This window comes from Rhinatrema bivittatum, chromosome 8 (assembly GCF_901001135.1).
Source record: "Rhinatrema bivittatum chromosome 8, aRhiBiv1.1, whole genome shotgun sequence".
NCBI lineage: Eukaryota > Metazoa > Chordata > Amphibia > Gymnophiona > Rhinatrematidae > Rhinatrema > Rhinatrema bivittatum.
Genome location: NC_042622.1, coordinates 127,855,112 through 127,999,290, shown reverse-complemented (window position 1 = coordinate 127,999,290; position 144,179 = coordinate 127,855,112).

Genomic DNA, 144,179 nt, shown 5'->3' with positions numbered 1-144,179 from the left:
ATCCTCACAATACCAGGTCCTTTTTCAGAGATTTGCTGACTTGCAGATGATGGTAATCATGAAATAGTCCTGCTGATGCCCAAATCAGATGGCACAAGAATACTGTGCTCATCGGGATAACTCTCATAGCAAAAGTCAAGCTTCCTATCAAGGATCTCATGGACCTCAGCGTGACTTTGATTCATAATGGACACAAAGTTTTCCAATTTGACCAGTTTTTCCCAGGGTAGCCTGGACTCCATTCATTTGGAATCCAGCTCTATTCTGAGGAACGTGGGGACATGTGCCAGGCTTTTCAACTTATCGACTGCCAAAGGGATGCCAAAAGTGTGCACTAGCTCTTGGAATGTATCAAATAGCTTTGCACATTCCACTGTGCCCTCTCTTTTGGTGAAGAGACATTTTCCTAAGTTATGAACTATGGACCATAGTTTGGCATCTTCCCCTGTGGCCTAATGCAAGAAGAAGCTGAATGTTTTAAAGTAAGAGCAGGACAACAAGCATCCCATTGGCAGACACTTGTCATAATAGTAATCCCCTTCAAATCAGAAACCCAGCAACGAGAAGCTGCTTGGACTTTATGTCTGCCTTTCCATCAATCCGCTCAGTCTGCATGTCCTGAGCAGCTGCAGTGCATCGTTGAATGTCGAATACTGAACTGAGTAGAACTCCACAGAGCTAAAGTCATTCACTGAAGACCCTTCTGGGAAGGCCTGATTATGAATAAGACTGTACTTGCTGAATTTTTGTTTGGCACCATGGCCAAGGGGGATAAGACGAGGGGCTCGAATGGGGCTTTGAAAATGGGCCTACGATGTACCCTAGCTCTATCTCTCTTGCCAATTTCTCTTGGATTATGCTGTCCATTCAGGCTGCAGAAGGAGCCTTCATGACCTCCCTGGTATGCCAATGGCCACACACACAGAATGACAAATCCTTGAGGAATCTGCTCAATATAATGAGCTGACGATCTGTTAGGATAATTTGCCAGCCAGGGTAGCATCTGCTGCCATCAGACAGGGAAAGAGGCAACTGTAAGGCCATTTTCTTACTTTTGGTATTTTTGGGTGCATTTATTTGCTGGGTGAGGGGCAGTGCACCAGTTGCACACGTACTTATATCAGCAATTGCCTGCAGAACATGGCCCCTGTTAAATCTCTAGCACCCATTGTTAAGAACCTAAGGTCACTGTGACTGACCTCTGTGAGCACTGGTGTTGCTAAAGGAACGTGGTTTTGCTTTGGCATCAAAGGCCCTGGCTGTCATCTTGGTAAGTCAAAGGCTAACGTCATGGGTTCCCCACGCAATGGTGCTTTTTACCTGCCATCTTTTGGCAAAAGGCCTCGTAATAATTAAGCCATGCAAACCCACTATATTATTTGTAAGCCCCAGAATGGAATCCATATAGCTCAATAGGGGCTGTACTAAGGTGGGTCCACATAGGACAATTACAGAGGCCAGTCACAAGAAGAAGCACACTCAACTGACGATCTTGCTTTGCAGCAGATCACACGAGCTCATTTCCTGCTTCATCGCCCTCCTAGTCTGGCCCTTCTTCCTAGTCCCATCCAGCAATTTCAAAATATCTGTATAATGACAAAGTTTAATGCAATAGCTAAGTAACTTAGGCATAGCTTCCCAGAGTTCATACTTTGCCTTGTTGACACAATAGACCCCACTGTAGCTGCTTCACTCAGCTTAGCTGCCACAGAACAGGACCACAATGAATTGGAGATGGAAGATAAAGTGCACGATGAAATGCTGGAAGAGGAGGGGAAGAACACTAACGGCCTCTATGCTTGTGCTTGTCTCTCTGTCAGTGACCAGGCTGCTTTGGACCATCTGCCACAAGAGGTATGGACTCACCCTGTCCTGTTAATGTCATTGCAGCTGGCACTGAATCTGTTGGCTGTGACAGGGAACAGTGATTTGAGGATGGAGGCCTGTGTGGGGGTGCATCACAGGCTTGGTGCTTACCCCAGGCAAAGCGAGGAAGATTTCCAGCATACCTGCCTGAGGTGGAATTGTCGTACCATGTTGCCCATCAACCAATAGAATTCTGAGCCTGCAATGATGAGTATTGCGGTGACTATGTGAATGGTGAGAAGAATGCCTGAACTCTGAGGATCTTCTACAATTTCCACATGTGGCATAAGTTTTGCAGTGGTATCAAGGTGAGTAATACAAGCCCTTCAATGAGGGGAGCAAGTACATGGGCTGTGGTGCAAGGACCTGCCTCTGTATCGATGGCCATAATACTCAACAAGGGTAAATCTCCTATGGCCATTAACTGAATGATGTCTATGACGAGGGCTAGGGTCCCTCCAGGACCTTGTTGACTGGGACTCTTGCCTCCAGGACTTCTCTGAATGGGACCTTGAGGTGGCTCAAGCTGGGGGTCACCGAGGTGAACTGCTATTGTTCCGTGCTGAGGCAACACTACAGAGGCCCCTCAGGATCTCACTGAATGGGACCTACAAATGGCTCAGGGTGGCACACTGCTAGGAATTAGGGCAGGCTCTGCATCAAACCTATCCTGTGGTGCAGGAGCCCTGTCATTTTGTGCAGCTATATTCTCATGGAGTGGCAGGACCCACTGCTTGAATGCATGGGTATGTTGGCCAGCTCAAGAGCCTTTCTCCAGGTAATGCCCTTTCCCCATGCTTTTCCTCCCTGGCTCTTGGGCTTCATTTTCAATTGGTTTGGGTCAGTAATAAGCAGGGATGTGCAGAGCAAAATTTTATGTTCATATTTCTTATGTCCGAAAGGGGGTCCCACTTGCGGCCAATATGGACATAAAAAAAATCCAATGAGTTGGGTATATGTACATATGTGCAAAAAAAAAATTTAAACCCCCTCACCCTCCTTAATCCCCCCCCCCCCAGACTTACCACAACTCCCTGGTGATCGAGCGAGGAGTGAGGACGTCATTTCTGCAATCCTTGGCGAGAAGCATGTGACGTCGGCGGCACGTCGAGTGACGCCGGCGTCACGTGATTCCCGGCGAGTTTGCGCCGGACGGCTCGTTCAGCCCAAAAAGAACTTTTGGCCAGCTTGGGGGGGTCAGGAGGCCAGCTTGGGGGGGTCAGGAGGCCCCCCCAAGCTGGCCAAAAGTTCTTTTTGGGCCGAACGAGCCGTCTGGCGCGAACTCGCCGGGAATCACGTGACGCCGGCGTCACTCCACGTGACGCCGACGTCATATGCTTCTCGCCAAGGATTGCAGAAATGGCGTCCTCACTCCTCGCTCCATCACCAGGGAGTTGTGGTAAGTCGGGGGGGGGGGGATTAAGGAGGGTGAGGGGGTTTATATTTTTATTTTGGCTCAACAATCGCGATTTCCCACATATCCAACATATCTATGTTGGATATGTGGGAAATCCGATCGTTTATGTCGAATCAATTTTTTAAGTTAAAAAAAAATATGAGTAGCGTTTTACTAATGCGGTCAATCCGAATGCACACCCCTAGTAATAAGCATCGCCTGTTCCTTCTCCCCCGACCCCTGAATCCTGCCTTGTGTCGACCTGGGTTCGAATAATGATGGAATGGATGCCCTACCACTCCCTCCAGCTTCCGGATCCCTGCTGGTCAAAAACACCAATGGGCAGGTGAGCCACAGACTTGAGACCTGAGAGTTCTGCCCCAGCATGCATCATGGTATTGGGAACCATTAACATTTCCGCTGTGCTCTGTGTTGGGGCATACTAAGTTGCAGCTGAAGAGTTAGACCAATGAGGCATTTGTAGCGATTGACAAAAGCAGAGGCAGCTGCTCAACAATAAGACTCTGACCCCTGTACCACCATAATTGAATTTAGATTGAATAATAAGTGAGTCATTGCTATTGCTACAGTGTTACTCACAGCACTTCAGAATACAGCAGCTGTGGCACTGCTCTGATGATCACAGCCCTTTTGGGTTTATATATTTTTTTATTTTATTTTATTTTTTTAAATTTAATCTCTAGCCAGTGGTAAAAAAAAAATTAAGTGGCAAGCCTTCTGTTCCTCTCCCTTCTCTCTCTCTCTTTTTTTTTTTTAAAGGCAACTGACTGCATAAATAAGGAGCAGCAGTGGGATACAAATTCTGGTCTCCCTAATTCATAGCCCACTGCTCTAACCACTAGGCTACTCCTCCATCTACAGCTTTATCTTAAATTAGGAACTCATCGCCAGCAAAGGATCAAACTTTCAGCCCCTACATTACAAAGCAGGATCTTATCTTAAATAAGTACCACTCAGCTGGTAAGCAAGTCCCTTTTAATGATTTATTGTGCCTGGGGAGGAAGCCTGCTGACCGCAGTGAAAATCACATCTCAGGCTAAGGAAGAAGAGGCCGGACTGTGGAAGCCAGCAGAATTTAAATTTGCTGCCAGTTCCCCATGCCCCTACCACATCATTGCGCGTCCCCTCCCATCCAATCGGGAGATCTGGCGCCAGGTGGTGTTCAAGTCAAGTTATCGTGACCAATGTCAGGCCAATCAGGAGAGGCCATGCACCACACCACAAAGACATTGAGGGGCTCCCTCTGACTCCTTCTGACACATATCCACTATGAGGCTGGAGCACATTACCCAGAAGAGCAGGGTGCCGGTCATGTGCTCAGCACCCACAGCCCAGAGGAAATATTGGGGCCACGGGGTAGGGGGGTTTAATGGGAAGGGGGAGTGCGGCCAACCAGCCGGGTATCTCGGGTGCCTATTATTAGCGGCATCCACGCTGGGGGGCCACCTATTTACCATCAGTGAGAAGGCAGACCTGGAAGTTGCTTGTACTAGAGCAAGTTGTTGATTGGATTATAACTTCAAAGTACATAAAGTATGTCTGAACTAAAGAAAACATTGACCAAGGCATCAAATAGGTAGATTGGTGAAACTAGGTTTGAACCAGGAACATGTACTCCAGAAGTTTCCATACATCAGAGGCATCCATAACCTATGATCAGTTTGAATGGTCTTTGATAACATCACTTTCCTTTCTATTGTAATTTTATTTATCCCTTCTAATACAGCCTATTTCTTACTGTCATATTTCAAACCACTGTATGTTATCTGTTCCTTGTCAGCTTTTAACTTTCTGAACTGTAATAGGAAATGAGAAACAGAAGTGTTACTTTCAACATATGGAATTCTATATTTCTCTTTCAGTTGAAATTCAGCTGTTTTCCACTTAGCTCATCAGATAATGCGGGATGCTGGTATTTCCGTATCACTATAAGAGGAGACGGGAACCCCCTAGGAGTAATGATCTTGTTTAAAATAAGACTGAGACTTGTTTTCTGGTGAAGTAGTGGAAACTATGACATCATGTTAGTCATTTTCAGTACATAAAGTAGGATCAGAATAAGGAAACTAATCCCCATTGCTGTTGGTCTGAAACTATGATGACTCAGCGGCTTCTTTTTTAGTTGGTTGATGAATTAACATAATCTGGAAGTGGAAATTTGCAGGGTTGCGTGAGTGTGTGTCTGTGTGTTGTTGGGGGGGGGGAATGGAAGGAAGTTACGAGACTATAGAGAAGAAAAAGAAGTTGAGGAAAATTATTTCTTTTGATAAACAACTTTCTATCTTCAGGAATCAAATTGCATAAAATGTCTCAGATGAAATGCCCATGAGATCCTGTTTTGCTTGCAGAATGGAAATCTTAATATTTACAGGGACCTCCATGTCTAATACTTTTATTTTGTACATCTTTGGATCTTGTAGATTTGAGCTCCAGATTCTTACTATTCATTCATCCATGGTTGTTGAGGCTAAGACATAACTTTTAATTCTAGGCCTTAGTTTGAATTACAAGAACACATGGCGAGTGATCAGTCACTGTAAAGCTCTAGATACACTCAGTAAAAGACTGTATGACCTCTCAAAATAATACAATTGTTCTCATTGTGTTTTTACTAGAAAAATATGCTTAGTGACATAAAACAACTATGACAATCCCTAACTGTTAGGTAAAGAAAAGGTTACAGATCTGTTCTTTTGTTATGGTTGGTAAAATATGAAGATACTGGCATGAAGAGCTGGTACTATGCCTTAAAAGAAAAATATAGAAATAAAAACTAACATAAGTAAGCAGATCTAATTTCACACTTATATACAGCAAGTACAAAATCTGAGGGCACAGAAGTATCTTCGGAACTGGACGGTGTACGAGATGCTGCGAAGATCACTTGCTCTATCTACCTGGAACGCCTATATTCGCAGCTACAGCAAAGTGAAGGTGTTCCTCAGGGTTGAGTATCCAGGAACATGGTTCATTCACACCTGGCCGCCTGGGCATTCTTCGCAAAGTTGGAAACTTGATGAGCTGAGCAGTACTTCTCATAAGAACATAAGAACATGCCATACTGGGTCAGACCAAGGGTCCATCAAGCCCAGCATCCTTTTTTCAACAGTGGCCAATCCAGGCCATAAGAACGTGGCAAGTACCCAAAAACTAAGGGGTAGATTTTAAAACCGCTGCACGCATAAATCCTCCCGGATTTACACGCGCAGGGTACTCACGCACCGGCGCGCCTATTTTGCATAGGCCGCCGGCATGCGCAAAGCCCCGGGACGCGTGTAAGTCCTAGGGCTTCGTAAAAAAGGGGCAGGAGGGGGCGTGTCTGGGGCGTGTCCGGGGGCAGGGGGCGGTCTGGGGCGGGTCTGGGGGCGTGGCGACGGTTCGGGAGCGGGCCGGGAGGGTGGTCCCGAGTCCCCCGGCACTGCGGCCTGTGCCGGGGGATGCCGGGGCGGAGCGCGCAAGTTACGCCTGCTTCAAGCAGGCGTAACTTGCTCAACAAAGGTAGGGGGGGGATTTAGGTAGGGCTGGGGGGGTGGGGTAGATAGGGGAAGGGAGGGGAAGGTGGGGGGACGCAGAAGGAAAGTTCCCTCCGAGGCCGCTCCGATTTCGGAGCGGCCTCGGAGGGAACGGAGGCAGGCTGCATGGCTAGGCGCTCGCAGGCTGCCGATTTTGCGCAGCCTTGCGTGCGCCGACCCCGGATTTTATAAGATACGCCGGCTACGCGCGTATCTTATAAAATCTGGTGTACTTTTGTTCGCGCCAATGGTGCGAACAAAAGTATGCGCTCATATGTTTTGAAGATCTACCTCTATGTCTATTAGGGATGTGCAGAGCAAAATTTTATGTTCATATTTCTTATGTCCGAAAGTGGGTCCCACTTGCGGCCAATATGGACATAAAAAAAATCTAATGAGTTGGGTATATGTACATAAGTCGCCCATTAAAGTCAATGGGGGAAGGATTTCCAGCCTATTTTTGGCTGCAGAATTGTGGTTTTCTTATCAATTGGCCCAGGAGAGAGTTCCCTTTCCTTTGTGCAGGGAAGTACTCCCTGGAAAGGGTCCACCCCTAGAGTTGTGTGTACCCGGTGTTTACATTGGCGTCCAGTGAATATCGTTGGCGTCTAGTGAATTCCGTTGGCGTCTAGTGAATTCAGACGGTACTTACGCACTTCAGCAGATGACAAAGGAATTGGAGGATCTCTCAGAAATAAGAATACGTGTGGGAATACAAGGTCTGGATGAACAGGCAGGCACAGCAATGGAGTTAAAACAGCAGTAGGAACACAAGGCCTGGATGAACAGGCACTTCATTCGAGGACAGAGGTCAATCCCAGCTAGGGACACAAGGCCTGCATGAACAGGCACAGGAACTAGGTTAAAACACTGGTAGCTCGCCAGCATCTTTCTGATGCATGCTAGAATATTGGCAGCGGTATGGGCATGGTCCGTCAGGTGGGTGTGCAGTAAAGCCCACCTCCACCCTCATGCTTGTTCAGGGAAGGACTCCCTGGAACGGGTCCACCCCTAGAGTTGTGTGTACCCGGTGTTTACATTGGCGTCCAGTGAATATCGTTGGCGTCTAGTGAATTCCGTTGGCGTCTAGTGAATTCAGACTGTACTTACGCACTTCAGCTGATGACAAACGAATTGGAGCCTAGGATCTCTCACAAATAAGAATACGTGTGGGAACACAAGGCCTGGATGAACAGGTACATCATTCGAGGACAGAGGTCAATTCCAGCTAGGGACACAAGGCCTGCATGAACAGGCACAGCAACCAGGTTAAAACACTTGTGGGAACACAAGGCCTGGATGAACAGGCACAGCCACTGAGTTAAAACACCTGTGGGAACACAAGGCCTGGATGAACAGGCACCGCCACTGAGTTAAAACACCTGTGGGAACACAAGGCCCGGAAGAATGGGTACAGCAACTGAGTTAAAACACCTGTGGGAACACAAGGCCGGGATGAAGAGGCGCAGCAGTCGAGCACAGAGGTCGATCCCAGCTAGGGACACAAGGCCTGGATGAAGAGGCACATCATTCGAGGACAGAGTTCAATCACAGCTAGGGACACAAGCCGCAGAGGAAAAGACACTAACCAGGATCCTCCAAGCCCTCATTTTCTCCAAATTAGACTACTGCAACTCTACATTTCTTGGACTCCCTTCCTCATACACAAAACCACTCCAAATGGTTCAAAACGCAGCAGCCCGTCTACTAACAAACACTAGGAAAAGAGACCACATTTCCCCAGTCCTAAAAGACCTCCACTGGTTACCAATTCAGTTCAGAGTCATTTACAAATCCATCACCTTGATATACAAAATCTTTCACCAACACACCATAATCGACCTACAAATTCCTCTCCGTTTATACAAATGCACAAGACCGACCAGGGAAGCCTACAGAGGATGCCTCCTTGTTCCACCCTCCAAAACCACTTATCACAGCACCTTTAGAGATTGAGCCCTTTCCACAGCAGGTCCACCGTTATGGAACTCCATCCCCCCAGATCTCAGAAATGAACCTTGCCTCCTAACCTTTCGGAAAAGACTCAAGACATGGCTTTTCAGGCAAGCCTTCCCGAACTGCACCTAACACACACCATCAATAAATTCTCAGCTCAGAAGCTGTATATATTGGACGCCATATTTGTAATGTACTCTTGTATATTTTTATATTCTACACATGTATATAATTAACCTCCTCTATCCCTCTTTATTTCTTACACTCCCAGTTCATAGCCCCAGTTAATTGTAACTGCATCTCTTCACCACGTGTATTTATGTTATAGGTTGTTTTCTTTGCACCCCTGTTTTCTGTAAAGCGACATCATGTGAACGATTTCATGAATGCCGGTATAAAAAAACCTTAAATAAATAAAATAAATAAGTAAGTACCGCAAGGGAAAGTTGAAAACAACTTTGAAGAGGGAGTTCAAGAGGGCGTGAAATTGTAAAGAGGTAAATGGGTGGGGTCCGTGCAGTCCGCCCGCAGGATTCAACCCGGCGGGTTCGGTCGGACCGGGGTTTCGGCGGATCCCCCACCCCCACCCCTTTCGCGGGGGGTGGGGGAGGGGCGGGGAACGCCTCCCGGACGGCCCCGGCCCCCGCAGGGCGCATTTCCTCTGCGGCGGTGCGCCGCGACCGGCTACGGTTCGGCTGGGAAGGCCCAGGGGGGGCAGGTGGCCCGCTGCTCCGGCGGCGCGTGTTATAGCCCCCCCTGGCAGCAGCTTTGCCGTTTCCCCCGCCGTTTCCTCCTTCCCCTTTGCCAACTGTTAAGTAGTCTTAACCTCATTCACTACATCTATGCAGACGATGTTCAGATTCTTATTCCCATAACAGAATCTATTAACAAACTTGGCTATTCTTACAAGCCTTCCCTGATCCTTCAAACTTTCACTAGATAAGTAAAGCTACTCAGCTTTCAATATGGAACTTCGCCCCTCCAATATTCTCCTCATTTAGCTACCCTACTTATGCACTTCAGAAAATGACAAAGGAATTGGAAGATCTCTCAGAAATAATAATACGTGTGGGAACACAAGGTCTGGATGAACAGGCAGGCACAGCAATGGACTTAAAACACCAGTAGGAACACTAGGCCTGGATGAAGAGGCACATCATTCTAGGACAGAGGTCAATCCCACCTATGGACACAAGCCGCGGAGGAAAAGAAACTAACCAGGATTCCCTCCGTAACGGCGAGTGAAGAGGGAAGAGCCCAGCGCCGAATCCCCGCTCGTCCGGCGGGCGCGGGAAATGTGGCGTACGGAAGATCGCCTCTCTGGCGCCGCTCGGGGCCCCAAGTCCTTCTCATCAAGCCTCAGCCCGCGGACGGTGTTAGGCCGGTAGCGGCCCCGGCGCTCCGGGACCGGGTTTTCTCGTAGTCTGTTTGTTTGGGAATGCAGGCCAAAGTGGGTGGTAAACTCCATCTAAGGTTAAATACCATTTCCGGCGCGTGTTATTGCCCCCCCCCCCCCCCCCCGGCAGCAGCTTCGCCGTTTCCCCCGCCGTTTCCTCCTTCCCCTTTGCCAACTGTTAAGTAGTCAACCTCATTCACTACATCTATGCAGACGATGTTCAGATTCTTATTCCCATAACAGAATCTATTAACAAAGCCATCGCACTTTGGAACAACAGCTTACAAGCCATCACTAATCTCCTCAACAGTCAAAGCATGAGATCTTATTAAGAAACTGACATTATCCTCAACAAATTCTTACTCCTAGCAAAACCTATACCAAGTAAGTACACAGGGGTCTGTATTTTCATACCCCATTGCTTGCTGTTTGAATACCGCTCTTGCCGTACCGACCCGCAGGGTCCACCTAGGGACACAAGCTGTGGAGGAAAAGAAACTAACCAGGATTCCCTCAGTAACGGCGAGTGAAGAGGGAAGAGCCCAGCGCCGAATCCCCGCCTGTCCGGCGGGCGCGGGAAATGTGGCATACGGAAGACCGGCTCCCCAGCGCCGCTCGGGGGCCCAAGTCCTTCTGATGGAGGATCAGCCGGCGGACGGTGTTAGGCCGGTAGTGGCCCCCCAATAAAACCACCAAAGACTGCTTCTATAAACTGCAAGTTTAAAAAAGGATAAGACCACTCTTCCACGCCAAACACTTCAGAACCATCCTCCAAGCCCTCATTTTCTACTACTGCAACTCTACATTACTTGGACTCCCTTCCTCATACACGAAACCACTCCAAATGGTTGAAAACGCAGCAGCCCGTCTACTAACAAACACTAGGAAAGGAGGCCACATTTCCCCAGTCCTAAAAGACCTCCACTGGTTACCAATTCAGTTCAGAGTCATTTACAAATCCATCACCTTGATATAAAAAATCATTCACCAACACACCATTATCGACCTACAAATTCCTCTCCGTTTATTCAAATGCACAAGACCGACCAGGGAAGCCTACAGCGGATGCAATGCCGGTATAAATAAATAAAATAAATAAATAAAATCAATAAGTACGTAAGGGAAAGTTGAAAATAACTTTCAAGAGCGAGTTCAAAAGGGCGGAAAACCGTTAAGAGTTAAACGGGTGGGGTGCGTGCAGTCCGCCTGGAGGATTCAACCCGGCGGCGGGTTCGGTGGGACCGGGGGTGGTTTAGGCGCATCCCCCACCCCTTTCGTGGGGGGGCGGGGAACGCCTCCCGGACGGCCCCGGCCCCGTCCAGGAATAAAAAAATAAAGTAAATATATAAAATCAATAAGTACGTAAGGGAAAGTTGAAAACAACTTTCAAGAGCGAGTTCAAAAGGGCGGGAAACCGTTAAGAGTTAAACGGGTGAGGTGCGTGCAGTCCGCCTGGAGGATTGAACCCGGCGGGTTCGGTGGGACCGGGGGTGGTTTAGGCGCATCCCCCACCCCTTTCGCGGGGGGGCGGGGAACGCCTCCCGGACGGCCCCGGCCCCGTCCAGGAATAAAAAAATAAAGTAAATATATAAAATCAATAAGTACGTAAGGGAAAGTTGAAAACAACTTTCAAGAGCGAGTTCAAAAGGGCGGGAAACCGTTAAGAGTTAAACGGGTGAGGTGCGTGCAGTCCGCCTGGAGGATTGAACCCGGCGGGTTCGGTGGGACCGGGGGTGGTTTAGGCGCATCCCCCACCCCTTTCGCGGGGGGGGCGGGGAACGCCTCCCGGACGGCCCCGGCCCCGTCCAGGAATAAAAAAAATAAAGTAAATATATAAAATCAATAAGTACGTAAGGGAAAGTTGAAAACAACTTTCAAGAGCGAGTTCAAAAGGGCGGGAAACCGTTAAGAGTTAAACGGGTGAGGTGCGTGCAGTCCGCCTGGAGGATTCAACCCGGCGGCGGGTTCGGTGGGACCGGGGGGGGGTTTCGGCGCATCCCCCACCCCTTTCGCGGGGGGGGCGGGGAACGCCTCCTGGACGGCCGCAGGGCGCATTTCCTCCGCGGCGGAGCGCCGCAACCGGCTCCGTGTCGGCTGGGAAGGCCCAGGGGGGGCAGGTGGCCCGCCGCTCCGGCGGCGCGTGTTATAGCCCCCCCTGGCAGCAGCTTTGCCGTTTCCCCCGCCGTTTCCTCCTTCCCCTTTGCCAACTGTTAAGTAGTCTTAACCTCATTCACTACATCTATGCAGACGATTTTCAGATTCTTATTCCCATAACAGAATCTATTAAGAAAGCCATCGCACTTTGGAAAAACAGCTTACAAGCCGAAGCCACCACTAATCTCCTCAACAGTCTAAACCTGGTCCTCAATGCCTCTAAAACTAAACTCCTCTTCATTTCCTACAAGCAAGAAAACCTCCCATCTCAGATCCATCACAAACACCTTCTCACCCACAATCATGTGAGAGACCTGGGAGTAATTATAGACAACCGTCTTCACCTAAAGAATATGATCCAAACCACAACTGTAAGATATAATATTATATCTTAATGGGCCTCGACAAAGGAAACTCTTTCCTATTGATCTTGTTAGACCTTTCCGCAGCGTTCGACACGGTCAACCACGCCATCCTCCTAAACCAGCTTTCGTCCATAGGAATCAGCGGCACCGTCCGATCCTGGTTCAAACGTTTCTCAATAACAGAGGTTACAAAGTTAAACTCCAAAACAAGGAATCCTCAAGATTTGACTCTGTCATAGGAGTCCCTCAAGGTTCTTGATTATCTCCGACCCTATTTAATATCTATCTTCTTCCTCTCTGCCAACTTCTTACCGACCTCAATCTAAAGTACTTCCTTTACGCAGATGATATTGAAATCATCATCCATATCAAAGACACATACTCTAAAACTCTTGACTACTGGGAAACATGCCACCAGAAAATCAAACAAGTAGTAAACAACCTACACCTCATCTTAAACTCATCCAAGACAGAAATCCTACTCATCTCTCCTGAAAACAATATCTCCAACACTACTCTTCCCACCAACCTACCTACCACACAAGTTACAGACTTAGGAGTGATAATAGACAACCGGCTAAACTTCAAGGCACATATCAACAAAACAACCAAAGACTGCTTCTATAAACTCCAGGTTCGGAAGAGGATAAGACCTCTTTTCCATGCTCAAGACTTCAGAACGATCATCCAAGCAGTCATTTTTGCGAAATTAGACTACTGCAGTTCCCTATTGCTAGGTCTGCCCTCATCCTATTCCAAACCACTACAGATGGTTCAAAATTCAGCAGCCCGATTACTAGCAGGCGCAAGAAAGAGAGACCACATATCTCCCATTCTGAAAGAGTTACATTGGCTAACCGTCCACTTCCGTATCATCTATAAAGCCATATGTGTCATCTTCAAAACTATTCATCAACGCATCTTATGCACTTTAGCTGATGACAAAGGAATCGGAAAATCTCTCAGAAATAAGAATACGCGTGGGAACACAAGGTCTGGATGAACAGGCACATCATTTGAGGACAGATGTCAATCCCAGCTAGGGACACAAGCAGCGTAGGAAAAGAAACTAACCAGGATTCCCTCAGTAACGGCGAGTGAAGAGGGAAGAGCCCAGCGCCGATTCTCCACCACTCCGGGTTCGTGGATCTGAACCCGACTCCCTTTCGATCGGCCGAGGACGACGGAGGCCATCGCCCGTCCCTTCCGAACGGCGCTCGCCTATCTGTTAGGACCGGCTGACCCATGTTGAACTGCTGTTCACATGGAACCCTTCTCCACTTCGGCCTTGAAGAAGAAAGCTCAGTCTGTTTAAAATAAGAAAATTAACGGACCCACTCTGAAGGTCAATGCTCAGTCTGTTTAAAATAGCAATATCAACAGACCCACTCTGAAGGACAATGCTCAGTCTGTTTAAAATAACAAAATGGAACTGCCCAGCTAGGGACACAAGGCCTGGAGGTACAGGCAGGAACAGCAACGGAGTTAAAACACTTGTGGGAACACTAGGGCTGCACAGTAGATGCCGGTCAGACACAGCGATTCATGTCAAGAACATGTGCTGCAGTGCTTACTGCTTACATTATCTTGAGCATAGGAGGCAATTGGAACTGCTGCAAGGCTCCTTTCAATAGCTTTTATTCATCTTGCCATTCACAAGGAAAATCGGGAAAGCCAAGCACTGGCAGGTTTACTTTCAAAAACACTAGCATTTCCATCAAGACCGGTGAAAGCCTTGAGCGGTGAGGGCTCATGATATCCCCTGTCATTGAAAAAACACGTTCACTGGGCACACTTGTTGGTGGACATGACAGATATCCTTCAGCCACTTTGGCTAGGTGTGGCCAGACAGTGGACTTGTGTGCCCAATATGCCAGCGGATCTGTCTGCGTATTCTCTATCGGCTCTGAGAGATACCGTTTCACTGACAGCTCTGCTGCTGTCTCCTCCTGTGCTTGGGAGGGCTGAGAGTCACTCAATCCAGTTACTTTCTCTCTCGCCTGTTGCACTACTGATGTATCTTTATGGCCAACATGCCTTGGGCGTTCTGACGTTGAGGTGGAGGCACTAGTAATAGTATCTGTCACTGACACAGTCCTTCTCCTGCCAGGGATAGCAGCAGCACAACTCTGTGACGTGCCTGCTGTTTCCACCTGTGCTTCAAGCCTAATCTGTCTCCGCCTATGGTGCTCCTGTTCACGGACCTGTGCTAACAACAGCTCCTTCACAAATGACAGACAATTGGTCTGTAGGGCGATTTTACCTTTCACACGGGGATCACAGACAGAGGCGAGCATGTATGTGCTGTCCTCTGTTAAAGGCCTTAATCTGTCTTTCACCTGCTGCTGCAAAACGTCCACACACTGCAGCACCTCAGCAGTCATTCCCTCTTGCCGTTTAATGCCTTCCAAATGGTCATCCAGGAATTTCACTATAGGGATGATGTCAGCCAAGGTGGAACTTCTGGAACTCAGCTCCTCCGTGACGTCCTTGAAGGGCTGCAGGATTTTTACCAGCTGACTCATGACTAACCAATCGTGATGCCCTAGGGGATTCTGTACACCTATGTCTATTGTACCAGAAAGTTCATGAAGGGGTGTCTGCAGCTCCAATAACCTCTCCAGCATCATAAAGGTGGAATTCCACTGGGTGGGAACGTCTTGAATGAGACGCTTCTCGGGCATATCCAAAGCAGTCTGATTTTCTCGGAGAACCTGCCCCGCCCTGACACTTCTGTGGAAGTGTGCTGCTATGTTCCTGCACTTCTGTATTAACCTACGCAGGTATTCAGTCTCCTTGTCCTTGGACTCCAAGCCCAAACCTGACTTCACTACCAGATGCAGAGTGTGTGCAAAACATCGGATGTTCTTAAACCGCCCATCGCTTATTGCCTTAACCATGTTTGCACCGTTGTCTGTGACAAAAAAGCCTGCCCGCGTTTTACTGTCTCGCTGGTGTACTTTCCAGCTCGCCAGCATCTTTCTGATGCATGCTAGAATATTGGCAGCGGTATGGGCATGGTCCGTCAGGTGGGTGTTCAGTAAAGCCCACCTCCACCCTGATGCTTGTTCAGTAATAGAGCTGCTGGCTGCCCCTGCCTCTGCCATGTCCCACCAGTGTGCTGTCAGAGAGAGGTAAGAGTGTGCAGCATTCATGGCGGTCCAGATATCGCAGGTGAAATGCACTCTTCCGTCTGCCTTACCCAGCAGTGCTTGCACGCGACTGACACAGTGCTTGTACAGGCTGGGGATGACCTTTCTACTAAATGTGGTTCTGGAGGGGACTTTGTAATTTGGAAGTACGACCTTCAAGAAACGTTTGAAACCCACATTCTCAACTAACTGCAGGGGCTGGTCATCAAGGGCAATCATTTCCCCAATGCTCCTGGTTACTACTTTTGCGGCTGCCTGCCTCCTACCCCGGGATAGCGTTACCGCACTCCACCCCATTTCCTCCATGGTGCATTGTCGCTTCTCCCACATGTCAGTGGGTTTCTGGCCTGCCGCCTGACTGCTAGAAGGGTATGAGGGCGTGGGCTGACTCTGCTGCTTTCCTACCACTGCACCCTGGTTGGAAGGGGAAGGGGTCCCCTGACGGAAAATGCTACCATCCCCAGATGGCAGTAATCTTGTTGGGTGTTGCCTCTTAACATGATACTCCATGCCAAAATTTGACAGATGTCCCAGTTGCTTGCCTCTGCTAATATCCCTGGCACAGTAATTACACCGAGCATAACGCGGGTCTTCTGTCACTTTAAAATGTGCCCAGATCGCAGATTTCTTTTGTGATCCTCCTCTCTTTCCCGCCCTGGGGGTGGATGGTAGCACTGGAGTTGAGGTACTACTGGGTGTGGGTGGTGCACCCACTGCACCCGGCGAAGCAATGCCAGCGGGGGCAACAGTCACCCTCTGTCTCCCTTCTGACAGCTCTTCCTCCTCCTCGATATCAGTGGAATGTCTCCCCTGCCGCAGATTTCTGGAGGTGGAGGCTAAAACAGGACTAACTGACAATTCTACCGAAGATTGCTCAGGTATAACATCTTCCGTTTCTGATGAGAATCCCATCCAAGAAGATTCTTCTTCTGAATCAGAAGCTAACAGTGCCAGCGCTACCTTGTCACCGCAAAGTTTTGCAGGACACTTCTGTCCCCTGGCTGCTCTTGGGTGTGTAACTTTTGTCTGGCTAGACTCTGCCTCCTCTTCACTCTCCTCCAAAACTACAGTGCCAGAAACAGGTGCTGGCGATTGCAAAGTTTCATGGTCTGATTTCTTTTTTTTTGCCATGGAACTGCCATCCCCTACAAAGACGTTTGATTGCGACAGTTGCCTTTTTACCTGTACTGGTGGTGTTGCGCTGGTGTCTTTTGCGGTGCCTCCGCTGCCATTCCCACTAAGTCGCTTGCATCTCCCTTTCCCTGACATTATGGATTTAATGTCAATGAGTACTAGTGGTAACACTGCCCACTGTCCCACAATAATAATGTTCGGTCAGTTTAAAATAACTAAATTAACAGACCCACTCAAGAAGAATGCTCAGTCTGTTTAAAATAACAAAATGAACGGACCAAGTCAAGGACAATGCGGTTAAGTCTGTTTAAAAATAGCAGATTGAACAGACTCGCTGAAGGCCAATCTTCACTCTGTTTACAATGCCCACTGCCTCACTGCCTGCCTGGCAATGCATGGAATGTGTCTGTCTGTGTGTGTGCAGTGAGTGCACAGAGAACAAGCTTCCTTTTCAGTAGATATGAGGCAGGGTACTCCCAGCCCTGGAACTGCTGCCCACCCAGCACTGAACCACTCAAGGAGAATGCTTTTAAGTCTGTTTAAAAATAGCAAATGTAACAGACTCGCTGAAGGGCAATGTTCACTCTGTTTACAATGCCCACTGCCTCACTGCCTGCCTGGCAATGCACGGAATGTGTCTGTCTGTGTGTGTGCAGTGAGTGCACAGAGAACAAGCTTCCTTTTCAGTAGATATGAGGCAGGGTACTCCCAGCCCTGGAACTGCTGCCCACCCAGCACTGAACCACTCAAGGAGAATGCTTTTAAGTCTGTTTAAAAATAGCAAATGTAACAGACTCGCTGAAGGGCAATGTTCACTCTGTTTACAATGCCCACTGCCTCACTGCCTGCCTGGCAATGCACGGAATGTGTCTGTCTGTGTGTGTGCAGTGAGTGCACAGAGAACAAGCTTCCTTTTCAGTAGATATGAGGCAGGGTACTCCCAGCCCTGGAACTGCTGCCCACCCAGCACTGAACCACTCAAGGACAATGCTTTTAAGTCTGTTTAAAAATAGCAAATGTAACAGACTCGCTGAAGGGCAATGTTCACTCTGTTTACAATGCCCACTGCCTCACTGCCTGCCTGGCAATGCACGGAATGTGTCTGTCTGTGTGTGTGCAGTGAGTGCACAGAGAACAAGCTTCCTTTTCAGTAGATATGAGGCAGGGTACTCCCAGCCCTGGAACTGCTGCCCACCCAGCACTGAACCACTCAAGGAGAATGCTTTTAAGTCTGTTTAAAAATAGCAAATGTAACAGACTCGCTGAAGGGCAATGTTCACTCTGTTTACAATGCCCACTGCCTCACTGCCTGCCTGGCAATGCACGGAATGTGTCTGTCTGTGTGTGTGCAGTGAGTGCACAGAGAACAAGCTTCCTTTTCAGTAGATATGAGGCAGGGTACTCCCAGCCCTGGAACTGCTGCCCACCCAGCACTGAACCACTCAAGGAGAATGCTTTTAAGTCTGTTTAAAAATAGCAAATGTAACAGACTCGCTGAAGGGCAATGTTCACTCTGTTTACAATGCCCACTGCCTCACTGCCTGCCTGGCAATGCACGGAATGTGTCTGTGTGTGTGCAGTGAGTGCACAGAGAACAAGCTTCCTTTTCAGTAGATATGAGGCAGAGTACTGCCAGTGCCAGCCCTGGCACTGCCCACCCAGCACTGAACCACTCAAGGAGAATGCTTTTAAGTCTGTTTAAAAATAGCAAATGTAACAGACTCGCTGAAGGGTAATGTTCACTCTGTTTACAATGCCCACTGCCTCACTGCCTGCCTGGCAATGCACGGAATGTGTCTGTCTGTGTGCACTGCAGTGCACATAGAACTAAAGTAGATATGAGGCAGGGTACTCCCAGCACTGGAACTGCTGCCCACCCAGCACTGAACCACTGAAGGAGAATGTGTTCACTCTGTTTACAATGCCCACTGCCTCACTGCCTGCCTGGCAATGCACGGAATGTGTCTGTGTGTGTGCAGTGAGTGCACAGAGAACAAGCTTCCTTTTCAGTAGATATGAGGCAGAGTACTCCCAGCCCTGGAACTGCTGCCCAGCCAGCACTGAACCACTCAAGGAGAATGCTTTTAAGTCTGTTTAAAAATAGCAAATGTAACAGACTCGCTGAAGGGCAATGTTCACTCTGTTTACAATGCCCACTGCCTCACTGCCTGCCTGGCAATGCACGGAATGTGTCTGTCTGTGTGCACTGCAGTGCACATAGAACTAAAGTATATATGAGGCAGGGTATTCCCAGCCCTGGAACTGCTGCCCAGTGCCCACCCAGCACTGAACCACTCAAGGAGAATGCTTTTAAGTCTGTTTAAAAATAGCAAATGTAACAGACTCGCTGAAGGGCAATGTTCACTCTGTTTACAATGCCCACTGCCTCACTGTCTGCCTGGCAATGCACGGAATGTGTCTGTCTGTGTGCACTGCAGTGCACATAGAACTAAAGTATATATGAGGCAGGGTATTCCCAGCCTTGGAACTGCTGCCCAGTGCCCACCCAGCACTGAACCACTCAAGGAGAATGCTTTTAAGTCTGTTTAAAAATAGCAAATGTAACAGACTTGCTGAAGGGCAATGTTCACTCTGTTTACAATGCCCACTGCCTCACTGTCTGCCTGGCAATGCACGGAATGTGTCTGTCTGTGTGCACTGCAGTGCACATAGAACTAAAGTAGATATGAGGCAGAGTACTCCCAGCCCTGGAACTGCTGCCCAGCCAGCACTGAACCACTCAAGGAGAATGATTTTAAGTCTGTTTAAAAATAGCAAATATGAGGCAGAGTACTGCCAGCCCTGCCTGGCACTGCCCAGGATAAAATGTACAGACTCACTCAATAAGAATGTTCTTTTTTTTTTTTCCCTAACAAAGAATCTGTTCTGTGTTGTCTATCAAATCTGGTTCTGTTCTGTGTTGTCTATCAAATCGGGTTCTGCTATCTTCTCTGCCTCAGCCTGCCTAAGCCCACCCTGCACGATCCCGATCCCACCTCCCCACTGAATCGCTGAAAATGTCCGTCAGTCCTCGTGCTGCTGCTGCTTTTATAGTGCTGCTGGCTCGTCAGGAAATCCTCAGAGAAGCACGGAATGACAGCGCGATTCGCTGCATTCAGTGCTTCTCTGAAAAGGTGAACGCAGATTCGCTGCGTTCCGGTATCCATGCCGACCTGTCCCACCCTTTCCTGTGAGTCACTGAAACTCACAGGACAGGGTCAGACAGGTTGGCATGGTTACCGCAGGGGCGCCGCCATTTTCAGGTAATCCGGGGCTCCGAGCTCGAGTCGCAGGTAATGGCGGCGAGAAAGCGCGCGCATGGCGATTCGCCGTATCCGACATATCTATGTTCATTTATGTCGGAAATCTGCTCGTATACGCCCCATCTTTTTTTTAAGTAAAAAAAAAAATTTGAGTTGCGTTTTCCATATGCGGTCAATCCGAATGCACATCCCTAGTGAATTCCATCTCATGCAAACAGGTCAGAACAGTATACATTCATCCAATCATATCGTAGGTGGTGGCCGCCATTCTGCTGCATGGCTGTGGCAACTTGGCGGTTCAGTTTTGCATGATACCAAGTTAAGGGTGAGGTATCTAGGTGCAGCTCCTGGCCCTATGTCATGTAACTCGTCACAGCCTTGAAAGGTCATGCTATCTGGATGATCTGTCTCCTGGCTGCTTGGTCCAAGGATAGAACTAGTTTGTCACCTGTGACATAATGTCCGAGATAAGCAAGCTTCTCAATTCTACAGCTCTTTGTGAGGGGGCTGTGAATTCACTCATGTGTAGCAAGCCAAAGAATGAAAATGAGAAGGCTGCCCAGAATAATGTGGACTCAAACCCCATCTGTGGTAATTTTGAGGCAGGAGATGCCACAGCTATAGCTGTACGTGGCCTTTGGGTGTAGTAGCGAGGTAAGGACTCTCTTGCTCATTCTTGCATGATTTTCTTAACAGCAAATGACAGTACGCCTTCACCATCACCTTTCAGCTTTGTGAAGAATGCCAGTGCTGCAAGCTCTGAATGAACCTTATCCCTGTATATATCCATTGCTGCTAGGCATGGACTATATAGCTAATCAGCATGTTCTCCAGAGCATTCTGTCCCAACTATTCTGGCTTGTAAAGGAACGCCATCAACCTGTTGTAATTCTGGACATAGGTGTTCTAAGTGGATGGGGCAAGTGATGGTTGCAGCTTTTCACATGCTATCTGGTTGTGAAGGATCATAGCTGTGCAGTTACCTCCTGTCCGACACATCTGCAGTGGGAGCCAACCACCTGCAATGAGACAGAGTCAGCAATCTCATTGCTTTGCTCGCAGTACAATATTCAAACATAAGCAACAGAGCAGAAACTCCCTTAGCAACTCAGATACCAGGAGGCACTTGGATGTCTGTTTATTGATCAACTGCACAACAGCTGTGTTGTCTTATCATAAAATCACTTGTCTACATTGCAAGACCCCTACGCAATATGTGGGTCACAACTATGATGGGGAAGAGCTCGGGAAATGTGATGTTCCTAGTCAAACCTTTATTTACCCGCTCGTTTGGCCAATGAACCACACACCATGCCCTGCTAAAGTACACTCCATATCCAATTCCCCTTGAAACATCTGAGTGCAGATGCAGGTCTATGCCTTTGACAGGCTGAGGAAGACACATGGAAATGAAATCCTTAAGGAAGTATCCTCACAATACCAGGTCCTTTTTCAGAGATTTGCTGACTTGCAGATGATGTAATCATGAAATAGTCCTGCTGATGCCCAAATCAGATGGCACAAGAATACTGTGCTCATCGGGATAACTCTCATAGCAAAAGTCAAGCTTCCTATCAAGGATCTCATGGACCTCAGCGTGACTTTGATTCATAATGGACACAAAGTTTTCCAATTTGACCAGTTTTTCCCAGGGTAGCCTGGACTCCATTCATTTGGAATCCAGCTCTATTCTGAGGAACGTGGGGACATGTGCCAGGCTTTTCAACTTATCGACTGCCAAAGGGATGCCAAAAGTGTGCACTAGCTCTTGGAATGTATCAAATAGCTTTGCACATTCCGCTGTGCCCTCTCTTTTGGTGAAGAGACATTTTCCTAAGTTATGAACTATGGACCGTAGTTTGGCATCTTCCCCTGTGGCCTAATGCAAGAAGAAGCTGAATGTTTTAAAGTAAGAGCAGGACAACAAGCATCCCATTGGCAGACACTTGTCATAATAGTAATCCCCTTCAAATCAGAAACCCAGCAACGAGAAGCTGCTTGGACTTTATGTCTGCCTTTCCATCAATCCGCTCAGTCTGCATGTCCTGAGCAGCTGCAGTGCATCGTCGAATGTCGAATACTGAACTGAGTAGAACTCCACAGAGCTAAAGTCATTCACTGAAGACCCTTCTGGGAAGGCCTGATTATGAATAAGACTGTACTTGCTGAATTTTTGTTTGGCACCATGGCCAAGGGGGATAAGACGAGGGGCTCGAATGGGGCTTTGAAAATGGGCCTACGATGTACCCTAGCTCTATCTCTCTTGCCAATTTCTCTTGGATTATGCTGTCCATTCAGGCTGCAGAAGGAGCCTTCATGACCTCCCTGGTATGCCAATGGCCACACACACAGAATGACAAATCCTTGAGGAATCTGCTCAATATAATGAGCTGACGATCTGTTAGGATAATGTGCCAGCCAGGGTAGCATCTGCTGCCATCAGACAGGGGAAGAGGCAACTGTAAGGCCATTTTCTTACTTTTGGTATTTTTGGGTGCATTTATTTGCTGGGTGAGGGGCAGTGCACCAGTTGCACACGTACTTATATCAGCAATTGCCTGCAGAACATGGCCCCTGTTAAATCTCTAGCACCCATTGTTAAGAACCTAAGGTCACTGTGACTGACCTCTGTGAGCACTGGTGTTGCTAAAGGAACGTGGTTTTGCTTTGGCATCAAAGGCCCTGGCTGTCATCTTGGTAAGTCAAAGGCTAACGTCATGGGTTCCCCACGCAATGGTGCTTTTTACCTGCCATCTTTTGGCAAAAGGCCTCGTAATAATTAAGCCATGCAAACCCACTATATTATTTGTAAGCCCCAGAATGGAATCCATATAGCTCAATAGGGGCTGTACTAAGGTGGGTCCACATAGGACAATTACAGAGGCCAGTCACAAGAAGAAGCACACTCAACTGACGATCTTGCTTTGCAGCAGATCACACGAGCTCATTTCCTGCTTCATCGCCCTCCTAGTCTGGCCCTTCTTCCTAGTCCCATCCAGCAATTTCAAAATATCTGTATAATGACAAAGTTTAATGCAATAGCTAAGTAACTTAGGCATAGCTTCCCAGAGTTCATACTTTGCCTTGTTGACACAATAGACCCCACTGTAGCTGCTTCACTCAGCTTAGCTGCCACAGAACAGGACCACAATGAATTGGAGATGGAAGATAAAGTGCACGATGAAATGCTGGAAGAGGAGGGGAAGAACACTAACGGCCTCTATGCTTGTGCTTGTCTCTCTGTCAGTGACCAGGCTGCTTTGGACCATCTGCCACAAGAGGTATGGACTCACCCTGTCCTGTTAATGTCATTGCAGCTGGCACTGAATCTGTTGGCTGTGACAGGGAACAGTGATTTGAGGATGGAGGCCTGTGTGGGGGTGCATCACAGGCTTGGTGCTTACCCCAGGCAAAGCGAGGAAGATTTCCAGCATACCTGCCTGAGGTGGAATTGTCGTACCATGTTGCCCATCAACCAATAGAATTCTGAGCCTGCAATGATGAGTATTGCGGTGACTATGTGAATGGTGAGAAGAATGCCTGAACTCTGAGGATCTTCTACAATTTCCACATGTGGCATAAGTTTTGCAGTGGTATCAAGGTGAGTAATACAAGCCCTTCAATGAGGGGAGCAAGTACATGGGCTGTGGTGCAAGGACCTGCCTCTGTATCGATGGCCATAATACTCAACAAGGGTAAATCTCCTATGGCCATTAACTGAATGATGTCTATGACGAGGGCTAGGGTCCCTCCAGGACCTTGTTGACTGGGACTCTTGCCTCCAGGACTTCTCTGAATGGGACCTTGAGGTGGCTCAAGCTGGGGGTCACCGAGGTGAACTGCTATTGTTCCGTGCTGAGGCAACACTACAGAGGCCCCTCAGGATCTCACTGAATGGGACCTACAAATGGCTCAGGGTGGCACACTGCTAGGAATTAGGGCAGGCTCTGCATCGAACCTATCCTGTGGTGCAGGAGCCCTGTCATTTTGTGCAGCTATATTCTCATGGAGTGGCAGGACCCACTGCTTGAATGCATGGGTATGTTGGCCAGCTCAAGAGCCTTTCTCCAGGTAATGCCCTTTCCCCATGCTTTTCCTCCCTGGCTCTTGGGCTTCATTTTCAATTGGTTTGGGTCAGTAATAAGCAGGGATGTGCAGAGCAAAATTTTATGTTCATATTTCTTATGTCCGAAAGGGGGTCCCACTTGCGGCCAATATGGACATAAAAAAAATCCAATGAGTTGGGTATATGTACATATGTGCAAAAAAAAAATTTAAACCCCCTCACCCTCCTTAATCCCCCCCCCCCAGACTTACCACAACTCCCTGGTGATCGAGCGAGGAGTGAGGACGTCATTTCTGCAATCCTTGGCGAGAAGCATGTGACGTCGGCGGCACGTCGAGTGACGCCGGCGTCACGTGATTCCCGGCGAGTTCGCGCCGGACGGCTCGTTCGGCCCAAAAAGAACTTTTGGCCAGCTTGGGGGGGTCAGGAGGCCAGCTTGGGGGGGTCAGGAGGCCCCCCCAAGCTGGCCAAAAGTTCTTTTTGGGCCGAACGAGCCGTCTGGCGCGAACTCGCCGGGAATCACGTGACGCCGGCGTCACTCCACGTGACGCCGACGTCATATGCTTCTCGCCAAGGATTGCAGAAATGGCGTCCTCACTCCTCGCTCCATCACCAGGGAGTTGTGGTAAGTCGGGGGGGGGGGGGGGGGATTAAGGAGGGTGAGGGGGTTTATATTTTTATTTTGGCTCAACAATCGCGATTTCCCACATATCCAACATATCTATGTTGGATATGTGGGAAATCCGATCGTTTATGTCGAATCAATTTTTTAAGTTAAAAAAAAATATGAGTAGCGTTTTACTAATGCGGTCAATCCGAATGCACACCCCTAGTAATAAGCATCGCCTGTTCCTTCTCCCCCGACCCCTGAATCCTGCCTTGTGTCGACCTGGGTTCGAATAATGATGGAATGGATGCCCTACCACTCCCTCTCCAGCTTCCGGATCCCTGCTGGTCAAAAACACCAATGGGCAGGTGAGCCACAGACTTGAGACCTGAGAGTTCTGCCCCAGCATGCATCATGGTATTGGGAACCATTAACATTTCCGCTGTGCTCTGTGTTGGGGCATACTAAGTTGCAGCTGAAGAGTTAGACCAATGAGGCATTTGTAGCGATTGACAAAAGCAGAGGCAGCTGCTCAACAATAAGACTCTGACCCCTGTACCACCATAATTGAATTTAGATTGAATAATAAGTGAGTCATTGCTATTGCTACAGTGTTACTCACAGCACTGCAGAATACAGCAGCTGTGGCACTGCTCTGATGATCACAGCCCTTTTGGGTTTATATATTTTTTTATTTTATTTTATTTTTTTAAATTTAATCTCTAGCCAGTGGTAAAAAAAAAATTAAGTGGCAAGCCTTCTGTTCCTCTCCCTTCTCTCTCTCTCTTTTTTTTTTTTAAAGGCAACTGACTGCATAAATAAGGAGCAGCAGTGGGATACAAATTCTGGTCTCCCTAATTCATAGCCCACTGCTCTAACCACTAGGCTACTCCTCCATCTACAGCTTTATCTTAAATTAGGAACTCATCGCCAGCAAAGGATCAAACTTTCAGCCCCTACATTACAAAGCAGGATCTTATCTTAAATAAGTACCACTCAGCTGGTAAGCAAGTCCCTTTTAATGATTTATTGTGCCTGGAGAGGAAGCCTGCTGACCGCAGTGAAAATCACATCTCAGGCTAAGGAAGAAGAGGCCGGACTGTGGAAGCCAGCAGAATTTAAATTTGCTGCCAGTTCCCCATGCCCCTACCACATCATTGCGGGTCCCCTCCCATCCAATCGGGAGATCTGGCGCCAGGTGGTGTTCAAGTCAAGTTATCGTGACCAATGTCAGGCCAATCAGGAGAGGCCATGCACCACACCACAAAGACATTGAGGGGCTCCCTCTGACTCCTTCTGACACATATCCACTATGAGGCTGGAGCACATTACCCAGAAGAGCAGGGTGCCGGTCATGTGCTCAGCACCCACAGCCCAGAGGAAATATTGGGGCCACGGGGTAGGGGGGTTTAATGGGAAGGGGGAGTGCGGCCAACCAGCCGGGTATCTCGGGTGCCTATTATTAGCGGCATCCACGCTGGGGGGCCACCTATTTACCATCAGTGAGAAGGCAGACCTGGAAGTTGCTTGTACTAGAGCAAGTTGTTGATTGGATTATAACTTCAAAGTACATAAAGTATGTCTGAACTAAAGAAAACATTGACCAAGGCATCAAATAGGTAGATTGGTGAAACTAGGTTTGAACCAGGAACATGTACTCCAGAAGTTTCCATACATCAGAGGCATCCATAACCTATGATCAGTTTGAATGGTCTTTGATAACATCACTTTCCTTTCTATTGTAATTTTATTTATCCCTTCTAATACAGCCTATTTCTTACTGTCATATTTCAAACCACTGTATGTTATCTGTTCCTTGTCAGCTTTTAACTTTCTGAACTGTAATAGGAAATGAGAAACAGAAGTGTTACTTTCAACATATGGAATTCTATATTTCTCTTTCAGTTGAAATTCAGCTGTTTTCCACTTAGCTCATCAGATAATGCGGGATGCTGGTATTTCCGTATCACTATAAGAGGAGACGGGAACCCCCTAGGAGTAATGATCTTGTTTAAAATAAGACTGAGACTTGTTTTCTGGTGAAGTAGTGGAAACTATGACATCATGTTAGTCATTTTCAGTACATAAAGTAGGATCAGAATAAGGAAACTAATCCCCATTGCTGTTGGTCTGAAACTATGATGACTCAGCGGCTTCTTTTTTAGTTGGTTGATGAATTAACATAATCTGGAAGTGGAAATTTGCAGGGTTGCGTGAGTGTGTGTCTGTGTGTTGTTGGGGGGGGGGGGGAATGGAAGGAAGTTACGAGACTATAGAGAAGAAAAAGAAGTTGAGGAAAATTATTTCTTTTGATAAACAACTTTCTATCTTCAGGAATCAAATTGCATAAAATGTCTCAGATGAAATGCCCATGAGATCCTGTTTTGCTTGCAGAATGGAAATCTTAATATTTACAGGGACCTCCATGTCTAATACTTTTATTTTGTACATCTTTGGATCTTGTAGATTTGAGCTCCAGATTCTTACTATTCATTCATCCATGGTTGTTGAGGCTAAGACATAACTTTTAATTCTAGGCCTTAGTTTGAATTACAAGAACACATGGCGAGTGATCAGTCACTGTAAAGCTCTAGATACACTCAGTAAAAGACTGTATGACCTCTCAAAATAATACAATTGTTCTCATTGTGTTTTTACTAGAAAAATATGCTTAGTGACATAAAACAACTTTGACAATCCCTAACTGTTAGGTAAAGAAAAGGTTACAGATCTGTTCCTTTGTTATGGTTGGTAAAATATGAAGATACTGGCATGAAGAGCTGGTACTATGCCTTAAAAGAAAAATATAGAAATAAAAACTAACATAAGTAAGCAGATCTAATTTCACACTTATATACAGCAAGTACAAAATCTGAGGGCACAGAAGTATCTTCGGAACTGGACGGTGTACGAGATGCTGCGAAGATCACTTGCTCTATCTACCTGGAACGCCTATATTCGCAGCTACAGCAAAGTGAAGGTGTTCCTCAGGGTTGAGTATCCAGGAACATGGTTCATTCACACCTGGCCGCCTGGGCATTCTTCGCAAAGTTGGAAACTTGATGAGCTGAGCAGTACTTCTCATAAGAACATAAGAACATGCCATACTGGGTCAGACCAAGGGTCCATCAAGCCCAGCATCCTTTTTTCAACAGTGGCCAATCCAGGCCATAAGAACGTGGCAAGTACCCAAAAACTAAGGGGTAGATTTTAAAACCGCTGCACGCATAAATCCTCCCGGATTTACACGCGCAGGGTACTCACGCACCGGCGCGCCTATTTTGCATAGGCCGCCGGCACGCGCAAAGCCCCGGGACGCGTGTAAGTCCTAGGGCTTCGTAAAAAAGGGGCAGGAGGGGGCGTGTCTGGGGCGTGTCCGGGGGCAGGGGGCGGTCTGGGGCGGGTCTGGGGGCGTGGCGACGGTTCGGGAGCGGGCCGGGAGGGTGGTCCCGAGTCCCCCGGCACTGCGGCCTGTGCCGGGGGATGCCGGGGCGGAGCGCGCAAGTTACGCCTGCTTCAAGCAGGCGTAACTTGCTCAACAAAGGTAGGGGGGGGGATTTAGGTAGGGCTGGGGGGTGGGGTAGATAGGGGAAGGGAGGGGAAGGTGGGGGGACGCAGAAGGAAAGTTCCCTCCGAGGCCGCTCCGATTTCGGAGCGGCCTCGGAGGGAACGGAGGCAGGCTGCATGGCTCGGCGCTCGCAGGCTGCCGATTTTGCGCAGCCTTGCGTGCGCCGACCCCGGATTTTATAAGATACGCCGGCTACGCGCGTATCTTATAAAATCTGGTGTACTTTTGTTCGCGCCAATGGTGCGAACAAAAGTATGCGCTCATATGTTTTGAAGATCTACCTCTATGTCTATTCCATGTTACCATTGCTAGTAATAGCAGTGGTTATTATCTAAGTCAACTTAATTAATAGCAGGTAATGGACTTCTCGTCCAAGAACTTATCCAATCCTTTTTTAAACACAGCTATACTAACTGCACTAACCACATCCTCTGGCAACAAATTCCAGAGTTTAATTGTGCGTTGAGTGAAAAAGAACTTTCTCCAATTAATTTTAAATGTGCCACATGCTAACTTCATGGAGTGCCCCCTAGTCTTTCTATTATCCGAAAGAGTAAAAAAACGATTCACATCTACCCATTCTAGACCTCTCATGATTTTAAACACCTCTATCATATCCCCCCTCAGCCTTCTCTTCTCCAAGCTGAAAAGTCCTAACCTTTTTAGTCTTTCCTCATAGGGGGGTTGTTCCATTCCCTTTATCATTTTGGTAACCCTTCTCTGTACCTTCTTCATCGCAATTATATCTTTTTTGAGATGCGGCGACCAGAATTGTACACAATATTCAAGGTGCAGTCTCACCATGGAGCGATACAGAGGCATTATGACATTTTCCGTTTTATTCACCATTCCCTTTCTAATAATTCCCAACATTCTGTTTGTTTTTTTGACTGCCGCAGCACACTGAACTGACGATTTCAATGTGTTATCCACTATGACGCCTAGATCTCTTTCTTGGGTAGTAGCACCTAATATGGAACCTAACATTGTGTAACTATAGCATGGGTTATTTTTCCCTATATGCATCACCTTGCACTTGTCTACATTAAATTTCATCTGCCATTTAGATGCCCAATTTTCCAGCCTCACAAGGTCTTCCTGCAATTTATCACAATTTGTTTGTGATTTAACTACTCTGAACAATTTTGTATCATCTGCAAATTTGATTACCTCACTCATCGTATTTCTTTCCAGATCATTTATAAATATATTGAAAAGTAAGGGACCCAGTACAGATCCCTGAGGCACTCCACTGCCCACTCCCTTCCACTGAGAAAATTGTCCATTTAATCCTACTCTCTGTTTCCTGTCTTTTAGCCAGTTTGTAATCCACGAAAGGACATCGTCACCTATCCCATGACTTTTTACTTTTCCTAGAAGTTATGCTGAGCTGGGCAAGAGAGTCCGTACCTTGACACAACACCCAGAGACTGTTAACCCATGACCTGGTGATGTTGCTGTGGAGCGTCATGCCCTCAGTAGCATTGAGCAAGTTTGAGACTGCAGTCTTTGGAGTCACTTTTGCGCTTGCATACTTCGGTGCCCCGCATGTCAGCAAGTTCACTGCGCCATCGCGGAATGCATCTCAGATGCGTGGCTTGTTGCTGGAGGACGTCAGGGTCTCGAACGGCACACTACACCTGACATTGAGGCAGTCTAAGACCAATCAAGGGGCGGTCAAGTCATCACTCTGGCAGCAGTCAAGGGTCTGTTAATATGTCCGGTGGCAGTCGTGATGTCATACCTGGCTTTGCGCCCAAAAGTTAATGGCGTGTTCTTACTGCACCGGGACAAATCCCCATTAAGCAGATGCCAGTTTTCCACAGCTTTCAAGAAAGCGCTGCAAACAATCAGGCCACCTCTAGCGATGCGTCCATCAGCCTGATGCAGGCTGCCATACAGTAGATAGGCCATTGGAGGTCCAGGGCATTTGTGTCATCCATCAGGTAAGATGACTGTTCCCCTGCACTTGCAGTATCTCGGGTGCATCCTGAGACTTAAGTTTCCTTTCATTTGCAGCTGCCACTCGTTGTCATTCAGCATGAATTTTGGGCCACTCATTCATCAGCTATGCGCGTAGAAGGGCCACAAGAGGGGAAATTCAGGCTCGACCTGGGATTGACTGAATGAGGCTGGACCATCGAATGGCTGGGTCAGAGGGTCATATGTTGGCACCAGCTCTGGCCCATGCTTTAGTCTGAAAGAACCCGCTGCACACCGCCGGACTTTGTTATCATACATCTTGGTGGTAATGACCTGGGGAGTAGCACCGGCCTCGTACTGCTGAACACGATTAGGGATAATTTCAGCCACATCGTCTCAGCATGGCCGTCTTCAGGAATATGCTGGTCAGAGATCATACCCCGGTGGAAGCTGTTGGGCACTGGATGGTGGGGGAGATACCTTGCCAAATTCAACAGGCAGATAGCTAAGGCTTTACAGTGCCAAAGGCAGTCATCACCTGAGGCATGTGTAGGTGGATGATCATTGCACAGAACTGTATGCTCCAGATGGAGTGCATCTATCTGACATGGTCCCAGAAAACAATTTGGTAGGCGGTTTATTAAAGCCAGAAGGCAGATGAAACAAACGTAGACCAATCATCTTAGTTGCAGGGATATTTTTATTGAGGAAACAAAGGTTGCACAGCTTAAAACATAGGGGCGGATTTTAAAAGGGTTAAGTGTGTATATTATGTGCGTAACCGCAAAAACCCGCTCCTGCGCACGCCGAGCTTATTTTGCATAGGCCCGGCGACGCGCAAGCCCCGGGACGCGCGTATGTCCTGGGGCTTGAAAACAGGTGCGGGGAGTGGGCAGGGTGGGGTGGTCCGGGGGCGGGGCAGGACTGAGGCCTCCGGCACTGTGGTCCGGCTGGCGCATGCAATCTACGCCTGCCCAGAGGCAGGAGCAACTTATTTCACAAAGGTCAGGGGGGGTTAGATAGGGCTGGGGAGCGGGTTAGGTAGAGGAAGGGAGGGGAAGGTGGGGGGGGGGGCGTAGGGAACGGGGAAAGCCATCGGGGGCTCCCCTAGGGCTCGGCATGCGCAAGGTGCACAAGTGTGCACCCCCTTGCACGCGCCGACCCCGGATTTTATAACATGTGTGTGCCTGCGCGCGCATGTTATAAAATTGGGCATAGATTTGTGCACGCCGGGTGGCGCGCACAAATCTACGCCCGCACATAGCTATTAAAATCTGGCCCATAGATTACCCAAATAGCCTAACTCTTGCTGAGTTTCGCCCAAAATTAGGGCTGCATCAGGGGCTACAAGAATTAAATATCACAATCAGAAATCATATTTCAAATTAAATACACAATCGTATAGATTCCATACATTAGATAAAAAAATTAAAATGAAAGGTTTTTCAAAATAGTTGCAACAACTTATTTACACATTATTCAGACTTCAAACATGTTTATTGATATACCGATCTAAAAATTAGTATTAAAAAAGATTAATAAATAAAAATAAATAATTACAAACTAATAAAATAGGAACTAATTGAACATATATAATTTATATGTATTAATTGGCAGTGCTACATAAAAAAAAAAGGGAAACTGATAAAACATCTTCAAAAAACAATTGAAGAAATGAAAAGAAAAAAAACAATTGTATGCATGTATAAAAAGTAAATCTTAGTTGTCATTCAGTTATATGGGCTGGAGAGCAGAAGGGAGAAATTGTTTTTAGAAAATACAGTTAGTGGGTATTAGTATTTTCTGCTCATTTTTGATAGTACGGATTGAAATTCAACATCATATACACAAGCTGAAAAATAATTTTTTTCAAAATATTTTTGGCAGGAATGTGGTACCTCATATGTCAATTCAGCTTCTCAATATTTATCAGAGAATGCTCACAACGGATGTATCAAACTTGCACAGGTACTGTTCACCAGTACGTTTAGTAGCTGTTTGACCAAATCAACCTTGATTTTAATCATTGGTTGGATACCAATGATTAATTGGTATCCAACCAATGATTGGATACCATTGGTTGGATACCATTTTTGATAGTAAGCATTGTAAAAAAATAATTTATAGAAGTATTACCTTATGATTATTAGGGATGTGAATCGGGTGATCGATCGTCTTAACGATCGATTTTGGCTGGGGGGGAGGGAAATCTGATCGTCATGGTTTTTGTTTTTTTTAAATCGTAAAAAATCGTAAATCGGGGGAGGGCGGGAAAACCGGCACCCTAAAACCCACCCCGACCCTTTAAAATAAATCCCCCACCCTCCCGAAGCCCCCCAAAATGTTTTAAATTACCTGGGGTCCAGTGGGGGGGTCCCGGCTCGATCTCCCGCTCTCGGGCCACGGCTGCGTTAAAAGAAATGGTGCCAGTGGCCCTTTGCCCTTACCATATGACAGGGCAAAGGTAGCGCCGGCGCCATTTTGGTTCCTGTCACCCGACGTCACGAGTGCAGGAGATCGCTCCCGGACACCCGCTGGACCCCCAGGGACTTTTGGCCAGCTGGGGGGGGCCTCCTGACCCCCACAAGACTTGCCAAAATTCCAGCGGGGGTCCGAGAGCGACCTGCACGCGGGCCGTATTGCCAATATTCAAAATGGCGCCGGCGCTACTTTTGCCCTCACTATGTCGACATAGCCCCAAGGTGTCGGGGCTGCCTGATTAATGCTTCAGGCAGTGCTGCATTAGTCAGAAGAATAGTTAGTATAGGTTCTTTCAAAGACTATGAAGTCCATATTCAATGGCATTTAGCCGCTAACTCAGAAGTTAATCGGCTGATACATATTTGGGCACATAACTGGCTAGATTCTAGCCAGCTTATAAAATAACCAGCCAGAATTTAGCTGGCTAAGGGGGTTATTTTGTAAGGCTTATTGCGTGCAATAGCAAGCAGGGGAGGAGTTTGGGCGGAGTCGGGATGGCGAAGGGAGGAGTCAGGGCGGCGAGGAGGCAGACTCGGCGCTGTCTTCACTGGCGGTGATAAGGTAAGCCATGTTATTATCGCCAGTAGTGCACCCAATAGCACCACCTTTCATGGTGGTGCTATTGGGTGCGAAAGCCAGCAGCAATAACACCGCAGTGGTGCGATGGCTGCCGGCTTTTGCAGGCCCGCCCCCCACCCCCCCCCCCCCCCCCCCCGTCACCCGTTACCACTGGATTCACCATTCTGTGTGTGAATGGAGAATCCAGGCCTAAGTTAGGGGCTTTCCAGGGGTGTTAAGTTAGCCAGTTTAGGGCATCATTTTCTAACCCTATCGCACGCGAAAAGGGACTTTTTGCATGCGATAGCTAAATCGGGGTGGAGTCGGGGTGGTGTCAGCAACAGAAGAGGAGGAGTCGGGGCAGCACCGGGACAGACGCAGTGGAAACATCGCTGCCAGTAGTGCACCTAATAGCACCACTTTTTACGATGGCACTATTGGGTGCAAAAGCCAGCAGCGATAACACCGTGGTGGTGTGATCGCTGCTGGCTTTCGCAGGCCCACCCCACGCTTCGCCCCCCGCCTCCCGTTACCGCACAATTCAAAGAGCTCTGCGCCATAGGAAAATCCAGGCCTAAGTTAGCCAGCTAACTTAGATATTCAGAGTTAGCCGGAGGACTTAACGGGCTAAATCTAGTCGTGCCAAAGAGCTGTTCTACAGATAGGAAGCTACAGTTAGCCAGCTAACTTTAAGGTAGCCAACCTCAGCAGCAGTGATCATCAAACGGTATGGTTTAATATCACTAATAGAATAGGGAAAAGAACCACAAAGACCCGAGTTTTACAGTTCAAAAACACAGACTTTGAGGAAATGGGGAAGTACCTGGAGGAAGAACTTAAAGGATGGGAGAACGAGAGAGATGTGGATCAGCAGTGGACCAATCTAAAAGGAGCAATCACCAAGGCAACTGCTCTATATGTTAGAAACGTAAAGAAAAGCAAAAGAAAATTGAAACCTATCTGGTTCTCAAAGGAGGTGGCTGACAAAATTAAAGCTAAAAGAACAGCATTCAAGAAATATAAAGGATCCCAAAGGGAGGAGCACAAAGAAGAATATTTGTATCAACTGAGGGAGACGAAGAAAATAATCAAGTTGGCAAAAAATCAAGCAGAAGAGAGGATTGCCAAAGAGATAAAAAATGGTGACAAAACATTTTTCAGATACATCAGCGAAAAGAGAAAGGTCCAAAGAGTTATAGTGAAATTGAAAGGTGGTAATGATCAATGTGTGGAGAGAGACGAAGAAATGGCAGAAATATTAAACGAATACTTCAGCTCTGTGTTCACTAAAGAAGACCCTGGAGAAGGACCATCTCTACACAACAAGAAACTGGAGGGAAGTGGAATAGATGAAAATCCTTTTACAGTAGAAAATGTGTGGGAAGAGCTAAAGAACCTGAAAGTGGACAAAGCCATGGGGCCTGATGGGATTCATCCAAGGATATTGAGGGAGCTCAGAGATGTTCTGGCGGGTCCGCTGTGTGACCTGTTCAATAGATCCCTAGAAACGGGAGTGGTGCCGAGTGATTGGAGAAGAGCGGTGGTGGTCCCGCTTCACAAGAGTGGGAACAGGGAGGAGGCTGGCAACTACAGACCGGTTAGCCTCACTTCGGTGGTGGGAAAAGTAATGGAGTCACTGCTGAAAGAGAGAATAGTGAACTATCTACAGTCCGGAGAATTGATGGACCAGAGGCAACATGGATTCACCAGGGGAAGATCCTGTCAAACAAATCTGATTGACTTTTTTGACTGGGTAACCAAGGAATTGGATCAAGGAAGAGCGCTCGATATCATATACTTGGATTTCAGCAAAGCTTTTGATACGGTTCCGCACAGGAGACTGGTGAATAAAACGAGAAGCTTGGGAGTGAGTGCCGAGGTGGTGACCTGGATTGCAAATTGGTTGATGGACAGAAGACAATGTGTGATGGTAAATGGAACCTTCTCTGAAGAGAGAGCGGTTTTAAGTGGTGTACTGCAAGGATCGGTGTTGGGACCGGTCCTGTTCAATATCTTTGTGAGCGACATTGCGGATGGGATAGAAGGTAAGGTTTGTCTTTTTGCGGATGACACTAAGATCTGCAACAGAGTGGACACGCCGGAAGGAGTGGAGAGAATGAGACGGGATCTAAGGAAACTGGAAGAGTGGTCGAAGATATGGCAGCTGAGATTCAATGCCAAGAAGTGCAAAGTCATGCATATGGGGAGTGGAAATCCGAATGAACTGTATTCGATGGGGGGGGAAAGGCTGATGGGCACGGAGCAGGAGAGGGACCTTGGGGTGATAGTGTCTAATGATATGAAGTCTGCGAAACAATGCGACAAGGCGATAGCAAAAGCCAGAAGAATGCTGGGCTGCATAGAGAGAGGAATATCGAGTAAGAAAAGGGAAGTGATTATTCCCTTGTACAGGTCCTTGGTGAGGCCTCACCTGGAGTACTGTGTTCAGTTCTGGAGACCGTATCTACAAAAAGACAAAGACAAGATGGAAGCGGTACAGAGAAGGGCGACCAGGAAGGTGGAGGATCTTCATCAGATGACGTACGAGGAGAGATTGAAGAATCTAAATATGTACATCCTGGAGGAAAGGAGGAGCAGAGGTGATATGATACAGACTTTCAGATACTTGAAAGGTTTTAATGATCCAAAGGCAACGACAAACCTTTACCTTAAGAAAAAAATCAGCAGAACCAGGGGTCACGATTTGAAGCTCCAGGGAGGAAGATTCAGAACCAATGTCAGGAAGTATTTCTTCACGGAGAGGGTGGTGGATGCCTGGAATGCCCTTCCGGAGGAAGTGGTGAAGACCAGAACTGTGAAGGACTTCAAAGGGGCGTGGGATAAACACTGTGGATCCATAAAGTCAAGAGGCCGCTAATGAAGAGTAGGTGACTCGCCAGAATGATGGCTACTGCCTGGAGACAATACCCTTATTCAATAAACATACACATGTTTACTGTGACTCCAACATCGCTCTAAGCTTCAACAGCAAGAGGAAATGTGGAAAAAAGGATTTGCACTCACAAAGACGGGAGTAGCTGGCTTGTTACGGCGGTTACTACCCCAAACCAAATAAGCCTGATACTTCACTTTCAATTCATATCCAGCATAGTTCTCTGCTTCAACGGCAGGGGAGAAGAAAAACTGTTACTTCACACATCCAGCAGAGCTCTCTGCTTCAACGGCAGGGGAGAAGAAAAAAGGGTTCACACTCACAAAGCGGGGAGTAGCTGGCTTGTTACGGCGGTTACTACCCCAAACCAAATGTGCCTGATACTTCACTCGCGATGCATATCCAGCATGGCTCTCTGCTTCAACGGCATGGGAGAAAGACTGATACATCACGAATTTCCAGCATAGCTCTCTGCTTCAACGGCAGGGGAAAAGAAAAACTGATACTTCACGCATATCCAGCATAGCTTCAACGGCAGGGGAGAAGAAAAAAGGATTCGCACTCACAAAGCGGGGAGTAGCTGGCTTGTTACGGCGGTTACTACCCCAAACCAAATGTGCCTGATACTTCACTTTCGATGCATATCCAGCATAGCTCTCTGCTTCAACGGCAGGGGAGAAGAAAAACTGATACTGCACGCATATCCAGCATAGCTCCCTGCTTCAACGGCAGGGGAGAAGAAAAACAACCAATAAGGGCTGTATAGCATAGTCTGGGTAAAAACAAATAAGCATGGGTGTAGCTTGCTTATTGCGGTGGCTACTACCCCTACTACCCCTAACTAATCAAGCTAGATATTTCACTTGGATGCAGCTCCATCACCGCTCTCTACATTAATGGTGGAGGTGGAAGGGAAATAGAACTAAGAGCTAAGAGAAACAGATAAGTATGAGAGAAAAAATGTGTGAAGCTTGCTGGGCAGACTGGATGGGCCATTTGGTCTTCTTCTGCCGTCATTTCTATGTTTCTATGTTTCTATGTAATAGTGTGGTTTTTCAATTGAATACACTTCTTCTGTTAACTTGATAAATGTATCTGGCTAACTTTGCTAGACTGACTGTGTCTGAATATGGACCTCTACATGTCTAGCTTGCAAGTGCTGAGGTTTTTGTTATACTCTTAGTAGAGCTCAGGGACATAGCTAGATCTAATACATACAACTTTTACAAATGTTGCAGTCCTTTCCTATCCCTCCAGTGTAGACCGGAATGGAAGCATAAAACTAAGGCAACGCATGCCACTTCCTGTCACCCTGGAAAACAGCCAGCTTACCATGTCCTTTACTTTCATCAGTTTAGTATGAATCTACCAGCTGCTTCAGTCCCAGCTTCACAAGCAGTCCTCCTGCAGCACATGCAGCTTCCTGTCACCCTGGAAAACAGCCAGCTTACCATGTCCTTTACTTTCATCAGTTTAGAATGAATCTACCAGCTGCTTCAGTCCCAGCTTCACAAGGAGTCCTCCTGCTCCTTCTCATTTCTTAGTAAAGGTTATAAATCAAAGTATACTGAATTTTGCAAAGCGCACAGAATCATATTGTGACCTAAGAAGGATGGTAAATATATTCCACAAGAAGAAAGAAATGAGCTGCCAAAATTGCATGCTTTTTTTTTATTTATATACAGGCAAATGAGTCCTGACATGATGCTTACAGAGAGAAGTACTGTTCCCAAAATAGAAAATGCTGCCAAGCAGAAGATTATCTCACTAGAGCCAAAAGCTGAGGGAATTAGTGCCCATGGAGGTCCCCAGTCAGGGTCTGTTTTCCTGCTATAAAATGAGAGTGCCATTCCATATTTGTCCACAAAATCATATTTAAAAGCACAGGAAAGCGAAATATGTCATCAAAGCAATGCCTGTGGCCTCCTACATGTGTGGATCTATTACAGTGATATTCACAAAGTTCCATGGGACCCTCCTGGGCATTCTGGCTTTTGAGATAATCTGAGTGAATATGCATTTGCATATATCAGCCTGGCTCTTGGAGGCCAATATGAACTTAGATTGTAAGCCCCCTGGGGATAGGGAAATACCTACAGCACCTGAATGTAATCCACTTTGAAGTGCTGAAAAAGTACAAAAAGCGGAATATAAATATAGAAAAATAAATAACATAATACATGCAAATATATGCCATGCATATTCATTGAGGGTGCCCTGAAAACCAAAATGCTTAGGAAAGTCCTGAAGATTGGTTTGAAAGCCACTGATATTCCATTTCCTGTTTAATTCAGAATTACTAATAAGTAGGGATGTGAATCGTATTTCTGACGATTGAAAATATTGTACGATATTTTCAAAGTCATCAGAAATCGGGGGCTCCCTGAAACCGGAAGGACAACCCCACAAAATTGTTCGTGGGGTTCTCTTATCGTTTTGGGGGAGGGCGGGAAAAACGGCACACAAAAACAATCCCTAAACCCACCCCGACCCTTTAAAACATCTCCCTTATTTCCCCCCCCCCAAAAAATGTTTTAAATTACCTGGTGGTCCAGTGGTGGTCCCGGGAGCGATCTCCCGCTCTCGGGCCGTCGGTTGCCACTAATAAAAATAGCGCTGATGGTCCTTTGCCCTTACCATGTGACAGGGTATCTGTGCCATTGGCCGGCCCCTGTCACATGGTAGGAGTAATGGACAGCCGGCACCATCTTTAAAAATAGGAGGGGAATTTAGGTAGGGCTGGGGGGTGGGTTAGATAGGGGAAGGGAGGGAAAGGTGGGGGGGGGGGGTACAAAAAAAAGTTCCCTCCAAGGCCGCTCTGATTTCGGAGCGGCCTTGGAGGGAACAGGGAAAACCATCGGGCTTCCCCTAGGGCTCGGCGCAAAGGCAAGCATAACTCAACAAAATAAGGTAGGAGGGGAATTTAGGTAGGGCTGGGGGGTGGGTTAGATAGGGGAAGGGAGGAAAAGGTGGGGGGGGACAAAAAAAAAGTTCCCTCCAAGGCCGCTCCAATTTTGGAGCGGCCTTGTAGGGAACGGGGAAAGCCATCGGGCCATCCCTAGGGCTCGGCGCATGCAAGGTGTACATGTGTGCCCCCCCTTGTGCGCGCCGACCCTGGATTTTATAACATGCGTGCGGCAGCGCACGCATGTTATAAAATCGGGTGTAGATTTGTGCGCGGCAGGTAGTGTGCACAAATGTACCCCCCACGCGTAATTTTAAAAATCTGCCCTTTAATTTGTCCTTCTATCCTGGTGTTTTGGATACATCTTTTCAAATTTTAACTGGAGATAAAATGGAATATTGCAGTTGTCTTCAGTTGCGGAGAATGGAGGTGCCTATTTTTTCACAATATGCTGATTTTTCACATACGTTTGAATCATTGTGATGCTAAACCATCAGAAAGAGGGGATGATACTCACTTGTCTAGAACAGAGATGGATTTTCCATTTGGACTCTGTAGCACCAATAGGTTCATATTAAAATATTGAATGGAATTTATTCTTGTAATTTTTTCATCATGAATGTAAATGCTTTCTTTAAAAAAATATTTTTTTGGACATTTTTTGAAATTTTTTGGCAGATAGAGCTGTCTGTCATAGATTAGTCTTTTGACATTGGGAAGCAAACTGTTTTTTTAATGAGTATTCTGATTGGTTGACAGCTATACTTTTTTAAAATTGGTTCATAGTTTTTTCAAATTTTCTGGTAGCTTTACTATTGGCTAAAACATCTTTATAGGAGCAACAGTGCTATGGGACTGTGTTCATTTGTTTAAATGGCTATAGATGTGTCCACAAATTAATCTTCAGTGAAGGTTCAATGGATCAGTATGTGTTTTCTACTTTTACATGCTTAAATTCTTGTTATTCTTCTTGATTTCTTTTGCATTTACTAATCAGCCTCACGCTGAAATGCTGGGCATATTGACTTTCTTTGAAATGGTTGTTTGCATGGCTTGGCTTCTAGCTTGAATTGCTTCTTGAGCATGGTTTCTATTTAGTTGATACGTTTTTTGAGTGCTAAAATATTTGCAGTGATGAGCACATATTACACCTTAAATTTCATGTTAAAAATAAGGTGTTTTTTTAAAAAATAAAAGTCTATGACTGAAATTGGCTGAGTATTCATGAACTGTTTTGAAAACTTTCAGCCTCTGAGGTCTTTTCCCCCTTTCTCAAAGTTGACCAAATTGAAGATAGTCTTTTCAGAATCTGTATCATATGTAATCAATTACTCAAAAAATATTTTTTTAGCAAAGACTGGCTAAAAAACATTAGTCCATGCATCAATCATTTCTTTACAGTACTGTTTTGTTTACCAAATCTTTTTTTGCATCTGCTAGTAATCATTTCACAATCTTAAAGCAGTAATGGCAGAATACTTGAAAATTTTTGCAAATTCTGTTAGCACCTTCAGCAATTCTGTAAACTTTCATGCACATAAGGAAAAAATTGGTTTCTAATTTCCTTTCTGCAAGATCTTATTTTAAATACTATTGTTCTGCTTGATATTTCTTTGTTCATTTTTAAAACCCTGGGTCATGGCATGCTACTGCATATAAACATAGACTGCAGGATGTCATTGATTTATATAACTAAGAGACTTGTCTTGGAGGTTCTTTTTATTCCATTATTACATGCATATGTGTTTTATAATTTTTATTTCACAAATATTGAAAAAAAATGAAAGCCTTCTCTTTACTGTAGAATAGAGATGAGCTTTTGTTTATAACAACAAAGACAATGTCAACGACATTGCCTATTTCATTTCATATGATTTCTATACCAAAACAATAAAAACATTTACAAAATGTGTTTTTTACATTTTTCTTAGGGAGAATAACTTTCACACATGCTCACATGTGCCCATGTATACAGGCTCATGTGCTGATGTGCATGTATTTTATATCATGCATGCAAATGCATGTGTGTGACTAAAATACATGCAGTTTTGCATTCAATGTTGTGCATGTTCTTTTGCATACATCTGCACGTGGTTCTCAGTTTTACAAGCAAATTTGCATATACCATCCATGTGCACACTTCCATGTCATGCAACTTACGGTTTCCCAGGGGCAGACCATCCCTGGCAATACAGTTAGGCTGCCATGCCACCACCAGCCGGGTAGCCCAACTTTACCACCAGGTTCGTCATCCATCTTGTGTCCTTTGTGGCAGAGCTTGAGAAGGACTTCTTTCCTATCAAAGGAGTAAGTGGAACCTTTGCTTCAATAACCAGGTCTATCACCTGCTCCAAATGTGCTTCAATCATGGAGCATTATACCCATGTGGGGTAAATAGAATGTGGGTATTGAAAGTGAGAGCAGGTCTGGTTGTGCATGGGGTGTCAGTAGGGGGAGCTAGGATGGTAGGTGTGGTAGTGGGGCCAGATCTGGATATGCTTGGGGGTCACTGGGGCAGGCCCAAAGTGGCTTAGAAATAAGGCAAGAGTCAATAGCTATGTATGGATACAGTAACATTTATACATTCATTAATATCATGAATAATGTAAATGTGTAACCAATGTAGTATATTGTAACAGAAATAATAGGCTTAAACCAATAGTCACAAGTATAGTAAAGGTATAATTATGAGATACAACTTCCTCTGGAGCATTTAAAAAATGTAATAGAGATACAAATAGCAGAGGAATCCTATGGCCTCTTTTTAGAAGGCAGAGATATGGCCAAGTCCTTTAAATAATCTCTTTCCGAGCGAATTCCCGAGAGAATTCCATCGCCTAGTTAATACTGCAGTCACTCAACTCTTCATTATTTCCCTCTTAAGTTAATGAAACCCGTACGTAAGCTACTGGTATCTTTTCTTAAGTTATTGACTCCTATGCATTTTTTCATCTGTACATAGTTTTCCCTCCATTCCTATTTAATTTGTTTTTTACTTCATCCTCCTTCTACCTTGTCCCCTTCCCCATCTCATCCCCTCATATTGTTAACTGTTATTGTTACTTATTATTATTATTAATATTGTTACTGTTATACTGTATTTTCCACCTGAGTTCATTGTAAACCGGCATGATGTGCTTCACGAATGTCGGTAAATAAAAGTTAATAAATAAATAAATAAATAAATAAATAAGTCACAAGGTTTTTGTTACTTCCAAAGCTGTCAGTTCTATGGAAAGAGATATTCACACTGGCTGGACTGCACATTTTGCTTCCTCATGAACAGGGGTACCATGGAACTGCAGGAAGGTTCCATGTTGTGGACAACTATTGGGCCAAGTGGCAGCATACCACTTCTGTGTATATTAAGGGAGTACAAGGTGCTATCCTACTCACATCAGACCTCAGTAGAATACATTGCTACATACTTGTGGAGGTCACAGTGCACACTCAACTTTGTATTCCTATTTTTCTTTATAGATTGAAGACCTGAAGAAGAAGGCCTGGGAGCTGCGCTGGAAGATGAAGAGGTGGTTGGACTGGCTGCGAGCTAGGCGGGGTGGGGCCAGAGGTAAGTTCATGATCTGGCTATTAGGGATATTTTCACAAGGTCTTTCTATGTCCTGTTTCTATCACCAGCCACACTGTTTCCCTGCTGCTATGTACAGCCCTGTCTTTGTCTTCAGCTTTAACAAACCCTCGTTCACACATTCTTATATCTTGGCATATATCTGGGTCACGGGCTGTACCTTCATGATTTATTACCTGAAAGGTAACTTTAGGCCTAGCTGCAAATTCTTCAGGGTGTCTCACATGCTCCATAAGTGAAGCTCACTGAATGGATATGCCCCCATCATACAAACGTATGTACTGCCTCATGCCTTACTATATACACCAAAACCCTACACTTAAAATCCTGACAGTCTAACTCTGGGCCTATATCACAAGCCAAGCACCATCAAGTTACATACTACTGAAATCAAGCATCTGTCTGTCAAGAAATCACTGTATCGCTTAGCCACCATTTATATGATTTGGGGGTGGACTGAAATGGCCCACCCCCGAAACTGAAAATGAAATGACCACGAAAAAAACCCCCAATGCACACCTTTATTAATTACACACATTTGCTGTTCTCTTCACAAATGATAACTTCTTGTCATCATCAGAAGAGGAAGAGGAGGAGAAGGAGGAGCAACAGCAGCAGCAGCAGCAAGAGGAGGAGCAGGAGGAAGATGATGGTGGCAAAGTCCCAGTCCGTCCCGCACAGGCAGCTGATGCTACCACTGGTGGGGAGAGCCGGAAGCTCTTCCCTACAGTATCCACCATCCAACCAGGGGACCCAGACCACAAGAATACCTCATCCCTAACCCGCTTTTGCCCATGGACATAGGGATGCCTGAACTAAGACAGGCCAGCCCTTGCTGGCCGAGGGAGGCCTGTAACCCCATCAACCTTGTCCACTATCATTCCCTGCCTTACTTGGGGCTCCTGAGCTAGGCTCATCTTCTGGAGCACCAGCTCCAGATGATGAGCCTGTGTCTCAGCGGACATTTGGGGAAGGTATGGAAATGATGGTGCATGAGATGAGAGGGATCCGAACAGACTTCAGGAGTCTGGACAATATGCAAAGCCAACATGATGAGACATTATAGTGTCTCAGCATGGAAGTACAACTCATTATTATTATTATTATTTTTAATGTTTTTTTAATTAATTTTTCCATTACAACAACAAAGTAATAACACTTTGTATAAGAAATTCAAGTGTGCACAACAGTAGAAATTGTACAATTACAAAGTAACAATCCAGTTTAAAAGGGAAAAAATAATTTCTCCTACACTTTCCAACATCATAGAGGAAATTTAGGGGGGAAAGATGGAAAAAAAAGGAGATATACATCACTATTTCTTTATCCTAAGAAACAAAAATACAGGTAGCCTGAGAGGTAACCCACAGTCATATTACTAATTAGATCCACTTCTACTACAAATTAATAACAGGCTCATGTCTTCTAGCAGTCAAGAACTCCCTTAATTGTACTACATCAAAGAAAATATGTGTTACCCAATAATTTCACTATGCACTTGCATGGATATTTTAATAAGAAGCTTGCACCCAAAGAAATTAGGGATGTGAATCGTTTTTTGACGATTTAAAATATCATCCGATATTTTTTAAATCGTCAAAAATCGTTAAAGAGTGCGATACAATAGAAATTCCCCCGATTTATCGTCAAAAATCGTTCATCGGGTTTGTGTCCACTAACGGGAGTTATTTGGGGGGAGGGTGGGAAAACCAGCACACCAAAACAACCCCTAAACCCACCCCGACCCTTTAAAACTAATCCCTTACCTTCCCCCACCCTCCCAAAACCCCCAAAACATTTTAAATTCACCTGGTGGTCCAGCGGAAGCCCCGGGACTGATCGCCCACTCTCGGGGCCACTAATAAAAATGGAGCTGATGGCCCGATAAAAAAAAACCCACCCCAACCCTTTAAAACTGACCCCACAGTTTTTTTATTTGTTAATAAATGGAGCTGGTAAAACTGTAGCTCAGAATTATACAGAAATGTTTATTTCCAGACTTAACTGTTACCCCACCAAAGGAAATTGATGAGGTTAAAGAAAACACTTTAGCAGGAAGTGTTAGGGTGATCTACAGGTGAATGTTGATGTCATGACCTTCATATGAAGTGCAGGGTACCTGCACAGCTTTCTATGTGTTTGAAACTGTTTGGCATTATATTGAAGAAGATGCACTTCATTGCACATTGTTGCATGATTGTCTGAACACTGATTGTGGTGGTGCTACATCCAAGGTCTTATGAAAAGAATTCTCAACTCTAGTAGGTTTTCTGGCCTGGTTCCCCTCTGTTCCTAACATGCCCTGTTTATCCCATGGAGGCAATGTTTTCTGTACTGAATATGAAAATATGATTACAAAATAAATGTCTTATTACAGCTGATGGCAAAGACCAAATAGGAGGGGAAGGGGAGGTATTTCTTTTGACTAAAGCATTGGAACATATCAGACTAGCTTCTAAAAGGACATGTCTGACAGTCTATTATGCAGCTGGGTGCAGAGTTGAAAGGGTATTTTGGGATGAAGGTTGTTTATTAGCTTGATTACCCAAGCGAACTGTCACAAATTATGTTTAACTAAATGATGTATGTCATAGGATGTATTTGGGACCATCTTCTTCCCACTGATGCCTGCATATGAATGTCAGATTAAAACTGAACCAGATGAGGTGAGAAAATGCAGAACATTCCTTGGAGAAATTACAACCATGCGGTGTCCCATAAAAACCTCTTATCCCCAGATGGATTGCGTAAACTTTCTCAAATAAGGAAAGGGACAGGAAGGATTCGAGAAAATTTGACTTCTGCTTCTGCAAGAAGGGAAAGAAATATAGAGTGAAAAGACTGGAATAAAGTTCCAGAGCTGCTAGATTTTGAGGCTGGAAGTTAGCAAGAACTGCCAAGTTATTATCGGCGTGCTCTTAAGAAGATAAAAGCTTGATTTACAGTGCGTGATAAATAGAACAATTTGCTAATCAGTATTATATTAATATGTACCAATATCCCACCCAGATTATTGCCATATTGTGAACATTTAGATTAGGGCTGGAAACTTAAACCAAACCTTTACATTAAAAGTCGGGTCAGAATTGACCCGACTGACAGGCCGATACAGTAAAGTGGGGCCGTGGTTACCCCGCTCCTAACCCGCTTTCTACTCACTTTTCGGCCGCGTTAGCCCTTCCTGCGATACACTATCCCCTTTAACCCATCCTTACTGCCTCTTTAAATCCCCGGGTAACCCCTTCCGCACGCTGCTTGTATATTAAATGTAAACGATCAAATTAGCTATTCCCTCCCATACAGTAATGCGCGCCCCGACTATCGCTATTTTACCCTGCCGTTTTGCCGCGCGTTTAACCTGCTAACTTACCGCCTACCCTTACCCCTGCGTTAGAGGCAGGGGTAAGGGTAGGTGGCAAACTTTCCCCCAAAAGGAAACCTCTAAAAACCTAAAATCCCCTCCTCCCAAAGCGACTTTTTGTTGTTTTCTTACTTTTTGTTGCTTTCAGCTCCTTCCCTTCTCTGCTGTCCTCCGGAGGGGCAGCCGGTGGTGAAAGTGGCTTGCAGCGTTCCCTCGTGACCATGTGCAGCATCTTTTGGGAGGAACCAGAGTCCTAGCGCCTCTGGTGCCCTGGAGGAAAAATCCTCCCCCCCCTCCCCTGGAGAACCCAGCTGGGGTTGAGAGGCGTGAGTACTGAGTGAATCCCCTTCCCCAGGGCAGTGCCCCTGACAGGGGCTGCAAGGTAGCGAAGCGTACTTTCATTGGCCTGAGCGCCCATCAATTTGGGCGCTCCAGCCAATGAAAGCACATAGACGGGCGCGCGTGACGCACACCGTGACGTCACGCACATCCGTCTATGTGCTTTCATTGGCTGGAGCGCCCAAATTGACAGGCGCTCAGCCAATGAAAGCACGCCTGTCTATGTGCTTTCATTGGCTGGAGCGCCCAAATTGACGGGCGCTCAGGCCAATGAAAGCACGCCGACTGTGCTTTCATTGGCTGGAGCACCCGTCAATTTGGGCGCCCCAGCCAATGAAAGCACATAGACGGGCGTGACGCACGCCGTGACGTCACGCGCCCGTGGGGAATTGTTGAGCTAGAAAACAAACATCTCCCTCCTCCCAGGGAACTAAGTCACAACACATGGGGCATCCCTGTTCTTTGCATCCTCATGCTATCCATAGATAGAAAAATGAATAACTTTTTTTCAGTGGAATAAACATGACTTGTCAGTATACTTGTATGTCATCAGCTGATAAGTTTTGCTTTCAGAGGCAAATCATTCTTTATGGTCTCTATCAACCTTACGTATTGGCTATATTAACATAAAGTAATACAATGTCTATATTATCATTTATGATTCATTGATCATGTGTATGCAACATCTGATCATGCCCTTCTAGGGTTTTACCATAATACACAGGAGGAGAATTAATGATAATTTATATAACCAATAGCTGAATGCCATTTGAAATTGCCTTTCCATGTTAGGTCTTCTTGGCATCCTGCTCTACTAACAAATGCCTAATTTATTGCCCACTAGGCTTGCTATCTCATAATTTTGTACCATTAATAGAAACTTTAACTAATTTGAATGTAGATTTATGTTCTACGTTTATTCTTGATGACTTCAACTTCCACGTTGATGAACAGCCACTACTGTTGCCTGTGAAGCCTTCTTTTATGCCATTATGGCACTTGGCTGGGAACAAATTGTTCATTATCCAACTCAGAAATATAGTCATACATTTGATTTAATATTCTATAACCCGCTTATCTTTTTCAATTTGAGTCTCCTAAGGTTTATGGTGAACTTGTTCCTTGGTCCTATCAATGCTTACTAACATTGAAAATATTGATTTTTCAATCTAAAAATTTGATTTTCTACTCCACATGTGATTACTAGACATGGGCACATTGATGTAGATCAGTTCCGATATTTTGTGCTTCTTCTTCTTGAGAATCCTGATAAAAAGGTACTGGAGGAGGAGTTAGACACTTGGAACTCCTCTCTTCAAGTTCCCATTGATCAAGTGGCTCCTTTGAAATCTGTTCATCTATACCAAGTAGGGATGTGAATCATTTTTGAACGATTAAAATTATCGTCAGATAATTTTAAAATCGTCCAAAATCGTTAGAGTGCACGATACAATACAAATGCCCCCGATTTATCGTCAGGGGCATTTGTATTGTATCGTTAAATAGGGCGCGGGAAAACCGGCACACCAAAAAAACCCTAAAACCCACCCCGAACCTTTAAAACAAATCCCCCACCCTCCCGAACCCCCCCAAAATGTTTTAAATTACCGTGGTCATCTGCCACAGTACCCAAGAATCCACCCAAACACCACTTAACCATAGCAGTTTTCCATTCGTTTCTGTCTCCATATTTATAATTTGTGGTTTTTCTGTACTTGGTGAAGGTCAGTTCTGGGTGTGTGACCGAGGTGAGGTATTTTACTAGCATGTAGGCATTTGTATCAATCTTATTTGTTGTGTTTTCTCAATAGGATATGCATTAGTGATAAATTACTGTCTTTTCATAAGGAAGGTTATTGTGTCTGGTAGTATAGGGAGTTTGTTTTGCTTTTACTGAGATGTCATCAGAACCAGAATAACTTTTTTGTATGGCGAGTTGTATAGGGTAATGCCCTAGATCTGCTCTGCATTCATTGCTGGGGGTTGAGGGGATTCCTGGGGATGAAGAGTGCATGTTTACATTTAGCCCCGTGATGGTCACATGTTCAGTGTGTCATGCATGTGAGAACCATCTGTCAGGTATGTCCCAGCCAAATAAAGATTGAGAACCACTGTGTTAGAAGACTAAATAAAGCTTTTTTTTTTTTTTTTTTTGCAACAGTATCAAGTTTCCTATTGGTTATACTGTGCTTAGTTGTGTTTTTATTGTTTGCAACATTTTACAATTTTAGCAGCATTAAGCTCTCTGCTTTTAACATTTCATTCGTTTGCATTTATCTTGCATGTTTGAAATTTTTATGCTTGTTTTATTTAACTTGCTTTGAACTTTGTAGAATGCGAGCTTTATATTTTTCGAAAATAAATACTTAAAAAACAACAGAGTATTTGGTTCATTAAAGCAAAATAAAGGTTGACGAAGGATAAAAATAGTGCAAAAAGCTTTGCATAATTTTTAAATAAGGTATTTTTTGCAAAGGATTTAATTTCCAGAAATTTCAGGGAGAGAAAAATATTCATCAGATAATAAAGTGTATATGCAAAAACCTCTGCAACATGTACTGAAGGAATTTGGCAGGAAAGTCACTGGCTTTAAGAATCAGGTAAGAGTTCCACAGGGCTTTGGGAAGATGTTTTTCGCTTGCATGATTTTTCTGTGAAATTTCTCCCTTAGAGAAGTTAATGAAAAAAAAAAAAGCCTTGGACAAAAGACAGGCAATTTCAAATACCAGCAAGGAAATGAACCTGTAGGTGGCAGCTGTGCCTTATTTTGCACTGTTTCTGTTTGAAATTTAAATCTGACCCTGTGCATTATTTTTAGTAATTTCATGAGTTATACATCTTTTCTTTCTGTCCTTACTTACATGCTAAAATAAAACCAAACACCAGATTGGAGACCCTGGAACTGCTCCTCAGTATTTTCTGCATGTAATCATTTCCTCCTCGTCCTTGTGACTAGTATAATCTCCAACAGACAAGATGCAAAATTTCATACACCTTTGAAAAATGAACCTGTCCATAAGGTCCATAAATGTATTCATGCTGCCTGTAATTTTGCTGCATCTCTCCTCCCGCTTCCTCCGACATTGGGCTGGAATCATGAGCCTTTGGAGGACCACATATATCTACATCAGTGTTTCCCAACCCTCTCTTTGAGGCACACCTATTCAGTGAGGTTTCCAGGATTACTATCATGAATATACAAGAGATAGAACTCCATACACCAAGATGGTAACTTTCAAACCGGTATGTGGATGCACATTTACGCATTCAAGAATTAATTCCCCATTACTACAAAAAAAAAAAGTCAAAGTAAAAGAGATTTACAGCCCACAAGTCTACCCCCCCCCCCCCCACTCACATAGGGTACGAAGGAACTCAATAAACAAGATACAGTGGGCTCTGGTAGAATTAGACCTGTGATGCAGAGACATACACTGCATCAAGTGCAAAAAGTACAAAAAGCCTTCTCTGTATTAAATACTGAAGAAGTTCTTGAGAAAAAGATTGAAGTGTTAACTGAAAAGAAAGAATAAACCCAATGCATACAGAAATTCCAGATCAACAACCAAAGGAAAAAGCTCATTGTGCTGGATGAATCTGTCATCAGAGGCACTAATCCTTTCCTTTGCACAAATGCAAAGGGAAAGGGAGAAGTGGATAACAAAACTCAACTAAAGAGGTCACAAAAGGAGTCCAGGAACAACAGTAACCTGAACAAGGAAAGCTAGAAAGCTATGAGCACAAATGCTCATAGTTTTGGCAATAAAATCCCAGATCTGCAAGCCCTAATGGTGGAGGCGGACTTGGACGTTGTTGCTGTCATAGAGACGTGGTTCATGCAATCTCATGATTGGGATACGGCAATACCGGGCTATAACTTGTTAAGAAAGGACAGAGAGGATAGGAAAGGGGGAGGAGTGGCTCTTTATATCAGAAACAATATCCAAGCATCTGAGCTGCAAGGAAGATGGGGCAATGAAGAAGCACTATGGGCCAAACCTAAAAAAAGATGGGGCATCCATTTTTATTGGAGTGGTTTACAGGCCTCTAAACCAAAAGGAAAAGCTTGACAGAGATCTGGTTGAAGACATCCAAAAGATGGGAAAGAAGGGAGAAGTGGTGATTGTTGGAGACTTTAATTTGCTGGATATAGACTGGTGAATCCCTTCTGCAACTTTTGACGCTGTAAATCACAAAATACTAATCAACAGACTGAAAGAAATCGGACTCACTAACAAAGCAAGAAGCTGGTTTGAGTCATATTTAAACAACAGATATTTCCAAGTACAAATTAAAAATATACTTTCAGACAAAATCAAACTACTAACAGGTGTCCCACAGGGATCAGCCCTATCTGCAACACTCTTTAACATTTACCTACTACCAATCTGTCATCTGCTAGCAGGACTCAGAATCATACATTACATCTATGCAGATGACATACAACTACTGTTACCCATTGTAAACACCATTGAAGAGACAATGAAACTAGCCAATATGTATCTTGAAATAATCAAACAGCTCCTAAACTAGATGGAACCAGTAATAAATATCGACAAAACTGAATTCTTACACCTTGAACGAAAAAACATACACCCTATACAACCTACAATCACTATCAAAAATAATCAAGCCATGAAATAGCAATAAAAGTACAGAATCTAGGGGTAATAATTGACCCTGAGTTAAACATGAAACAACACATATCACAGAAATTAAAAGAAGGATATGGTAAAATAAAGACCTTGAGAAGACTGAAACCCCGGCTAACACTAAACAATTTTCGCACTGTTCTACAAGCAATGATATTCGCAAACACTGATTAATGTAACTCCCTGCTACTAGGGCTACCACAATCCACGCTAAGGCCGCTGCAAATACTTCAGAATTCCGCTGCTAGAATCTTAACTGGCAAAAGAAAAAGTGACCACAACTCAGGAACACTTGCCGAACTACATTGGCTCCCAATTGAACAAAGAATACAGTTTAAGGCTCTATGCATAATTTATAAACTAATCCACGATGAAAAAGCCAACTGGCTTAACACAGCACTACACGTTCACGTCCCACACAGAAACCTGAGATCTGCTAATAAAGCACTACTAACTGTCCCAACTGTTAAATCAGCATGACTCACTCAAGTAAGGGAAAGAGCACTGTCACTGGCTGGTCCTGCACTATGGAACACCATGCCACTCGAAATAAGGCTGCAGAGCAATTTGAAAATATTCAAAACTAACCTGAAAACCTGGCTTTTCAAACAAGCTTTTTATAATGAGAAGGAAAAAAACAGCTGATATGGACACACTGAGCAAATAGCTGTTGCTTTTTAACATACAAGTGAATTTAATGTTAATTTTGATCCACTTAACAATTTCATAACAAAGAGATATGCTTAACTTAAACAAATAGTTTATTGTACTAAAAATGTTACCGTACTATGATGGCACATGTTTAATTGTATTCTATACCACTCATAGTTTTCTTTATTGTGCCTGTTTGTAAACCCTTGTGATGATTATCTAACTTAATGATGGATTAGAAGAGTTTTTAAATTAAATTAAATTAAATTAAATTAAATTAACAATAGTAGAGAAATAGTGGATGCCCTGCAAGGAGCTTTGTTCAAACAAATGGTACTGGAACCCATGAGAGAGGGAGCTATACTAGATTTAGTGCTCACTAATGGAGATAATGTCTCTGATGTCCAGGTGGGCGCCCACCTCAGCACCAGTGATCATCAAACGGTATGGTTTAATATCATTAAAAGGATAGGAAAAGAAGCACACGGACCCAAGTTTTGCAGTTATAAAACACAGGAAATACCTGGAGGAAGAAGTAGTAGGCTGGGAGAACAAGAGAGATATGGAGCAACAGTGGACCAAACTAAAAGGAACAATTACCATGGCAACTAATCTATATGATAGAAAAGTAAAGAAAAGCAAAAGAAGAATGAAACTTATCTGGTTCTCAAAGGAGGTGGCTGACAAAATAAAGGCTAAAAGAATAGCGTTCAAGAGATATAAAGGATCCCAAAGGGAGGAATACAAAGAAGAATATCTGGTAGAACTGAGGGAGACAAAGAAAATAATCAAGACGGCAAAAAGTCAAGCGGAAGAAAGGATTGCCAAAGAGGTAATGAGAGGTGACAAAACATTTTTCAGATACATCAGTGAAAGGAGAAAAGTTCAAAGTGGTATAGTGAAATTGAAAGGTGAAAAGGATCAATATGTGGAGATAGACGAAAAAATGGCAGAAATATTAAACAAATACTTCAGTTCTGTGTTCACTAAAGAGGACCCTGGAGAAGGACAGTCGCTAGTTAACAAGAAATTGGAGGGGAATGGAGTAGATGAAACTCCATTTACAGTAGAGAATGTATGGGAAGAGCTGGGGAAACTAAAAGTGGACAAAGCCATGTGGCCTGATGAGGTTCATCCCAGGATACTGAGTGAGCTCAGAGATGTGCTGGTGGGTCCGCTGTGTGACCTGTTCAATAGATCCCTAGAAACAGGAGTGGTGCTGAGTGACTGGAGAAGAATGGTGGTGGTCCCGCTTCACAAGAGTGGGAACAGAGAAGAGGCTGGTAACTATAGACCAGTTAGCCTCACCTCGGTGGTGGGAAAAGTAATGGAGTCACTGTTGAAAGAAAGAATAGTGAACTTTCTACAGTCGGGAGAATTGCTGGACCAGAGGCAGCATGGATTCTCCAGTGGAAGATCCTATCAGACAAATCTGATTGACTTTTTTGACTGGGTAACCAAGGAATTGGATCGAGGAAGAGCGCTCGATGTCATCTACTTGGACTTCAGCAAAGCTTTTGATACGGTCCCGCACAGGAGACTGGTGAATAAAATGAGAAGCTTAGGAGTGAGTGCCAAGGAGGTGGCCTGGATTACAAACTGGTTGACGGACTGAAGACAATGTGTGATGGTGAATGGAACTTACTCTGAAGAGAGAGCTGTGTTGAGCGGAGTGCTGCAAGGATCGGTGTTGGGACCGGTCCTGTTCAATATCTTTGTGAGTGACATTGCGGATGGGATAGAAGGTAAGGTTTGTCTTTTTGTGGATGACACTAAGATCTGCAACAGAGTGGACACACCGGAAGGAGTGAATGAGATGGGATTTAAGGAAACTGGAAGAGTGGTAGAAGATATGGCAGCTGAGATTCAATGCCAAGGAGTGCAGAGTCATGCATATGGGGTGTGGAAATCCAAAAGAACTGTATTCGATGGGGGGAGAAGGGCTGATGTGCACGGAGCAGGAGAGAGATCTGGGAGTGATAGTGTCTAATGATCTGAAGTCAGCGAAACAATGTGACAAGGCGATAGCTAAAGCCAGAAGAATGCTGGGCTGCATAGAGAGAGGATATCGAGTAAGAAAAGCCATGTGATTATCCCCTTGTACAGGTCCTTGGTGAGGCCTCACCTGGAGTACTGTGTTCAGTTCTGGAGACCGTATCTCCGAAGGGACAGAGACAGGATGGAGGCGGTCCAGAGAAGGGCGACCAAAAAGTTCTTCATCAAATGACTTATGAGGGGAGATTGAAGAATCTAAATATGTACACCCTGGAGGAAAAGAGGAGCAGAGGTGATATGATACAGACTTTCAGATACTTGAAAGGTTTTAATGATTCAAAGACAATGACAAACCTTTTCTGTTGGAAAAAAATCAGCAGAACCAGGGGTCATGATTTAAAACTTCAGAAAGAAAGACTCAGAACCAATGTCAGGAAGTATTTCTTCACGGAGAGGGTGGTGGATGCCTGGAACGCCCTTCCAGAGGAAGTGGTGAAGACCAAAACTGTGAAGGATTTCAGGCATGGGATAAACACTGTGGATCCATAAAGTCTAGAGGATGTGAATGAAGTGAAGAGGCATGGGGGCGGCTTGCAGGAATGATGGCTACTACCTGGAGATTAATAACCTTATTCAATAAACATACACACGGTTAATGAAACTCCAACATTGCCCTATGCTTCAACGGCAAGAGGAAATGTGAAAAAAAAAAGGATTTGCAGCCACAAAAATGCAGGGGAGTAGCTTGCTTGATACTAGGGGTGTGCATTCGTTTTGAACGCATATGTAAAACGCAACTTTTTTTTTTTTTAAACTTAAAAAAGTGATGATGCGCAACGCATCGCGATTTTCAACTTATTCAACATAGCTATGTTGAATACGTTGAACCTAAATAAACACTTAAACCCCCCACCCTCCTGACCCCCCCCCCCCCAAGACTTACCAAAACTCTCTGGTGGTCCAGCGGGGAGTCAGGAAGCCATCCCTGTATTCCTTTGCGAGGAGCACGTGACATCGGCGTCACGTCGGAGTGACGCGGACGTCACGTGCTCCTCCGCGCCTCCGCTCCCGGAGCCCCGCTGGACCCAACTGGAACTTTTGGAGGCCCCCCCAAGCTGGCCAAAAGTCTTGGGGGGGATTAAGGAGGGTGAGGGGTTTAAATTTTATTTAGGGAACCGGTGAACGTATGGACAGACCCTCAACTTATGGAATTCTCCATATGTCCATATTGAACGAAATCGACCCTCAACTTCAACTTAACAACTTATCAACGCAAACTTTTTGTCTGCACATCCCTACTTGGTACGGCAGTTACTACCCCAATCCAAATAAGGCTGATACTTCACTTTCAATGATATCCAGCATAGTTCTCTGCTTCAACAGCAGGGGGAATGATGAAAAGATGATTTATATTCAGACAAGAACCAACAAGGACTGAATTGCACAGGCTGGATAAACATGCATGGGAGTAGCTTGCTATGACAGCGGTTACTATCCATAACCAATTAGCTAGATACTTCATTTAGATGCAGCTCCAGCTCTTCTACCCCTAACCAATTAGCTAGATACTTCACTTAGATGCAGCTCCAGCACTGCTAACTACATTGATGGCAGGGGTGGAAGGGAAATAGAACCAAAATGTTACTTACAAGGGACAAGAGTAACAGATAAGTATGAAAAAATAAATAAATAAAAATAAGTGTGAAAGCTTGCTGGGCAGACTGGATGGACCATTTGGTCTTCTTCTGCCATCATTTCTATGTTTCTATGTTTCTACATGTTTCTATGTGGCCATTCTATAACATACACGTGCTTACGTGTTCATGTTATAAAATAGTTTGGCTATGCACACCTATGTACCAAATTTTAAGTTGGTGCGTGCATGTGTACGCAAATCCCGCTTATACGACGTAAGTCAGGTGATTTTAAAAGCGGTGAGTACCGTCATCATTGCAGTTATACTAGTTCATTCCCAGTTCACCCAGTTAAGGGGTAAGTCCTCCAAACTCCCCTAGTTGTTATGCTAGGCTTGTGGACCCTTGGACCGACAGGAGGATGGCATACCTTAGGAGAAGATCCATAGGTTCTCCCGTCGCGTGGCGAGGCACAGCAGGAGACGTGACCAGCTGACCCTCGGCACTGGAGACGGAGGTGACTGTGGAGGCGGATGCAGAGACGAGAAGAGAGGAGCTGTGTCTTCGCCACTGGAAGTCTGTGGTCCCCCCAGGAGGACCCCTTAGGGACCCAGACCGCTGGGACTTAGGTGGACCTTTGAGAGGTCAAGGAACTCGGTGCAAGGGCTGACCTGAGCTTCACCCCTGGAGACCCGCGGTCCCCCCAGGAGGAGCCCATAGGGACCTGGGCTGCTGGGACTTAGGCGGGCCCTTGAAGACGGCGGTCAAGAAGGAGTCCGAGGTCAAGTGCCAGAAGGAAGTCGCTTACCAGTCCGAGGTCGCTTGCCAATCCGAAGTCAATACCAGGAATCACCACTAGCCGATCCAAAGTCAATACCAGGAATCACTGCTAGCCGATCTGAAGTCAGGAACCAGGAACACCAAGACAAGACAGGAACGGAGCCAAAGCACAGGAAGACTCACTGAAGCAAGCAGACCTGACAAACGAATGACGTTGCCAAGTCGAGGAATGAGCAGAGGAAGCTGGCTTATATACTTCCCCTGCTCTGGCTGATAGGGCACAGCTGCAGCTGGTTAAAGGGATCAGATCCCTTTAAATCAGCCAAGAAGGTGCGGCCTCGTGACTAAAGATGGTGGCGACCATCTTGGATTTCCCCCATGGAGGAAAACGCTGCTGGACGCCGCGAGGGGGGAGCAGGGACGGTTCCCCCTGTGCCAAGCAGCATGGGGACCCGTGCCGGAGTGAAGGGCCTCAGGTCGGGACCTTCCCCTGGGACTCCCACGGCAGTTCGCTGTCGTGGGCAAGGTAGGGGGAACGCGGTCATGGCCTACCACGACCGTGGAACACAACACTAGTTTAATAGCTTTCACTCCCCCCAGTTAGCACCAACCATTAAAACCCCACAGATCTGCATATTTTTCTTTATTGTATAACTTACACTTTCTACATAGCAGAAGTAAAATTACACGGCAGAAGACCTTGACACATGCCGGGACGCATAAATGTGCCCTTCTCTTGGCCAGACCCCGACATGTCCATGACCCACTCAGACTACATCCATATTCTGCCCTTTTTGAAACCTTTTGAGTTATGCACGCTGTGGGAGATAAGCGCATATCCCAGCGGCTTTTAAAATCTGCTCGGTGTGCGCGACCCCGACTGATTCGCACATCCCCGAATTAATGCAAGCACCGGGCTTTTTATAATTCACCTTCAAAGTGTCCAGTGCATGCTAATCATTTCATGCATATTCATTAAGGATTTCCTGAACACCTGACTGGTTAGCTGAGCCCCCAGGGGATGGTTGGAAAACACTGATCTATGTTTTAAGGGAAGTACTTCCATTTAATAATATTATAGGACTGGCAGGTATCAACATCCTACGTGGGGGTCTCCTCCCCTGACATCTTCTAAGGGGGACTGCCCCTGCTCCAGCTTCAGTAATGCTTGAGAAACATTGTTGCTTTCAGTAAAAGAAAACCTGAGCTGTCAGTAAAAAAAAACAAACAGGCCTCTCAGACTGTCAAATAAAGCATTTTTCCAGTGTTGTCAACCCAGATATTAAGGTAACAGCAGGGATTGTAGAAAGCCATTCCTAAGTGGGTATCAGGAGAACAGTTTTTAAAACAAACTGAATTAAAAAGGTTATTTGTCTGTCAACACGTCCATTCATTACTTTTACCAGTGATTTCTGCTGTCTGATGAAAAATGTGGCAAAGTTATAAGGCAGTGGGGTCAGTGACTGTATCCAGAATGCACACAACATACATTGCAGAAAGTTTATTGATATTTTCAGTTCCACTGCTTTGAGTGCCATTGAGTGAGAATGTCTAGAACAATGCCTTTGTCTCCGACTCAAGGACTAGAAGGTTTTCTCTTAAGAGATAATGGAGATGAGCACTTTTTTTAAATGTCTGAACTCTCTTTGAGGCAGAGGGTTTCAGATGTTCATGTTCCATAAAGAATCTAGAGGCAACAGACCACTGGAATTTAGACACACAAATTACAAGCCAGAATCATATTACTTCTAGCTCTGTTTCTCACTGAAATACCATGGAAACTATCTCCCCGGCTTATTCTTGTGACTTGTAAACCTCCCAGCCATTCTGAACATGTTCACTTCGGTCTGTACAACTTTGAAGCATCTCTCAGTAGAAAAAGTAGAGCTGAGTAACTTCCTTTATGCTTGGGAGGCACTAGGGAAAGACAAGAAAATGAATAGGCCGCAATAAGCAACAGTGAAAGAAGGCAGCAAAGATTTAAAATAAACAACAAATAAAGGTGAATTTTAAAAGCCCAACACACGCATCTATTAGGGGATGCACGAATATGTTTGGCTGGCGCTCACCGAGCGGATTTTAGAAACCACTGGTGCATGTGGGTACATGCCTCTGCACACAAAAATGAAAAGTTTCCAAAATGGGGTGGGTATGGGCCTGGTCTGGGCAGGGCATGGATGTTCTTGGATTTTAACATGAAATGTGTACGTATCCGTAAATACTTACGGGCACTGGCGAACACCAGGGTCCCCTGCTGCAAAACTTTACTTCTGCTATGGATGACGTGTAACTTATAAAACAAAAAAATCCAGGCAGATCAATGGTGATTTAAAGGTCAGGGCTAAAAGGGGGGGAAGGGAGACTATTAAACTAGGGGGGTTAGGAAGTTCTATCCCTTAACTGGGTGAACCGGGAATGAACTGGGAAAACTGGCAATGGCATTGGCATGTGTGCCTTTTAAAATCCCCGCACTTATGAGGTAGAAGTGGCATTTGCGTGCACAGGTGCGCATAGTCAGGCTATTTTGTAACATGCATGCATGTATGTGCATTTGTTATAAAATAGTTGTATACCTGGGCGCGGGCCAACAAATGCACACACATGTGTTCCCACACACTGCTTTGAAGTTATCATTTGAGCATTTTAAAACAATGGAACTGATGCATATAAAATCATTTTGAAAATTCAGGCTAAAGTCTACAGGGAAAAAGTATCCACAAACTTTAGCCTAAGAAGGATTTGTGAACATTTATTTTATTTATCATTTCTTAAACATATTTATCTTCTGCCCATATCAGACTTACTGTGCTGCGGTGAATGTCATAAAAAGTAAAACATTAACATACTGTCATCAAGTAAATACACTAACATAACAAAACCATTCACCATAAAACACATCAAACGAATGATGCACAAATAACAGAACTTAACCACTATAAGCAAACAGTATTCAATAACCTAATGTGCCATCATAAGCCTCTTGAAAAAGTAGAACTTTCAGATATTTACAAAAGATTAAATCTTCCATTACACGTAGGCTTTCAGGCAAAGCATTTCATAGTACAGGGCCTAAGGAAAAGAAAGCTCACCTTCTGATCTCTAAAAGGCAGGTAAATTTAACAGAGGGAATTACCAGGAGTGGAACACAAATTGTGGGAAAGAGTATAAAAAAGATTTGCAAGGTAAGATGGACCATCACATTTTAAAACCTCAAAAACTAAAATTTAAATTTTAAATTTTACTCTCTGATGTACTAGTTTCCAGTGCAACTCTTTTAGCAATGGTGAAATGTGCTCCCTTTGATGGCCCCAGAAATGAGGTGAGCAGCAGAATTCAGTTTTACTTAAATAGCCTTAAAAAGGTAAGCAGGAAGTCCTATGTATAGAGAGTTGCAATAGTTAATAGTGGTAAGCACATAAGCATGCACAAAATTACCCTCCCCATCATTTAGAATGTGCTAAAACCATAACTATACTAAAAGGTTTCAGCAAATGCTAAAAAGAAAAAAAACATAAAGTGAAACAAATGCCATCATTGTTTTCATATTATTTCAAAATGAAAGTACATCCCTATTTCTTATAAATATCTGTAATGCCCTACTCCTAGGCTTACCATACACAACAATTAGACAACTCCAGATACTGCAAAACACAGCGGCAAGAATTCTGACTGGAAAAAATAGAAGGGACCATATCACTGATACCCTAATTGAACTACACTGGCTACCCATTGAACAGAGAATACAATACTAATCACTATGTACCATACATAAATTAATCCATGTCGAAAAGACAGAATGGCTAAACACTGCACTGAAAGTACACGTCCCCAACAGGAACCTGAGATCCACAAACAAGGCATTACTAACTATTCCTTCCATTAAAACTGCAAGACTAACTCAAATAAGGAATAGAGCCCTATCATTAGCAGGGCCTACGTTATGGAACACCATGCCATCAGAAATCAGACTGCAAAAAGACATCAAACTATTCAAAAAGAGCCTAAAAACATGGCTATTTAAACAAGCATACCACAAAGAGAAGGGAGAATAGAATCCAAAGAATTGCAGAAAGCGATGAGTCTGTGCTTTGACACAACACACCTACTCATTATGAGTGTTTTTTACTTTTTTACTTTTAAGCAGTAACAGATAACATGTAGATTATTAATAATTTTGAACCGACCTGATAAACCTAAACACACAACCTCACCTAGCATCTTATAGCTATTATGAAACTTTGTACCGTACCTTACAGGCACCTGTCTAGATGTTAAAATAAAGCTACATTTTTAAGTGCCTTATTGTTAACCGTTGTGACGGCTTCTAGCTTAACGACGGTATAGAAAAGAGTTTAAATAAATAAATAAATAAATCTGTTTCTTGTGGGGTAGATTTTATAAAACTATGCCCGCGTGTACTTTTGTTGGCGCACCATGAAGAAAAAAAAGTATGCTGGATTTTATAAGATACGCGCGTAGCCGCACGTAACTTATAAAATCCAGGGTTGGCGCGCGCAAGGGGGTGCACATTTGTGCACCTTGCGCGCACCAAGCCCTGTGTGCGCTGCCCGTTCCATCTGAGGCCACTCCAAAATTGGAGCGGCCTCGGAGGGAACTTTCCTTTGGCCTCCCCCCACCTTCCCCCTACCTAACCCACCCCCCCAGCCCTATCTACACCCCCCTACCTTTATTGCGAAAGTTACGCCTGCCCCAGGCAGGCGTAACTCACGTGCACTGGCCAGCCGCCGCTGCGTGATTCCCCGGCCTGGCAGTGATTTCGGAGGCCTCGGCCACACCCCTGAAACGCCCCGAGCTGGAACCACACCCGCAGCCACGCCCCCGGATGACACGCTGCAACGCACGCCCCCGACATGCCCCTGACACGCCCCCAGGAAAGCCCCGGGACTTACGCGTGTCCCGGGGCTTGCGCGCACCGTCGAGCCTATGCAAAATAGGCTCGGCGTGCGCAGGGGGGTTTGAAAGGGTTAACCGCATAACTTATGGGGTAGATTTTTCAAATTTGCGCACACACATACTTTTGTTCGCGCATCAGGCGCAAACAAGAGTACATGGGATTTTAATAGATATGCGCATAGCCGCGCGTATCTGTTAAAATCCGGGATCGGCACGCGCAGCCTACCTCGGAGGGAACTTTCCTTCCACCCCCCCCCCCGCACCTTCCCCTACCTAACCCACCCCCCCAGCCCTACCTAAACCCCTCCTACCTTTGTTGCACAAGTTACGCCTGCCCGAGGCAGGTGTAACTTGCGTGCACTGGGCCAGCCGCCGGCGCGCGATTCCCAGGCCCAGGATCTGTTTCGGAGGCCTCAGCCATGCCCTCGAAACGCCCCTAGGCCGGAACCACACCCACGGCCCCGCCCCCAAATGATGCGCTGTCGTTACATGCCCCCAACACGCCCCCCCAGGAAAGCCCCGGGACTTACGCGCATCCCGGGACTTGCGCGCCCCGCCGAGCCTACTCAACATAGGCTCGGCGCATGCAGGGGGAACTTCAGGCAGGTTTTCGGGGGATACATGCGTATCTTACGCACGTACCCCTTTGAAAATCTGGCCCTATGCGCGTAACCCTTTTAAAATCTACCCCTAAGTGTCCTGATCCAAATTTTTGTATACATTTCAGCTTATTTGCTAGAGATGGGTATTGTTTGAAACAAATGGGTAAAATGAGATGAATAAGCCAATTTTATTTATTTATTTATTTATTCATTTTTAACTTTTATATACCGATGTTCCTGTATAGGATACATATTGCAGCGGTTTACATTGGAACTGAACTGTCGCCATGGGGCGCATACAAGGAACATGTAATACAAATAACTTATAATATAGTATAATGAAAACATAGGGCTACACATGATATCACTTCACGTAAAGGAACATGTAGTACAAATAAATTATAATCTTCTATGATCAAAAACATGGGGCTGTACATGATTACACTTCAAATAAACTTTTGGTGAACACAATAATTATGGGAGAACTGGAGTAAACTAATGGGTAAGTTTATGTTAGTTCAACTACGGGTTGAACCAACATAAACCAGCAGGCAAGATACACAGGAATGAGAGAGATAATACATTGAGAACGACTAGCTTACATTCACTTGAAATGAAATTTTCATTTCAAGTAAACCAAAAATGATGGGGAAAACATGAAAGTGTTCATGTTTTTTCATTTTCAATAAATAGTGTGCACTATTTTCCTAAAACAGAAAATATGAAAAAAAAACCCTTTAAAATAAAAAACAAACAGCTTACCCCCCAAAAAATGAATTAAAGAAACCAAAACTAAAAATTGAGTATATACCTCTTTTTTTTATTTGTTATAATGAGTGAGATTTTAGAGCATCCCTAGTTTTTAACTCTGTTAAATGCATGATCATACTTGGACTTCTTTACTCAAATCAATGAACAGGGCTTTGCATATTAGAGTTCACAGTAATGGGAATTGAAATACTTAGATCTGATTAATGATTACATATTATAATAGATAATTTGAATGCTGGTTTTGTTAATTTTATTATTTCTAACATGCAGTGATCTTTATTTTTTAAAGAGGTCCCTACCTATTTGTTAAGGATGTAGAGAGGGAAACCATTTTTGCTTCACTTTGGATGTTTTTATTTTTTATTTATTTATTTTTTAATTTTGATTCGGTTTGTTTAACACTTATTTTGGTTCAGTTCATTTGCTGACCCAAAATAACTTTAGATTTAAAGAATTAAACAAAACAAAAAGAAAAGTCCCTTTCAGCTGCTTCCTTCAGCCCGTCTTACTTCTTTCCATTGTTTGTACAATGGCCATAAAACTGCTTGGCGTCAACCGCTTCAGAGACTGATGCTATTTTTAAAGTGAAATCAGTGGAGCAGGAGTGACTGGGCATCGCTTCTGCCTCTTTCAACATTGGAAACACCTGGATGGGTAAGGGGATCATGTAGTGGGCATGGCTTTTAAAAAACAACTTGGCAAATAGTGTATGCTATTTGCTAATAGTGCACACAATTTGCCAAAACAAAAAAATCTGAAAAGTTTGGAATTTTTCAAAGGCACCAACCATTTGGTTCATTTGAAATGAATCAAACCAAACAAAAAATGGGCATTTTCAGTTTGATTAGTCATTTGTATCAAATGAATGCACATTTCTACTATTTTTGCCAGAGTTATTCTGAAATTGGGTGACCATGGGCACTTGAATTTCTTGTGCCTGAAATCTATTTACCAGTAGTTCTGAAACATTATTAACAATAATATTTATTTATTTATTAGTATGTATCAATCTTGGAGCACTAACAGATGTACAATGCAATTATAAATTAAACACAGCACTACAGTTATGCAAATGTGAACAAAAATAAAACAAATGTTTGTCAGTTATACAAAATTATATGACTACATACTGCTACTACTACTACTACTACTACTACTAATAATAATAATAAAATAAAATATAAAAACAAGTAAGACATTAGGTACAAATAATGTTAAAATAGCATTGGTTTTAGTCTTTACTGCCTCTTTGGAAGTTATTATACAAACTGTGGTGCCAGAAAAATGTTGCAAGGTTGTCTACCTAGGAACTGTCATCTGGAATTGGTGTGGAAGAAGCACACAGAGTATGCAGAAACTCAGAGGTCATGTCAAAAAAAGGGCATGACACCAAAAAATGAATAACCACAGTACAGCTATTTTTCCCATTGGAAGGAAATAAAGGTAAGGAAATAAAGGTAAGTCTAGCCATATGTCAAAGGTCTAGTAGTTTTATGGTTACTTTTGTTGAATCATTGCCTCTTTTCATTTAATCCAGCAAATCCTCATTCCACCAGCCCTCAGCTCATTGACAGTTATTCCTAGTGGTGAAACAAATTATCTCAGCTGTGAATTTATCTACCTTTTCTGGAAAGCACTACTCATGAAGAAGTTTGTATTTAGTGTGCCCTCTATAACTATGACTTCCAGATGGGCACAGTTTGCTATGAAAGCCCTTGATCTGACCTCAGATGTTTTGAAATATCATTGAGGAAGCTATAAAAATTCTAAGTTTGAATGATCCTCACAGTTAGTGTAAACGTTTCTTTTATCTATATCTGTATTTCTCTCCTCACTCCCATATCAATTTTTAAAATAGTTAATATTTGAGTTTGTGGCTTTATATGCCCTCAGATGCCAAAAAGATTTAGAATTAATGAGCTCATGAGTTGTGAAGGGCAACACAATGCCAACTTACATATGTAGTAAACCAAACATATTCTCAGTACTTGCCATCACATTCAATTCCACATGTAGTGCAGACAGAGATTTTATTTGTTAGCAGATATTCAGGACATATTTGGCAAGGAGAAGGTGTAATCATCAGGACTTGAAAAAAAATAAATGCAGGACTTGGGTAGATGAGCTCTCAAAGGCAAATGACCTAATGTTTAGAATAATAGAAGAAAAATAAGGAGACCTGAGTTCAAATCATGTTTGTGTCATTAACTGTAAAGTGCTCTGATGTACAGTACTAAATATGTATTTATTTTAAAATATTTATATCTTGCCCTTCCATAGTTCAGGGCAGGTTACAATAAAAACATACATAAATTCAATATCAAGATAAAAACATCAAATTTCACTTTAGACAAGCAACTAAACAAAAGTGCAAGATGGGAAGGTCCAAAAATGGAGAACATATTGGCTAGAAAAAAAAATTGAAATAATATTTAGCATGCTTCAATAACAGATAACAATTTTTTGTTCCCTTTTTCCTATTTTTAGAAAATGGGGAAGACAAAGCTCCGTTTATGGAACAGAATGTATGGGAAGAGCTAGGCAAACTGAAAGTGGACAAGGCCATGGAGACGGATGAGGTACATCCCAGGATACTAAGAGAGTTCAGAGATGTGCTGGCAGATCCGGCTGAAGGACATGTTCAATAGATCACTTGGAAATAGGAGTGGTGGTCCTGGTTCACAAGAGTGGTAGCAGAGGGGAGGCTGTAAACTACAGACTGAATAGCCTCACCTCAATGGTGGGAAAATTAATAGAGACCTACTGAAGGAAAGGATAGTGAATTATCTACAATCTGGTGAGTTGCTGGACCCGAGGCAGCATGGATTCGTCAGTGGAAGGTCCTGTCAGACAAATCTGATAGATTTTTTGATTGGGTGACAAGAGAATTGGATTGAGGAAGAGCACTCTATGCAATCTACTTGGATTTCAGCAAAGCTTTTGATATGGACCCACATAGGAGGCTTGTGAATGGAAGTGAATGCTAAGGTGGTGGTATGAATTACAAACTGCTTGACTGATAGGAGACAGCGTGTAATGGTAAATGGAACCTATATGCCGATGATGTGCAAATCATCATACCAATCCACTCCTCTATCACAGATGCCTTATCTCACTGGGACACCTGCCTTAAATCTATCAACTCTCTCCTCACCAATCTCCACCTTGCACTTAACACCACAAAATCCGAACTACTTTTCATTTCCCACCACACTACCCCTAAACCACCCTTTGCTCTAGACCCAGCCTTCAAGCTCATCTCCTCGCAACCAGTTGTAAGAGACCTTGGAGTACTCTTGGACCAACAACTAAATCTTAAGAGATATGTCAGCTCCATCCTCAAAGAAGGATTCTTTAAACTTAATGTACTAAAAAAACTCAAGCCCTTACTACACTCCCATGACTTCCGGACAGTAATCCAAACCACACTAACATCTAAACTGGATTATTGCAACTCTCTACTCTTGGGTCTCCCGTACGCCACAATAAGACCTCTCCAAATGCTCCAAAACACTATGGCAAGAGTCATATCAAATGCCCTTAAAACAGACCATATAACCCCCATTCTCAAAGACCTCCACTGGCTCCCCATCCCCTCTCGCATTCTTTACAAAACACTCACTATCATCCACAAAGCCATTTACTCCCACCACTCCAACTGGCTTGACCTTCCTTTCACCTCTGCACACCTTAATCGTCCCACTAGAACAATCAACAAAGGAACCCTTCACATGCCCTCTCTAAAAACAGCACACCTTTTCACCACAAGGGAACATGCCCTCACTATTGCAGGCCCCTCACGTTGGAATACCCTGCCCTCAGCACTCCGTCTCGAATCATGTTCTCTCAAATTTAGGAAGAAACTAAAAACATGGTTATTTAAGCAGGCATTTCCTGACTAGCAACCCCCCTGCTATAACCATCAATCATCTTCTTCTACCATCGTACACTGTGATCCTTATGTTCTATTAATGTATATAATGTATATAATAGCTAGCATTCATGATATTATCCAACATGATATGTTCCAATAGTTACCTATGTTAAGAACTCTACACCAGTTGTACTATCTTTCTATGCTGCTTTCCAGCGTTTCTCCTCACCCACCTGTTTTATTCCCTTGTTAATTGTATTTTCTATTCATTTTGTTATATTGTAAACCGATGTGATGTTCACACTAACACCGGTATAAAAAAGGTTTAAATTAATTAAATAAATAAATACTCTGAAGAGAGAACAGTGTGAAGTGGAGAGCCACAAAGATCAGTGTTGGAACCGGTTCTGTTCAATATCTTTGTGAGCGTCATTGCAGAAGGGATAGAAGCTAAAGTTTGTCTATTTGCAGATGATACTAAGATCTGCAACAGAGCAGACATGCCTGAAGGAGTAGAGAGAATGAAAAGTGATATAAGAAAGCTTGAAGAGTGGTCAAAGATTTGGCAGCTGGGATTCAATGCCAAGAATTGCAGAGTCATGCATCTGAGATGCAGTAATCCAAAAGAGCTGAATGTGATGGGGGTGAAAGACTAATGCGCATGGGCCGAGAGAGGGATCTTGGGATGACAGTGTCTGGGGATCTGAAGATGGCGAAGCAATGTGATAAGACAATACTAAAGCCAGAAGAATGCTAGGTTGTATAGAGAGAGGAACAACCAGTATGAATAAGGAGGTGATAATGCCCTTGTACAGGCCCTTGGTGATGCCTCACCTGGAGTACTGTGTTCATTCTGGTGCCCATATCTCAAACAGGATAGACAGGATGGAGGTGGTCCAGAGAAGGGTAATGAAAATGTTATGGGATCTGTATTGGAAGACCTATGAGGAGAGGCTGAAGGATCCAAATATGCATACCCTGGCAGAGAGGGGTTGTACAGGTTATATTCTACAGACTTTGAGAAACTTAAAAGGATTTAATGATGTACGGAATTCAAACCTTTTCCATTGTAAAGAAAACAATAGAACTAGGAGTCATGAAATAAAACTCCAGAGGGAAAAACTTAGAACCAACATCAGGAAATATTTATTCACAGATAGGGTGGTGGAGGACTGGAGTGCTCTTCCGGAGGAGGTAGTGAAGACAAAAACAGTCAAAGAATTTAAAGGGGAATGGGAAAAACTCTGTGGATCTCTAAACGCTAGAAGACAGAAATGAGATAAGCGTGCAGGGGGGTGACTTGCTAGTGCAGTGGTTACTACCCTTAGCAGAAGGCATGGAGAATACTACCCTTAACCAATATGCTTTGATGCTTTAAATTCAACTGCCAAAATAAAAAGTGTCAAAAAACATGGGAAAAAGAAAGTATAACCCTCCCACAATATCATAAGTGTACTAATAGCCAGTCATAATAGGTACTACCAGCAAAATGACAATGCCTTCATTGCCTTATACATAATCATTGGCTATGGTACAACATGATTTAAACAGCATTTTTTGTTTTTCTTCGCAAGTAAAACTTTAAACATCAAAGTCACTTTTTACAGGACTTATCTCATAAAGTCCAGTGAAAACACCCCGACACTGGCCGTGTTTCCAAAACTGCATCAGGGGGTCTGATGGAGACCTTTAAACGTTGTGTAACATCATGCTATTAATTTAAGGCTGACTCTGCCCCGACTCCGCCCCAAGCTAACTATCACCCTCGAAAAGGAACTTTTCACGTGCAAAACATCCCTTTTCGCGTACAATAGTGTTAGAGAATGACCCCCATAGTTTGTTGTTCGAATAATATAATATACTACAAATGAAGATTGACAATCAGTTCTAGAAAACAAGTGAATCTGACACTGTATACCAGGAAAACTAATCTCTTATCCAGTTATTGTAGATTGACAAAACATGCAGGAACCACATTGAAAATGTCCTCTTTCCACAATATTATTGTCAAACTGTAGTATGCACGGAGTGTCAGATCTATCTATCCAGGCCCGGCTATTTTTACCTCTTGATATACTACAGTAGGATATTGATCAAAAATTGGATGCAACTGCAGTATATAACAAAGTTTACAAATAATGTAGAAAATTGTAGAAGCCCGCTGAGAGTACCTTAGCACATGCCAATTTGTTTTCTTGTGATTGTGCTGAGCCAATTAAGAGTCAAATCTGCTCAGCATTATAAACCCTTTTATAGGCTTTTTTTCTGCCTCGGAAAGGATACCCTCTTGATAATAGTCCTGAACTGAGATCTTGAGCCTGTTGAATGAAATAATCTCTGGTGAAACGCACATTTCTCCCCTTTGCCTTGGACAGCAGTGCCTAGCTGTGACAATAGCGCTGGGTGTACAGGCTGAGGATGACCTTTCTAGTAAATGTGGTCCTGGAGGGGAATTTGTTGTTTGAGGATAACAGCTGCAGCAAACACTTGAAACCCACATTCTCCACCACTTGCAGGGCTGGTCTTCATGGGCAATCATTTTGACAAAGGCTCCTAAGAACATAAGAACATGCTATACTGGGTCAAACCAAGGGTCCAGCAAGCCCAGCATCCTGTTTCCAACAGTGGCCAATCCAGGCCATAGGAACCTGGCAAGTACCCAAAAACTAAGTCTATTCCATGTTACTGTTGCTAGTAATAGCAGTGGTTATTATCTAAGTCAACTTAATTAATAGCAGGTAATGGACTTCTCCTCCAAGAACTTATCCAATCCTTTTTTAAACACAGCTACACTAACTGCACTAACCACATCCTCTGGCAACAAATTCCAGAGTTTAATTGTGCGTTGAGTGAAAAGAACTTTCTCAGATTAGTTTAAAATGTGCCACATGCTAACTTCATGGAGTGCCCCCTAATCTTTCTATTATCCAAAAAAGTAAATAACCGATTCACATTTACCCATTCTAGACCTCTCATGATTTTAAACACCTCTATCATATCCCCCCTCAGCCGCCTCTTCTCCAAGCTGAAAAGTCCTAACCTCGTTATTCTTTCCTCATAGGGGAGCTGTTCCATTCCCTTTATCATTTTGGTCGCCCTTCTCTGTACCTTCTCTGAACCTTCTCCGTCACAATTATATCTTTTTTGAGATGCAGTGACCAGAATTATACACAGTATTCAAGGTGCTGTCTCACCATGGAGTGATACAGAGGCATTATGACATTTTCTGTTTTATTCACCATTCCCTTTCTAATAATTCCCAACATTCTGTTTGCTTTTTTGACTGCTGCAGTACACTGAACCAATGATTTCAATGTTTTATCCACTATGACGCCTAGATCTCTTTCTTGGGTGGTAGCTCCTAATATGGAACCTAACATTATGTAACTATAGCATTGGTTATTTTTCCCTATATGCATCACCTTGCCCTTATCCACATTAAATTTCATCTGCCACTTGGATGCCCAATTTTTCAGTCTCACAAGGTCTTCCTGCAATTTACCACAATCTGCTTGTGATTTAACTACTCTTAACAATTTTGTATCATCTGCAAATTTGATTACCTCACTCGTCATATTTCTTTCCAGATCATTTATAAATACATTGAAAAGTACGGGTCCCAATACAGATCCCTGAGGCACTCCACTGCCCACTCCCTTCCACTGAGAACATTGTCCATTTAATTCTACTCTCTGTTTCCTGTCTTTTAGCCAGTTTGTAATCCACAACAGGACATCACCACCTATCCCATGTCTTTTTACTTTTCCTAGAAGCCTCTCATGAGGAACTTTGTCAAATGCCTTCTGAAAATCCAAATATACTTCATCTACCGGTTCACCTTTATCTACATGTTTATTAACTCCTTCAAAAAAGTGAAGTGGATTTGTGAGGCAAGACATGCCTTGGGTAAAGCCATGCTGACTTTGTTCCATTAAACCATGTCTTTCTATATGTTCTGTGATTTTGATATTTAGAACACTTTCCACTATTTTCCTGGCACTGAAGTCAGGCTAACTGGTCTGTAGTTTCCCGGATCGCCCCCAGAGCCCTTTTTAAATATTGGGGTTACATTAGCCACCCTCTGTTGCGTCCGTCAGTCGCAGATGGCTGCGACCGCTCTGCCTTACCTCTTTTCTTCCCTTTTCCTCCTCCTTGGGCAAGATGGCTGCTTCCGGTGCCGAGTGCCGAAGTCCTCGGCGTCTCCAGCGTCTCCTCCATGCTCATTCCCGTGGCCTCCTAGGGCGTGCATGCGTACATCTCCTACGCTCAAATACACATCATTGCGGGAACCTCGGGGGCGTCCCCACCACATGACGTTAATACCTCTGGGTATTTAAAGCCTTCGCTACACTGCCACTTTTGAGTTTACAAAGACTCCGGTTTAGCTACTCTGACCGCTCTAAACTGCATGCTTAGACGCTGCTCTACACTTCTGTGCCTTGCTCCGTTTAGAAGCTCTAGGCAGTCGTTCCTCGGGGGTCTCTCGCTTCCATCCACCCTTCGGGGCCTCTACTGATTAGTAGGGATGTGAATCGTTTTAGGACGATTAAAATTATCGTCCGATAATTTTAATATCGTCTTAAACCGTTATGGAACACAATACAATACAGATTCTAACGATTTATCGTTATAAATCGTTAGAATCGTGAGCCGGCACACTAAAACCCCCTAAAACCCACCCCCGACCCTTTAAATTAAATCCCCCCCCCTCCCGAACCCCCCCCCCCCAATAACTTAAATAACCTGCGGGTCCAGCGGCGGTCCGGAACGGCAGCGGTCCGGAACGGGCTCCTGCTCCTGAATCTTGTCGTCTTCAGCCGGCGCCATTTTCCAAAATGGCGCCGAAAAATGGCGGCGGCCATAGACGAAAAAGATTGGACGGCAGGAGGTCCTTCCGGACCCCCGCTGGACTTTTGGCAAGTCTCGTGGGGGTCAGGAGGCCCCCCACAAGCTGGCCAAAAGTTCCTGGAGGTCCAGCGGGGGTCAGGGAGCGATTTCCCGCCGCGAATCGTTTTCGTACGGAAAATGGCGCCGGCAGGAGATCGACTGCAGGAGGTCGTTCAGCGAGGGTTCCGGCGCCTCGCTGAACGACCTCCTGCAGTCGATCTCCTGCCGGCGCCATTTTCCGTACGAAAACGATTTGCGGCGGGAAATCGCTCCCTGACCCCCGCTGGACCTCCAGGAACTTTTGGCCAGCTTGTGGGGGGCCTCCTGACCCCCACGAGACTTGCCAAAAGTCCAGCGGGGGGTCCGGAAGGACCTCCTGCCGTCCAATCTTTTTTGTCTATGGCCGCCGCCATTTTTCGGCGCCATTTTGGAAAATGGCGCCGGCTGAAGACGACAAGATTCAGGAGCAGGAGCCCGTTCCGGACCGCTGCCGTTCCGGACCGCCGCTGGACCCGCAGGTTATTTAAGTTATTTGGGGGGGGGTTCGGGAGGGTGGGGGATTTAATTTAAAGGGTCGGGGGTGGGTTTTAGGGGGTTTTAATGTGCCGGTTTTTCGATTTTTCGATTTTTCGATTTTTAACGATTTTTCACGATATTTTACCCCCCCAAACGGCAACAATACGATTCCCTCCCCCTCCCAGCCGAAATCGATCGTTAAGACGATCGAGGACACGATTCACATCCCTACTGATTAGACACTCACTCGAGGGTCTTCCAGTCTATGTATCCTGCACCATGGACCTTTGGTCCCACAATCTTCATTACTAAGAAGACGCCTACACTATGCTAATGTGAGTACCTCTACAATCCAGTGCTCCAACTCCACTCACCAGGCTTGGCGTTACCCACACTGCGGGCTCCCACCTATCTGAACATCTGGGTGAGACTTCAACATCAGAGACTGTTGAATGTATTGGCACCTTGCAGACTGCAGTGCCTTACCTTCCTGCTTCATACCTTCTATCTACAGCAGTACAATAAAGCCTTCCATCTACTATGTGTCTGCTATCTGAGTTTATCCTATCGCTGTGGTTCCCCATGGGGCCCCTCCCCATGGGAGGAGTCATCTCCACAATGACCAAGGGTCCACACAATGACACAAACACAACACTCTCCAGTCTTCAGGTACAATGGATGATTTTAATGATAGGTTACAAATTTTTACTAATAGGTCTGAAATTTCATTTTTGAGTTCTTTCAGAACCCTGGGGTGTATACCATCTGGTCCAGGTGATTTACTACTCTTCAGTTTGTCAATCAGGCTTACCACATCTTCTAGATTCACTGTGATTTGGTTCCGTCCATCTGAATCATTACCCATGAAAACTTTCTCCTGTACGGGTACCTCCCCAACATCCTCTTCAGTAAACACAGAAGCAAAGAAATCATTTAATCTTTCCATGATGGTCTTATCTTCTCTAAGTGCCCATTTAAACCCTTGATCATCTAAGGGTCCAACTGACTCCCTCACAGGCTTTCTGCTTTGGATATATTTTTAAAAGTTTTTACTGTGAGTTTTTGTCTCTACGGCCAACTTCTTTTCAAATTCTCTCTTAGCCTGTCTTATCAATGTCTTACATTTAACTTGCCAACACTTATGCATTATCCTATTTTCTTCTGATGGATCCTTCTTCCAGTTTTTGAATGAAGATCTTTTGACTAAAATAGCTTCTTTCACCTCCCCTTTTAACCATGCTGGTAGTCATTTTGCCTTCCTTCCACCTTTCTTAATGTGGTTTATGTCTTTTGATGCCACCTGCCTCTTTCCCTGGGATAGTGCTACCGAACATCACCCCATTTCCTCCATTGTGGGTTGTCACTTCTGACATATGACAAGAGGTTGCTGGCCAATCACATGACTAGTGCAAGGATCTGAGAGTGTTGGAGCAGCTTGGGGAACAATTTTCCTCTTTTCAAACAGTGTCTTTTGAATGGAAGAAGGGGTCTCCTAACTACTACAGGTACTACCATCCCCACCTTTCAGTTGTAGTGGATGCTACTTCTGCAAGTGAATCTAACATTTGTTAAATGTCCCACTTTCCTGCCTTGGATGATATCCTTGGCAGAATATTACACCGAGGCAAGCACAGGTCCTCCCTATCTTGGAAGTGCCTCCAGATCACAGATTTCTTTTGTGGTCTTTTGTCTACATCCTTTTGGTGTATACTGGCACTGGCTTAGAGGTAGAGTGGCTGGACCCTGAGAAACATTAGCAGGGGCATCACACATGCTTTCTAACTGGAGCAAGTGCACTGTTGCCTGCTCTACCTCACCATCATCACCAGTTTTCTCTCTCTCCTCCATCACTGAAGTGGAGGCTAAATGCCTGTAACTAAACCTCCAAAACTTCTGTCTTTAGCTAATAGCTCTCCAATTTCTTCTGCACAGAGTCCTTTAAAAGGAGATTCTTCTTCAGATTCTGAGGATGGTCCTGCCAGTAGTGCTTCTGCTTCCTCTTCTGCACTAATTAAGGAAGAATACACTGCTGGTGATTTTGGGACTTGCACTTCTGCCTCTACTGCCCTGCTGCTGCTGCTTGCCCTTCACACCCCCCTCCAAAACAACACGGAGAGAAACAGGTGCTAGTAGCTCATCCTCTCCATATTTCAATTTCGTATGACTAGAGCTACCTGCCTCTCTTGCCATTTCCCATTTGAAAAAAACCCTTTTTATTTTAGGTGGGGGACTCTCTGACATGATGTGATATTTTAATCTTTTTTACAATGTGTGTAGAGTTAGTGTACAACATCACTGACTATATCTTACTGCACTCTGCAGACCCAAACAGAGAAGAAAGTACTCTGTACTAGCAATGTGGCACAGCTGGTCCCCTTTAACTGATCCCCAATCTCTCCCATCCTCTCTTCACCCTTCCCAAAGGGAGAGGAAAAGCTATGCCAAAATGCTAATCCTAGCAGCCTGTAACAAGTCTTCCTTTTGTCAGTAGGTAAGCATGACAGTACAGAGGAACAGCAGCTAAAAGATTTTTAAATGTTTCTAGTGTTTAACAAAAGCTAAAGCATTGTAAGAGTTCAATCAGAAGCACATCCCATGCAATGTCAAAGAAGAAATGCACAGTCCTGAGTAGAGATGTGAATCAGAATCGGTTCGGATTCCAGTTCCGATTCACATCGTGTTTTTTTTTTCATCCGGCCCAATCGCAGTTTTGTTTATCGGCTGCGCCCGAGCCGATAAACAAAAAACCCACCCGACCCTTTAAAACTAATCCCTTAACTTCCCCCACCCTCCCGACCCCCCCAAAACATTTTACAGGTACCTGGTGGTCCAGTGGGGGTCCCGGGAGTGATCTCCCGCTCTCGGGCCGTCTGCTGCCACTAATAAAAATGGCGCCGATGGCCTTTGCCCTTACCATGTGACAGGGTATCCGTGCCATTGGCCGGCCCCTGTCACATGGAGGGAGCACTGGATGGCCGGCGCCATCTTTAAAAATGGCGCGGGCCATCCAGTGCTCCTACCATGTGACAGGGGCCGGCCAATGGCACGGATACCCTGTCACATGGTAAGGGCAAAGGGCCATCGGCGCCATTTTGATTAGTGGCGGCCGACGGCCCAGGAGCGGGAGATCGCTCCCAGGATCCCCACTGGACCACCAGGTACCTGTAAAATGTTTTTGGGGGGGTCGGGAGGGTGGGGGAAGCTAAGGGATTAGTTTTAAAGGGTCGGGGTGGGTTTTGGGGTTATTTTTGTGTGCCGTTTTTCCCGCCCTCCCCCAAAACGATAAGAGAACCCCCACAAACAATATCGTGGGGTTTTCCTATCGTTTTGGGAGAGCCCCCGATTTCTGATGATTTTGAAAATATTGATGATATTTTCAATTGTCCGAAGCCCGATTCACATCCCTAGTCCTGAGTCCTCTTTTCACACATGCTCAGAATCCACAATCAGTGTCACTGGATCCACAGAGCAGAAATAGGCTAAACTGGAAAAATGTTTCTTGTGAGCACAGAGAGGCAGTTGAGAGCATGAGCCCCTGTACCTCAACGCAACTGACACAGCCCCAGGACTGATTGTGGTCCACACCGCTGGCAGGCAAGCACATCCAGGCACTGGCTGGCTGAAACATGAAACTCTCTTAACTTGGCACAGGAACACTCTTGACTTGAAACAGGAACACTTAGACATCCAACATGATCTAGAAACTGAGAACATCAACCCATGCTGGTCTGTGGGGTAGCCCTCCAGCCATTCCAAAAGTCCTTTCGGACAGCCACTTGGGAGCAGTTTGTGAAGACAGAGGGAGGCAAAAGACTCAAAGATGACTCTGGAAATGTGGACAAGATGCTGGAAACTTGGACATAACACTGAAGACTTGGACATGGCTTGAAGAATGAAGCATGACTTGAAACAGGAACATGGCTTGAAAAAGGAACATGACTTGAAGACGGACACAAGACTTGAGACAGGAACATGGTTGGACGAAACGAGATGAGGACTCAGGACTTCGAACAGTCAAGTAGCTGGAACAATAACTCCAGAGATCAGGGACAGGACTCAGGAACTTGGAACTCAGGAACTCGGACTAGGTCACTAGGAAGTCAGAACTCAGACTAGGAACTCAGACTTAGGAACTCAGAATCAGGAACTCGGACTAGGAATTTGGATTAGAATCTCAGACTTAAGAAAGAAGAGACTCCCAAGACTTGAACTACTGGCGAAGACTTGGAGAGGAATTTGAAGACTTGGACTGAAGACTTAAACATAGGAACAAAACCTTGGACTAAAGACTTGGAAACAGGAATGAAAACTTGGATGCAGGAACCAGGACACCAGGAACAGAAGACTACATGAAAAGGAGACCTTGAAGGACCGGTAACCAGTGGACATCCTTGTGAAGGCCTGGAGCAAAGACTGAAGAGTCCTTTTATAGGGCTGGCTGGAGATGAAATCATCGAGAGGTGCTGTGGCATTTCCCACCACAGGCCTTTTAAATCTGGAGCTATGGTGCACACATGCACCTAAGGAGAATGCTAGCAAGATCAGGAATGGAAGTTGATGGCCCTCAAGCCATGAAGACTCAGGGAAGTGGTGGTGTTTCTCTTCTGTGTGGCTCCCTGGTGGCAGTGGTAGTCAGGCAGTATCAGGAGAGGTTGTGCTGGAAAACAGAGGCAGCATCAGCGGCATTGCAAAGTCGCAAAAGGAGAGAGCCAGTGAGTGAGCCACTCATGGGACTGTCCCGCGACCAGGTATCATAACAGTACTCCCTCCTCAAAGCTCCCTCCTCAAGCCTCCTTTCTTCAGCTTCTCAGGAGATGAAGGAATACTTATACCAACAGGGGGAGCTGAGAGTCCAAACAGAGGAACCAGAGATGCTTGATTACAATACTGAAGTGAGGAACCATACTGGTTAAGCAGAACTAAGACATGGTCACAGGCTTGGATGAAGAATAGAACCAAGGCTGAAGAACTTGAAGAAAATCTAGGTGCAGGCACCTCCTGCAGGTTGTAATAAAAAAAAACAAAACTCAGGAAGGGACAAGAGTTAAAGAATGGAAGGCCTATCATGAGGACATGTTCACCAAGCTCTGTTGTGAGTGCATATGGGTACTCGAGAGCAACAGCTCTTGTATTGTGACATTATCGACACAGCCCTGGGGCTGGCTGTGGTCCATGCCGCTCGAGGGCGAGCATATCTGGGCATGGGCTGGCTGAAACATGAAACTCTCTTAACTTGGCACAGGAACACTCTTGACTTGAAACAGGAACATTTGGACATCCAAATTTCTCCAGGAACTGAGAACCAGCAATCCATGCTGGTCTCTGGGGTAGTTCTCCCCCCATTCCGAAAGCCCTTTTGGACTAATGCTTGGAAGCAGTTTGTGCATGAAGACTGAAGGAGGCAGAGGACCCAAAGTTTACTCTGGAGATGTGGGCAAGACACTAGAGACTTGGTCATAACACTGAAGACTTGGATATGGCTTTAAGACTGAAGCATGATTTGAAACAGGAACATGGCTTGAAGACGGACACAAGGCTTGAGACAGGAACATAGTTCGATGGAACAAGTCGAGGGCTCTGGACTTGGAACAGGCAGTAAGCTGGAACAAGAACTCCGGAGACCTGGAACAGGACTCAGAAACTTGGAACTCAGGAACTCGGAACTCAAGAACTCAGACTAGGAATTCAGATTTAGGAACTCAGACTCAGGAGCTGAGACTAGGAACTCAGACTCAGGAACTCAGAGGAGACTCTGAAGACTTGAACCAGTGGCAAAGACTCAGACAGGACTGTAAAGACTTGGACTGAAGATTTGGATACATGAACAAAGACTTCAACACAGGAACCAGGAGACCAGGAACAGAAGACTACACAAAACAGGAGACCTTGAAGGACTGGTAACCAATGGGCATCCTTGTGAAAGCCTGGAGCAAAGACTGAAGAATCCTTTTATAGAGCTGGCTGGACATGACATCATCGGGAGGTGTTGCGCCATATCCCGCCTCAGGCCTTTTAAATCCAGGGCTATGGCACACAAGCATGCCTAAGGAGAATGTCACCAGGAACAGGAATGGACGTCTGTGGCCTTCAAGCCACAAAAACTGAAGGCAGCAGCGGTATCCCTCTGCTAAGTGGCTCACTGGTGGCAGCTGTGGTCCGGTGACTTCAGGTGAGGCTGAGCAGGAAAAAAGAGGTGGCATTGGTGGCATCACAAGGCTGTGAAAGGAGCCTGTCCTGTGAGTGGGATCCAACAACTCTATGTTGGCATTCTGGTCTCTTTGCCAACACATCCTGACGAGGCTGTGAGATCACACAAGTCACAGACAAGGGCTGTTTGCTTGACCTCACTTAGAATTCTTTGGCTCCATAGACTTTAATGAGTCATGAAAATCTATGAGAGCTAAATGAATGAAATGAATAATATATTGTATGTTTCTTTTGTGGAAGTCCTACATTTGTTTTGTTGGCCCCACAAATAAAACAAATGGGGTCCTTTCATTTTGGAGATGCCATTAATTTTAAACAAACGCACATCCCTCATTTTTTTTATCTCTATAAACTTGTCAGCACTACATACTTGTTAGATTATTGAGTAAAGTTAGGTATTATGTAAACCCAGAAATCTAAATAAATAAAGCATGGATTTTACCAGGTTTGACTGTAAAAAAAACTATTATAAAAGTCTTGCAAATTGCCTCCCTTTTGTCCTCACATCTTGGTCCTCTGTTTGGTAAGTAGTTCGGTTTCACTTGTTTTACATTTGTAGATCAATCATTTTCCAGAGACCTATTTATCCATCTTCCGTAACTGCACACAGCTGTAACTCTAGTTTCACTAACCAATACCACTTTCATCATGGATATACATTTCTTTATACCCAGGCCATGACAGGAAACACGGTGAAGCTTAACTAATGAAAAACTGTTCCTTTCCTTAATTATACAAACAACTTTTCATAAGCTTCTGATGGATGCATGACAAGAAGTGACAGCAAACTTAAAGATATAGAAAGAAGGTATAATTCTTTGTAACATTTTTTCAACATACAAAATGCATGCCTTGTACAATCTTATGGTTCTGTGCATAACTGGCGAAGATATTTGGCTTGCATGTCATTAAACACTTTTTATTAACATTTTTGGTTCATGAGAATGTCATGTTTCCTTTGGAATGCCAAAACCACGCATCAATTGTAAATTCTCTAATGAAGAGTGTAAATCTCTAACCTACACTCTGTCCAGACAGCGTGTCTTTACTGGTGAGGTCATGGAATTGTCTACATCTGCCCTAGCTCTGGATTGAATGCATTTTTATGGAGCAGAAATGGTAAGTACGTCCTACTGAACTGTACAGGACACGTTCCTGTTTATTCTCTCAGGACAGTCAGACCTTGTGCTGAACCTGCACTCATAGCACATCTGATCACTGGTTGAAGGAGAACCTTATTAAATAAATATAGCTGGTAGTGACTTAGAAATAAGTCAGCAGATAGGGAGGGGCCATAAGGCCCATTTAGGCTGCCCAGATTAATTCCTGCTACATTGCCATATACCTTTGTTGATCTCTGTCTTTCCCTTCACTTCTCTACAACTAAAGATGTTCTGTGCTTATCCCAGATCTGCTTGAATTCTGATATTGTTTTTGACTCCACCACTCTTTCTGCAAAGAAATATCTTTTAATATTACTGTTGAATCTGCCCCCTTTGATCTTCAAGATTATGACCTCTTGTTCTTGACTTTCTTTTCCTCAAAAAAGATGAGTGCTACTTGTGTATTACATACTGAATACCTTTGAGGATCTTGAATTACTTTATGTGCCAAGCTTAAGATATCACATTGGTTATCAGGAAGAAAAAGCCTTTTTATCCAGTCATCAATGCAACACAAAAACAAAGCTTATATTTTATTTTATTTTTTTATAATGGACAGGGCTTTTTTTCTAGCGCTTGGTAAAAATGGACTTGACCAACATTACTCAAATAATGATTTTATTTATGAAATTGTAACCAAACTTTATTGGCACCTGTTAGAATGCACGATATCCTACATTTACTTACCTTAATCTATGTGCCTATTTGTAAACCGTTGCGATGGTATATAACTTAGCGACAGTATAGAAAAGTTTTTAAATAAAAATAAATAAATAAATAAATAAAAATGACAGTGTCTTGCTCATTTGGTTACATGTAACTTTACACCAGTAGTTAACAACTCAGATCCTTCTGATCAAAACTGATTTTTTCAGCAGCCCAAAGATGCACTCTAATGATCCTGGAGGTCTGATTGGTATGAGTAAAGTTCTTCAGAGATAGAAGAGGGAAAACACCAATGAGGACCTAGAAAATTTGAAAGGACCAATCGGCTTAATACTCATAAACCTAGATTTATCAAAATGTGATAACTTTTGCATGCAATAGCAAAGGGGGTGTGGTTTATGCAAATATTCATTTTATTGCAAATTTGCACTAATTACCTATGCAAAGAGCTAAGTTAGTGCAAATTGTGATAACATTATCAGACTTTGTGATAGGAGCCAGACCTGTTGTATTTCCCACATATAACCACTGGGGGGGGGGGAGAGAGAGAGAGAGACTGGCCATGATGTCATTTCCCTAGATAGGTATTTGTATCCCTATGGTAGGCCCACCTAGTAACTCGAGGTGAGGTTTAGGTATCAGTGTAAGGGGTTAGGGGCCCCTTTGACATTCAATGTTAGACATATGAACAGAACAGTGGTCTCTTGTGAACATTTGATGACCCTCGGAGTGAGGAAACTCACTCCAAGATGAGATTTGGGCAATGTTCTCTCAACCTAGCTTGATGGACCCAGAGTCTCTCTCTCTCTCTTTCTCTCTCTCCGGAGGTCCCTGATGGCTAGTTGGATGCTCTGGGAGCTTCAATTCATCTAAATAGGCCTTGCGGGAGACATCACGCAAGGCGATAAAACCTTACGCCCGGTCGCAGCAGCTATTGCACAGTCTAACACAATTCAAAAAGGTGTTGTTAAAATCGGCGTTAAGTCTGTGCGATAGCTCTTCGCAGACAGGCAAACCCAGCCCACTCCCCGCCCCTAACTCTTCCTATTTCCCATATTTGCATCGCACCATACGATATGGTGCTATCGCATGCGCTAAACACGTTTTCGCGTGCAGTAAGGGCCTATCACATGCGTTAAGGGGGCTTTTCGCATGCGCTAAGCCCTTAACGCATGCGAAAAAGCCTTAGCGCATTTTGATAAATGACCCCCATAGATAGTATTGTATGCTAGCTAGATGAACTGATCAAACTACATAGGACACCAACAATTAAAACTCGTCTACGAGAGCACCGCCACAGACTACACACAAAGGAATTAGATGTACCTAATGTCAGCCATAGTTGTACCATCTTAGATGTAGTACTCCCCCCCAATAGAGGAGGAGACATTAACACACAGCTAAATTATAAGGAACAATGCTGGATTTTTAACCTATCTTCCTGCTCCCTGCAAGGTATGAATGACAATTAGAGTGGATGTCACTAGTTTGAACGGTTCATCTAGCTAACTTACAATACTGTCTATGAGTATTAAGCTGATTGGTCCTTTCATATTTTCTAACTCCTCATTGCTGTTTTCATTTTGCAATCAAACTGTATAAATAGGTATAAGTAAAATGGCAGATCCTAAGAGGGAAACAATCCAGTAGTTGCTCAATATAATTGGTATAATAAAGTTGGCCATCACAACCAAGACACGTATGTATTTGATGTTTTATAATGCCTCATTTTAGTGGAAATTGAAGCAGAAATCTTAGTTTTTAATTCTTTATTTCAGATAGTCTCATTATAATAATTTGTTGCTTGAGCCCCTGAGGAAGGAAAGCTTCAGAAATATAATTCATGTTGGGCAGCGCATTCTCTAAGTGTCTTTGGGTTTAAGTCATAAAATCTGTACTTTCAAAGATATTCTTCAAAATAAATAACAAAGTATAAAAATTGTTTAGTAGACCTATGATTATAAACACTGTATGGATATTAGATCACTCGAAGTGATTAAAAACATAAACCACAAATAAAGGTCTCCATAAATGCAATTATATGAGTTCCTTATATAAATGGCTAACTGTAATTCATGAGGATTTATTTGCCACATAGTGTTCAGTTATTTGATTGTTAGGACTAGCACCAGGCTGGACTTTGTGCCAAGAGCTAGCTCTGGTGCCAAGGTTCAGCTCTAGGCTGGGTCCAGTGCTGAGGCCTAGCCCCTGGCCAGGCTTGACACTAAGGCAGAGCTCTAGCTCCAGCCTGGAGCTGAGGCCTAGCCCCGATGTTGAGGCCTAGCTCTGGGCTGGGCATGGTGATGAGGTATAGCCCTGGTGCCAAAGCCTAATCTGCCCCATGCCTGATGCCAAGGCCTACTTCTGGATGTGCCTGACACTGAGGCCTACCCCAGGTGCCTGCCAAGACTTAGCCCTTTTATGGAGGCCTAGCCCCTGATCAGGCACAGCACTAAGGCATAGCCCTGGCACCGAGGCTTAGCCTAGGGTGGGGCTTGGCACTGAGGTTTAGCTCCAGGCCAGCGGAACACTGATGCTTAGCCCAAGGCTGAGTCCAGTGCCAAAGCCTAGCCCCAGTGCCAAGGCCTTATCATGGGCTGGCCCAAGCACTTAGACCTAGCTCTGGCTCTGAGACATAAGCCTGGCACTGAGGCCTTACCTCAGCATTAAAGCCTAGCTCTGGGTCTAGCCCAGGGGCCTGCTCATATCGGGCCAGGCAAAGTCCATTTCAAGTGCCAGGGCCAGGGATCTTCTAACCCTGCATCCTCTTACTCCCTTCTAGATCCAGCAGTAAAACTGGGATGGAGAGATGCCCAGTCATACCTTCCTAGGTCTTAGCATTTTAAAATGGGAACTAACTGGGAATGGTGTTAAATAATGTTACTTTGAAGCCTTCCTCCAGTGCAGATGGTTCCATTTTGTTGTACAGCCATAGAAATATATGCAATATAACAAAATGGTACTAGCCACCATGGAGGAAGGTGCTAAAGTAATTTCAATTTGGTACTGTTCTCAGACAGCTGTCATTATTATTAAACCACTGATGCAGGAATGACTGGGCATCACTTCTGTCCATTTTACTACTAGATTGGGGAAGAAGGTAAAAGGGGGCCTTGGTGGGACCCCCACAGTCTCAGCATTTGACAAGGACCCAGCCCCAGCTTGCTCTGGACAGACTGCTATGCTTGGCTCTGGTTCCAGGCCTCAGTGCCAGGCCAGTCAAAAGTAGGCCTCAACACCAGGCTGCTGGAGGCCCATTTTTTTATTTAAATATGTGCAACAAATACAAAATACCCGACCATTTTCAGGAATTTTTGTCAGAGACTATTTTTTGTTAGTTCCACTTGGAATGATTAAAAAAATAGCCTCATTCCTTGCATTTTTTGTATTCATTGAAAACAAATGCACATCCCTATGCTAGCACATCTCTAGCTCAGGGCTTCCCAAATTTGTCCTGGGAACCTACAGTCAGGTTTTCAGGATATCCACAATGACAATGCATGTGATAAAAATTAAGTGTGCACCATTTCATTTTTTTAAGTAAATGATAGAACATCCTGAGCTGGGGTTTTCAGGAGACCCATTCCCCCCCCCCCCCCCCCAATACTGAAGATGGCTGTTTGCCTAGAAAATATAATATTTCTTTAAAAATTACCCGGTCACACATCCATACACAACCCTCAGTACTTCTCCCGGAGCTGCCCCCCCCCCCATTCTTCCACTCTCTCAACATGCCCTGGACTCACCAAATGATCCCTAGTGAGAGTTCAGAGTGACTCCTTTGCTCCCCGACCCAACCAGAGCCATTTTCCAAAATGATGCCAGCTGGTCCTTTGCCCTATCATAGGATAGAGGCTACTGGTGCCATTAAGTAGCCGATGGGGCTACTGGTGTCATTGGGTAGCATCTATTACATGATAGGGCAAAGGGCTCACCAGCAACATTTTAGAAAACAGTGTGAACTAGTTTCCAAAACCATAAAAAGGAAAAAAGGAAAACTAAACTAAATAAAAAAGTGAAAACTTTCCCAAATGACAGAAAAAAATGAAATGAACATTTTTGCTGTACACACCCCTAATAAATATGCTTAGATTAGAAACCCAGCCTTTGCAAATTTCTCTCATGCATATTTATTGTGGACTTCCTGAAAACCCGACTGTCTGTGAAGTGCCAAGGGTAGTTTGGACCCAGGAAACAAGATAGGCGATGTAAAAAAAAGCCGTTACGTGCGCAACCCTTTGAAAATCTGCCCCTCTATGTGAAAGAAAAATAAGAGACTTCAATTTTTGCATTATATGAATCTGCACATATCCTAAAGAAAAGATATTTTATAGATATCTTCAAAATTGTTTTGCAAAATACAGGCACTGTCCTTTGAATAGAGCCGACGAGATTGTGAGCTTAGCAGAGCATTGGAGGTTAGTGTTCAACTTTCTCAACATCATTTAAATGTTATGTAGACTAAAAGATCATTATTAATTGATTTATGTGCATTGGTATTTCCACACAGAATTGCTCCCATCATGGACTGTTTTAAATGAGATTGTTTTTAAGCTTGATGCTACATTGATGGTCCTAAGTTTCAATGAGATTTTAAGGTAATACATTTTTAATATAAATTCAAAAAAGAAAATAGCTAAGTAACATGTTATAGAACTCCCATCACTTTAACAACAAAAAATATATTTATATATTATGACCCTTTTTTTTACATATATTGACACATGTAATATTTAGAACTTTCCAACTTGGAAACAGAGAAAATGTTGAAAAAAATAAACCCTGCGCGCCATGACATGGACACCATCCCAACCCGAGCTTTAAAGGAAATCGCTCATCCCTTAGCCCCAACAATAGCAGCAATCATCAACAAATCTCTTATTGAGGGTGAGCTTCCTACCAAACTAAAAATCACTACAATCACACCACTACTTAAGAAAAAAAACCTCAACCCAAAAGATTTAAACAACTACCGCCCAATATCAAACCTTCCCCTCTTTGCTAAATTGACAGAAAAGGCGGTTCTGAAACAACTAAACGAACACCTGGACGACCACAAAATTCTATTTCCCACACAACACGGTTTTAGAAAAAACCTCAGTACAGAAACCCTACTACTCAATCTTTCTGACACCTTATTAAGAGGCTTCGATAACAAACTAGATCACCTTCTGATCCTCCTCGATTTGTCAGCAGCCTTTGACACTGTGGACCACAAAAGGCTTATTTTTAGCCTGGAATCCATCGGGATCGCTGGAAAAACCCTCAACTGGTTTTCCTCTTTCCTTAAAAACAGATTTTTCAAAGTTTCCTTCAACAACTTTTCATCTGAGGCCATCCCTCTGGATACTGGAGTTCCTCAAGGGTCGGCTTTATCACCTATTCTCTTTAATATCTACCTTCTTCCTTTATGCCATCTTTTAACAAGCCTTAACATCATTTTCTACATGTATGCTGATGACATACAACTTCTCATTCCCATTACTTCGTCTTTAGAAGAAACAATGTCAAAAGCAGCCTCACACCTGAAAGCAATACAAAAACTGCTGAACAACCTAAAATTATGCTTAAATATGAGCAAAACAGAATGTATACTAATTACAAGAAAAAACTCTGGTATAACTTCCACTCCACCCTTCCAATTGACAACATTCAAATTCATCTCAAAGACAACGTTAAAGACCTGGGTTTCTGGCTAGATAATGAGCTAAATTTTAAAAAACACATAACAACAAAAACAAGAGAAGGCTTCTACAAAATTCAAATACTCAAACACCTAAAACCGCTGCTTCATCCCCAGGATTTCAGAACCGTTCTTCAAGCCCTCATCTTCTCCAGTTTGGACTACTGCAACTCCCTTCTGATAGGCCTTCCTAATTCAACCTTAAGACCACTGCAGTTACTCCAAAATGCAGCTGCCAGAGTCCTGTCTGGTAAAAGAAAATCCGACCATATATCCCCAGTACTCTACAACTTACAATGGCTACCAGTTAAAAAAAGAATAGAGTACAAAGTCCTCACAATCCTACACAAATCAATTCACAAAGCTGACTACTCTGCCCTGGACAATATTATACATCTACATAAATCTTCACGTACAACAAGATCTACATATAAAGTTCAGCTGGATGTCCCTTCGTTACCACAAGCCAAACTATCCTCCACTAGAAATAGAGCCATCTCTATCGTCGGCCCAAAATTATGGAACTCACTACCTCAACACCTCAATTCGCAAGAAAACTTTAAATCTTTTAAAAAAGATCTTAAAGATTGGCTACTTTCACAGTCTTACAATGGCTGCTCACCCATTGACAACTGAACTTAAATCTTTTTCATATCCACCTTCACGTTCCTTTTTATGCCAGCAATCCCCTCCTTCTGTCATTCGTCCTGTCTCGCAGAAACCTTTCTCTCATTAACGGTTTCAACCGTCAACTTCAAGTGTTGCATACACTCATATCTATTGTTCAATGTATTTATTGACTTTTATTAAGTTAATGTTCTGTTTTCAATCTCTGTCACACTGTTATGAATTTAAATGTAACTGGTTTGTTATAATGTAAACCGGAGTGAAGGCTATGTCAGCTGTACCTCGGTATATAAACAAATGCTAAATAAAAAATAGAAATACCCATGTAATAGATGTTCATTTGAATGTCACCAATTTTAAAAATTTGTCATTATTTGTCTACTTGTTTTTAAATTATGTTCTATTATTTATTGTATAATGTTTGTGATTTATTCTTAGCCCTTGAGGCAGCCGTCATCGGGCGGCGAAACTCGGCCTGAGTCGGGCAACATTTTTAAATATGTCTTCACTGCAATAAAGATTGAAAAAGACTTGGGCATGTAATCCTCTTTTGTTTTCCCAAGGGTAGTTTGGGAAACCGCTGCTCTGGTATAATTTAAGTGTTTGTTGATTCCAGCATTTACCCAATAGAACGCTGTTTCCTTGATTCTGTGGATGCTCATACTCATACAGCGAACTCTATGTTAATGTATAGGCATAATAACCGGAGCTAGAAAATCTTGCACTATACCCATCACCAGCAAGTGATGGTTACAGCACACATGAATGTTCAGAATATATAATGCCACGATTCTATTGAATGGCTTCCAAGTTTCTTGGGTGAATCCAAGCCCACATGATTGCAATTGATAGCCCCTTTCACATTAGCAAAATGAGCTACTGCATAGAAACCCCACGTTTATCCCACGTAAATAGCAGTAATTTTTTCAAAGCGAAATAAAGAGAATGTTTTTCTCTTTGAAATTTTGCAAGTTCAAGTCGATGTGTTAAAAGTCGGGAATTGAGCCTAGGTCCCACCATATGGCAGTGCTCAGCATTGCCAATTGAACACTGGTTCAGCTTCTTTATTTTCTTTTCAGTCTGTAACAAGATATGTCACCTTTATAAATGACAGCTGTATGAGCCCAGACACTGTGTGTCGAGCTGCCAGAATGGTTTTCTTTTTCCAATAAATCTGGAAGACATAAAATTCATTTTGTTCCTTTCATCAGTCTTATCCCATTACAATGGTTTATCTGACCAGACTTTAGGATCTTACAGCATCTCCCACTGAGCTATACGCTATAAGCTACAGACAAAACAATACATTACTGTGGGTTTTGTTTGTGCAAAATAGAGGTTTTTTCCATGCATTTCAAGTTCATGATGCAGTTGACTAATAGCTTTGCAATTATGAGGTAAATAAACACAATTATTTTTGCTTAAAAATGGATATCAAGAAGAGAAACAGAATGTTGCTCATAGCGGATAATGGTGGTAGAAATTGGATGTTACAAAACATAAATACACCCATTTGTTCAACATGTTTCTGCTCCTGGGTCCAACTCAATGCACTTCCAGTTTTGCACCAGCCTACTGTACTATGCTATAGAAAAATACAGTACAGTGTAATGCTGCTCAATAGAGATGTGAGAAACAGTCTGACTTGAACTCAAACCAGCGGGATTTCAATCTGATTTGATGTTGTCAAAAAACTACAGAATTTTGTTTTGATCAGTGGATCTGCTGTCGATTTTGTGCTGAACAACATCATTTGTTTAAATAAATAGGGTCTCAAATTATTTGGGACACGCAGGGCTGGCGGAAGCACTGGGTGAGCTAGGCCTGGGCCTAGGGTGCTGACCACTAGGGGGTACGAGCGGCGGAGGCAAGGAGGAGTGGGGATTCAAATCTCCACTCTTCTTTGCCACCGCCATTTGTGAACCATGTGTGGCCACGAGCGGCGGCAGCAAAGCTACTCAAGGGGGGGGGGGGGTGGGAGGCAGCGTGACCAGGGGAGGAGGGCAGCGCAAGACAGAAGGTACCTAGGGCACCTAATCCTCTTGCACCAGCTCTCTTCTGAGATTCAAGAGCAGGGGCGGATTCCCGCTGACAACCGGGGATTTGCCGCCCCGGCCGGCCCCGGAGATACCACGTGGTCTGCCAAGCACAGCTCTGTCACAGCTGCGCTCGACAGACCACGTGACTAGAGCGACTGGCCCATCGGGGGGTGCCCGATCCCCTGATGGGCCAGTCCGCCCCTGTTAAAGAGGGTCATACATATTACGTGGTGTTCATACAATTTACAATATATTGGAAAGACTAGACAGGCCCTGCATACATGCATGATTGAACAAGGGAGTATGATTTCATGTCATAAGAAAGATGCACCACTGATTGACACAACACCAGACAGCATTGTTTTGAGGATTTTTCCTTTTCTGTTTGGGATAAGCCTGCTGAACGTGCTAGAGGTGGAGATTATGACTTAATGTTGACACGCGGGGGTAGATATATAGATTACAAACTGTACAACCATTGGGTTTAAACAAGGAAGTAGAATGGCATCCTTGTTGATTTGTTGGTGTTGACATTGGCCATGAGATGATAACACCTTTAAGAGGGTAACATCAGTATTACTGTTTTACTATTGGTTGTTTTAATATAAACGGAGAGAACATTAGCATTCTTGGTTCAGCTGCAATCATGTAGTTAGGAGGTGAATATAAACATGTTGTTGTTAATACAGTATGGGCCCAATATTCAAAGATATCCATTTATCTAAGTTATCTAGATATTAATTATCTGGTTATCTTAGAATAGATAATCAGCAGCATGGCTGCCATGGCTATGCTGCTGAATATAACCATATATAAGTGCTAGTTAACTAGATAAGTTATATCCAGGTAATGTCAGACCTGCTATTGAGCTGGTCTAACTTATTTGGTTAACTTACCAAAAGTCCCTGGGGGGGGGGGGCAAAACCCAGGAGGGGGCAGACGGAGGATTATTTAAAAAAAAAAAAAACCCAAACAAAAACCCCAAACCCACCCCAACCCTCCAAATGTACTTCATTGCAACCCCCCCAAAAACTTGCCGAAACTCCCTGGTGGACCAGTGGGGATCCCGGGAGCAATCTCCCGCTCTCGGGCACCATTGCTGCTTCCATGTGACAGAGGCCGGCCAATGGCAATGGATGGCTGGCGCCATCTTCTGCTCCTACCATGTGACAGGGGCTGACCAATGGCACCAGTAGCCCCTGTGACATAGAAAGGGCAAAGGCTATCGGCGCCATTTTGAAAACAGGCAGCCGAGGGCATGAGTGCAGGAGATGGCTTCCGGACCCCCCGCTGGACCACCAGGGAGTTTTGGTAAGTCTTGGGGGTGTCAGGAGGGTGGGGAGTTGTAGTTAATTCAATTTTAGCCGGGAAACGAATAAGAATGAACACATTAATGTATCTGGGGTCCCCCTTGCTGAATGCAATGTATCTGCCCCCCGACGAATATGAATTCTGAATGCAATGTATGGCGTCCCTGTGCACATCCCTAATGAGCCATCATCATTTCATTCTGGCTAGACTTGATGGGAGAAGGTGTTTTTAAAAATCAATCAGTCTTTGCTGGGCTTTCTAGAATTTTCCTGAGTCAAAAGATGACTGAAAACACCTTGTCGATCTTGTTGCCACTCTGTATAGCTGACATGCCTATGATGTACCAATTTGGGGGTCTTTCTGCTACTATGCCTACCTGCCATGCCCCTAATGTTTCAACATAGGAACCTTGCTGCCTTTATGTCTAGCTTCCATGCCCAAGATGTACCACCTTGGGAGTTCTTGTGCCTTCATGTTATTTTCTTCTTGGATCCTAGCCCAGTTCTCCCATTCTACTTTCCTTGTTATACTGGAGCATTTTTTCCTCAAAATAAAAATGTAATAGAAAAAAATACAAGTTTCTCTTTTCATCCCACCTCTTCTCTAGTTCTACACCTTACTGTTTTGTAGGGGTACGCATTAATTTGCAACAAAATAGGAAATACCAGTGATATTTCCTATTTCATTGCATTTTAGGAATAAAAAAAATGTAGGAAAAACACCACATTTTGTATGGTTTTTTCTATCATTTTTGGGGGGAACAAAAAAAAGCAAGTTTAAAAAAAACCAGAAGCCACCCAAACCCTTCCCATTTATTACAATACTGAGTGCACCCTCCTCGCCCACCCTCCCTACCCCTCAGGAGTCACCAAAAATCTTTATGCTGTTTGTGATTCACCACACTCTATGCCTTCAAGATTATGACATCTTTTTCTGTTTGCAATTTACTGCATTCTAAGCTTTGGAGGTTATGATGCCTTTGTGCCATTTGTGATTGACTGGACTGTATGCTATGGGTGTTTTGATGCATTTGTGTTGTCTGTAATTCCCTGCACTGTATGTCTTTGGTGTTTTGATGCCTTTGTGCTGTTTGCAATTTCCCCCATAGCATGACTGGAGGGCTTTGATGCCTTTGAGCTGCATGTGGTTCCGTGCACTGTATGTCATGGTCATTTTGATGTCTTTGTCCTTTTTGTGATTCCCTGCACTATGCATCTTGGGTGTTTTGACACCTTTGTGCTGTTTATAATTCTCTGTATTGTTCACCTTGAGGTTTTGATGCCTTTGTGCTATTTGCAATTCCCTTCACTGTATACCTTGATCATTTTGACACCTTTGTGCTGTTTGTGATTCCCTGCACTATGTATCTTGGGTGTTTTGACGCCTTTGTGCTGTTTATAATTCTCCACATTGTTTACCTTGAGGATTTTGACACCTTTGTGCTGTTTGTGATTCCCTACATCTTCGGGGTTTTGATGACTTTGTGCTGTATGTGATTCCCTGCACTGTATGCCTTGGGAGTTTTGATATCTTTATTCTGTTAGAAATTCCCAACACTGTACTCCTTGGGTGTTTGATGACTTTCTGCTGTTTGTGATTGCTCACACTATGTCTTCGGGGACATGACTCATCAAAATGTATTAGCTCTAGATTTATCACAGTTATCAAAATAACACATAAAGCCATAACAGATTTAATTAGCCATTCACAATTTTTCTGTATCAGCCATGTATACCTAAGATATGCATGACTTAATCTTTGAAAGAATCATATACTACTGGAAGGATCAACAAGGTAGCCATATCTCTGACTGGGACAGACAAACCAATCTGACTGTCCTTGAGGTTTTTTTCAAATCTCCTTCCATTATGGTAATTGTCAACTCTTGGTCTTGCCCTGGCAGTTTGTTGCTTTACACACTTAGGGGTAGATTTTCAGACGTACGCATCAGTGTACATGTGTGCGCTCTACCCCACCTTCCCTTCCCTTCCCCTACCTACCCTGCCCTTTCCCCCTACCTTTTTTTTCTTTTGTTTTAAAACTTACTTCAGCCCTGGGGCTGAAGTAAGTTGCGTGTGCTGGCCGACTGCTGGCGCGTGATCCCTGGCACAGCGGCAAATGGCCACTGTGCCGCAGCCTCTGACACCATCCCGCCCCCTCCCCACCCCTTTTTGTAAGCCCCAGGAGTTACGAGCGTCGCTGGGCCTTTTGAAAATAGGACCGGCACGTGTAACCTTTTGAAAATCTGGCCCTTACTGCACTACTCCTCAGGTTTTTGATACCATTCTTTCTCCTGCCTCAGTCCTCAAGGTGCACAGGCTATTAAACAAGTAGTGACCAAAGAGCACTGGTGCCTCTAGTCCGCAGCATTTTATCCTACAGCAAAGATGAACTCCAAATCTGAACAGCTCCTTCACCTAATGATACTACATGGAAATGACAGTAGGCCTCATCCAGAATTTCCTCTTGCTTCTCCCTGTCTACAGCATTCTACCAATTTGGTTGGTGCCCTTTTCTCTTCATTTGATCCTTGGGGTATTATTGCCACTCTAGGCACTCTAAGTGCCTGCTTTGCACCTCTCATTATGCTTAGGGGTATTCATGCTACTCTTTCAGTTGCTTTGAATCTCTATCACTGCCTTTTTGGTTTGACGTTTTTGGTGCTTTTAGAAGGAGACAGCCAATGGGAATGCAGAACCATACCTCTAGCTAATGAACTGCCCCCGAATTGACACTTTTTAACTTATTGGTAACACTTTTTGTTAGTGTGCACTAGGGATGTGAATCGTTTTTTGATGATTTAAAAAAATCGTCAGATATTTTTTAAATCTTCAAAAATCGTTAGAGTCGCGATACAATAGAAATTCCCCCGATTTATCGTGAAAAATTGTAAATCGGGGGAGGGGGAGGGCGGGGAAACCGGCACACCAAAACAACCCCTAAACCCATCCCGACCCTTTAAAACAAATCCCCCACCCTCCCGAACCCCCCCAAAATGTTTTAAATTACCTGGTGGTCCAGTGGGGGGGTCCCGGCGTGATCTCCCACTCTCGGGCCATCGGCGCCATTTTGGCTGCCACTAATATAAATGGCACCGATGGCCCGATAAAAAAAAAACCCACCCGACCCTTTAAAATGACCCCCTTGACCCCCCCCCAAAACCTTTTAAAATTACCTGGTGGTCCAGCGGGGGCGCGATCTCCCACTTTCGGGCCATCGGCTGCGTTAATAAAAATGGTGCCAATGGCCCTTTGCCCTTACCCTGTGACAGGGCAAAGGTAGCGCCGGCGCCATTTTGAATATTGGCAATATGGCCTGAGTGCAGGAGTTCGCTCCCGGACCTCCACTGGACCCCCAGGGACTTTTGGTGAACTTGGGGGGGCCTCCTGACCCCCACAAGACTTGCCAAAAGTCCAGCGGGGGTCCACGAGCGACCTCCTGCACTCGGGCCATATTGCCAGTATTCAAAATGGCGCCATCGCTACCTTTGCCCTCACTATGTCATAGGGGCCGACGGTCGACCGGCGCCATTTTGAATACTGGCAATATGGCCCAAGTGCAGGAGGTCACTCCCGGACCTCCGCTGGACTTTTGGCAAGTCTTGTGGGGGTCAGGAGGTCCCACCAAGCTGGCCAAAAGTCCCTGGGGGTCCAGCGGGGGTCCGGGAGCGATCTCCTGCACTCAGGCCGTATTGCCAATATTCAAAATGGCGCCGGCGCTACCTTTGCCCTGTCACAGGGTAAGGGCAAAGGGCCATCGGCGCCATTTTTATTAACGCAGCTGATGGCCTGAGAGCCGTTGATCGCTCCCCGCGCTCCCGCTGGACCACCAGGTAATTTTAAAACCTTTTTTGGGGGTTCGGGAGGGTGTTTTGATTATCGGATCGGGCGCAGCCGATAATTAGAACTCAAATTGGGCTAGGCGATAAAAATTTTAAGATTTGGATCAGAACTGGAACCGATCAGATTCCGGTTCCGATTCACATCTCTAGTGTGCACTAACAACCAGTTAGTGCTCCCTATTAGGGCACACGAAATCTGAAATTAGAAAACTAGGTAGTGCGCACTAATGGGACTTAATGCACACTAACATGGAGTTAGTGTGCACTAACTCTGAAATGAGGAAAACACAAAATAACTACCTCCCGAACCATTATAAAAACAAAATTTGACAGTAAACGTCCCAAAATAAAACAAAAAAAAATCAGTGCACATCCCTAACTTGCCATTGATGTTACCAGTTTTCCCCATTGTGAGTCCTTGGGCTCTTCATGCCAATTTTGGAGCCACATTGATGTAGTCTTGATATGTTAGCATGCCTTCAACCTTTTAATGATGCCTCCCACCATTTTCATTGGAAATTATTAGAAAAGCCCAATTTGGGATCCCAAAATAGGCTGCATTTCTTCCCCATTGACTGTAATGGTACATAAGTGAACAATTAACATGAACACAACTATTTTTCATATGAACCAAACCAAACAAATGACTGTGACTTACAAAATGAATGCCAAACCAAAATAATATTTTTGACTCTGCACTTGCCTAGTACCCTGTGTTGTGTCCGTCGGTCTTGGACGGCTTCGACCTCTGTGCCTCACCTTTCTTCCTTCTCTCTCCTCAAGCCTTGGGAAGATGGCTGCTGCCACGTCATCATGCTGCTCTCTCCGGCGTCCCCGGAACAGCAATGGCGACGGTGTTCGCCATGATTTCCTGAGGGCCTCCTAGGGTGCGCGCACCGCCACCCACGTCTTTATCCACATCATGGCGGGAACCTCGGGGCGTCCCCTCCGAGTGACATCATCACATCCTGGTATTTAACCTGGCCTTCATTTGCTAACAAACCGAGTTAGCAAGGATTGGAATGCCTCCGGTCTACGCTGCGCTGCCGCTTCCAGCTGCCACAGGAAGCTTTCTATGCCCTTCGGGGTATTCTCTCTAACCTGGGTACCCCCTCCTCGGGGGCCCTTCTGCTCTATTTCAGGTACCTATCCTGGGAAACCGGGTACTCGCTCCTCGAGGGTCTGCTCTCCCTAATCTGGTGCCTGCCACTGATCAACTTCTGCCTGACTGGTCCTTCAACTACAACTTCAGCTTCAGTGAGTACTAACCTTCAGTCTGTCTTCAGCTTCAGCGCTCCGCTCTACATCCAGGACCTGTTCCCGCTACGCCACGCTGCCTACCATCTACTCGAATGAGAGACTCTCATCTGCTGAGGATCCCTGGACTGCTTCACTGGGTTATCTCCACTGCTGCCCGCTTCCCGGGCAGTACCATCAAGCTGTATAATAAAATCCAATTTCTCTGTGTCTGCATGTATAGAGTCTAACCTAGTACTGCGGTTCCTCATGGGGCTCCTCCGTGGCCATCGCCGCAGTACCCAAGAATCCACTCTAACACCTCAAAATCACAACACCCTGTTACCATGCTTTTTATGTAGTCAAACCTTATCTTCATGGCCATTATAAAGTACAACTCGGACACTGTTGATTTGTTGTTTTTAGACATTTGCAGCCCTTCTCAAGGTGCCTGCCTTAGTCTGTCATTTCTTGATATTCCCGGTAACATGACTTTAATAGCCAATGTGACCAATGAGAAAGATTTTAAATCTTCCTGGGTTTTGGGGGTGTAGTTGGAGAGAGAGAGTGTGTGACAGCAGAATTGATGCTTGTGGCTCTGGGTAGACATCCAGGTAGGTATGGAAACATGAGGAGGAGTCCAGCAAAGCTTGAGGAATGTTTTACAGTCTGGAAGCTAAGATTTAATCTTTGAAAAATGAAGAGTAAAGCACTTGGGCTGCAAAAATCCAAGGGAGCAGTATCGAATAGGGGGTGAAATTCTTCTACACATGAAACAAAGTGAGATCTTGGGTTGATCATATCTGATGATCTCAAGATTGCCAAACAGTTGTAAGGTCATGGCAAAAGCCAAAGGAATCTTGGGTTCATAAGGAGAGGGCTAGTCGGCAAAAAAAACCAAAAACGTGATATTGCCCCTGTATAAGTCTTTGATAAAATCTCATTTGGAACATTGTATACAATCCTGGAGACTGCAATTTCAAAAGGATTTAAACCAGATGGAGTCAGACAGTAGCTTCTGAAATGGTCACTGGTATTCATTATAAAGAAAGTGGAGACAGACTTAAAGATCTAAATATGTATATCCTAAAGGAAATGTGGGATTGGGAAAATATGATAGAGGCATTTAAATACCTCCAAGGTATCAAGACACAGGGGTTGGGCCTTTTCAACAGAAAGGAGGCTTGGGAATAAGGGAGTCATGAAATGAGGTTGAATGCAAGAGCAAGCTAAGGAAGTATTTCTTTAGAGAAAGGGTGGTGGATGCATAGAACAGCTTCTCACAGTATAGGTGAGGGAGATGAGAACAGTATCTGAATGCAAGTAATCATGGGATAAGTACTGGGGATCTGTAAGGAAGCACTAGAGATTGTACATCTGAGTAGATATTGTGGATGGGCAGACAAGAGCAAGACAGGTCATACAGTCTTTTTCTGCAACCATGTTTTTATACGTCTATGTCCTTTAGGCCTGTTGTTCCTTGCAGGGATTTCACGGTGAGTATCTCAGTTGGACTAGGCAGAGGAAATTAGTGGATGGCTAGGAAAGTGGTGAACTGTAACTCACTTGGAATTACAGTGCCAATTTTCTGTTGAACTCATGTTATTGCTATAGAGGATGAGAGCTGCTGACAGGCTTCTATGATCCATAACTGGGGCACTGTTTTGCTGCAGCATAGGCACAGAGGATCAAGATCCCATAGACTGGAAGGAAGACCATTTTTTAGAGGAGTCATCTGGAGACTGTAAGTAACCATTCTTACATACCTGTAGGGGAAGAAATCTGTACCTGGCCCTTGCATAAATCAGTGAGCCATGACACTTTACTCCAGTGACATAAGTTATCACATTAAAAGCATAGGTATTCATCTTTACCAGAAGTAAGTCTGTTAATTAAAATTAAACTCAAGTTTTTTATTGTTTCAAATTTTAATCCTTGAATCCCCATTCCCATCACTATAATTTGTGGCAAAAGAGGACACTCCTTTGCACATCACATGCTTCATTGCAGCCTGTTTATTCTCAGAGGGACTGAAGACACATGGAATAAGGGAGCATGTTAAAAAGAGACCCTACTGCAAAGGAGTAAAGGGTAAACAGAAGAAGAAAAAGAAAAACAAACATTCCAAAACAAATCTCCATCATCCCAAAAGGGTTTTGGCACCAACTGGGCATTTCCTAGTAATTTTCAGGAATTCAAAGGTCCTAGTTGACTCCTTTGCTTGGACTAAAAAGTGACAACCTCGCCCAAGTTAAATTCAGTAGGAGCTTCCTCTTCTTATTAATATTGTGTACCCAAGAACATTGCACAACATAAATCAGCAGGCAATTCTTCCAGAAGATCAGGATGCCATTTATATATACTTAACAGTACGTCTTATAATATGCCATAAAATGTTAAATTTAAAGTCACGGCAAATAAGACATTAGCTTCCTACTTATCCTAATGATTATTCAACAGGTTAATGAATAATAATTGTCTCTTACTTAAGCCTTACTTACTAGGGATGTGAATCGTTTTTCAACGATTAAAATTATCATCCGATAATGTTTATATCGTCTTAAATCGTTATAGAACACGATACAATAGAAATTCTAACGATTTATCGTTAAAAATCGTTAAATCGTGTTAGTGCGCACTAACTCCCCGTTAGTGCGCACTAACTCGATTTAGTGCGCACTAACTGAAAATGATACAAATAAACACTTTCCAGGTCACTGAAGGTCAGTTAGGAATGAATATGTGTTCCTATTGGCTGGCTGCCCTCTTATCTATTGATGTTACCAGGTTACCACTGAGGTGATGGTTGGGGGGATGGGAAATGGAACTGGAAACTAACGAACACCAACAGAAAATGAAACAAAGTGTTCACACTTCCCAGGTCAGTAAAGGTCACTTAGGAATGAATATGTATGTATGTATTCCTATTGGCTGGCTGTGCTCTTATCTATTGATGTTACCAAGGCTAATACTGAGGTAATGGTTGGGGGGATGTGAAATGGAAACAGTTGCAAGCTTGACAAAAAAAGTAATGTAATGATCAGCACTCACGTGACTAGAACTTGTTTGTTTATTATTTTTGTTAGCAGGCACCTGAAATGCTAGTGCATGTTGAATTTGCCAATCACTGTGCATTTTAGAAAGGTGGTCCTGGCTGGAACTGTACACAGTTCAAATATATGTAATTGATTGTTGGTAAGTGTATTTTTTAAGTAGCCACACTGGCACAAGTATGTTTACTTTTCCTCCTACTTAACTCACTAGCTCAGCTTTGTAAGAAGGGCTTCTCTGCTTGTGTGTTGTTTTTGTTTGGTGTGAGGAGAGCAGAAACATCAGATCTTTATTCAATCTACTACAGTCATCTCTTACAGTGCCCTATCCCTATTAATACCAGGAGTGTTGTGATCTTCCTGCACACAGTGCCCTAACCCTGATACCAGTCTGAGACAGCTCCCTCCCTGCATTACTAGTGAGAGGCTGGCTTCACAGACAGGGGGGAGCTGCCTGACCCTCACTCCTGACTTCCCCCATGTCCCAGCTAGTGAATGGTGTGTGGGTGAGGGGGGGGGAGGATGGTGAAGTCTGAGACAGCTCCCTCCCTGCATTACTAGTGAGAGGCTGGCTTCACAGACAGGGGGGAGCTGCCTGACCCTCACTCCTCCGGGGTATTGTGATCTTCCTGCACACAGTGCCCTATCCCTGATACCAGGGGTGTTGTGATCTTCCTGCATGCAGTGCCCTATCCCTATTAATACCAGCAGTGTTGTGATCGTCCTGCATGCAGTGCCCTATCCCTATTAATACCAGGAGTGTTGTGATCTTCCTGCATGCAGTGCCCTATCCCTGATACCGGGATGTGTGCAAGAAGATCACAACACCCCCGGTATCAGGAATAGGGCACTGCGTGCAGGAAGATCACAACACCCCCAGTATCAGGAATAGGGCACTGTGTGCAGGAAGATCACAACACCCCTGGTATTAGGGATAGGGCACTGTGTGCAGGAAGATCACAACACTCCTGGTATTAATAGGGATAGGGCACTGTGTGCAGGAAGATCACAATACCCCTGGTATCAGGGTTAGGGCACAAGTTCTAGTCACATTGACTGATCACATTACTTGTTTTGTCAAGCTACCAACTGTTTCCATTTCCCATCCCCCATATACTGTCAGTAGGAAACTTGGTAACATGAATAAATAAGAGGGCAGCCAATAGGAATACATATTCATTCCTAAACTGACCTTAACTGACCTGAAAAGTGTCAAATTGTATCATTTTCAGTTAGTGCGCACTAACTCCCAGTTAGTGCGCACTAACTCCCGTTAGTGCGCACTAACTCGAGTTAGTGCGCACTAATCGGAAAAAACGATTTTTAACGATTTTTTAACTAAAAAATCGTGCCTAAGACGATTTTCTTGCCCTGCCACACGATTTCTATCGTTAAGATGATATGGAAAACGATTCACATCCCTATTACTTACATATAGAAACATAGAAATGACGGCAGAAAAAGACCAATCAGCCCATCCAGTCTGCCCAGCAAACTCCCACACTTATTTTCCCATATGTATCTGTTTCACCAACACCAAGTTCAGGGCCCTTGTTGGTAACTGTTTGATTCAAGTTTCCTGCCATCCCCTGCCATTGATGCAGAGAGTAATGTTGGAGTTGCATCAAAGGTGAGCATAAGGCTTAATGGTTAAGGGTAGTAACCACCGCATCAAGCAAGTTACCCCGATGCTTAAAACTTGTCATCAGTAAACAAATTTTAGTTCTATATGGTTTAAGCTAACAATTCATATAAGCTTGCACTGTAGCTCACTTTATTTCCTGTACTGCCGTAAGCTGTTTCAGCAATCATTACAAGAATATATAATCTTACTGCACAGTCTCGGTATTGCCAGCCATAATGCATCACTACCTAGGAAAATACAATCAATATTTTCCATTCTTTTTCAACAGTACCAATAGATTAAGGTTAGGGCAGAGAATTCCTGGAAATTGTTCTCTATATTCATATCTATTTATGGTTAACCCTTTATGTGTATTTCATTTTCTGGCTCTTGAAATCATAAAAGCTGCACTGTTTTACCTTGACATGTTCATTAGCTCACAGATGAGAGGGCTGAGTGCTCTACTGGAATACAGAAGCCTATTCACCGAGGAGGAATCCATCATTATACAGACTACACCTTTGGATGGGTTACACTTCTTAGAGATTCACAGATGAATCTACTGAAAATGCATAATGTAAACAACATAATAGGGAGGGTCAAAAGATTTATTACACTGGTCTTAAGAACCAAAATGTTAATTCATTTTTCCATAGTATTCTATGTATTGTTAACATGCCAGGAACATCTGAATAAAGAATACTTAAAGGTGGATTTTCAAATGCTTATGTAAAAAAGATCATATACGTATATATGTGGCCCAATCATGCATAATGTGTATTTTAAAAAGGGGTCACATGCGCATGTATATGTGTGTGTGTGTGTGTGTGTGTGAACAAAAGCACACATGCAAAAATGGGGAATGTTCGGGTGGGGTTTGCACATATGCACATAATGAGGTATTTTAAAAGCGATGTATGTACAAACATCATCTAACTTATGTGTGTTCATTTACTACTACTCATTTACTACTACTACTTCTTCTTAATATTTCTATAGTGCTACATAACATATGCTGTACAAACATATAAAAAGACAGCCCCTGCTCAACTGAGCTCACAATCTAATATTAAGACAAACATACAGGACAAGAGAATTGGAGTATTTCAAAAAGCAAAGTGGTTAAAAAAAAAAAAAAAAGAAAAGAAAGTCAGTTAACAAGACTAAAAGCAGACAATCAGGCATAAGATTTAAAAGCAGTTTCAAAAATGTGGATCTTTAGATGGGATTTAAACATGGCAAGAGAGGGAGCATGATGAAACAATTCAGGAAGACTATTCCAAGCACACAGCGCAGCCAGGTGGAAAGCACAGAGTTGGGAATTGGTGGTAGAGGAGAAGCGCAGATATGAGTGACTTGTCTGATGAGAGGAGCACACTTGGAGAGGTATAAAGAGAGATAAGAGAGGAGAGGTAGTGAAGTGCTGCAGAGTGAAGGCATTTGTAGGTGAGAAAGAGGAGCTTGAAATGTATGCAATAGTGGATAGGGAGCCAATGCAGTGACTTCAGAGGGGTTTTAGCATAACAACTTTGGCAAAAGATAAGTCATGCAGCTGAATTTAGGACAGATTGAAGAAGAGAGAGATGGCTTGCCGAGAGACCTGTGAGTCTAAGATGGAGGAGATGAGAGAGTGGAAAAGGGTTCTAGTAGTGTATTCAGAAAGGAAAGGATGGATTTTGTGAATGTTATAAAGAAAGAAATGGCACATTTTAACAGAGTTTTGGATGTACGTAGAGAAGGAGAGAGAGACAGAGGAGTCAAAGAGGACTCCAAGGTTATGGGCTAATGGGACCGGGATAATGACCGTGTTATCTACAGAAACAGAGAAAGGAGGAAGAGGGGAGGTGGGCTTGGGGGAAAGATAAGGAGCTCTGTCTTGGCCATACTGAGTTTAAGGTGGTGGTGGGGACATCCCAGCAGCAATGTCAGACAAGAAGGCAGATTTCTGGGACTGAATTTCTGGTGAAATATTTGGTGTAAAAAGGTAGATCTGGGAGTCATCAGCATAAAAATGGTACTGAAAGCCATGAGAGGAAATCAGAGCATTAAGAAAATTAGTATATAGTGAGAAGAAAAGAGGGCCCAGGACAAAACCCTGAGCCACACCAGTTGATAGCGGAATAGCAGTAGAAGAGGAACTACCAGAAGAAACGCTAAAAGTGCATTGGGAGAGGTAAGAAGAGAATAAAGACAGGACAGAGTCCCAAAATCCAAGTGAGGCCAGAGTATCAAGGAATAGGTAGTAATCAACAATGTCAAAAGCAGTAGACAGGCTTTAGCTATGAAAAGGAAACATTGGCAAAGGCTGTTTCAATTGAATGTAGAGGGCGAAAAACAGACTGGAATGGATCAAGAATGCTAGAAATGTAAGAAAGGCAGGACAGTGGTGGTGAACATACTTTCAAGTAGTTTGGAGGCAAACGGGAGAAAGGAGATGGGCAATAGTTGGCAAGGCAGGTAGGATCCAGTGGAGTGGTATGATTATAGCACGTTTAAAGGCAGCAGGAACAGTAGCAGTGGAGAGTGATAGACTGAGGATGTGACAAATGAAAGGGATAACTGCAGTGGAGATGGAGCTGAGGAATTGGGTGGGGACAGGGTCAGAGAAACAAGTACTGAGTTTGGAGGAAGAGAGAAGAGTAGTTTTCTCCACTGTGACTTCAGGAAAGGTGGAGAGAGTGGCAGAGGCTAGGGGAAGGATAGAGGAAAGAAGGGGGTAGAGGCCGGTAAAGGTCACCTCAGTCTATCACTCTCCAACTGCTACTGTTCCTGCTGCCTTCAAACAACTGTAATCATACCACTCCACTGGATCCTACCTGTCTTGCCAACTATTGTCCCATCTCCCTTCTCCCTTTTGCCTCCAAACTACTTGAATATTTTCATTGAATTAGTCAGTCACAGTCTTGGCAGAGAGTGAAGGGCAGGAGGGAAGCAAGGGATGTTTGAGGAGGGAATTCAGTGAATTTAAACACACAACTGTAACCTTTCATTTTAATTTTTGACTTGATATTTGGTGGGTTGGCTTCTCCGGGTGAGTGGACACAGGTACAGATTAGAGTATGGGAGAAAGACAGACAGCCTTATCTACTGGGGCTAAACCGGGATGCACCTGGATCAAACAGGAGGGTTACTGGGACACATAGGGTCATATGGGGAGGGAGGAAGTGAGGGTGCCTGGGATAGGGTAAAAAATGGGGGTGGGAATGAGTATACCTGGGATAGACAGGGACATACTGGATGGTAAATGAGACATACTGGTTTATACTGAAGGTAACTGGAACAGATTGTGTTAACTGGGACATGAAGGGTTAGAGAGGATGCTGGGAGTGATTGTTATTGACCATACTGGGATCTACAAGGGGTGGGAGTCAGTGGTGGAGATAACCTTTTCAAATATGACTCTAATGGCCTTGTGGATACACATGTCACAAAGGCTGAGGAGGAAGAGACAACAGAGGAGGATAAGGTACCCCTTATAAAGAGTCTACAGGACAAGGGAAGAGTTTTTAGATTTCTCAGAGGAGCAAGTCCTGCACAAGTTCAGCTTCAACAAGGAAACCATACTGTACCTATGCCAACAGTTACACTAGGACCTGCAATCTACCACCCAAAAGGGCCATGCCATGCCAGTACACAGCAAGGTCACTACTGCCCTGGCATGTTTGGTCACTGGCACCTTATAGACACCTGTAGGTGTCATGGCTGAAATTAGCCACACTGCCACCTCCATCCGTATTGAGCAGTTCCTGGCATTGCTCCAGAAAATACATCACTATATATCCTTCCCTCAGATCAGATATCAACATCAAGGAATCATAATTGATTTCTATCAAATAGCATGTTTCCCCTCTGTCTTGGGGGCTATCAATTGCACATACATCCCTATAAGGGCACCAGAGGGAGACGAGGCCATCTATTGCAACTGCAAGGGCTTCCACTCCCTCAAAATGCAGGTGGTCTGCGATGCCAAGGGCATCAACCTGGACATCGCTATTTTCTTCACATTCACTAGACCTTTCTTTCTGTCTAACAGAACAGCTCCATGATTTCTAATATAGTGCCTTATGTCACATGGTAGGAGCATCCATTGCTCCTACCATGTGACAGGGGCTGGCCAATGGCACCGATAGCCCCTGTCAAATGGTAAGGGCAAAGCGCCATTGACGCCATTTTGATTAGTGGCAGCCGATGGCCCGAGAGGGGGAGATCGCTCCCGGGACCCCCGCTGCACCACCAGGGATTTTAGGCAAGTTTGGGGGGGTCGGGAGGGTGGGGGATTGTAGTTAATTAAATCTGAAGGGTTGGAGTGGGTTTGGGGGGATTTGCCCTTCCTCCTCCCCCCAAAAAAACAATAAGACCACACGAAATTTCGTTGGTTTTCCTATCGTTTCGGGGACCCACCCGAACCTCGACAAAATAGGAAATATCGTCTATATTTCCTATTTAATCGCGAACGAATGCACATCCCTAATAAATAGTAGCCTAAGGCTCTGCAAAGGGACAAAGGGGTACCAGTATTAGCAGGAGGTCTCCAAAGCACCATGAGAGGAGCAAAGAAGCAGCAAGAGGAAGAATGCCCCAAGATGCAAAACCAGGCACCAGAAATAGAGATATGAACACTTGATGGCATCATGAGAGGCAAAGTGGCACCAAAAGTAGCATCAGAACTCTATGGCACCATGAAGAGGAACAAACATGGCAGGCAAAATCCCAAGGTACTGATAAAGGTACCAAGAATCAGAGAGAGTGGTATCAAGATTTCAAAAGCATAGGAGAGGTGCACAGTAGCATCCCAGATTGGCAAGAAGACCTCAAGGTGTAAGAGCTGGAATATGCCAGAAAGGTACAGTAGCAGAAAGAAACCCAAGGTGTAAAATCTGTGCATCACAGGAAGGCCAAGTGGTACAAGGATACAAAGCTATAAGATGAGGGTCATGGCATTAAGACAGCATGGCATAGGAGATGCCAGTCATTCTGTTGAAGGATAAAGGCAATTGGAGGAAGGGATGCCTCTCCCTGTCGAAGTATGGCTGCATCTGGCTAATCCATCAGTCCAGTAACATATGCCTGTGCCATGGAGTAAGCCATGCACATCATAAATATCTATGTGCACACACAGTATAACAGAACTGCAAATGGGTTGTTAAAATCAGTTACAGTTCATGAAGTGGTGCAACAAGTGTGCAGAACAATGGATAAACATGGCAATTGGGAAAAGCAAGAGATGGCAAGAAGTTGAGTACCATAGAGGAAGAATGGTATTAAAAGCCTGAGGAGTGTTTTAATAAGGTGGCAAAGCAATATATGGCTAGGGCAAGAGACAAGTGGGCAAGTTCTGTAGGGGAAGGGGATTTGGCATGAATCTAAACATAGCTGAAGCAGTGGAGGAAGTACCCTAAAGTTCCAAGACTGGCTTGGAATGGCAGCAGCAGCAGTGGTGCTGGTATCTCTTAAGAACTGGAATGGTAAGTGCAGAGCAATGCAGTGAGAAGGGTAGCCATAATAACACCACAAAGGCATTTGCCAGTTCTTGCACATGCACAGAGCAGCGAAGTGAGTGGTCACTGTAATGTGGCAAGAATGACTTGGCGCGGTGGCAGCGGCAGTAGTGCTGGCAATGGTTAATACTTTTTAGAAACTAGAAAGATAGGTGCAGAGCAATGCAGTGAGAAGTGTAGCTGTAACACCCCCAAAGTTGTGGTGGTGTCAGTTTCCTTTGGAAAATACTATCTTCTGCTGGTAGAAAATGTAGCAAATTGCATTTGTAATTATTAAGGATCCTGAGCTTTTCTAACTGTTTTGAAATGGGCAAGAGATGTGAGCATGGTCATAAAAGTGCATTTAAACTTGATAGTTGGTATGCATCTCCAGAAGCAGATGTTATATTCTACATTGCATGAGACATTCCAGAGGGGCCTGCAGGTTAAGTTTTTCTTTTGGCAGCAGATACTAACATGAGTAACAGAGCGGGCAGCCCTGAAGAAGTAAAGAGAATGAAAAGCGATTGAAGAAAACTTGAAGAGTAGTTGACAATTTGGCAGGTAGAATTTGATCCCAAGAAATGCAGAGACATGCATCTGGGGTGCAATAATCCAAAAGAGCTGTATGAGATGGGGGTGGAGGGGAGAAAGAATTATATGCACTGACAAGGAGAAGGATCTTGGGGGTAATAGTGACTGGTGACCTGAAGGCAGCAAAGCAATGTGAGACAGTGATAGATAAAGCTAGAAGGTTGCTGAGCTACATAAAAAGATGGATAACCATATGAAAAAGGAGGTGAGAATGCCCTTATAAAGATCTTGCTGAAGCTTTACTGAGATGGGAATATTGTGCTGTGTTCACAGTTCTGAAGACTGTATCTCAAAAAGGATAGAGATGGTAGTGGTCCATAGAAAAGAGACCAAAATGGAGTGTGAGCAGTGTGTATTAGTGGAAGTGTGGCCCAACTGGTGGTGTTGGGGATACAGTAGGACTCAGCATTGGGTGGCTCTAACTCTTGAACTGGTATCTCAGGCCTAAGAGGCAGCAGCAGTGTGTTAGTGGACTGTGGCCCTACTGGCAATGTTGAGGACACAGCAGACAGATGTAGTCACTGGATGTTGCTGGATGCTGGATGTAGGCCTCATTGCTGGTACTTGAGGCATGGCAGGCAGACAAACAAAACAGCTACAAGACATTCAATTTACTTTTATTCATCCTGCCACTCGCAATGGAAATCTGGAGAACCAAGTAAAGGCAGATTGATTTTTAGGAACACTAGCTTTTCCATCAAATGTGTTGGCAGTTTTGAGCAAAGAGGGCTCACAATGTCCCCTGTCATTGAAAACACTCTTTTGCTGGGCACACTCATTGGTGGGCAAGAGAGATAACTCTAAGCCACTCTAGCTAGGTCTGGCCAGATGCTGAACTTGTGGGACAAATATACCAGCACATCTATGTCCATATCCTCAATGGTCTCAGCGAGATAGTATGTCACAGAGATTTAGGTTGCTATTTTCTTTGCTTGTGTCAGACATGTGTCTTTCTTTGCAGCTGCTTTCAATATCGCCTAGGACAGAAGTAAGGTTTGTTTCGGGGCAATCTTGCTTTGATGTTTTACAGTGGAGGAGGGAGTGCTAAGTGTCAATGATAGGGTGCTGCTCTGACTTGCCCAATAATGGTGTTTCCTCCTCTGTTGCATTCCCTCCTCTGACTCAGCCTATGGCACTTTAGTTCACAGTTAGCATGCCCTTTATATTTGTCAGATTGCCTGCCTGTAGGATGAGTCCCCTTTCACATGAGGATCACATGTATGTAGGATTTCTGATGAGAGGTCCTAGTCTCTCTGTCACCTGATTTTCCAAGGACTCCAGACAGCACAACACCTCACTCTCATTCCCTCTTCCTGTTGAAAGGCCTCCAACTGTTCTCAGGCTGTTTACTATAGGGATGACATCACCCAAGGTGGCACTTCTGGTATTCAACTCCTCTGTGGCATCCTTAAAGTAGGGATGTGCATTTGTTTCATTTGTTTCATTTGTTTAATTCGTTTCATACGTTTCCCATTACATGTCAATTAGATGTGCATTCATTTCATATGTTTCATACGTTTCATATTACATGCTTATAGAGGAAACGTATGAAACGAATGCACATCCCTACCTTAAAGGGTTTCAGAAATTTCAAAAGCTGTCTCATGACAACCCTAGGGGACCCTGCACACCTATCTCCATTTCCAAAGACAGATCACGCAGGGATGTCTGCTGCTCCACTAGCCTCTGCAACATCATGTAGGTGGAATTCCAGTGGGTGCTCACATCTTGAATGAGATGCTTGTAAGTCATCTCTAAATCCTCCTGCTTTTCACGTACACAGTGCCTTGCCTTCACACTTTGGTGTAAGTGGCCAGCTATTTTCCTACACTTGTCTATTAAATCATGCACATAGACATTCTTTGAGTTCCTGGATCCCACCCCTAGGGCCTCCCTCACTGCTAGGTGCAGAGTATGAGAAAAGCCTCATACTCCCTGATATCCCATGTCGGATACTGCCTTTATCATGTAGAGCCATTTTCAGTGACAAAGAACCCTGCATTTAGACTTTTGGCTCTCTAGTCCAGCTACCAGCCCTTCAAGCATTTTTCCAATGGCTCCTAAAATATTGGTTGAGATATGGGCCTCATCTGCCAGGTAAGTGAACAGCAAAGCCCACCAGTGCCCTGATGATCCGTCCCCTATGAAGCTGCTGCCTGCCCTTACCTCAGCAAGGTCCCACCAGTATGTCATCATAGAAAGGAAGGAGTAGGAAGAGGTTTTGGTTGATGTTACCCAGGTAGAGAGTCCATCAATCAAGGTTGAGAGAACATTGTACAATCTCATCATTGTGTGAATTTCCTCACACCAAAGGACATCAAATCTTCACAAGAGTGCATTGTTCTGTTCGTATGTCTCAGTCTGCATATAAAAGTGGCCCCTAACCCCTACACTACTACCTAAACTTCACCTCGAGTTACTAGGTGGGCCTCCTATAAAGATATAAATAGCTAACTATTATAAGGGTCTTGTAGATAGTCTCTCTCTCTCTCTCTCTCACTCTCTCATGAAAAATAAGGTTTATTAAACTGTGTGGTAATACCAATGGTATGTTGGTGCTGTAACTCCCTAAACATGCCCCTTTTTCCTGGCATTATTAAGAATTTTTTATTAATCTAGGGGGGTGTTCATAGCATGAGCAGTCCTTTGAACAATCATGATGGACCATCATAGATATCATATCACTTTCAGAATAGGAAGATGACATTAAATTACAAAGAACAATAATGGATTTTTCATCTTTCTAGCTCTTTTTCTCAGGGTATGAATGATTATATAGAGTGGATGTCTCTATTATAAATAGCCTTCAAATATGTTTAGTATCATTTTTTTTCCTTACAGAATAATCTTTTTAATGATTGGCTATTTTGCACACACCCCATTTCATTACATTGTTTTTTTTTTTTAAGTGGCAGATTTGAACACAGGATGCCATTTTTTGCTGATTGGAGCTTTTTGTAATAGCGTTACACTGTCATTGGTCACCTTGAACACACCCCCAATTCTACTGGTCTTTTTTCATCACATTGAAGAATATATAAGAATCAATTTAAAAATGGCAGATTCAAGCACAGGATGCCGGTTTCACCGGTTTCTATCATTGAAGAACGATAAAAGACTTTGTGGACTCTTCTGACTTAGACACATATGTTTTGTGCTTTTGAAAATTTTGTTTTCTTATTTTGCTATATTATATATTAATTTTGATTTATTTCATTTCAGACAAAATCTTTAAATTAAATGCCTTGTTAGCACCTGAAGAAAGAAAACTTTTCGAAACACGTGTCAGGTTTTACAAGTGACACAAAAAAGATAGGTGTCTATGTCCAACTATTCCTAAAGATTTTATATGCAAATATTGATAATTTAAAAAAAATATATTTTTGTTTTCATATGAGAGACCAATGGTTATAATATTGTTGGGTGTTTTTCACTTAAGTGCTTCAAATTTTACTAAATGTTATTATAACCTCAGCTAAGTGATTTTCTGTCTAGTTCAAATAATTGATTTTGAAGGTCTCTTCCAATGGCAGTTTTGTAAGTTCTGTATTTATGGCTTTATTTTGAGTTTAGATTACTTGCCATAATTTAATCAGTTCTTTTGTTCTGAGATATTGAGAGGCATACTTTCTGATTTAAGCCAGTTTACTCTATAACCAGAGAGTCATGAAAAGGAAGCAATCAGAGCATCAACTGGCAACACTAAATCAGAATTTTGAACATATAGTAGGACTTCATTTGCATAAGTGGAAAACTTGCATTCAGATGTTCTGATTGGTACACCTGTAATGTCTGGATCTTGATGCAAGGCATGCATTAAAGGTTCAAGAGATAAATTAAACAGATAGGGAGACACGGGATATACTTGTACTTGTCTGGTACCTCTACCTAGATGAAATGGGAAAGATAAAATGTTATTCACAAATAAAAGTGAGCAAAGATAGCACACACCTTAACAAGGAATCACCAAATCACCTTATAAAGAAATCCAAACCATCCGAGGACACTGAATAGGCAGTCTCATGCTACATGACTGAAGACCTTCATGGCATCAATAGAAAAGGCAGCCATGGGATCCACCATATTATGGGCCACTAATATTACATTATCATAGTGTTGTGCATTATCTGTAATAAACCCAAATTGCTCTGGGCCAATAAGGAGAGCAATAACACACTCTAATCTCATACTAATATTTTTAGCAAACTCAAAAGGGAGATTGGTATATAATTGGCAACTAATGTAGGGTCCCTGTTAGGTTTAGGGAGCACCACTGATTTGGCATCATAAAAATTTGTAGATGGATACCCCATACATTGTAATTCCTAAAAATAGAACAGTAATTTAAGTGCTAATTTTGTAGAGCAAACCTTATAAAACTCAACTGTAACCATCCAAAATGAGGCATTTTTCCAGAATGAAGGGAAGAAATTGTTGAAGTAATCTTTTCTAAAAGAATAGGGGAATCCAGGTGAGTCATCTCTGCTTCTGTAAGGGAAGGATGGGTTAGCTTATATAAAAATTCTATGAATAGACTAGAATCATTAAGCAAGCCAAAAGTATATAGAGTTGAATATTACTGTCAAATACTGTGCACGGCAGGCTGTGGGTCTCCCCACACCCGATCACTCTTACCAGGAATTCCAGGCAGCAGTGGGAGTACCAACATTGCAATGACCTCCCGACTTCAGGAGTGGCAGGCCACCGCACGCGATGGGCTGTGCCATGCCAGGAACACTGCTCAGTTGTGTGAGTGTCCCTAGGTGCGACCGTGTCTCGCCCCAATTTAAAGGGCCCATGGCAGGAAACTCCCCACGGCGCCCGCTGATGACTTACCCAGGCCTTACTATATAAGACCTGGCCAGACCTGCATCAGATGCCTCAGCAACAGGTTGAACTCCTTCAGTAGCTGGTTCCGTATTCCGGACTCCATGTTCCTGTCTCCTAGTCCTTGCCTTGCCTTCCCCTCTGGTCTGCTTCTTGGCCCTGACCTCGGATTACTCTTGACCTCAGCTTCATTTGGATTGACCCTTGGCTGACCGCAGACCTCTCCTGGACTTTGCTTGATCACCGCTTGCCTCGACTCCTGGTACATCTCTGGACTTCACTTGGTAGTTGCTTGCCTTGACCCCTGGAATGCCTTGACTCTGTTTCCCACCTGCTGAACTTCTGTACTAAATTAGTATTGGGGGGTTTTAATGATGCTACCATCCCCTTTTCTCTGAATAATATCTGGAATTTTTAAGATAGATCATTTTCCTGTATGTAGACTTAAAAGTTTATTGTAGTGATATTTTAAATTATAGAGCTCTGGTAATACGATTGGATTACGGTGCAAATATCCTGCTCTAGTATCATACGAGTAAATTTTAAAACCCATGCACAGTTCCCTGGTGCACACACATGGACGTTCCAATTTTATAACATGTGCATGTCACCGTGCGCATGTTATAAATTCCGATGCCTGCGTGCACATGAGTATCCAATTTTGTATCAGCGTATGTATGTGTGCACGGGTGCCCCACTCGTGTACACAGGAGGGGGGAATGTTTGTAAAAATCGTGCGGCGACGCAAGTAGGCCTACCCCAGTTCCCTCCCATTTGCTTTAATAAAGGAGCGGCCTGGGAGAGAACTTCCCTAACCCTAACCTTTCTCCCTCTTCCTCTCTCATCCCTGGCCTCCAAACCCCACCTACTCTTCTAATTTTTTTGTCGCTGTACTTACCTGCTCCATGGACCAGGAGTAAATTCCACGCACCAGGCGGCTGCCAGCATGTGCTTTCTCAGCCAGCCCCTGCCCCGCCCCCCAGCCCACCACTTTTTTGAAGTCTAGCACTTCTGCGCATACCGAGTGATACGTGTGTGGCTGGGCCATTTTGAAAATGCACTTGGTGCTCACATGGCCTGGCCACGCGCGTATCTCCTGGGATTTGTGCGCACCGGGCTTTTAAAATTGGGCCCATAATGTTCTGCTCAAATAAGTCAATTTCATGACGATGCTCTTTATTTTTACAAAGTACATAACCAATGATGTCACCCCTGTAAAATCACTTTGAAGGCCTCCTATAAGGTCTGTACCAAAACATCAGCAGTATCATTGTTTGCATAGTAAGAATCTTTTTCCAAATGCAAATAGGTAATAAACTTCTCATCTGAAAGAAGGCCAGTATTGCACCTCCAACAAGGGGTTGCAAAAGATGAGGATGACCATGTAAGGTAATAAATACCAATGCGTGATCAGAGATAAGGATAGGATGAATCTGAGATTTTATTTATTTATTTATTTATTTATTTATTTGAAATTTTTGTATACCGACATTCGTTAGGCAAACATCACATCGGTTTCCATGTAACATAATAACTGGCCAACATGGCTTTACAATGAAACTGATAATGGAACTGGGTGACCATTGGTAAAAGGGATTTAGAAATCTGAAAATAATCAATACAAGAGTAAGATTAGTGAGGAAAGGAGAAAAAAGAGAAATCTTTATCCATGGGATATAAAAAGTATTCAATCAATATTCATGTGAGATTAAACTGAAAGCATATGCTAATATTCTGGTCATAATTTAGAATGAAATTGTGAAACCTCAGTTTTTTAATTTACTGAAAGTGAACTGAATGCATCTCTACCTAGGTACTATCAAGCTAGGGTGAGAGAACATTGTAGAAATCTCATCTTTGTGTATCTTTCCTCATTCCAAATCACATCAAATCTTCACTGATGCATACTGTGCTGTTCTTACCTCTAACTGTGCATGTAAAACTGGCCCCAAAACCCTAGTCTACCACCAAAACCTCACCTGGAGTTACTAGATGACCCTCCTATAGTGGTATGAATAGGTGACTTATATGTGTGCCACCCCAGAGACTCTCTCTCTCTCTCTCCCTCCTCCCCTCTCCCTGCCTGAAATGGAATTTACGATAAATATTGCAAAACCAAGCTCCTCTCCCTTGATAAAATGTTAAAAATTTACATTCGTATCTCACAATAAATAACACATACATTATCATGGGTGTTAGGGCCATAACGCATTTTGATGAAAGACCCTGTAAATGTGTTATGTAGAGATGCATGCACTAATTTTGCTTGTACTACTTACAATAGAAATGTTATGTGCTTATTTTATTTTATACAATGTTTATTTTCTGCTCTAGCTTCTCTTCCCCACCCATGGGAGAATCTTTAAATGTCTGGGTATGCTACACATGCCCAACCCAAATCACATAACTGAGAGGTGGAGTTATTTATGTGGCCCTCCCATGGGTGGGGGTTTACAATGAGCACCCCTGACTGGGTTGGAAATTGGTTGAGTGGGAGATGACAAAGGGTAAATGGAATTAATTCGGGGGAGAAGGACATTACTAGTGGTGTGCATCAGTTCTTTTCAACATTTTCATGAATGATATTGCAGAAGGACTATCGTGAATGGTTTGTCTTTTTAAAGAAGATAACAAAATCTACAAAAGTGTGAACACCCAGGAAAGTGTGGAAAATATGAGGAGAGATCAAGCGAAGCTCAATGAATGGTCTAGAGTTTGGCAGCTAAGATTTAATGTTAAAAATTGCAGAGTCATACATTTGGGCTGCAAAGACCCAAGGGAGCATAGTGGATAATCTTCTATGCACAAACAAGAGCGGATCTGGGATGATTATATATGGAGATATCAAAGTAGCCAAACAGGTGGATAAAGCAATAGCAAAAGCCAAAAGATGCTTGGGTGCATAGGGTGCATAGACAAAAGGAAGGGATATTGCCCCTGTAGAAATCCCTGGCGAGACCTAATTTGGAATGCTATATATAGTTATGGAGACTGGACCTTCCAAAGGATATAAACTGGATGGAGTCAGTCCATTGGGTGGCTGCTAAAGTGGCATGATCTTTAATGAAAAGTGTATGAGGACTTGCTTAAAGATCTAAATATGTATACCTTAACGGAAAGGTGAGATAAGGGAGATATGATAGAAACATTTAAATAGCTTCAAGGTACAAAGACACAGGAGACACGCCTCTTTCAGCAGAAAGGAAGCTCTAAAAAGAGGGATCTTTGGATGAGGATGAAGGAGAGTAGACTCAAGGATAATCAAAGGAAACATTTCTTTATAGAAAGGGTGACAGATACATGGAACAACCTCCCAGTGGAAGTGTTGGAGACAGTATCTGAATTCATGAAAGCATGGGACAAGCACAGGGAATCTCTGAAAGAGTAGCAGGGATTATAGATCTAATTACTTAGTGGATAGGCTATCATGTGTTTATGTTTTTAATTTACATGAATTATAGGATTAGCATTCTTTTGCTTGGCATAAAATATTTTTATTATTTCTGTTTCAGGGCTCCTTAGATACCTGCTTTAATGTATCTGTTCAACTGTCCAACTATAAATATGAGAATTGAGTAGTCATACATACAGTTCCCAAATTAGATGCAAAAGCAAGGATTTGCAGAGCAAATTGCTTTGAGTATAGCTCAATGGTTGACAATACTCCTGTTCTTTTAATTTTACAGTTTCCAGAATAATCATCACCATTATCACAGTTGCTCGCACACAGACACACACACACACACACACACACATATCTCTTGTTCTATCTATCTATATCTATCTATCTATCTATCTATCTATCTATCTATCATACACAACACACACAGACATACACACATATATTCTGTATTGGATGCCAGTCAGATAATCTTTAATTTTAGTCCATATAGTTTCTGACTATGTGACAGATCCCTGTTATTGTCTTTGAAAAGACATAATGAGAACACATACTATTTATAATATCAGAGAGGGGAATCCTTGTTAGAACATGAATTGGGCCTTTCCTTTTTTATTTTTGGTGAACTTACAGACAGAATGATGTCATTGATTTCTATCCTTGTCTCTTTTTGAATTGCTAGAAGATAATCCAAATGAATAAGAAATTGTTCAAAATGGTGTGTCAGCAAATCATTTCTGCTCCTGTAGGATGTGACTCAGAGAATGAAAAATGGATTATTTCCTAACAACTGATGATTCACAGACATCTGTCTAATTCTATTTATGTGAGTGAATTCCCTCACCAATTGTGGTTCATTTTAGCTTCATTTTTCTTTATCCTTTCACCCCTGTTTTAAGATCCTCTATTTCTTCAAACTCTCAGTTTACACCCTTTTTAGCAATGCTTCTGCAAAGGCACAGGGAAGGAGAACCAGCGTTTCGGCTGGATTCCTTACAGAGATCAAAACCAAAACCAATCATTCATGGAACTAAAGCAAATAGGTTCTCTCTATTTCTGTCACAAATGACGATCATCATAATTTATGCTGTGGACTGCACACATCCAGTGTGTCTGATTTCTTTTGCCACTGGCATAAAATCATAGGTCTTTAGTCCTTTGTTTTTTGTGTGTTCATTTTGATGCAAATAAAATCACTGATATTGTTTTATATATAATATACAATTACTTATCTGCAGAGATGTTGTGCTATTCCGTTAACTGGCCATACAGGCTTAATAATGCAAAGCGTTGTTGGTGATGGTGAATATTCATAGATAATACTGTTTAATGAAAGATACAATAATCCTCCATATCAGTTATTTTATTTACATCAAAAAGCACACACTAAAAAGAATAAACTGAAGACCTATGACACACTGTACGGTCCACGGCATAAATTATGAAGGTCATCATTAAATATATTTGTGACACAAATAGTGAGCATTTATTTGTTTCAGTTTAATGAGTGGGTGTTTTTGGTTTTGGTTAATTTTTTTTTTCACTTATTCTTTACCCTTTGATAGATGGTATAATTCACCATTTCCTAAGGTAAATCCTAGCTGCAAAGGCTAGGACTTTAATAACTGTGAATGTCTCATAGTCAGTACTACTTTTGTTAGGAATTTAAAGAGCTGTGACCCTTCTGTACCATTCCCTACTAGGATTAAACATGATATGATTTCTTTCACAAAATTCTTCTTGACAGTGTTTTCTTTTTGTGACATATAGGAGGTAAAAAAAAGATGAATCCTTGGAATCTGAGAAGCCATGAATACCCTCCTAGCCGCGGCTACTTCACTGTTTCAATGTCACTTTCCAGTACTGGTTGGATGAAAGCACTGTAGTACTGCAATAACAATATGGACAACAACAACAAAATTTGCACTGGTTCATGTAGGTCTTACAACATTCTGTGTAGTGTGTAGCACCTTTGCCTGCAAATGGAGTGCCTCAGGGATCTGTACTTGGACCGGTGCTTTTCAATATATATATAAATGATCTGGAAAGGAATACGACGAGTGAGGTTATCAAATTTGCAGATGATACAAAATTATTCAGAGTAGTTAAATCACAAGCAGACTGTGATACATTACAGGAGGACCTTGCAAGACTTGAAGATTGTATAAATACAAAAATTAAAGAATCCCCAAATGCCAGGAAACAAAACGATAAGGACTATAAAAAGATATTCCTGAAGAAAATGTAGGGTGGGAGACTCACTGAGACCTCATAAATGATATGCCCAATATTTAGGCTTGATGAGAGCTTATAGTGGCGTAAGCTTCTCTATAATATAATCATAGGTCTCAATGAGCTAGATTTAGCGGGACGCTTATGGAAACGGCTGCCCCAATGCACTAATAATCTCCAGAGTGCTGAAAAAGTTGTACTTAACTTGCAACTTCGAAATCCGATGTCATATAGACAAAAGCTGGTGATGAAGATGGTGAGATGGTAAAGTCCGACTTCTTTCCGACACGACGTGTTTCGGAGGGGAAACCTCCTTCCTCAGGGGGTCGGATACCGCTATTCCCTGCTTCAGTCTCTTGCCGAAAACACTTGACTCTGCTACGGGTGACAAAGGAAAGCACAAGGGAAATAGTGCACATAAAGTTCCACCACAAAGAGTTGCGATAGCAGTATGCATGAGAAGAACACTCACTGTATGCGATGCACTGACTTAAATGCTGTTCTGAACGGCGTCTCTATTATGCGTAATAGAGACGCCGTTCAGAACAGCATTTAAGTCAGTGCATCGCATACAGTGAGTGTTCTTCTCATCCATACTGCTATCGCAACTCTTTGTGGTGGAACTTTATGTGCACTATTTCCCTTGTGCTTTCCTTTGTCACCCGTAGCAGAGTCAAGTGTTTTCGGCAAGAGACTGAAGCAGGGAATAGCGGTATCCGACCCCCTGAGGAAGGAGGTTTCCCCTCCGAAACACGTCGTGTCGGAAAGAAGTCGGACTTTACCATCTCACCATCTTCATCACCAGCTTTTGTCTATATGACATCGGATTTCGAAGTTGCAAGTTAAGTACAACTTTTTCAGCACTCTGGAGATTATTAGTGCATTGGGGCAGCCGTTTCCATAAGCGTCCCGCTAAATCTAGCTCATTGAGACCTATGATTATATTATAGAGAAGCTTACGCCACTATAAGCTCTCATCAAGCCTAAATATTGGGCATATCATTTATGAGGTCTCAGTGAGTCTCCCACCCTACATTTTCTTCAGGAATATCTTTTTATAGACTTGAAGATTGGGCATCCAAATGGCAGGTGAAATTTAATGTGGACAAGTGCAAGGTGTTGCATATAGGGAAAAATAACCGTTGCTGTAGTTACACGATGTTAGGTTCCATATTAGGAGCTACCACCCAGGAAAAAGATCTAGGCATCATAGTGGATAATACTTTAAAATTGTCAGCTCAGTGTGCTACAGCAGTCAAAAAAGCAAATAGAATGTTAGGAATTATTAGGAAGGGAATGGTTAATAGAATGGAAAATGTCATAATGCCTCTATATCGCTCCATGGTGAGACCACACCTTGAATACTGTGTACAATTCTGGTCGCCGCATCTCAAAAAAGATATAGTTGCGATGGAGAAGGTACAGAGAAGGGCAACCAAAATGATAAAGGGGATGGAACAGCTTCCCTATGAGGAAAGGCTGAAGAGATTAGGGCTGTTCAGCTTGGAGAAGAGACGGCTGAGGGGGGATATGATAGAGTTCTTTAAGATCATGAGAGGTCTTGAACGAGTAGATGTGACTCGGTTATTTACACTTTCGAATAATAGAAGGACTAGGGGGCATTCCATGAAGTTAGCAAGTAGCACATTTAAGACTAATCGGAGAAAATTCTTTTTCACTCAACGCACAATAAAGCTCTGGAATTTGTTGCCAGAGGATGTGGTTAGTGCAGTTAGTGTAGCTGGGTTCAAAAAAGGTTTGGATAAGTTCTTGGAGGAGAAGTCCATTAATGGCTATTAATCAATTTTACTTAGGGAATAGCCACTGCTATTAATTGCATCAGTAGCATGGGATCTTCTTAGTGTTTGGGTAGTTGCCAGGTTCTTGTGGCCTGGTTTTGGCCTCTGTTGGAAACAGGATGCTGGGCTTGATGGACCCTTGGTCTGACCCAGCATGGCAATTTCTTATGTTCTTATGTATGAGGAGAAGGTACAAGATCTTTAGATGATGTTTGTTCAACCAAGCTAAAGTTGAATGGTGCTACAGGATAAGTTCCTTCACAATCAGCAGTTTCGCTGCATGACTGCAGATTAAGGAATCCTGCAAATACCACATAAAATCAAGTATTACTCTTGTATGTGGTTTTCTTCCTCCTTTAATAATCATACATAACCTCATGAGAATGTGGCACTGTCCAAAATAATTCACATGGTTATAATGCCCCTTCTTCCAAAGAGATCATGCTCTGGTCTAAGCACAGTGAAGTTTAATGACTTGCTCATGATCAAAATGGGTTTGTAAATCCAGATTACTGTGCTGTAACCACTGCTCTGCACTGCCAGCCTTCCCAGCCCCATGGAAATTCCAGATCAGACAGCCACCAGAACCACGATTCATTGCCATTAGACTCTCCCCTAGAAACAAATGCTCCTTTAATAGAACAAAACATCCCATCTGATTCAGATTAAGCAGCACATGTTCTGGCAGTGTCCTAATTTCCAGCATATTGCATTTTGTTCTATTTAATTAGAGCTGGAAGGATCTAAATTAGCATATTGATGGAATTACAAAGGACCTCAGGTACTGTAGTCACTGGCACATTCTTTGCATTAAGGATAACAAGATGCGGTCTGAAAATAAGAAACTCTTCTGAGAGTTTCTATTTATTGCACACTTGAAAATCTATAGTTGGAAGGTATTTTCTTTGAATGTCTGTCTATTCCCAGATTTCTTGATGAGAGAGAAGAATGCAGAAGAGCCAGACTTTTGAAAGTAAGAATGCAAGAGAGCCACACATGGGCACAATGTAGCAGGAGTACTTTTTATGGTTTACTGAGGATTCTGAATTAGCAAATCTCAAAAAAGAGCTAAAGCAGAACATTTTTTTGGGTCTGTTAAATTCTTCCTAAGCATATGTCAAATAATTAAAAATAAAAATATATTTCTTTAACTATCATCTCATAAGACTCACAGAGAGACTGTCCTATTAAATCTTGCGCAAGGACATGAGACAGAAAAATGTCTTGATCCAGCAACTAATTGCCATAGATTATTTTTTAAGAATTAAAATAATATGTTTATGCACATGGGGCTGGAGGTGGGGAAGGGTGGAGGTGGGGAAGGGCTGGAGAAGTTACATATCAACATAGCATTAATAATAATTCAGAGGTGCATATTCAAACGCATTTAAGCCCGGATTTTCAAAGGCTAGCGCACTGAAAAACCGGGGTTTACGCACGTGGCCGGGCCTTGTGCGTGCCGCGCGCATTTTAAAATGGGCCCAGGCACCTGCATAAGCTCTGGTTTGCACACAAGTGTCAGGCCTCTCCAAAGGGGTGGGCCAGGGGGCGGGGCATGGGGCGGGCCAGGACAGCGCCATTCTCCGATGTCCCGGCAGCCAGTCGACATGCAGATTACGTCTGCTCCAGAGGAGCAGTAATTAATAAAACAAAAAAAAAAGTAAGTAGATAGAAGGGTTTAGGGGGTGGGGAGGAGAGGGAAAGAGGGAGGAAGTTTAGGTAGGGGGAGGGAACTAGGGGAGGCCCGATTGTGTCGCTGCATGTATTAATCGAAAATTCACCCCCCCTGCACGCGCCGCCCGCATATGCATGTGCAGATTTTAAAATCTGGCGTGCATGTGCATGGCCATCAGATTTTATAACATGCATGCGCCAGCGCATGCATCTTATAAAATTGGGGCGTCCATGAGCACGCACCAGGAACTGCGCTCACATGGACGGACGGCGCTCCTTTTATAATCGACCCCATAGCTGGCAAACTGAGAAGTTAGCCCGCTAAATGAGTATTTGGGTAGATATTTAAGCCATGGTTTATTAACAAAGCATGCAAGCTTACTTGGAGACGCTAATGTAAAAATAATTTTTAAAAACCCATTGGATTTACAGAAATGATAAATCTTTCCCTAAAAATTGTATTGTGCTATAAGTTTATATTGTGCTCACACTGATTTCAAAGGTTCAGAGTCTATGGAAAAGAAAATATAAAGAACCATTTCTTATCTGGATATTCTTCAGAAATTACAAAATATACAAAAAGTGGAGTAAATATCTCCTCCTCTGCTACGTACCCTGTCAATCTAAAATGGAGACCAGATGCACTTAAAAAAATGGTATTGGAATAACACAGAAGCATAGAAATTATGGCAGAAAAGGGCCAAATGGTCCCTCCAGTCTGCCCAGCAAGCTTATGGTAGTATCTGCTGCGCTGTACAGATTACCCCCATCCTTATCAGTTTCCCAGACCAGAACAGTCAAGGCCCTTGTTTATTGCTGTCTGAGAGCAATTCCCCATTCCCTCTTGCATTGAAGCAAAGAGCAATGTTGAAGTTGCATCAAAAGTATTAGACTTACTGGTTAAGGGTAGTAATGGTTGCATCAGCAAGTTACCCCCATGCTTATTTGTTTTCCCAGACCGTAAAAGTCAGGGACCTTATTGGTTGCTGTTTGAATCAAATTCCCCTTTTCCTTTTTTCCCCCTGCCATTGAAGCAGATAGCAATGATGGAGTTGCATCAACAGTATAAAGACTTATCGGTTAAGGGTAGTAACCATTGCACCAGCACATTACCCCCATGCACTATTTTCTTCAATTCCATCCTTTAGCCTTTAGGGATCCACAGTATTTATCCCATGCCCCTTTTATTTCTTTCACTGTTTTGTCTTCACCAACTCCTCTGGAAGGGCATTCTAGCGATCCACCACCCTCTCCATGAAAAAATATTTCCTGACCTTGGTTCTGAGTCATCTTCCTTGGAGTTTCATTTCATGACCCCCTAGCTCTATTGATTTCTTTCAGCGGAAAAAGTTTGTCAATTGTGCATCATTAAAATCTTTCAGGTATCTGAAGGTCTGTATCATCTCTCCCCTGCACATCCTCTCCTCCAGGGTATACATATTTAGGTCCATCAACCTCTCCTCAAAAAGTCATCTGATGGAGAACCCTCCACCATTTTGGTTGCCCTTCTCTGGAATGCCTCCATCCTGTCTCTATCCATTTTGAGATAAGATCTCTAGAACTGAACACAGTATTCCAAGTGAGGCCTCACTAAGGGGATTATCACCACCATTTTCTTACTGGTTATTCCTCTATGCAGCCCAGCATTTTTCTGGCTTTAGCTATTGTCACATTGCTTTGCCGTCTTCAGAACCCCCAACACTATCACTCCAAGGTCCCTTTCTTGATCCATGCGCAACAGCCCATCACATACAGCTCTTTTGGATTACCGCTTCCCAGATGCATGATTCTGCATTTCTTGGCATTGACCCAGCTGCCATATCTTTAACCACTGTTCAAGCTTTCTTAAATCATGTCTTTCTCTCCACTCCTTCTGGAGTGTCCACTCTGTTGCAGATCTTAGTATCATCCGAAAATAGACAAACTTTACTTTCTATCACTTCCACAATGTCAGTCACAAAGATATTGAACAGAACCGGTCCCAACACCGATCCTTGCGGCACTCCACTTAACATCTCTTCAGAGTAGGTTCCATTTATCATCACACGTTGTCTTCTTTCCGTCAACCAGTTTGAAATCCATGCCGCCACCTTGGCACTCACTCCCAAGTCTCTCATTTTATTCACAAGCCTCCTATGTGGGACCATATCAAAAGCTTTGCTGAAATCCAGCTTCTTTTCAGCATCTAGGGTATATATACTTTTTATTTCTCTTAAATGAACATATATAGGGATAATAAAATAGGAAAGTGAACAGTGTGAGAGGCAGTCATGGTCCCAGGTGACAGTCTGGGACAGAACCAGCTCCACTGTGAGACAGCCAGCAGGCAGAAGCAGCAATGCTTCATTCTGCCTGTTTTCTGCATTGCTCAGTCAGTATAGTGCAGTGCTACTCACACATGTCCTGCTTCAATGCAGAAGCAATGGGTAGAAGGTGCCTGTGGGGACTGATAGCACTGCACATGCAGTGTGCACCCAGTGGTTCACTCTTTTTTCTACTCATACAATTCCTGTTTCAAAATGGAAGCATGCTGGTAGAAGATGGAGAGGGCCTGTGGGAATCAGTAGCACTCTGCATGCTCTGAGTGCCTACAACCTGTGCTGTTGGCTATGGAGGAAGGAGGAAGATAAGGAGGGGGAGACGGAAAGTGGAGGAGAAGGAGAAAGAGATGAGGAGGGAGGAAGATGTGTAATGGAAATATGGATGGAGCAGAGGAAAAGACAGATGAGAATGGAGAAATATGAGACTGGAGAGACAAGAAAATAGAGAGGAGAGTGAAGGAAGAGAATGGAGGGGAGAACTGAGAGAGGAAGGCATTAGGAAGCAGGAAGCGAGAGAAATGGGGAGGAGAGTAATGGATATGGATTGTGGATTTAATTATTCTCCATTTCAATTCTGAGCTCAAGGGACTTTACAGATCAGATATAATAGATTTTTCCAAGCCCCTGAGGGATTATAATCTGTTTGCATCTGAGGCAAGGGGGGAGTGGATGCAGTCTCAAGAAGCATCTGTGGGAAATGTGAGATTTGAATCCTGGCTTCCCTGACTATTCTAACCAATAGTACAAAGGTGAAAGACAGAGCAGGAGATGGAGGCATGACTGGAGCTAGGGATTTGAAGGGAGAGATGGGGAGAAATAGAGATATAGAAGAGGAACCTGAGGGAGCAATAGAGAGATGAGAAGGGTGTGAGGAGGAAGGAGAGAGAGGGAAGATGAGAGGAAGGAGGGAGAGATATGAGATGGGAGAAAGGCAAGAGAAGACAGAGGGTGAAGAAGAGGAAGATGAGAGGAGTGATTGTGAAAGGGAGGAAGATGAGGAAGGTCAAAGGGAAGAAGTGGAAGAGAAAGATGAGAAGGGTGGGGAGATGAGCAGGAAGGGATAGAAGAGGAGGGAGGAAAAGAGCATAAAAGGGGAAGGAGAGTGATGGCAAGAAAGATGAGAAAAGACAGAGGGGCAGAGAAGAAAGTTAAGGGAACGAAGTGAGAGATGTGTGATTATGAGCAGGGGAAGAGCAGTATGTGAGATATGGGGAAGGGTGTGGAATGTGGGGGGATAGTTGAGTGTTTGGGGAGGAGGGATCGATGTGAAGAGGGGAGAAGTAAGGGGTTTGTGAGAGAGAGAAGGAGTGGAGGGGAGGGGGCAGATGAATGGAAGATTATAGGTAGGATAAAAATAAACAAAAGGGAAACAAAAGAATTGAGATCTAGGAGTGACATAACAAAAGAAGAAAGATAGCAACAGGGTAGGACAATAATGAAAAAGCTGAGAGAATAGAATTGGTAACATAAATCATAAGGGGAGAAGAAATGTGTAAAAAGAAAATATGAATAAATGAGGAAAGGCTAGAGAAATGAAAATAAATCTAGATAAAGAAACAGGAAAGAAACTGAAGAAGGATCACGAAGAAAACATAAAGAAAGACAATAGAAGGAGAACAGAAGATGAAAGAATGCAAATGTATGAAAATATTTTATTGAAATTTGTTCCATTACAGGGTAAGTTGGCAGACCAGCAGTTCAGGGGTTGGTAAGCAATGGATGGGATCAGGAGTGTTTTGTTTAATTCTTGGACTATAATGTGTTTTGGCTCGGTATATTTGATTCCTAAGTTGTATTTTTATTGTTATCATGTTATGTATAAACTGGGATTTCTTCTTTAGAAGGATGAAGCTCAAGGAGTCATACTGGTCCTGGAGAAAATTTGAATCTGTTTAAGATGTGATTCATCATTTTTTTGGATATTTTAAAAGGAATCACAATCTAAATATGGCTGGCCTGCAATACTGACAACCCATCCATTTTTGCAGAAATGGAGAAGTACAACAGGCGATTTCTGTTGAGTTTAGCACCCTTCAGCCATTTTGAAAACATAGTTTCAATGTAAAGCGATGAAAGCATGAGTTACACTCCACAGACCTCTCAACTGCAGCCCGACTCCAATGGAAAGCCTCGCCCACACCGGTCCCCCGAAGACGCGGACAACCGCCGAACGCCATTATGCCACAGCTGAGACGTGCTGCTGTGGGTTCTCTTAGGAGTGAGTGCGCGCACTAGCATTCTAATTAAAGGGCCCGCGGCAGGAATTCCTGATGGCACGGGAGATAGACGTCATCAAGCTGCCTTTATTTAAGAGCAGCTCGATTTGCTATCTGAGCTTCAGCTACAGGTCTATTCCCTGTCTGACTTGTTCTTCTGCTTGCCTGCTCTCAGCCACGACTTGAACCGTTCCTGGATTCTCACTTGCCCGCTGCCTGCCACGACTTGGACCGTTCCTGGATTCTCGCTTGCCTGCTGCCTGCCACGACTCGGACTGTGCCTGGACCCACTTTGCTTGTTGTCTGCCCTGACTCAGATTGTCCCTAGACCCACTTTGCTTGTTGCCTGCCCTGACTCGGATTGTCCCTGGACCCACTTTGCTTGTTGCCTGCCCTGACTCGGATTGTCCCTGGACCCACTTTGCTTGTTGCCTGCCCTGACTCGGATTGTCCCTGGACCCACTTTGCTTGTTGCCTGCCCTGACTCGGATTGTCCCTGGACCCACTTTGCTTGTTGCCTGCCCTGACTCGGATTGTCCCTGGACCCACTTTGCTTGTTGCCTGCCCTGACTCGGATTGTCCTCGGATACCTCTCTCTTCAGCTGGGATCAGCTCTGCCCTCGGACCAAGGCCTGTTCTCCAGAGAGACACTCTGCCAGCTGACGGCAAGAATCTTTGGGACCGCCTCAAAGAGTGTTCCATCTTGCTGAGGCCTAAGGGTCCACATAAGTAATAGCTTGGTGGGAGCAAGGGTCGTGAGAAACATACCCAGTGCACTAATGAGGGGCTCTGCATTTCATTACTGCTCCAGGTCGCATTCCTGCTCCACCAGTGACTAATAATGTTATATAAACAGGCATACTCGTATGGTCCAGGCTCTAAAGAAAAAGGAAATGTACTGTAAATATGTATTTGATTTGCTGTGCTGCTTATCTCAGCTGTGAAATCCTGTGATTCATCCCTTTGGTGATCTTTATTATTATGAATTGACTGTTGATATACCCAGAAGAAAAACAATAATTTTGTAACATATTCCAGTAAGAGAGACTTTGATTACTCAGATCCCAGAGTTGTGGTACAGTATGAGCCCACTGAAGGGATTGAAGATTGAAGGTTTTGCATGAGTGAATACATCTGTCACCTCTGGTCCAGTCCACAATCTTTCTGACCATTTTGTGAATTGTGAACCCACAGAAGATGGTGCCTGACTCATAAAAACCCAGCATCACAAATTTTTATTTTATGTGCCTCAAGAAGGGGGGTTACACATGTGTCGAGAATTTTGCAGTACTTTAATCAATCCAGTCATTACTGAGGCCTAAACTGATTATGGGATCAGTCTACCTCCAGTAGTTAAAAGCATGTATGCAGGAAGGAAAGGAAAAGAAAAGGGTAAAAATGAAAACTTGCAGCAGGGCCAATTGATCCTAGCTCTACCACTTCCCTGGTCCACTCCTCACACCCTGTGACCCGATCGCAGCTGACAGCAAGAGAATGGAGCTGGTGTTGTACATTTAGCTAGAAAACACTTGGCTGCCACCTAAAAAACTAGAGCTCACAATTACAGTACATGCATATCTGTGGTGCAGCAGCAAGAGTATGCCAGAGAGGTTGTAGAAGTTGTTCATCTGGTTCAGAAAGAAGGGCAATCTCCTGCTTCAATCTCCAAACAATTTCAGTTTTCCATGATTTTTCACATTTCATTTTTATCAATCTTGACAGTGCCCCTTTGCTATCCATAAGAAGACATTTATTTCCAAATAGATATAATAATCCATAATGAGTTCTCCAATGTTATGATAGCATTTAGAGTCTTACTGACCTGCAAACCAAGGTAGTATAGGCACAAAAGCCAACTGGTCTTGCCGTTCTTTCCTCCTCATGTTTTTCATTATTCTTTGTTATATGTGGAATGTATTGCATTAACACTTAGCTTAGGTGTTGCTAATGGATACAAGGGGATGGCAAATGCCACCCCCCAAAAATTGGCTTGCCACCCCCTTTACCACCCCAGTTTTATACATTGGATTGGGCAGGAATAAATCAAAACCTTGCCCAATCTGATACTGAGATGCAGCTGTCAAACACGTGAACCTCTAGCTTAAATTGGCCCTCTCCCCAGCCAGCAGCAAGAGTTGCATTTAAGAGAACATCAACTCCTGCAGCTGCAAGGCCAGTCTTGCAGTTTTTACTGTAAGACAGGTCCTGCAGCAGGAGATGATGTTGTTTAAATGTTACTCCTGCTGTTGTTTAAGGCCCATGCCATAATCATGGAATGGGGGGGGGGGGGGGGAGCATTGCCACCTAGGTCCCATGCAAAAAAGGACCTGCAATCCAACAACCATCAGCGGACTCCATCCAGCTGGCGGCTGAAGAGTGAGGTCCAGCAGGCACCGCAGAGTAGAGGTGTGAATCGTGTGCCCAATCGTCTTAACGATCGAAATCGATTGGCAGGAGAAGAAAATCGTGTTTGGCACGATTTTTTAGTTAAAAAATCGTTTTTTCCGATTAGTGCGCACTAACGGGAGTTAGTGCGCGCTAACAGGAAGTTAGCGCGCACTAACCATTCTTAGTGCGCGCTAACAGAAAATGATACAATTTGACACTTTTCAGGTCAGTTAAGGTCAGTTTAGGAATGAATATGTATTCCTATTGGCTGCCCTCTTATTTATTCATGTTACCAAGGTTCCCACTGACAATATATAGGGATGGGAAATGGAAACAGTTGGAAGCTTGACAAAAAAAGTAATGTGATCAGTCAATGTGACTAGAACTTGTGCCCTATTTCTGATACCGGGAGTGTTGTGATCTTCCTGCACACAGTGCCCTATCCCTAATACCAGAAGTGTTGTGATCTTCCTGCACACAGTGCCCTATCCCTGATACCAGGGGTATTGTGATCTTCCTGCACACAGTGCCCTATCCCTGATACCAGGGGTGTTGTGATCTTCCTGCACTCAGTGCCATATCCCTGATACTGGGAGTGTTGTGATCTTCCTGCACTTAGTGCCCTATCCCTGATACCACTGGTGTTGTGATCTTCCTGCACACAGTGCCATATCCCTGATTATGGGAGTGTTGTGATCTTCCTGCACTCAGTGCCATATCCCTGATACTGGGAGTGTTGTGATCTTCCTGCATGCAGTGCCCTAACCCTGATACCATTGGTGTTGTGATCTTCCTGCACACAGTGCCATTTCCCTGATACCAGGGGTGTTGCCATCTTCCTGCACTCAGTGCCATATCCCTGATACTGGGAGTGTTGTGATCTTCCTGCATGGAGTGCCCTAACCCTGATACCATTGGTGTTGTGATCTTCCTGCACAGAGTGCCCTATCCCTAATACCAGGAGTTTTGTGATCTTCCTGCACACAGTGCCCTAACCCTGATACCAGGAGTTTTGTGATCTTCCTGCACACAGTGCCCTAACCCTGATACCAGGGGTGTTGTGATCTTCCTGCACTCAGTGCCATATCCCTGATACTGGGAGTGTTGTGATCTTCCTGCACTCAGTGCCATATCCCTGATACTGGGAGTGTTGTGATCTTCCTGCACACAGTGCCCTATCCCTAATACCAGGAGTTTTGTGATCTTCCTGCACACAGTGCCCTATCCCTGATACCAGGGGTGTTGTGATCTTCCTGCACTCAGTGCCATATCCCAGATACTGGGAGTGTTGTGATCTTCCTGCACGCAGTGCCCTATCCCTGATACCAGGGGTGTTGTGATCTTCCTGCACACAGTGCCCTATCCCTGATATCGGGAGTGTTGTGATCTTCCTGCACACAGTGCCCTAACCCTGATACCAGGAGTGTTGTGATCTTCCTTCACACAGTGCCCTAACCCTGATACCTGGAGTGTTGTGATCTTCCTGCACTCAGTGCCATATCCCTGATACTGGGAGTGTTGTGATCTTCCTCCATGCAGTGCCCTAACCCTGATAGCAGGTGATCTTCCTGCATGCAGTGCCCTATCCCTAATACCCGGAGTGTTGTGATCTTCCTGCACACAGTGCCCTATCTCTGATACCAGGGGTGTTGTGATCTTCCTGCATGCAGTGCCCTATCCCTAATACCAGGAGTGTTGTGATCTTCCTGCATACAGTGCCCTAACTCTGATACCAGGGGTGTTGTGATCTTCCTGCACACAGTGCCCTATCCCTCATACCAGGGGTGTTGTGATCTTCCTGCACTCAGTGCCATTTCCCTTATACTGGGAGTGTTGTGATCTTCCTGCACACAGTGCCCTAACCCTGATACCAGGGGTGTTGTGATCTTCCTGCACACAGTGCCCTATCCCTGATACCGGGAGTGTTGTGATCTTCCTGCACACAGTGCCCTAACCCTGATACCAGGGGTGTTGTGATCTTCCTGCACTCAGTGCCATATCCCTGATACTGGGAGTGTTGTGATCTTCCTGCACACAGTGCCCTAACCCTGATACCAGGGGTGTTGTGATCTTCCTGCACACAGTGCCTTATCCCAGATACCAGGGGTGTTGTGATCTTCCTGCACTCAGTGCCATATCCCTGATACTGGGAGTGTTGTGATCTTCCTGCACGCAGTGCCCTAACCCTGATACCAGGGGTGTTGTGATCTTCCTGCACACAGTGCCCTATCCCTGATATCGGGAGTGTTGTGATCTTCCTGCACACAGTGCCCTAACCCTGATACCAGGAGTGTTGTGATCTTCCTTCACACAGTGCCCTAACCCTGATACCTGGAGTGTTGTGATCTTCCTGCACTCAGTGCCATATCCCTGATACTGTGAGTGTTGTGATCTTCCTCCATGCAGTGCCCTAACCCTGATAGCAGGTGATCTTCCTGCATGCAGTGCCCTATCCCTAATACCCGGAGTGTTGTGATCTTCCTGCACTCAGTGCCCTATCCCTGATACCAGGGGTGTTGTGATCTTCCTGCACTCAGTGCCATATCCCTGATACTGGGAGTGTTGTGATCTTCCTGCACACAGTGCCCTATCCCTGATACCAGGGGTGTTGTGATCTTCCTGCACTCAGTGCCATATCCCTGATACTGGAAGTGTTGTGATCTTCCTGCACGCAGTGCCCTAACCCTGATATCAGGGGTGTTGTGATCTTCCTGCACGCAGTGCCCTATCCCTGCTCAGTGCAGGAAGATGACAACACCCCCGGCATCAGGGTTAGGGCACTGCGTGCAGGAAGATCACAACACTCCCAGTATCAGGGTTAGGGATCTGTGTGCAGGAAGATCACAACACTCCCGGTATCAGGGATAGGCACAAGTTCTAGTCACATTGACTGATCACATTACTTTTTTTGTCAAGCTACCAACCGCTTCCATTTCCCATCCCCCCAACCATCACCTCAGTGGGAACCTTGGTAACATCAATAAATAAGAGGGCAGCCAGCCAATAGGAATACATATTCATTCCTAACTGACCTGAAAAGTGTCAATTTGTATCATTTTCTGTTAGTGCACACTATGGATGAAAATATATTATTGTTGACTGGGATGTATCACTTGGTATCAATGATTCAAGAAGTAATGATTAAGAGATAACCCTGAGCTCAACGTACTGGAATTAATGACAAGAATTGTGTTTCTCCCATAACTAAGGCATAAGGAAATCGTTAGCAGTGTTTCCAATATAGAAACAGTATAGAAACATGTCAGCAGGTAACGACAATAAGGACCAGTCAGCCTGCCTATCTCTATCTCCCATTCCACTTAATTGATTCTTGGAATGTCATTTCCCATCCTGATTGATCTCCTGCAATGGTTCCACACTGTGACTCCCGTGGTAGACTGTTCCTCAGATCCATAGTCAGATTACTAGAGTCTCCCCTTTTCCCCCATATCCCGTGACCCCTCATTCTCAAGCTTCCCTTTCTTTGAAAATGTTTTGCCTCATTTTTTTCCTTGGAGGTATTTGAAAGATCCTGTCATATCCCCCATGTTTAAGCCCTTACGTCTCTACCCATATGTTTTTTTTTTTGTTGAAGATTGCTGATCATTTTACTAGCAAAATGGCGCCGGCCGTACGGCAACACGAATCGACTGCTGGAGGTCGTTCCGGACCCCCGCTGGACTTTTGGCAAGTCTTGTGGGGGGTCAGGAGGCCCCCCCAAGCTGGCCAAAAGTCCCTGGGGGTCCAGCAGGGGTCCGGGAGCGATCTCCTACGCTCCTGACGTCGGGGGACAAAAAAACAAAATGGTGCCATTTTGTTTCTACAACACACAGAGGTCCGAGGTCCGAGAGTAAAAGATCACACCGGGACCCTTCCTCTGGACCCCAGGTAATTTAAGGCATTTGGGGGGGGGGGGTTCGGGAGGGTGGGGGATTTATTTTAAAGGGTCGGGGTGGGTCTTAGGGTTGTTTTAGTGTGCCGGTTTTCCCGCCCTCCCCCCCCACTGGACCCCAGGTAATTTAAGGCATTTTGGGGGGGTTCGGGAGGGTGGGGGATTTATTTTAAAGGGTTGGGGTGGGTTTTAGGGATGTTTTAGTGTGCCGGTTTTCGATTTACACGATTTACATGATTTACACGATATTTAAAAAACCCAAACTGCGACGATCCGATTCCCTCCCCCTCCCAGCCGAAATCGATCGTTAAGACGATTGATCACACGATTCACATCTCTATTCATCTCTTCTATGCCTTCCAGTGTGTCCACCCTGTATCAGTATCATCTGTAAAAAGACACATCTTTCCCGATAGCCCATCAGCAATATCACTTATGTAAATATTGAACAGAACCACATCCTGGACCAATTCCGGTTGCACTCCACTGGTAACCCCGCTTCTCTTGGAGTGAACTTTGTTAAAAACTATCTTTTGTTGACTTCCTCCCAACCAGTTTCTAACCCAGTCAGTTGATTTTGGATCCACACTTAAGCTGCTGTTTATAAATCATTTATGTGGAAAGACAGTGCTCTTTCTAAGAATCAGATCAGCATCTTCCTGGCTGACAGCTTTAATGACTGTGTTTACTTCCCCAGCTCATTATGTTACTGTCATTGACTTACGAAGCTCTTGATTTCTATTGCCACAACCATGAAAATATAATAAATGAGGAGCCTAAAAAATGCTTCACAAGTTGGTATGATATATTTAATAGTGTGGTTAACCTCCTCAAAATTTAATTACTAGCTACCAATAATTATATGTTTATGTGCTGTTGTATGCTACATTATTCTTAGCTTTTTAGCCAATTGGTGAATGATATTTCTGTATATATGACAGAATGAACATACCCTGCAAAATGTCATAATGCCTCTGTATCGCTCCATGGTGAGACCGCACCTTGAATACTGTGTACAATTCTGGTCGCCGCATCTCAAAAACGATATAATTGCGATGGAGAAGGTACAGAGAAGGGCTACCAAAATGATAAGGGGAATGGAACAGTTCCCCTATGAGGAAAGACTAAAGAGGTTAGGACTTTTTAGCTTGGAGAAAGACGGCTGAGGGGGGATATGATAGAGATGTTTAAAATTATGAGAGGTCTAGAACGGGTAGATGTGAATTGGTTATTTACTCTTTCGGATAATAGAAAGACTAGGGGGCACTCCATGAAGTTAGCATGGGGCACATTTAAAACTAATCGGAGAAAGTTCTTTTTTACTCAACACACAATTAAACTCTGGAATTTGTTGCCAGAGGATGTGGTTAGTGCAGTTAGTGTAGCTGTGTTTAAAAAAGGATTGGCTAAGTTCTTGGAGGAGAAGTCCATTACCTGCTATTAAGTTCACTTAGGGGCGGATTTTAAGAGCCCTGCTCGCCTAAATCCGCCCAAATCCGGGCGGATTTAGGCGAGCAGGGCCCTGTGCGCCGGTGAGCCTATTTTACATAGGCCTACCGGTGCGCGCAGAGCCCCAGGACTCGCGTAAGTCCCGGGGTTTTCTGAGGGGGCCATGTCGGGGGCGGGCCCGAATCGCGCTGCGTTTTTGGGGCGTGTCAGGAGCGTTCCGGAGGCGGGCCCGGGGGCATGGCTATGGCCCGGGGCGGTCCGGGGGCGTGGCCGCGCCCTCCGGACCCGCCCCCAGGTCGCGTCCCAGCACGCTAGCGGCCCGCTGGCACGCAGGGATTTACGTCTCCCTCCGGGAGGCATAAATCCCCCGACAAAGGTAAGGGGGGGGTTTAGACAGGGCCGGGCGGGTGGGTTAGGTAGGGGAAGGGAGGGGAAGGTGAGGGGAGGGCAAAAGAAAGTTCCCTCCGAGGCCGCTCCGATTTCGGAGCGGCCTCGGAGGGAACGGGGGTAGGCTGCGCGGCTTGGCGCGCGCCGGCTATACGGAATTGATAGCCTTGCGCGCGCCGATCCAGGATTTTAGCGGATACGCACAGCTACGCGCGTATCTACTAAAATCCCACGTACTTTTGCTGGCGCCTGATGCGCCAGCAAAAGTACGCCAAATCGCGCGGTTTGAAAATCTACCACTTAGAGAATAGCCACTGCCATTAGCAATGGTAACATGGAATAGACTTAGTTTTTGGGTACTTGCCAGGTTCTTATGGCCTGGATTGGCCACTGTTGGAAACAGGATGCTGGGCTTGATGGACCATTGGTCTGACTCAGTATGGCATTTTCTTATGTTCTTATTTGTCCAAGGGGCTAAAACACTGAGATATCTCTGGTACAGTGCAATTGCAAAGAAATGAATATTAACCCCAGGGAGTAAAAGTTTATTCATACTGGCAAATAAGTCAGTTACATAGCCTACATAAATCCCTGGGTTGGCATTCTGGGAACTGGGTGGTTCTGGAACTTCTCAACCTCTATTCTCATGTGCACTGAATCCCTGAGAAAGGAGAAAAGCAGGAAGCAGAGGGTATGCTTGCTTCTAACAACATGAAGAGAGCTTTGGTTCTGCTGTTGAAAATAGCACTGCTACTGATGCATCAGCCTTGCTACTGGGTAAACAACTCCTTCTACTTGAGAATTTGTAACTGCATGTAGAACTTACAGAATCATAGAGGTTGATGAAGAGAACCAATGTTATCTGATATCTGAATGTGCTTTTTTTCCTACCAGGAAAACCACCTCATTGTTCTGAAAATGTTACATTCCCTGCCTAAAGAGAAAACATTCTGCTTCTCCCAGAAAGAGAGAGAGAGCGAAAAGAGTTACATGATATTACATTTAAATTATGAAGAGTATGTAACTTCTGGGTTCCAGAACAATCAATGTCAATGGAGCAATTTCTCTCTAGTGACAACTGTGAATATTATAAAAATTGTTGCATCTTTGAATAACACCTTTTTACCAATGAACTTCTGAAAGTTTTGAGAGAAGACTGCTGAATTTTTAGCAGTTTGTTTAATTTGTCCTTTTCTTAAGAGAATTTACCACTACACTTCAAGCAGGCTTTGGTCCACCATTGTTAAAAAAAAAAAAGAAGCTACACTTGATCAGCTTGTAACCACAAATTATTGGCCAATTTCCTTTTCCTTACTTCCTTTTGTAGTGACAGTTGTGGGAGGAGGTGTTGTGAAACAACTAAGGGACTATATAGATGAGAACAGTCTACTAGGGTTTTGTTCTGATCATAACACTAGATTGCTTTTATAATCAACTTCTGAGATATTTTGTGTGGCTTTGAACAGGAGCAGGGGAGGGGATAATTTTTCCTGGTATTGCTTGACACCTCAGCAGCTTTTGTTGCACTGAATCATGAAATTCGAGATTGGTATCACCTTGGAGGTACTTAATTGGTTTAATCTTATCTTGCTAGTGTCAGCAACAGGTATAATTTGGTGATTCTGTATTTTCTTGGTATCTTCTTGTGTCCAGAGATCCAAAGAGATCAGTGTTATCAGCTCTTTTGCTTAACATCTATATGTTGCCCATTTGTAGAGTGATTTTTGAATTAGGGTTAGGTTATCAGTTATATACTGATGATGTGCAATCTTTTGTCCCCTGTCACAACTTCTTTTCAAGATGTTCTTGCTCTTCTTTCTAATTGTTTGTTTTCTATCAGATGCTAGATGACTATTAAAAAGTTGGCCATGAATGTAGGTAAGACTGAAGTAATATTTTGAGAAGACCTATGTCGTTCTCTGCTCCTTTAATGTTATAGTTAGATGAAAGGTCAATTCCAGTATCTTCTGCAGCCCAAATTTTGGGTGTAAATGTTGATTCAAATTTGTCAATGTGGCAGCATGTCAAGACTGTAGTTAAATCAGTCATTTGAAAGTTACAGATGCTGCATAGTTTGAAACCTTATCTGAGTAATGTATACTTCTATACAATGTTGCCTGCTTTGAGACTTTCTTCCTAGGACTATTGCACTTTGTTGTATTCAGGCCTATCAGACTGAACTATAAAAGCCTTACAACTAATCCAGAATGCTGCTACATGGCTATTAACTGGGACATCAATGACTGCTCATATGTCACCTGAATTGGCATCATTGCATTGGTTACCTGTGGCATGATGGATAAGACGTCAGATCCTGGTTTTAATTCATAAAGTGTTCAGTGATGATGCGCCCGCCTTTTTCAGTACATTGTTAAAGATCTGTAGACCAGCACACTCATTGAGATCTGAGGGTCAGAATAGGTTGGCAATTCCTTCCCTTCAAGCTGTCCAATTGTGTGAGACAAGTCCAAGAACTTAGATGTTTACCAGCACACAATAATAGAATCAACTCCCTGGCATGCTAAAAAATGGAAGTCTGTATGAAGGCCTGTTTTTACACAGGTATTTGGACAGTTCTCATCATAATAATGGGGACTGATTGTATTTTAAGGGACATGATACTGGCTTAATATATGTCTTAGCTGTCATGTGCTGTTGAAGGCCAGATGCTGTGTAAGTGAATATAGAGGGATAAATATTCAGCCGCTAAGTGGCTAGTTAAGTTAGCAGGATACCCAAATCCAGCTAACTTAACTGGGATTTTCAGTGGTGCTGCTATGCCGCTGAATATACCCAGGAAAGTTACAGTTAACCGGATAGGTGGTATCCAGCTATCTTTGGACCTGCCTATGGCACGCCTAGAGTTAGCCAGTGAACTTAACTGGCTAACTCAGCTCCTCCCCAAAATGCCTGTCTCCCACCCCAGGATTGCCTCCAACTTACCCGGCTAAATTCTAGCCGGATAATGATTTATCCGGCTAGAATTTAGCCGGGTAAGCATTTCAAAATGTGGCTAAGCCATTTAGACAGATAACTTTCCTGTTATCCATCTAAATGGCTTTTGAATATGAACCCTAAAATATCTAACATCAGCGTGCATAAATTCACTTTTTGAAAATTCACAGGTAAGTGGCCAGGTATATGCAGAGATTCACTTGTGTAACGTTACACCTTCTCTTTTGAGGGCATAAGTTGTGCATGTACACTACAGGCATAATTTTTAAAATCAAAAAGTATGTGCATAAACATCGACTCCTCCGCCGTATCCCCAGACACCTCTGCTCAGCTTGCATAAAAGTTCATGTATACTTTTATGTGAACAGTGACCTAGCTGATTTTAAAACAGCCATTTATGCACAAAAATGTTCTATGTGGAAAAATAGCATACATGCATGTAACTAGGAGACTGGGCAACTGAATGCCAGCTGAAATTTAATGTGGAAAATTGCAAAATGATGCACATTGAGCAAAATAGTCCCAACTGCAGCATGTACATAATGTTGGGTTTTGTATTGGGCAAGAGGACTTTGGAGTCTTTGTGGACAAAGTGTGAAGGGTAGTGTGTGTGAACCATTTATACTGTGGCGTAAATGACGCAGCCTCATAGTTGAACCTATGAGGCCTACATTGGCAGCTGGTGAATGCACCATGTAGCGGGACAGTCTAGAGTTTCACCTATACCAGCCATCTTCCCCACAAGTTATGGCAGCCAGCAGGACTTAGATAGGTCCCTAGGCCAGTGAAGAGAACAAGAGTCCAATGGCTCACCGGGGTCAGGGCAAGCAACAGATTAATGGGGTCAGAGACAGGCCAAAGTTGGGGCAGGCAGCTAGCAAGTATGGTCAAGTCCAGATGGCAGGCAATCTTGGTCATGACCAGGCAAAAAGGACAAGATTTGGAGAGTCAGGCTAGGGGTGGATGAATACACACTGAAGACAATGGATGAGATGGAAGGGCAAGGCAAGTTGGACAAGGAAAACAGAAGGAGACAAGGCTGGGTGAGGCAAGGATGGATGAGGCAAGGCTGGTCGAGACAAGGCTAGAGAAGATAAGGGAACACCAAGACAATCAAGAATCAGGAGCAGTAACAACACTCACTGCAAAGCCAGGAGGCCCATTGCTGAGTCACTGGTGAGCCGTCTGAGGAGCCTATAAGTAGTGAGGGCTGGCTGATGTCATCAAAGGGTGCTGTGGGTATTTTCCTGCTGAGGGCCCTTTAAGGAAAGGCACTGTCGGGCCGATACAGTAAAAATCGTGGGAGAGCGGGCAAGCGCACAGGCCACGCTCCTGTACAGGCGATTCAGTAAGTTAATTTATTTAAATTAGGGCCCGTGGTAAAAAGAGGCACTAGGGACACTGGCGCATCCTGAGCGCCTCTTTTTGGACAGGAGCGGCGGCTGTCAGTGAGTTTTACAGCCGACGCTCAATTTTGCCAGCGTCGGTTCTCCAACCCGCTGACAGCCACGGGTTCGGAAACCGGACGCCAGCAAAATTGAGCATCTGGATTTCAACCCGCGAGCTGTGGGCCAATTTCAAATTTTTTTTTTTTTTTTAACTTTGGGACCTCCAATTTAATATCGCCATGATATTAAGTTGGAGGGTGCACAGAAAAGCAGTTTTTACGTTATACCTGCTTTTCTGTGCACTTCCCCGGCTTCGGCAGAAATTAACGCCTACCTTTGGGTAGGCGCTAATTTCTTAAAGTAAAATGTGCGGCTTGGCTGCACATTTTACTTACTGTATCACGCGGGAATGACTAATAGGGCCATCAACATGCATTTGAATGTTGCGGGTGCTATTAGTCTCGGGGGGGGGGGGGGGGGTTGAACATGCATTTTTGACGCGCTATTACCCCTTATTGAATAAGGGCTAAAGCTGGTTAACCAGAGCGCACTGTACTGTATCGGCCTGTGTGTATGCACACATCTTAGGAGGAACCAGGTTAGCTGCAGCAAGGTGGCATAAGGAGCTGTGCTCTGTGGCATTCCTACCACTCTGAGGTAGGGGCCTTCCGGCAGTGTCCGGGGTAAGTGTGGTGGCTTGCGGGCCCAACCCGCAAGCCACAAATCTTAACACAATGTGTTGAAATCCTCAGCTCAGTGTGGGGCGGCAGTCAAAATAGAAATAGAATGTTAGGAATGATCTGAAAAGGAATGGAGAATAAAATGGAAAATATCATATTAACTCTGTATCGAGCCATGGTGCAACCACACCTTGAATACTTATGTGCAGTTCTGGCCATCCCATCTCTAGATAGATATAGCAGAACTAGAAAAGATGGCCAGCCTCCACACAGGAAGCAGCAACCCATCCCCATCAAACCCCTGCCCCAGCAAGGAGACAGAGGATATTCAGGAAATGAGAAGCCATATCAATCCTCCACTCACTTCAAGCTCCACAAGGCAGGCACCCCATTGGTCTGCACTTGAGGGGACACAAGATCCTGGTTGGCATCCTTGGACCAGCCCCATTTGCGCACTGGGAAAAGGCAATTTACATACAAGCGACCCTCAGACAGCTAACCCAGGGCCACAGTGTGCATTCAAAGTATTGATGATCAGTGTCCCACAATTCACACCAATTCTCACAGCATTCTAGCTGCATTCTTCATTGATGCACAAGCTGAGTGACCACAGCTAAGAATCATAGGTGAGCATTTTGTGGGCACATGTTTCTTGTAAGGAGAGAACATAAGGAAGGACAGAATCCCAGATGGAAGGACACAAGACACTTGGTCCCAGTCAAAGTTGACAAAAGACAAAAACTGAAAAATCCTGAATGAGCCATAGAAGAGTCCAGGCACATGGTCAAGGAGCCTCTCCTTCTCCTTTTGCTGCTGGGAGAGGTTCACCAAGACAAGAAAGGCAGACCTCTCTCCCACCATCCCTGCCATTGGTACATGTGATGCCAGAGCCCTTCAGCACCCCACACAACAATTGCATCAGCCTGCTCAAGTCTATAAACCTATTCAATTGCCCTTGCCCAGCTTGGGAGCAAAGGGATGACAGTGCTAGGACCCTGGAACTCAAAGAGGGAACAGTACTCAATCGGACTGCTCCATGTCCTGTTTGATGGGGAGGAACACAGTTCCTGCTTCACCTCCTAGCAAGCTGCCCTTTCCGCTCACTAGGAGAAAGCAGCATACTATGCGCCAGGTCATAAAAGACAAAGAAAGCTTAAATTTAGTGCGTTAAAAGCATTTCTGCATTCTTGATGACATTTGCATATATGTTTATTCTAAAATAGCAAATTAATGAGAAATGTAATACGCCCTGAACAACAAGAACCTGAAACATCAACGTACGTACCGTTGAACCCCTGTACATAACCCTTTCCATTATATTGTTGTTCATACCCTCCATTATATTGTTGTTCATACCCCTCTCCCAACTTATGTTTCCCCCATTTGAATCCCTCTTCCTATTTATCTAGTTTTTGCTTTACCACTGTGTTTATTTGTTCTTTGTTCCCTGTAAAGGCAATGCCTATATATACCCTGGTTTTTGAGTTATCTGTGAACCGACACGATGTGCAAATGGTTGTCGGTATATAAAACTGTTTAAATAAAAAAATAAATAAATAAGATTGGATTAGCGTGGAATATGTCATGACATTTAAAATAAATAAATAAACAAATAAAGCACATGCAGGCATCCAAACTGCATCCTAACATGTCCCAAGCATGTCCACATTGTTTGCACATACCTTACCGCACGAACACCTGAGTAAATGCATACCCGGCTTGTTTTGAAAATCACTTATAGATGCATATATTGAATGTATGCATGTATAATGCATAAGCTTAGGCTTTTTTTTTTTTTTACTATAAGAAAGACCTATTTTTCGATCTAAAAAATTGTATATTTCCAGATGTTTGTTGCCTAGGAAGATATAACTTCTTGCAATGCTGATTTTTATTCTTGCATTATCCATGTAAATACCTGATCAAATTTGTTGGTCTTAGATTATATATTTACTGATGCAACACAACTTTGGGGCAGATTTTAAAAGGTACGCGCATGGCGCGCATGTTATAAAATCAGGGGTCAGCGTGCGAAGGGGGTGCACACTAGTGCACCTTGCGCACGCCGAGCCTTCGGGGAGACCAGCTGGCTTTCCCTTTTCCCTCCAAGGCCACTCCAAAATCTTTCCTTTCACCCCTCCCACCTTCCCTTCCCTTCCCTTCCCCTACCTGTCCCGCCTCCCAGCCCAAAACCCTCCCCGTACCTTTATCTCACAACTTACGCCTGCCGCCGGACCGCCCATTTTTTCAACCGCTGGGACTTACATGCATCCAGGGGCTTCACTCGCGCCGCCAGGACTTTTGAAAATAGGCCTGGTGCGCGTAACTCCCCTACGCGCGTAAATCCTCCAAAAATCTGCCCCTTAGAATGTTTATTAATGAAGAGGAATCTCCAAATCAATTGATCGTGAATGTTTAGTCCAAGTGCTTGTAGTTTGAATGTACTCTGGTTCTTGGTGAAATATAGTACTTCTTATTGCTTCAGCATTATGTTTTTCTTTTCTTTGTTTTCACCTCGCTTACCTGCTTTAAGCTTTCAGATTTGTACATTGGGTCTTCTCCTATATGATGAGATATTAGGAAGTAGTAGATCAGATTTTTTCTTTTATTTTGCATTTTTTTCTTTGGAACTTGTTTCCTTATCTGTGTATTTCAGTTTGATTTTCAAACTGTACTGGAAAAGGTTTTGTAATTATATAAATTGAAAAAAAGACATTGCATAGGGACTATACTGTAAGTGATTAAGAGGCTTTGAAGGCCTATTCTTATCAGATAACATCGATGAATTATGAAGTGCCAAATGACAACCACATAGGGAGATTACAAAATGTTATTTAAAATTGATGGAGTTTGCTGTATTATAAAAATAACACACCGTTTCACTAAACTAATGAAGCCAATTGAAATAGCTACCTTGAAATGTCACAGAATTTCCCTGAAGCCACATTTCAATTAACTCATATAGATGCTTGGCCTCCAAGCAACTCAGCAAGAGCATAAATATATCACCATCACCTCATGCTCAAGAAATCATTTTATTTCTAACTTGAACTGCTACCTAGCAGGAATGTGTTCCAAACTCAGCAAAATTACCTTTCATAGGAAATCATATAAATTTTATCAACTGTACTGTGACTCAACTTGAGACCAGGCACATTTATATTACATTATCTGGTTTTATTGTTAGCTTATTTTAAATACCCTTGCAATTATACATACATTGTTTCATGACAAACAGAAAATAAATTTCCTGTCTGACACTCGCTTGAATTGATCTGCATGGATTTTCTAGCCTCAGCGTATCCAGCTTTCTCCTGTCTTTACTGTATTTATTTTTTGCTAGCTTTGTTTATAGGGAACAATTTTCAAACAGGCTGCGTAGCTGCAAATTAAATTACACCTGCACTTTTAACACAAATACTTTGTGTACGTTTTTAAAGGGAAACATCCCCCATTCTTTCTGTTTGACTATTGGCAGCCACAAAATGAGTATGTTAAAAGCATTTGTGTCATTTGTGTGGATGGCTGTGCAAGGGGAAAACAGCGTATGCGCATTTGAAAATCATCTGTAGGCACTATGCTATGCTCCCCTGATCTAAACACACCCACACGAATGCTTCATTTTAGTGTAGCTAAAAGTAGCCATACTATAGAAGTCAAGAATCTTCATTTGTGCTGAGAGCTCACATTTTTAAATGAAAAATCGGCAGTACTTATATCCAGTTCTTAACTAATCTGAGGTAGAGCAAATTCTCCAGAGTCCTTTTCTAAACTCGCAACCTACTTTTGTTTAGTTTCTGGATAAAGTAGTGTGGTTCATGTCTTAGAAACATTGAAATAAAGATCAACAAATAAGATATAGGTGATACATTTTTAATAGACTAACAATACATCTGTGACTCACTTTCAAGAGCTATGCTCCTATTGCTGTCCTGATGAAGCTAGCATAACTCACAAAACCTATTAACAAATGCATTAAGTTAATACAACAAAATGCTGTCACTTATATATTGCATGTTGTCTTTTTATTTCTACATTATGATTTCTCAAATTTTAAATAGTCAGTTTTGATTCCACTGTATTTGTTTTGATATTGGCACCAAGGCCCTGTCAAAAATAATGATTCAAAAGGCATGTGAACACGTAGAGTCACTCCCTCTACTCCCTCCTCCTGCTTCTGCCATCCGGAAAGGCACTGAATTTCAGGTATAGATTGTGTGCACATTTCTTGCAATGTGTGAATGTACATGTACTGTTACATCATGCATAGACTATTAACTCAAACAGACATCGGACAATTCCGAAAAAATGTTTTACATGTATTGTCATCTGTGGAAAATAGACAGAAAATTGTTTTTTCATCATTCTATTGGAAAACCTTTCTTTATTCTATTTTTTGTCTTCCACTAAAATGATTAAGACACAATTTTGAGTGTGATAATAAGAGGACATTCTAAAGAAATAAAATCAGTCATCAAATCTCCCATAAACACAGTGGGGTAGATTTTATAACATGCGCGGGCGACATACATGTGCACGCGCTACCCAGCGTGCGCACATGTACAGCTGATTTTATAACTTGCGTGCGCAAGCACGCGCAAGTTATAAAATCAGGGGTCAGCGTGCACAAGAGGGTACACAATTGTGCACCTTGTGCACACCGAGCCGCGCTGCCTTCCCCGGTTCCCTACCCCAACCCACCTTCCCTTCCCTTCCCCTACCTCCCCCGCCTTTTCCCTCCTACCTTTTCGTTTTTCTTTTTTTTTTTCAGAACTTACTTCAGCCCTGGGGCTGAAGTAAGTTGCGCATGATCCCTGGCCTAGCGGCTGTGCAGAGGCCTCTGGCCCTGCCCTGTCCCACCCCCAGACCACCCCTCCCCAGCCTGGACCGCCCCTTTTTGCAAGCCCCGGGACTTACACGTGTCCCTGGGCTTTACGCACGTCACCGGGCCTTTTTAAAATAGGCCCAGCGCGCGTAACCCTTTTAAAATCCAGCCCAGTGCAAATAAGATATTTGGATCATGACCCAGATTAACCAACACACACATATAGCAAATTTTATATCTATATACTTATTATATCTATATACTTATTAGATATAGATAGAGAGATATGGACAGATAGATTAATATATAGATGGATAGAGAGTATGGATAGATATATTGGGGTCCATTTTCAGCTTCTGTGTGGCTTGGCTAGTTAGCCAGATTAAAATATCCAGATAACTAGCAAGGTATATTCCATGGCATGCACCACAAAATATACCCAGCTGGGGGGCGGAACCAAGATGGCCGCACACATTGAGACCTAAGCAGGAGCTCGCTGCCGTTTTTGTTTCTTATTTCCTTAGAAAAATGCCTGCTAAAAGGAAAGGTAAAGTTCGGACTTACCCGTCCGAACTAACCCCATCCGCGACTATTCAGACGGAGATCACCGGCTTTTTGAGTCCAGCAGCGTCGCACCAGAGAACCGAGGAGCCCGATGCGCGTGAAGGCGAGGAGGAGCCATTTACGCCGGCGGGGGAGGTGTCTCTAAGCCAGGAACAGAGGGTGCCGCCTGTGCAGGGGCTAACGGAGGAGATGAGGAATGGAGGTACGGTAAGTATCTCGGCCAACTCGAACCCAGAAGCTCTTTCAGAAACCCCTCAAGGTGTAATACCGGGACTTTCACCTCAAGCCCGGGGGAAGATCGGAGAGAGAGAATGGAAGGTGCAACTGATTTCAGAGCAGTTCTGGGAGAAAGCATGCCCTCGGAAACCACCATGAGGAAGGAACTGATTGCCATTCCAGCGCGACCTGCACAGGTAACATTAGATTCCCTCTGGGATTTTATGGCCGGGATGGCCACAGCTATAAACTCTTTGGATGGGAAAATGGATGCCTCAAATTCTCAGAGCGCTCAAAAAACTGCTGCCTTACAATTTCAAGTGGATGGTTTGAAAGAAAAAGTAATTACTTTGGAAGAGGAAGGTAAACAGTTTCAACAACATAAAATTGCAGCAATAAAAGATAGCCAAATATTATCAAGGCAATTTTAAATCTAATTCTGAGTTGAGCATAGGATTTGGTGAGAGAGGTAATAGTGGTGGGGCCGCTTTGACTATAGTAATCATAATATGAAAATATTTGAATTAATGAATGGAAGAGGGCCAGTAAGTAAATCCACGGCTCTAGCACTAAACTTTGAAAAGGGAAAATTTGATAAAATGAGAAAAATAGTGGAAAAAAACAAAAAAACCTGAAAGATGCAGTTACAAAGGTTAAGATTGTGCAACAGGTTTGGACACAATTAAAAAATACCATCTTAGAAGCACAGTCCAGATGTATTCTACACATTAGGAAAGGTAGAAGGAAGGCCAAACGATTACTAGCATGGTTAAAAAGTGAGGAGAAAGAGGCTATTTTAGCCAAAAGATCTTTATTAAAAAACTGGAAGAAGGATCCATCAGAATAAAATAGGATAAAGCATAAGCATTGGCAATTTAAATGTAAGAAATTGATAAGACAGGCTAAGGGAGAATTTGAAAAGAAGTTGGCCAGGGAAGCAAAAAATCATATAATAAAAACTTTTAAAAATGTATCCGAAGCAGAAAACCTGCGAAGGAGTCAGTTGGACCGTTAGATGATCGAGGGGTTAAAGGGGTACTTAGGGAAGGGAAGGCCATTGCGGTACAACTAAAAACATTATTTGCTTTGATGTTTACTGAAGAGGAAGTTGAGAGATTCCTGCTCTGGAGACAGTTTTCAAAGGTGATGATTCAGATGAACTGAACCTAATCATAGTGAATCTGGAAGATATAGTAGGCAAGACTGACAAACTGAAGAGTAGTAAATCACCTGCAGTGGATGGTATACACTCCAGGGTTCTGAAAGAACTAAAAAATGAAATTTCAGAGCTATTACAATGAATTTGTAACCTATAATTGAAATTACCTGTTATACCTGAAGACTGGAAGGTGGCCAATGTAACTCCGATATTTAAAAAGGGCTCCAGGGGTAATCAAGGAAATTATATCCCAGTGAGCCTGACTTCAGCCCCAGGAAAAATCATGGAAACTGATATAAAGAATAAATTCACAAAACATTGATAGACATGGTTTAATGGGACACAACCGCATGGATTTACCCAAAGGAAGTCTTGCCTCACAAATCTCCATCATTTTTTGGTGAATAAACGTGGACAAAAATGAACTAGGAATATGGTATATTTGGATTTTCAGAAGGCTTTCGTCAAAGTCCCTCATAAGAGGCTTCTAAGAAAACTAAAAAGTCAT